The 127,880-nt window shown below is 41.3% G+C and overlaps 15 protein-coding genes and 2 long non-coding RNA genes across 31 annotated transcripts; 8 read left to right on the top strand and 9 right to left on the bottom strand.

Annotated features, from left to right (window-relative positions):
• The first annotated feature begins 4,614 nt into the window (after positions 1-4,614).
• On the top strand, positions 4,615-7,558 carry LOC103988093 (FHA domain-containing protein PS1-like). The gene is made up of 6 exons (XM_009406614.3): positions 4,615-4,940; positions 5,015-5,202; positions 5,282-6,445; positions 6,524-6,677; positions 6,759-7,084; positions 7,156-7,558. The coding sequence occupies exons 1-6, from the start codon at positions 4,619-4,621 to the stop codon at positions 7,411-7,413; spliced, it is 2,412 nt and encodes an 803-aa protein (XP_009404889.3). The 5' UTR covers positions 4,615-4,618; the 3' UTR covers positions 7,414-7,558.
• A 650-nt stretch (positions 7,559-8,208) lies between these two features.
• Positions 8,209-10,109, top strand: LOC135615026 (fructose-bisphosphate aldolase, chloroplastic). Of its 2 annotated transcripts, none has more exons than XM_065112993.1 (6): positions 8,209-8,476; positions 8,564-8,833; positions 8,930-9,039; positions 9,116-9,206; positions 9,326-9,599; positions 9,685-10,067. In XM_065112993.1, exons 1-6 carry the CDS (start codon positions 8,327-8,329, stop codon positions 9,927-9,929), a joined length of 1,140 nt encoding a protein of 379 aa, XP_064969065.1. In that variant the 5' UTR covers positions 8,209-8,326; the 3' UTR covers positions 9,930-10,067. The 2 variants fall into 2 exon arrangements, with proteins under 2 accessions (XP_064969065.1, XP_064969064.1); XM_065112992.1 differs by having other exon boundaries at positions 8,219-8,476; positions 9,326-9,595; positions 9,685-10,109.
• A 1,409-nt stretch (positions 10,110-11,518) lies between these two features.
• LOC135615027 (acetyltransferase At1g77540-like) lies at positions 11,519-15,614 on the top strand. The gene is made up of 4 exons (XM_065112994.1): positions 11,519-11,685; positions 11,764-12,009; positions 14,468-15,179; positions 15,370-15,614. Exons 3-4 carry the CDS (start codon positions 14,700-14,702, stop codon positions 15,439-15,441), a joined length of 552 nt encoding a protein of 183 aa, XP_064969066.1. The 5' UTR covers positions 11,519-11,685; positions 11,764-12,009; positions 14,468-14,699; the 3' UTR covers positions 15,442-15,614.
• Positions 15,615-16,048: 434 nt separating this feature from the next.
• On the bottom strand, positions 16,049-20,264 carry LOC135615028 (uncharacterized). Its single transcript, XR_010487818.1, has 4 exons — positions 20,191-20,264; positions 18,559-18,645; positions 16,888-17,647; positions 16,049-16,627 (listed from the first exon to the last, which is right to left on the bottom strand). It is a non-coding gene; the product is annotated as an uncharacterized LOC135615028 (long non-coding RNA).
• A 2,942-nt stretch (positions 20,265-23,206) lies between these two features.
• On the bottom strand, positions 23,207-35,317 carry LOC135615029 (uncharacterized). 3 transcript variants are annotated; one of them, XR_010487819.1, is made up of 8 exons: positions 34,966-35,317; positions 34,695-34,871; positions 30,942-34,251; positions 30,036-30,132; positions 28,852-28,967; positions 28,519-28,776; positions 24,701-24,821; positions 23,207-23,489 (listed from the first exon to the last, which is right to left on the bottom strand). It is a non-coding gene; the product is annotated as an uncharacterized LOC135615029 (long non-coding RNA). The 3 variants fall into 3 exon arrangements; XR_010487820.1 differs by lacking the exon at positions 30,942-34,251; XR_010487821.1 differs by lacking the exons at positions 24,701-24,821; positions 28,519-28,776; positions 28,852-28,967.
• Positions 35,318-36,197: 880 nt separating this feature from the next.
• LOC135615030 (ubiquitin-fold modifier 1) lies at positions 36,198-43,052 on the bottom strand. Of its 2 annotated transcripts, XM_065112995.1 has the most exons (5): positions 42,930-43,028; positions 42,603-42,782; positions 42,213-42,245; positions 37,357-40,437; positions 36,198-36,955 (listed from the first exon to the last, which is right to left on the bottom strand). In XM_065112995.1, the coding sequence occupies exons 4-5, from the start codon at positions 38,045-38,047 to the stop codon at positions 36,354-36,356; spliced, it is 1,293 nt and encodes a 430-aa protein (XP_064969067.1). In that variant the 5' UTR covers positions 38,048-40,437; positions 42,213-42,245; positions 42,603-42,782; positions 42,930-43,028; the 3' UTR covers positions 36,198-36,353. The 2 variants fall into 2 exon arrangements, with proteins under 2 accessions (XP_064969067.1, XP_064969068.1); XM_065112996.1 differs by lacking the exon at positions 36,198-36,955 and having other exon boundaries at positions 40,156-40,437; positions 42,685-42,782; positions 42,892-43,052.
• Positions 43,053-46,177: 3,125 nt separating this feature from the next.
• On the top strand, positions 46,178-47,419 carry LOC135615033 (ethylene-responsive transcription factor ERF110-like). The gene is made up of 2 exons (XM_065113000.1): positions 46,178-46,640; positions 46,721-47,419. The coding sequence occupies exons 1-2, from the start codon at positions 46,193-46,195 to the stop codon at positions 47,284-47,286; spliced, it is 1,014 nt and encodes a 337-aa protein (XP_064969072.1). The 5' UTR covers positions 46,178-46,192; the 3' UTR covers positions 47,287-47,419.
• A 1,522-nt stretch (positions 47,420-48,941) lies between these two features.
• Positions 48,942-53,595, bottom strand: LOC135615032 (5-formyltetrahydrofolate cyclo-ligase-like protein COG0212). Of its 2 annotated transcripts, XM_065112997.1 has the most exons (6): positions 53,148-53,593; positions 52,271-52,361; positions 49,690-49,916; positions 49,535-49,610; positions 49,330-49,455; positions 48,942-49,245 (listed from the first exon to the last, which is right to left on the bottom strand). In XM_065112997.1, the coding sequence occupies exons 1-6, from the start codon at positions 53,547-53,549 to the stop codon at positions 49,097-49,099; spliced, it is 1,071 nt and encodes a 356-aa protein (XP_064969069.1). In that variant the 5' UTR covers positions 53,550-53,593; the 3' UTR covers positions 48,942-49,096. The 2 variants fall into 2 exon arrangements, with proteins under 2 accessions (XP_064969069.1, XP_064969070.1); XM_065112998.1 differs by lacking the exon at positions 52,271-52,361 and having other exon boundaries at positions 49,690-49,935; positions 53,148-53,595.
• Positions 53,596-54,284: 689 nt separating this feature from the next.
• LOC135615034 (uncharacterized) lies at positions 54,285-63,872 on the top strand. Of its 3 annotated transcripts, none has more exons than XM_065113001.1 (13): positions 54,285-54,577; positions 54,685-57,583; positions 57,708-58,775; positions 58,915-59,094; positions 59,201-59,824; positions 59,894-59,956; positions 60,685-61,017; positions 61,112-61,162; positions 61,256-61,861; positions 61,980-62,549; positions 62,651-62,713; positions 62,785-63,393; positions 63,470-63,872. In XM_065113001.1, the coding sequence occupies exons 1-13, from the start codon at positions 54,458-54,460 to the stop codon at positions 63,718-63,720; spliced, it is 7,437 nt and encodes a 2,478-aa protein (XP_064969073.1). In that variant the 5' UTR covers positions 54,285-54,457; the 3' UTR covers positions 63,721-63,872. The 3 variants fall into 3 exon arrangements, with proteins under 3 accessions (XP_064969073.1, XP_064969075.1, XP_064969074.1); XM_065113003.1 differs by having other exon boundaries at positions 59,201-59,743; XM_065113002.1 differs by having other exon boundaries at positions 54,688-57,583.
• On the bottom strand, positions 63,564-68,036 carry LOC135615035 (syntaxin-61-like). 2 transcript variants are annotated; one of them, XM_065113005.1, is made up of 9 exons: positions 67,943-68,036; positions 67,640-67,747; positions 66,965-67,078; positions 66,350-66,463; positions 65,958-66,157; positions 65,309-65,399; positions 64,771-64,836; positions 64,386-64,451; positions 63,564-63,696 (listed from the first exon to the last, which is right to left on the bottom strand). In XM_065113005.1, the coding sequence occupies exons 2-9, from the start codon at positions 67,691-67,693 to the stop codon at positions 63,682-63,684; spliced, it is 720 nt and encodes a 239-aa protein (XP_064969077.1). In that variant the 5' UTR covers positions 67,694-67,747; positions 67,943-68,036; the 3' UTR covers positions 63,564-63,681. The 2 variants fall into 2 exon arrangements, with proteins under 2 accessions (XP_064969077.1, XP_064969076.1); XM_065113004.1 differs by lacking the exon at positions 63,564-63,696 and having other exon boundaries at positions 64,196-64,451.
• Positions 68,037-68,443: 407 nt separating this feature from the next.
• On the top strand, positions 68,444-75,415 carry LOC103988104 (protein SET DOMAIN GROUP 41). Of its 6 annotated transcripts, none has more exons than XM_018826913.2 (7): positions 68,444-69,257; positions 69,381-69,420; positions 69,501-69,613; positions 70,456-70,554; positions 72,327-73,489; positions 73,568-73,650; positions 74,373-75,415. In XM_018826913.2, exons 1-5 carry the CDS (start codon positions 68,454-68,456, stop codon positions 73,248-73,250), a joined length of 1,980 nt encoding a protein of 659 aa, XP_018682458.2. In that variant the 5' UTR covers positions 68,444-68,453; the 3' UTR covers positions 73,251-73,489; positions 73,568-73,650; positions 74,373-75,415. The 6 variants fall into 6 exon arrangements, with proteins under 6 accessions (XP_018682458.2, XP_018682457.2, XP_009404902.2 ...); XM_018826912.2 differs by having other exon boundaries at positions 74,389-75,415; XM_009406627.3 differs by having other exon boundaries at positions 69,513-69,613; positions 74,389-75,415.
• On the bottom strand, positions 74,333-76,943 carry LOC135615036 (exocyst complex component EXO70C1-like). Its single transcript, XM_065113006.1, has 2 exons — positions 74,674-76,943; positions 74,333-74,599 (listed from the first exon to the last, which is right to left on the bottom strand). Exon 1 carries the CDS (start codon positions 76,841-76,843, stop codon positions 74,702-74,704), a length of 2,142 nt encoding a protein of 713 aa, XP_064969078.1. The 5' UTR covers positions 76,844-76,943; the 3' UTR covers positions 74,333-74,599; positions 74,674-74,701.
• Positions 76,944-83,377: 6,434 nt separating this feature from the next.
• LOC135584235 (protein BYPASS1-LIKE-like) lies at positions 83,378-85,095 on the bottom strand. Its single transcript, XM_065113011.1, has 2 exons — positions 83,689-85,095; positions 83,378-83,598 (listed from the first exon to the last, which is right to left on the bottom strand). The coding sequence occupies exon 1, from the start codon at positions 84,877-84,879 to the stop codon at positions 83,704-83,706; it is 1,176 nt and encodes a 391-aa protein (XP_064969083.1). The 5' UTR covers positions 84,880-85,095; the 3' UTR covers positions 83,378-83,598; positions 83,689-83,703.
• Positions 85,096-86,340: 1,245 nt separating this feature from the next.
• Positions 86,341-87,837, top strand: LOC103988106 (protein WHAT'S THIS FACTOR 1 homolog, chloroplastic). The gene has a single exon (XM_009406630.3). It carries the CDS (start codon positions 86,452-86,454, stop codon positions 87,712-87,714), a length of 1,263 nt encoding a protein of 420 aa, XP_009404905.3. The 5' UTR covers positions 86,341-86,451; the 3' UTR covers positions 87,715-87,837.
• A 1,627-nt stretch (positions 87,838-89,464) lies between these two features.
• Positions 89,465-90,103, bottom strand: LOC103988107 (histone H3.2). The gene has a single exon (XM_009406631.3). The coding sequence runs from the start codon at positions 90,022-90,024 to the stop codon at positions 89,614-89,616; it is 411 nt and encodes a 136-aa protein (XP_009404906.1). The 5' UTR covers positions 90,025-90,103; the 3' UTR covers positions 89,465-89,613.
• Positions 90,104-110,746: 20,643 nt separating this feature from the next.
• On the top strand, positions 110,747-115,178 carry LOC135615037 (transcription factor RF2b-like). 2 transcript variants are annotated; one of them, XR_010487822.1, is made up of 5 exons: positions 110,747-111,444; positions 111,829-111,961; positions 112,877-112,961; positions 114,675-115,004; positions 115,100-115,178. XR_010487822.1 is itself a non-coding variant. In XM_065113012.1 (4 exons), the coding sequence occupies exons 1-4, from the start codon at positions 110,891-110,893 to the stop codon at positions 114,920-114,922; spliced, it is 1,020 nt and encodes a 339-aa protein (XP_064969084.1). In that variant the 5' UTR covers positions 110,747-110,890; the 3' UTR covers positions 114,923-115,178. The 2 variants fall into 2 exon arrangements, 1 of the variants encoding a protein (XP_064969084.1); XM_065113012.1 differs by having other exon boundaries at positions 114,675-115,178.
• A 1,821-nt stretch (positions 115,179-116,999) lies between these two features.
• Positions 117,000-118,636, bottom strand: LOC135615038 (U-box domain-containing protein 27-like). Its single transcript, XM_065113013.1, has one exon. The coding sequence runs from the start codon at positions 118,432-118,434 to the stop codon at positions 117,136-117,138; it is 1,299 nt and encodes a 432-aa protein (XP_064969085.1). The 5' UTR covers positions 118,435-118,636; the 3' UTR covers positions 117,000-117,135.
• Between the last annotated feature and the right edge of the window lie 9,244 nt (positions 118,637-127,880).

Raw genomic sequence — 127,880 nt, forward strand, 5'->3', positions numbered from 1 at the left:
ATCAACCTAATCATAAACCTAAACTAAGATCGAAATTAAAAAAAGGCTTTCTGATCTCTAGTTAATCTCGAGATCAATTTTTGTGAATTCATTTTCTCAATTTCAGCATCTCTCTTTGAGGATATGTATTTTATATCTAATATTAGAGAGATAAAATATTTCTATGAAGATTCTATAGGAAATATAATTTATAATCATCCTAAACGATCTTTTGGACTCCTATGGGTAAGCATGTGGTAAATCGTATGAGTATTTTCCTCCTTACGAATCTTATGAGGGCTATCATGAGCTAACATCGTCGAAGCATCACTTCACTACAGTAGTAGTGAATGTAAATACTTTGGATAATTCTTAGATGGCTGCTAAATAAAGACAGTAGAAAGAAACAGAGGATAAGAGTCATCCAAAGGACGTGGATAACTTCATCTCCTCCGAGACGCAAAATATTCCACATACTGATCCTACGCAATGCATGCAGGAAAATACAACGAAAAAGTTGTGCTACCTGACATCCCCCAACCCCCACAGCATGACGATCCAATTGCCAGATTCTGCCCTATCCAATCATCCACTCACACTGCTTCAAAGATGACTTGGGCAATGGCAACGCTGCTGAATAGTTCTTCTTCCAATCCACGCTCTGCACATGATGATAAAAAGCTTTGACTAGTTTCTGTGCTGACATCCATCCAACCCTCACTTACACGCCATCCGTATCCCATCAAGATCTGCTTCGGGGAGCAAAGTATGAACTAAAATAAGATGTCCTCGAAACATGTCGAGTGTTCCTTCCATACGGTACGAAGCAACCGAGGCGTTCTGATCATGACTTTTCCACCCGTTTCATTAAATGCAAGCCACGAATGGGGACGTAATGGGAGCGTCTCCGACGACCACCCCTCCTCGCACGACATGCCTCAATGCATCGCAGTCAATTCAAAGAAGCACAGCACGAGGCAGGAGCCAGTCGGATTCCACCTAACCGAGATTTTTAGCGTGCAGGGAGAAATCTGGGGATTTGGCATCTTCGCGAGCGCCCGCATCGCCAAGTGCTCGGAGAATCGCCTTGTCTCGCATCGCTCAGCCTGGAGGAGGCTTCTAGGAAAAGACGAAGGGCTGCCATCTTTGAATATGCTTCCCTTGTGTCATCCGGAGAGGGTAGAACAGTTACATTAACATGAGTGATTAGGCTTCTGGTGCAAGTCTCCTTTAGATTTCAAGATAATAATGCAGTCGCACGTCACACTCCCACTGACTCCACCCCACTGAGTTGAGCTTTCATCGGATGTGGAAGACGGTGATAGGGGCATCTTCCGAAGATCTCCTACTGCCGGCGAATCCTTAGTTTTCTGTGACACCAACGTGGATTTTTGACCCCGTCAAAGTAGCTGACCTGATATGATGATATAATATAATAATATAAGAATGAATGAACCCAAGTCTATCCTTGTGATGTTTTCCAGCCCTATATATATATATATATATATATATATATATATAGAGAGAGAGAGAGAGGATGGCAATGGAGATAAACTAATGATGATCAAGTCAGTGCCTTGTGTCTTGGGAGGTTTGATCGTCAATCTTGATGCATATATATATATATATATATATATATATATATATATATATATATATATATATATATATATATATATATATATATATATATATATATATATATATATATATATATATATATATATATATATATATATATATATATATATAATTATGGCAAGAAGTCAAGATTTTAAATGCTTGTTTGACACTAATTTCAAATATTACACTCGTCTGCTTGATATTATAACTATATACAATGGTGGAGACTAGACTGGTCGAGTCATTGCATTTGGTATATTTTATATTAAAAATAAAAATAAAATAATAATGTATAAATAAATTTTCTTAAAAGATATGCTGTTCTAACTTATTCTTTTTTTTCTAGTAAAGCATCTTTTTTTTTTATTCTCGCATAATATTTTTTTATTTTTTGAAAGATGATATATTATCCTTGCTTCTATCCTATTGATCATCATCTCAATCTTGTCATGGTTATTTCTGTTCTATTATGCTTGTTGTCACCATGAGAATCCAATGGAGTTTTGTTATCCAAGCCATGGCTTCCATTGTGATTGATGAGTGGGGGGAGGGAGGAACAAAGGCATCAATTATGATTGAGGCGAGGGCGGATGGTGTCACCTACTCGAGGAATAAAGGCATCAATAATGAGAATCTTGCGATAGTAAAAGTGACAAGCAATGATAAAAAGTGAGGGTAGGGCAATGACCAACGACCAATGGAGTGGAGGCATGGATAATATTTTTATATAAAAATAAAAAAATATTTTATGAAAATAAAGCATTAAAAAAAATCTATGTGAGGGAAAAAAAAAGGATAAAAACTTGAGATTTTCTTTAGAAAATTTGCCATTAAAAGAGTAACAAAATATAAAAGAATTTGACTAATAAGATAGATTAGGAGAAAGACACACAATGCTACAGTTCATTCTCTAACTAATTCGTGCTCAAGAAGTAACCTTCGAACATAATGGGCTCAAGATTTTGACTCCTTTTTTCTTTTTGAGGAACTAATAGTTATTATATATATATATATATATATATATATATATATTAAAATAACATATATAAAATAATTTCTTCTCTTTCATTCTTATAATAAAAATCAATTTTCTTCAAAAATAAGTGTAAAAATAAATTAAGTGCATTTCAATCTTTTTAAAGTTCACACTGTATATAACAATTAGGAAATCAAGTCGATCGAGGATCTAATTCTCGACTTTGTATAGATTCGGTTCGGATTTTATGACTTTGACTACACCCGTAAGAAAAGAAATGTGAATTGGGCTTTAAGTGTATCATTGAAAATACAAAGAAAGCAAAATAAAGTTTGACACTACTTTTTCGATTATTCAACTGTCTACCACTTTCTCTTTCTCTCTCTCTCTCTCTCTCTCTCTCTCTCTCTCTATATATATATATATATATATATATATATAGAGAGAGAGAGAGAGAGAGAGAGAGAGAGAGAGAGAGAGAAGACTGAATTATTGCACACATAGAAATGATTAGCTCTCTCTCTCTCTCTCTCTCTCTATGTTGTGCATAGTCCCAAACTCTTTTGCTATCACTAACAGAGCTAATCATTTCTTTGTGTGCGATACTTCAGCCTTCTCTCTCTCTCTCTCTCTCTCTCTCCTCTATGTTGTGCTGAGTCTCAAACTCTTTTGCTATCACCAACAGAGCTAATAATTTTTTATGTGCAATAATTCAGTCTTTTCTCTCTCTATCTCTCTATGTTGTGCAGAGTCCCAAACTCTTTTGTTATCATCAACTGAGCTAATCATTTTTGTGTGTGAAATAAGTCAGTCTTTTCTCTCTCTATCTCTTTATGTTGTGCAGAGGCCCAAACTCTCTTCTCTCTCTCTCTCTCTCTCTCTCTCTCTCTCTCGATGTTGTGCTGAGTCCCGAACTCTTTTGCTATCACCAACACGGCTAATCATTTCTTTGTATGCAATAATTCAATCTCGGACGTATCGTGAGCAAATTGTGTTCGGATGTCTGTGCTTGATTGGTCTCAATAGTCGATAATGCCTGCTGTCGTTGATTAGACAACATTACAGGTCTAGCAATCGAATTATCAAAGTAAAAATATATATAATATATTTGATGGTCTGGACATCTGATATGACCGGAAGACAGACTCGGATGCTCCGAGAATTAAAGTGCACTCGACTGCATGTTTTGCAGTTGATCTATATGAATAATCGATATCAAATGTATTTTTTGATCTCTCTCAAGTAATAATCGACAAGAGTACGACAATCTTAATAGACAGTACTGACTTCGATTCTCATGCTTAAGTTAATATTTTTATATTGAATTAACGAAGAGGAATCTTTTGTGAGATTTTTTTTCTTTCCATTTTTAGAATATTCCTGTACATGACATGGATCTTGATTGGATCTTACCGGACTGTCACGTGTCAATCTGGACTTATTAAAATCGAATTTAGATTTGAGACCTAATATGGATAGAAAACGTGTTTGGAAGAGGGAATTGGGAGAGCATAGATCCCGAGAAGTTATAATAGGGAATTGTACCGACCAAGGGACCAAGGCCCAGGCCCAGGCCCAGGCCCAGACCCAATCAAGGATGGTGGCTCTCGCACCCCAACTCGGGAACGTGGGGCTCAGGCCCAGCAGGCCCAGACCCAATCAAGGATGGTGGTCTCGCACCCCAACTCGGGAACGTGGGGCCCATCCATCCTGCACCTGTGCTTGACCTCTTCCTCTGTAAGGGCCCGTCAGGCTACACGGTGCGGTAAGTACGTGTCGCTTGCTTACCTGTTCTATGGTTTCATAGTGGGCCCCAGCGGTCACCGGACCCGCAGGCGAGCCCGGTGAAATTAGTGTTTTCCGATAAAATGAAATGCCATTTTGAAATTTGAAGAACAGAATTAAAATTCTGACCCACGTAGCCGTTGCAGATGCAGCCAACGGTCTTCTTCCTTCCTTTCATATCCCAATCTCATTTATATTTCCTTTTATATATATATATATAGAAACGAGTAAAACCCAAGAAAGAAAGAATCCCTAATGGCGGACGAGGAGAGATTGAAATCGTCGGAGGAGGAGGAGGAGATCAAGATCGCTGTCCTCTCCGTACTCAAGAATGACACCATTCTTAAGCGCATCTTCCTCAACGTCTCCCCTCCCCCGTCGCCGCCGCCGACGACCGGCGGCGACGCCGTCAGTCCCAGCCGTGGAGGACGAGAAGACGACGATGGGCAAGTGGTCCTCTTCGGTCGGCATCCGGATTGCCACGTCGTCGTCGACCACCCCAGCATCAGCCGCTTCCACGTCGCCGCCCGCCTAGTGCCCCTCCGGCGGAAGCTTTCCGTCACCGATCTCTCCTCTGGTGCGTTCTCCTCCTGCAACCCCGGTCTTTTCTTCTCGTCGTTGTTCGTTGATTTGACTCGCTTTTGTATGCAGTTCATGGGACTTGGGTTTCGGGGACCAAGATCCCGCCCAACGTGACCGTCGACATGGTGGATGGCGACACTCTGAGGCTCGGCGCCTCGACGAGGGTTTACAGGCTTGAATGGGTCTCATCGAGCCGCGCGCTTGAGATGGAGAACCTATTGGAGACACTGGCTGAGGGCAAGGAAGAAACAAATCAGGTTTTGCGATCTGTTCCTTCCTATTTGATTGGTTTCTCCGCTGTCCACACAACTGTTTGCTCAAGTCCCCATCTTGCAGGACGATTCTGGAGACTTGAGGAGTAACACGAAGGATCCGTTGGCTGCCGTGATCCCTTCGGCACGGCCTTTGCTGGAATCTATCAATCTGTCGTCTCTGCCAGTGGAACAGGAGCAGCACAGCCCACTACCGGAAGCGGAGAACTCGTGCTTCTTTTCTCCAGTGCCGATGCTGGAATGTGATGCGCCTTTGATGCCAACCACCGTGGAGAATTCGAGTACTAAGGTTTCATCTGCTACTAAGCAACCATCCGAGAGGAGGAAGCATCTGAGCCCGGAAAGGTCCGAGGCGAGGAGCATGCCATCGAGCCTCTTGTCATTGAGGAGCAAATCAATGTCCGTTGGCTTCCTTCGGACCCTCACGGCAAGGAGAACGGAGAGACTTGGAGAAGCGAGAGCAGATACCGACGTCCAAGAAGGCACTGGAAAAGACAACTACACTGCCTGTGAACAAGCCAAGAGTGAGGGAAGACTATGCAGGGTATTATTCGACAATCTGTGTGAAAATGAGCAAGATCGAGAGGAATGTTTTGCTTCAGATAAGGAGAATGCGACTCCAATGTCAGGCTGCCGGAAGACCAAGTGGAGCTACAGAGTCCTGCAAAACTCTGCATGCGTTGCAGAACATTCTGATGCCGAGGTAAATACGGCTTGCTCTGCTGACAAGGAGAACTGGAAGCATGAAGTACTGAGTGACTTGAGGCCTAGAAAACCCACCTCTGAGAGTTCCGTAAGCAGTAGCAAGGGAGATGTAACTTCTGGTTCAGATCACAAAATCTTGAAATCGATTACTTCTGCAGCGAACTTGAAGAAGATGTCGCATTCAAGCATCATCGGAGATTCTTCAGATGTGTCAGAAGAATTGCTCTACAGTGACAAAGTCAACCGGACACCAGAATCCTGTAAAGATATGAAATCAAGAAGAGTGGTAGGTGGAAATCTTGCGAAGGCCGGAGATAATGACGGTGCACTTCCTTCAGACAAGAAGGAATTCTCATTCGGTAGCCAAACTACAACTGAGGAGGCGATTGCGAAGAAAAGAGTTGAAAGGATTCCATTTCAGCCTGTGCTAGAAAATTCCAACTCGAAAAGCAAATCTTCTGCCTGTAACTGCGCCTCAATCAAAGATGATCTGAGTGTAAAGTGCGAATCCGATTGCTCTCCGGTAAGTTTTTAGTAAGCGTTCTTAGTTCTTGCGTCGGTTTGTCAGTCAAGTGTTCGACCGAGTCCATTTTCCTCGCAGAGACGATCTATGGGCGCAGTGCTCCATAAAGCAGAAGCCAGGAAGATATGGAACGTCGTGGTCGACGCAGACTGTTTCCTAGATGAAGAATCAAGGAGGTCTTTGCAGCTTCTTGAAGGCCTAAAAGGGACTCACCTCATCGTTCCAAGACTTGGTATGTTGGCTGCATTCCTCCCTTGTTCCAATATAACATCTTTAAGCTGCTCAAGTTCCTCTGTTGCTCCCTACTTTTCAGTCATCAGGGAACTCGACTGCCTGAAGCGGCGCGAGAGCCTTTTCGGCGGTTCCACGAAGTTGTTGGCATCCAAAGCGCTGCAGTGGATAGAAGGGTGCATGGTGAAGACAAATTGGTGGATTCATGTTCAGAGCTCAGCTGAGACAATGACAGTGGCACCGACTCCCCCTGTCTCACCTCGAACACTATCCCTACCCGAGATTGATTCCCCCAGTGCAGAGGACCACATCCTGGACTGTGCACTCTCGTTCAAGAAAGCCAAAAGAGATGGACAACTCGTCCTCTTATCCAACAGCATCACGCTAAAGATCAAAGCCATGGCAGAGGTGAATGGAGCTCCCTGTTCTCTCGAGCGAATGTTTTCCGCAGCTGAGACTCGGTTTTGTTCTGGTTGCAGGGGTTGCCATGCGAGACACCGAAGGAATTCCGTGAGAGCCTCGTGAATCCATTCTCGAAGAGGTTTCTCTGGGCGAACAGCAGTCCGAGGGGATCAACTTGGTGTTGCTCGGATGATGTAGGAATGTTCGAGAAATGTTTCCGCCACCAACATCATCCGCCTGTGAGAAAAGTCGGCAGAGCGGCTGAGGCCGTCAAAGGACTAAAGCTGATACTGCTCCATGGTTGCCACCAGCATGCACATATGAGCTCCAAGTAAAAGAAGGCATCAGTTTCCATATTTGGTAAGCGGCTTCAACGGATCCAATTTCCTATCCATTACTTGTATTGGGCCCGGATCCGGTTAGGCATGACGCCATCTCGATGTCTGTCTGCTTCCTTTATAAGAATATACATTTGTATACCCTGTCACAGCAGTATCTCAAATTTTGCGAGTTACTTTTATGATCTGACACAAAATGAATTATATATATGGTATACTTAAGGACCAGTTTCTGCATGTGTTTCTACTTTCTTTGCAAGTTGGGCACTTGACAATGGCATAAAATTAAGTTCTGCCGCAGTGTGTTTGATGGTTCTAATGATTGATTCTGCACAACAAAAATGTGTTGGTGAGGATGAAATTGCATAGATAATTGAAAGTATTTGCTTGAGATTTGCATCTTCTTCATGGATCAGTACTCATCAAATCATTGCCACAAATCTGATACTGGTTCCCAATCAGTCTCTTTGGCTCTTCAAGGGGAAGAGAAGAAGGTAGGAAAAAACTTAGAACAGTGGTGTTCTGCCACGGGAACAATGAGGACATCTCTGGGCCATTAGATTTCAGGAAATCGAAAGCTTGATCAGCGACCATAGAATTTGTATGAACAGGAGAGCATGATAAGGTAGACCAAAAGTCTGAGACTAAGAGACAAAGCAAATGCCTCCAAGAAAACAATGCAAGAACTAGAGGCGGCTGGTTAGCTACTGTAGCCTCTCTTATCACCCACTGCATCCACCATTCATATCCTAAAGCCAGTCTCCACCTCACAACTCCTATCCTATCCTCCCTCCATTTGCTCACCACCTTCATTTAAACTATACACACCATTCCCCTCAACCCTTCAAGAGAGAGAACTCTGTGTTCAGGGAGAGGTACAGCTCAGGGCCGACACCAGGTCACTCTACAGATGGCCTCAGCTACTCTCCTCAAGTCCTCTTTCCTACCCAAGAGGTCAGAATGGCACGCAGCTGCGCGCAAATCCTCCAACCCTCAACCGGTGGCAGTCTCCTTCACCGTCCGCGCCGGCGCCTACTCCGACGAGCTCGTCAAGACCGCGGTAACGCCACCTACTATGTTCTATGTTCGGTATTAAAATCAAGATTGAGCACCCTTCACGATCTGAAGTACTGAATGCTACATGCAGAAAACTATCGCGTCGCCAGGGAGGGGGATACTCGCCATGGATGAATCTAACGCCACCTGCGGCAAAAGACTCGCATCAATTGGGCTGGAGAACACAGAGGCAAACCGACAAGCTTACAGGACCCTCCTTGTCTCAGCTCCTGGTCTGGGCCAGTACATCTCTGGGGCAATCCTGTTCGAGGAAACTCTCTACCAGTCAACTACGGATGGTAAGAAGATGGTCGATGTTCTTGTTGAGCAAAAGATAGCGCCAGGGATCAAAGTTGACAAGGTGAGCACTCGATCTTTGCCAACACATATGGAATTGTCATCTTGTTTCACTCACATCTAGGATTGTGTTCTACTTCCATCCTGTTTGTGTTCTCAGGGCCTGGTGCCACTTGCTGGCTCAAATGATGAATCATGGTGCCAAGGATTGGATGGCCTCGCGTCGCGATGTGCAGCATACTATCAACAGGGAGCTCGCTTTGCTAAATGGTAAGATACACTGTTGCATCCTGGAATTTTCTTGTGTGCATGTTTGGAAGCCATGCTAATGTCCGGCTTGTTGCAGGCGTACAGTGGTCAGCATTCCAAACGGCCCATCAGCTCTCGCAGTGAAGGAAGCTGCTTGGGGTCTGGCTCGATACGCTGCCATTGCTCAAGTACATCTCCTTCACTTCCATTCTTTCATCATTATAGGATCAGTGAATACAACTCCTTTCAGTTTGCACACGCTACGAGCAGAAAGCAGCCTCGACTAATCTTCTCGTTTTGTTTGCAGGACAATGGCCTGGTTCCAATTGTGGAGCCTGAGATTCTGCTCGACGGAGAGCACGGGATCGATAGGACGTTTGAGGTCGCACAGAAAGTTTGGGCTGAGGTCTTCTTTTACTTGGCTGAGAACAACGTCATGTTCGAAGGTATCCTCCTCAAGCCAAGCATGGTCACCCCCGGCGCCGAGTGCAAAGAGAAGGCCACACCGGAGCAGGTCGCCGACTACACCCTGAAGCTCCTGCACAGAAGAGTCCCATCTGCTGTTCCTGGCATTATGGTACGCAGCACCACCATGATCATCTTGTTCGCTTCTCTCATAGAGGTGATGATTGATGCCCATTCACCTGTAAATGTTTTGGCGAACAGTTCCTCTCCGGTGGACAGTCGGAAGTGGAGGCAACCCTGAACCTGAATGCCATGAACCAGAGCCCCAACCCATGGCACGTCTCCTTCTCTTACGCGAGAGCTCTGCAGAACACCTGCCTGAAGACATGGGGAGGAAGACCGGAGAACGTGAAGGCTGCGCAGGATGTGCTCCTGGTCCGGGCCAAGGCCAACTCGCTCGCTCAGCTCGGGAAGTACTCAGCCGAGGGCGAAGCTGCAGAAGCTAAAGAGGGGATGTACGTCAAGAACTACAGCTACTGAGAACCCAGCAAAGCATGATATCTTCTATATCTCTGTGGATTTTGATTACCGGTCTGTTCAAGGAAGACGACGATCGATGTAGTTGAATGTTTAAGCCTGCATAAGACTGCATTTGGTATTAAGTATCGATTGAATACAGCTTGTTAGCTGCGTCTGTTGCAAACTCTATTACATGCTACACAAGTATCAGTGGCTTTGACGTGAAGTGCGTCAAAAAGAACGACAAAACATGTGAACATTATGATTGATTGGTACGAGTTCCTCATCAATCGCTAAGGTATCCAAGGTTGCATTGCGATAATAATACACGCGTACACATATGCATGTCATGTTACGAGGTACATGTAACCAGGCTCACCGACCAACATTACTACGTGCATGTACCCATACTCACCGACCAAATTAGTGCTGCCATGCTCGGAAAGAAGTACAACATATGAACAATACAGGAGAGATGTGCGATCGAGTTTCCCGCCTTATCGCAACTCAATCGGCGGTTCCCGCCATCACAGCCAATCGCGAGAGGAGCTTCCAAAACAAATCAGTCACCGTCCATTCTTATATATAGGAATCCCGTGTGTCTCATCTTTGCCGTTCCCTCCTCGCGATCGTTTGAAAACGAGAAGAGGGCTTGCCATGGAGATGCGCGAGGAGAAGGGAGACATGGGAGGGTGGGAGACCCCCAAGCGAGGGGACTGCCGGATCCCGGCGGCGATCCGTTGCCCTCCGCCGCCGAGGAAGAAGAAGAGGTGTCCCACCGCCGCGGGGGCGCTCGGGAAGCGGCGGGGTCCGCCCAGGAATGGTTACTTCCACCCGCCGGACCTTGAGGCTCTGTTCGCGCTGGCGTCGAGGAGAGAGGCTTGCGCTTGATAAGTCCGGAGAGGATGTAGTGAGTTAGGGTTTGTTTCGCTGTCAGGGGTAACCTTCACCTGTATGTATACTCCTTTTTCCTTTTGCTTGGTATTGGTAGGATAGTAGCAGCTAAGGTGTTTGTTGATTTCTCTGTTGCTATTGGGCTCTTCACTCATGGTTTGTTGCTCATTGATCTTCTTGTTCTGCATATACTGTTTCTTTGTTTGGACTTATCTGAAGCAAACTTTCTTCTGTATCATCAAGCTAATTATTCTTCTTAATTAGTTACATTTAGTATTTCTATGTTTATATTTTTAAAAAATTATATTAAGAATTTTATATTTATAAAAAGAAATTTTTTAATTTTATTTTTTTTACATAATTAATTCTATTGACGAAAATATCATAGAATTTAATATTGTCATTTTGATTTATCATGATATTTTATATAAAAATAAATAAAATTAAATATTTTATTTTTATTTATTAATATAAGGATACTAATATAATTTTTGAAATGGTAAAGATCAAAATTATTTTTAAAAGTAGTAATTACGAGGATAATTAGCGCGATGGGAATGGCAAGTGGTTGATGTTTTTCCTCATCTTAAATGACAATAACACCCCCATCTGTGTCTCTAAATTATTCTTATGGCCCTGTAATTTTGATGAGGGTTAGATGAGGGCAATTCCGGAAGCTTCGCAACCACCAGAGGCCATGCCACCCCTTTCGCCTCGCCAGACGCTTTCGGCTTCTCTTCCTCCGGTTTAAGCGAAATCGGGGAAGGAATGGAGAGTCTCTCAGGGTTTCGTTGATCGTCGTGGCGATGTCCACCTTCAGCGGCGACGAGACCGTCCTCGTCTTCTCCTGTGAGCTCCCGATTCCTCGCCCTTCCCTTTCGCTCCATCGAAACTCTTGGTGGTTTCACCTTCTGGTGTCGTTTGCAGGCAAGGGGGCGGCGTACGGGATGGCGTCCATGGGCGTGACGCGACGGGAGCCCGTGATGAAGTCGATCATGCTCGTGGTCAGTGCTCAGGATCTACGGATTGATTATCGCTGTGATCATAAGCACCAGGAACAACCCACAAGGCGAAGTCGTATTACCTCTTAGATGGCTATGCTCATCTCTTCTCTGGGCTTGCTGGTTCGTCTGCGGGCATGGCGATCGGCATCGTCGGCGACGCTGGTGTTCGGTATAACTCTTTAGATCTCTCTCTTTATATATATTTCTCTATACACATACACATATACACCTTTCAATTGCCGAACTACTCATGGATTGAATGTGATTCATGATTCTTCTTGGTGAAGTTTGACTCGTTACTAAAGTTAGATATCCGAAGGCACTTGTATTGAAATCTGAATTGTCACATTCGTATCTGTTGCTGAATAATTGACTAGATAATTTGATGTGGCTGAGTCATTATTCTGATGATGCCTGTACTCTTTTGTTTCTTGCTTTCCTTTGTTATACAAGTGATTACTTTATGTTGGATTCAGCTTTCTTTGAGTGAAATGGACAATGGACAATAAGGAGACTAAGTAGCCATGCTGGTAGATTATGGTTTAAGCTTATGGGAAGCTTTTCTTTTTTTGATGAATCACAATATGTGATTGAATTTGTATGTTTCTTGTTGTCTTGGAATAGTATTTTCTTTATGATTGAGAAATTTTAGTCCATTCGACCTCCTGTCTGGGTTGTCAATTAATGTGATATATATATATATATATATCATCTATCTTTGACCACTTCCATTGCATACTTGGTTTATTGCTTCATTGCTTTTCTTTGTGTTAGAGTAATTTATCCTTCAAAAGATGTATACAATGTATATCTGTGTAGCAATTGACTAAAATTATCTGATTCATGTAATTGTGATTTTTTACACTTTCTTTCTATGGTCAAAATATCTATGGTTTACTAGATTAAATAAAACATGTGTGAAATCTGAAATGCTTATGCAGAGGAAAACTGAACTGGATTAATGGTTAGTATGTCAAACAATTCTTGGAGAACTAAAGGGGATTCTGATTAAGTGTATACTCCATTGGATCTTGTTTCTTATGGTTATCTTGACAAGCTGCAACTTAGGTTTCTGATTACAAGATAAAAGGTGTTAAATGATCTTGTAGCCTGATGCAAGTCTCGATGCTTTGCCGGATATTGTCTTTGAACAAAGAAAAATATCTTTATCATAAAAATTCATAAGCATGTCTCAGAAATTTGTCTTTGTTGGCAAAGTGGGTAGTCACATAGTTTGTCACACTATCGTGTCTCAATTTTAGCATTGACAAATTGGATAATATCCATATGAACATAAGGTCAATGTTTTGTGCAACATAAACCCTTTGTAGCATGCCATTGTAAGCCTATGATTCTAGAAAGTTACCATGCTTTATTCTTTTGGCCCTGAACTTCAGTCAAAGCTCTTTGTGGGCAAGATTCTTATTAAACAAATTCTCAGAAAAGTTTATAATTTTGAGAATTTCTCGTAGAGCATCTTAATCTTGAAAAAATTTTCGTAGAACGTCAATTTTTTTTTTTCCGTAAATGATCATTTTCCCCCTAGCTCTCGTTGGACCTATTATCGCCTCCGCCCTGCATCGTCGCCTTACATTGTCTTTGCGTTGTGCCCTACATCGTGCTTGCATATGGCCTTCGCGTGAGGGTCGTTGTTGCCTTTGCAGCCTTGCCGATGCTTATCAGACTCATTTCTACACACATGAAGGCGATGACATATTTGACGAGGGCCAATGGGGTTCGTGGAGGTGGCCCTTGTGCCTTCTCTTTTCTCGCGAGAGGGCTACAAGCGAGCACAATGAGGGTCGGTAGGCAGGGCAGATAGAGGCGATCAAGCTCGGGTTTAGGGTTGCGAGTGGTGATGGGGGGCCCTCGCATGAGGGTTGCAGGTGACGACGAGCCCGTACGTGAGGGCTACAAGCGACGAGCTACAAACAATGGGCTTTCACATGAGGGCTACGAGAAGTGGCACCTCTCGTATTCCCTTCCTTCCTCGTGTAGTGGCAGGGTTACTGGAGGTGGTGGCAGCCCTCATGTGAGGGCTGTGAGTGGCGATTCAGGACGGAGATGATAGTGGGTCCAACGGAGGTAGGAGTGCTTTACAAAAAAATTTTGAAGTCAGAGGCTCTTTCTGGGAATCAGCCTTATTCTCATTTTTGCTGTATGGTCTCGTTGTTGGCATTATACTTTTCTGTCGGGTTGGTCAATCTAGCGCAGCGCAAACTAAGAAACACGAGCAGCTATATTTGGCATTTTTAATTATGCTCGTTTATTCATATTGAACATGCTCACAAGGCTTATCGTCTATTTGAATTTATTGTGGTTGGCATGCTTTATATCAAGAAAGATTCTTCTATTCAATTTTCTGATATGTATATTAATTTTATTTTAATCATACAAAGGGTAAGTAACGAAAACACAAGTAGTAATTTGCTTATAACGCTTGACTGCCTCTGGGTTTCTTCTTACACAAGCAGTCAATGCCTTTGACAAAATGGTTTTATTTACACAGTGATGCATGCTTTTTCCTTGTCTTCAGTATTTCTTTGTGTTGATTGAGATTCCAGCTTCCTTTACTTATGAATACACTGATCTTAGCCAATTAAAATTCTTTACTTTAATCTTTGCAGATTCTTGATGTGGTTGCCAAGTGATCCGAGTCATTCATGCTGCATTGAACATGGAAGTGCAAAAGGCCGCATTCTGATTTGCCATGATTACCTGCGGGTCTTTAGAAGAAGTCTACTAGCAGCGAGCGTATTACGAGGAAATGGACTGAGACTTGCTAAATCAAGAAATGCATGATTTCTTTCTTTCATTGATTTGGAAATAGCCGAAGCAGCGAATCCACGCGAGGAATGTATGGTTAGATCTGACTCGGTCGGATCGCTTTTGGTCATTTGGCTCGCGCTGGATTCCCGGTCCGGTTCGATCTCGGCGGTCCGGCAATATCCTTTTTATAAACCACGATGTCGCTTAGTAAAAAGGGTTGGTTGGGGCGCGATGGCGAAGAGGGCGGACGGCGATTCCTCGACGGCGAAGGAGGCTCGGCCGCCGGTGATCGTGTGGAACAAGGAAAGGGAGAGATTTGAGACGGAGGACAAAGAAGCCTTCCTCCAATACCACCTCAGAGACGTTGGCCTCGTGGCGGCGGCCGCGAACAGCAGCGACAATCCCGAGCAGGAGAAGAGGAAGGGGGCGGCGGTGGTGATGGACATGGTGCATACCTACGTGCCGAGGAGCAAGAGGGGGATGGGCCTCGCCGCCCTCCTCTGTGACGCCGCCTTCGCTCACGCCCAGTGCCACTCCATGCTCGTCATCCCCACCTGCTCCTATATCTCCGTAATCTTCCACCCAACTTTCTGCCCAGTTTAATCATTTTACTCTATCGCATGTGCCAAAAAAGGATTTCTTTTCCTTGTAGTAATCCGATAACCATGCACAAGGATCTATACGTAGAATGTTTTGTTTTCGAGGAGAACAAGAATTGTTCTCGTTGCAGATACTGATTTCCTTGTGGTTCTTGTGGCAGGATACTTATCTTCCTCGAAACCCTGCGTGGAATTCTCTGGTATGCAATGGGGAGCCAAAATCAAGCATGTAACGTAAAGATCTGCTAAGGAGCATAGAAGCCTGTGAAAAAGTAATAGTTCTTCCCTTTGTTTTGTTGAGTTTTCTGCATTACCTTTTATAGTTACTATGTGATGGAATTATCTTTAGTTTGTGTGGGAAAATAATTTGTGTGAATGCATACAAGTAGTCTGCAATTTCTTCTTATTTTTCTTGTGTCATTTTTTGCATGAATAAATCATCTTGATATAATGGTGAGTGACTTAGTGGCTGCTGCTCCATGTAATGGTGGATGCCTGAACCCTGATAGGAGATGAACCCACATTTTACAGTACCTGTTTTGACCATGGAGTGCAAAGCCCAGAATATAACTTGTTTGTCATGCCAATATAAAGCAACTCAAGTAGGATAACTATATAAAATAATTGGAAGGAAAGGATTGAAAACATAATTGTTAATGAAAACACAATTCTTTTACAAAATTTATTCCACTACTGAATCCATAAAAATCTATGCTGCACCCATAGCTCCCAAAATAAAAGGGCATAACAAACTTTTGTGTGCAAGTACAACAACAGTATCAGCATAATCAAACTAAGTAGATAGATTATAGTTAAATGACATTAGAAATGAGCTATTTTACAATGATCTTAGAGCTGTAGAAAGAGAAGATGCAGGGCATCTTAGGGCAGAGATATCCACAAGGAGAGATGAGCCCCCATGCAATCACTAGACTAAAGAGCAGGCCACACTGAATTCACAATAATGAATAGCAAAAGACATGTTGTGTTTGCAATTGAGATAATTTTTTTTCTTTATTTCAGTTTATATGCATCAGTATATGTGATTGTCTACCACAGTTACACAATGCAGTGGCAGAGTTGCCGGCAAACTGCTTTTTTTAGAACATTCACATGTTATTAACAATAATGCTCAATAAAAATAACTACTTACCTTACCAACATCATTGTTGAGATGGCTTAACAAGAAAACTTAGGGAATAAAACCTTCTATAGACAGTAGTACCTATTCAAATGGAACAAATACAAAGGGTGTCAAACCCCTGCTGTGTGAAATAGCAGGCACATCTGGATCATGTGTCTCATGTTCTTCCCAACCTTCCACAATTCTAAGCATGTAATCTCCATGATCATTGACCTCACTTTTATTTGGAAGCCGCCTTTATAGGCTGCTTCTTTTGGAGCCAGTCATTTGATTATCTGCAAAATTAAGCTAAATATAATCGAAGCTGTCTTTATAAGCAGTTTCCTTTGGAGCCATTACTGTCATTTGATTATATGCAAAGTTACAATCTACTATATCACATGTGTGTCAAAAAGATGCAGAAAAATATCATACATTAGTGGAAGGACAAAAAGCTGCAGAAAAATGCCATGCCACATGAACAGGACGCAAACTATAGAAATGTATAATGCTGCATGGGCAGGACAAAAAAGCTGCTGAATAATAAATATCATACCACATGGACAGGATTTGTCACTTCCCACTCTGCAACCCCTGTACGAATGTAGGTGTTTCGGCTAACATAGAGACCTGATAAGATGAGGAACTTGAAATTTTATGATCCCCAGAAGAGATGTCTAAAAACATATATGAACCCAGAAGATTAAATAATGATAGAATCATGAAAAAGAAAGTTGATAAATGGGTTCTTGAAATTTGCAAGCAAGGACATGAAAATGTTCTTCAGTCAAAAAGGTTCCTTTTTAGGAATCTGCTGCACCTAAGAGCCCTTGAAAGGCATGATAAGGTCTGGTCTATTAAGTAGGCCAGCTTGACACCATAAAAACATGAAAAAGAAGGAAAGTAGTCCAGATATAAATTAGTGTTTGGCTTTAATAAAGTGATATAAAAAAGGTGGAAAGCTCTCCTACTTATGCAGCACAACACATCCATGAATGACCAATAAGTACCATCGTTTCGAATTCTTGGTCTCTGAATCCACATTTTCCTCCAAGAACCATTCATACAAGGACTGAACAATTCTGTAATTTGCCTCTGCTCCAGAACTCTTCATAAGCAGGGGGGGGGGGCTTGTAAGCATTAGTCATTACAGTGATGAGCAAAAATGACCATGAATTGTTTCTGAAGATTTTATGTACCTGCCAAATTCTAAGGCATGCATCGCCCCACAAATTAGGATTGCGAATAGTATATCGCCACTTGCGACAGACACATGCAGCCCTCCTCATCGCGGACGGGCTCATCCATGCAAAAACCTGTGTTGAACAGGCATAGGTGATTGACTGTTAAAATATTTTCACAGCTTGAGTTCAAGAAATTGTTTGAGAAATAACTTGATTGTGAACTTGGAAAGAACTAACAAAAATGTCGAGACATGATAGATGATGAAAATAATATAAGATAAGAACGAAGATGTTTTATTGAAAAAGTGAAAAAGCTTAAATATATTAAGTTGTCCCTCTTCTATTTATATAGATTAGGAGGAAGGATTTCCCTCAACAGAATAGAAGATTTCCTCAACAGAATAAAGAGATTTCCTCATATAGTTAGAAAAATCTTATAAGTAGAAAAACTATCATATCCGTTCATCAAAAAGACCAAGTAAAATAAAAAATATAGAAGAAGATTTTTTCGATTAATGCATTCCATGAAGGATCACACAATATGATATGGTACTTTTGATGCATTGATAATAAGTTAATAAATCATCTCTAACTCGCCTGCCTCTTAACTCTGGAAATGGTTGTTAGATATTGTTGTATCCATCTCATAATCCGCCTATCCATTATGCTAATGTTATCCAGAGAGAAGCACAAACTACCAAACCAATGCAGCATATCTTACTACATGTGCAATTTGCCCAATTTAGCTAAGAGCAATTCATCCAGCAAACATCAGTGTCTTAGAGCTGGGTCACTGGAAGGTTTACTGCTGATGCTTCCAAAGGGAGCAACAGGCAGGACCCTATTCCCATAAAGATCTGAATAGAGAACCAAAACATCAGACCAATTAGTACCACTAAAATCCTATAGCACTCACATTATTTAGTGAATTCCAAAGATCATGTAAAGAAAAATACAAAACCAAACTACAGCTGAAGATAACATTTAACAAACAACTAGGAAGTAGCAAATCGGGGTTAAGAATAAACTACAGCTGAACTTACTTAACCAAGGTCTCTCTGTTCCGATAAATTGCACAGTTCCCAGACGAGAGAATGGGCCAAGTTCTGATGGAATTGGGATGGAGATGTCTGCCAAAATGCATTATAAATTCAGTGTCGAAGTAGCAAAAAATGACTCATATAAAAAAGTTGTGCAACATTTTGTAGACATATGATAAAGATTAATGTGGATGGAAAAACAACAGCAGTAACATTTTGTAGATCCTTTTTTACCACTTAGCTGTGTGTAGAATGATATCCTTAGCAAACCTAAGTGCAACCTCATCGTTAATCCTAATCGACTTAACTTGTGGAATCTCTAGATCTCCTTTGAATATGTTCATGTCATCTTAAGCATCTATCTATCTTCTCATTTTATCGTCTATCGAAGAAGCTACGCTTAATTGCTTATGATTAAAAACACTTGTTATTATATCTTTTCTAATAACCTCATGCATTAACCTAAAAATTCACAACTCAACTATGTCAGCTTCTTGTACATATTATTTCCTAATTTCCTAAGATCCATTAATCATTGCTGGCCTTATATTTGTCTTATGATTCTTTTTCATCTAAGGGGCACACAATGATCTTACAAGTCTTCAGAACCCTCTCTGCTTTAACCACCCTACTCTTACCGATATTAACAACATCTCGATCGATATCCCCCTCGACGATGCCTTTAACAACATCACACAAGATTGACTCTGTAACAATTTCAGAAAATCACAGACATTATATAAAAGAAGATGATATAATTGTCATTTCAAAAATACTACAGAGCTAAGATTTGTTCACTTCATTCTAAGGTTACTGGCATAGAATGAATTTGTCATAATTATATTCATTCACATGTAGTTATACTTTGAAAATGGAGGTATAAAGATCTGTAGCTATCTTAGGGTAGAATTATGGTTATACATTAAGAATTGCTAAAACAAAAGGATAAATTCTAGCTCCTATTAAAGGCATCAATAATGTTCTTTCCAAAAGGGTAAGGATACCTAAACTCAATATTATGTTATTTCTCACTTGATCGTATCTCCCCAGAATCAACTCGATCGATCATGAAATCCAGATATCCAACAATCGTATACAGAGACTAATTTCACTGTTCAACTCTCACTGCAAATAAGAACCCAATTCACTTTGTAGTTGAATTTTCCCTTCTCCAATTTAATAAAATGACACAAAAACCTCACCGGTGCTTCCAAAGCACAGGGAATATCGTTGTAACAAAGGAAGGATTTCGAAGGAACAACAGAGAAAACAAAAAGATTCAGGATGCCACAACCCTCACCAAATTACGAAGTTAATATGACCCAGAATCTACATGATTCCGTGATCAGGATCATCTTTTCCGGCCGACTACCGAAGAGAAAAAGTCCATTTTGACCAAAGAAATCGACACTAATTAAATGAAAAGGTCTCATCTTTACGCAAGAACTCCGATCCGCAGTCACCAAAACATTAAAATATGCAAAAATCGAAATATCAATGCGCGAAAAAAGAAAGGTCATTCTTTTATCATCCTCCGTAAACAAACTCCGGGGAGGCCGAGTAACTTCCCCGACGGAGAACATCCACTACTACTACTACTACCTATCAAACGCACTAGCTGAACAAAAGAGTCACCTGAAGCCATTGTCCGTCTCGGCGATGGACAAAGGGTTCGAAGCTCGACGAATGGGGAGAGGACATGCGAAGCGCAAACCGAGCAATCAAGAGAGAGCCCCTCTTGATGTCGTGGAAAAGAACGACCAATCTGTACCGTCCGTTTCGATACGTACGCTTTATGATTCGCTTGATCTCATGCGGTGATCCTCGAAGATTTGTCTAAAACCATCGGTCGGCGCTCTCACAGCCGTCGACCAATCTGTACCGTCCGTTTCGATACGTACGCTTTATGATTCGCTTGATCTCATGCGATGATCCTCCAAGATTTGTCTAAAACCATCGGTCGACGCTCTCACAACCGTCGACCAATCTGTACCGTCCGTTTCGATACGTACGCTTTATGATTCGCTTGGTCTTCATGCGTTGATCCTCCACGATCACACAGATGTCTATAACCATCGGTCGGCGCTATCACAGCCGTACATTTTCTTAATCTCGACCGATCAAGATTGTGATTCTGTGATCTCCACCGACCAAACCATATATAAGATATTTATGCATAAAAATAAATATGATAAATTGACGAATGGGGAGAGGACATGCGAAGCGCAAACCGAGCAATCAAGAGAGAGCCCCTCTTGATGTCGCGGAAAAGAACGACCAATCTGTACCGTCCGTTTCGATACATACGCTTTATGATTCGCTTGATCTCATGCGATGATCCTCCAAGATTTGTCTAAAACCATTGGTCGACGCTCTCACAACCGTCGACCAATCTGTACCATCCGTTTCGATACGTACGGTTTATGATTCGCTTGATCTCATGCAGTTATCCTCCAAGATTTGTCTAAAACCATCGGTCGGTGCTCTCATAGTCGTCGACCAATCTGTACCGTCTGTTTCGATACGTATGCTTTATGATTCGCTTGATCTCATGCGGTGATCCTCCAAGATTTGTCTAAAACCATCGGTCGGTGCTCTCACAGTCATCGACCAATCTGTACCGTCCGTTTCGATACGTACGCTTTATGATTCGCTTGATCTCATGTGGTGATCCTCCAAGATTTGTCTAAAACCATCGGTCGATGCTCTCACAATCGTCGACCAATCTGTACTGTCCATTTCGATATGTACGCTTTATGATTCGCTTGATCTCATGCGGTGATCCTCCAAGATTTATCTAAAACCATCGGTCGGCGCTCTCGCAACCGTCGACCAATCTGTACCGTCCGTTTCGATACGTACGCTTTATTATTCGCTTGATCTTATGCGGTGATCATCCAAAATTTGTCTAAAACCATCGATCGGCACTCTCTATGATTCGCTTGATCTCATGCGGTGATCCTCCAAGATTTATCTAAAACCATCGGTCGGCGCTCTCGCAATCGTCGACCAATCTGTACCGTCTGTTTCGATACATACACTTTATGATTTGCTTGATCTCATGCGGTGATCATCCAAGATTTATCTAAAACCATTGGTCGACGCTCTCACAACCGTCGACCAATCTGTACCATCCGTTTCGATACGTACGGTTTATGATTCGCTTGATCTCATGCAGTTATCCTCTAAGATTTGTCTAAAACCATCGGTCGGCACTCTCACAGTCGTCGACCAATCTGTACCATCCGTTTCGATACGTACGCTTTATGATTCGCTTGATCTCATGCGGTGATCCTCCAAGATTTGTCTAAAACCATCGGTCGACGCTCACACAGCCGTCGACCAATCTGTACCGTCCGTTTCGATACGTACGCTTTATGATTCGCTTGATCTCATGCGGTGATCCTCCAAGATTTGTCTAAAACCATCGGTCAGCACTCTCACAGTCGTCAACCAATCTGTACTGTCCGTTTCGATACGTACGCTTTATGATTCGCTTGATCTCATGCGGTGATCCTCTAAGATTTGTCTAAAACCATCGGTCGGCACTCTCACAACCGTCGACCAATCTGTATCGTCCGTTTCGATATGTACGCTTTATGATTCGCTTGATCTCATGCGGTGATCCACTAAGATTTATCTAAAACCATCGGTCGACGCTCTCACAGCCATCGACCAATCTGTCCCGTCTGTTTCGATACATACGCTTTATGATTCGCTTGATCTCATGCGGTGATCCTCCAAGATTTGTCTATAACCATCGGTCGACGCTCTCACAGCCGTCGACCAATCTGTACTGTCCGTTTTTATACGTACGCTTTATGATTCACTTGATCTTCATGCGTTGATCCTCCACAATCACACAGATGTCTAGAACCATCGGTCGGCGCTATCACAACCATACATTTTCTTAATCTCGACCGATCAAGATTGTGATTCTGCGATCTCCACCGACCAAACCATATATAAGATATTTATGCATAAAAATAAATATGATAAATTTAGTTTATATTTGTAATGTGACATGATAATTTGGAATTACAATATATTACATAAATAGAAGAAAATCGAAAGAAGCCAATGTACTTTTTTATTTTATATATTTTTCAATGGTTTGCTTCAATACAGGATAAGTTTTATATGAAATATAGAATCAGTGATAAGCATTATTTGATTATTATTTGAAATTATAAATGATAAATTAATACTTTTATAAACTCATTATGATTAAAAAAAGAAAAATATATATTTTATATTATTGTCACCTCTTTTCCATAAAGTTTAAGGGAAGAAGTATGCATTGTGGTCGTATCATTAGAACCGAATTCTTAATCCTGCCATGAAACCAAGACCTTGCATGCATACATGGTTATGTAGTATATGTTAAGAAGATTTTGCTATAAATTATATATTTTTATTTAACTAATAATAATTTATGATAAAAGAAAGATTCATGTATCCAATCCCAAATTAGTCTTCTAACATGGCTGGATGGGTTTCTACTTGTTACCATCAATCAATCAATCATCCAAATAGAATTAGAATCTATCAACAAAAGAGAGAGAGATCTCAAACAATACCAAGCATGAGAAGTCAAGATAAGGAAGTTCCAACTTTAATGAAACCATGCACATCACAGCAAATCAAATCGAAAAGAAAGACAGAGAGACAAATTTATTTCTTACTGCAAGTGCAATATATTCTTCTTGCACAGTAAAGAGTCCATAGTATCAACAGACAGTTATAGGGCTAACTCAAAACATATGCAGGAGTCGATTTGATAGGAGCACAACTCATACATCAGGTGAAGAGAACCTTATTTTATGCTTGCACAATGTCACCTTCTGCCACCTTGGAAAACTTGCTAGATCACTTCACTTTCCCTCTAGACCGCTCGAGCAGCCATTGGCCTCTCCCTAGTTCAGACCGATGACCTGTTCAGAAGGCATCGACTAAGTTATTCGGCGAAGGATCTATCGTGAGCATAAAAGCGTAGGATTCTGGAAAGAAAATATGTAGAATGAACTTCACGAATCCACATCATCCATGCCCACAAACAAATTTGTTATTGGATGAACCATAGTATGATAATTTTATGAACATCTCCAATTTGCTTTGTTTTAAAAAAAAAACAAAGGGCTTGCATCAGTTTGTCAATTATATGCACCAATCTTGAAGCCAAAATAGATCATAAACCATCAAACCCAGTTCTTCAAGTATCATACAACCACTTAAATGATCTACTGATAAAATCATTAGAAAACTCAATATGTACATGATTATGTGCAAGGAAGTTCTGCTCATAATGAATCACAAGAAAATTTAACAGTGAAAGAAATCTTTAAAATAGAAGCACAACTACTGAGCACAAAAAAAACTATGCGAAATTTGTCATCATGCTTTTGTCCAATGCAGCAGTAAAGGAAAAATTACTATATGGTCGTTCGTACCAAATACAAATATACTAGCATATGTTCAGAACCCTTATTGCTTGGACCCTGTTATATAACACAAGACTTGTCAAGGGGATCAAGTGTTGGATCATGATGATTGACATCCATGTTACAGAGAAACCATGGCATATCCTCCGCTGTAAAACATTTTTGAAACAGTTTCACCAACAACTAATTGATGCTCGATTCTACATTTGTTTGCCAGTCAGATGATTTAAATCAGATATGCTAAATATACTGTTCATGATTGATTCTGGAATTGTAACTCCAGACATAAAGCAATGATACCCTTGCAAATAATATGATGCACTAGTTTTGCTTTCTTCCTTTTATAATCCCTTTTTGTCAGAAACCCGAAGAGTAATACTTCTGTCACTCTGCTTGCACTTGCATCCAATGATTAATGCTGCTAAATACAAGCATCGAACATTTTGGGGGTCTTGTTTAGATCCTAAACATCCTGATAATGTCTCCTAGATAGGGATCAGCTACTGTATGAATGATAATATGAACCTCCAATACTAGTGAAGAAACCAACAACTACCTAAACTATCCATGCTGATAATTAATTCAGTGTAAAGATAACACAAATATAGAAAATATTCTTGTAAACTATTCAGAATGCCTTCTATTTCATTCCTTTTTTTCCCTTTATACAAGCACACGATGATATACACATTTTAAAAATATACCTCCTAGAAGGTGCCTCTATTTCTTAAATTGATTTTTCCTTTTGAGAGGCTCATTGGTGTTTGCCCAAGCTGAAATTCTTACTTTTCCAATAAGCTGATAGTCAAGATGCAGTGCCTGTACCTGATTAGGCACTAATTACTAAAACAATTATCATAAAAGGTAGAGTTTAGTAGAATTTAAAACAGTGATTTAAAAAGGCGCTTGAGCGCTCGCCTAGGCGCTCGGGCGAGGTGAGGAGAGGCCCGAGCGCCTCGCTTCACTTCCAAGCGGCGCGCTTCAAAGAGGGCCTAGGCGCTCGCCCGAGCCCAGGCACTGGACGCTTCGGGCGAGCGCCTAGGTTAAACCAGGCGACCGAACCAACGTTTTAGGTCTGGTTCGATCTCCGGTGCTTTAGTTGGTTCAATCGAACCAACTAAAGCACCGATATCAACTGTCGCTACCCAACCCTAACCTTGCTCGTTGCCGCTCCCGCTCCCGCTGCTCGCCGCTGTCGCTGCTACCACTGTCGCTGCTCCCACAGCCGCTGTCGCCGCCTCCTTACACTCCCGCTGCCGCTTCCTCTTTTCTCAGTCAGCACCCCCTTACACTCCTCTTCCCTCTTCTCTTTCTATATACTGTTAACAGTATACTAGTAACAGTAATATATTTGTATTTATTAGATTAATAATATATTATTTTGATTTTAATACTGTTAATTTTTATTTATTTGAAATTATTGTTAGGTTTCAGGATAAATGACAAGTGTACAGAGCAACGCAATAGAGTCTCCAATGGCATCAAAAAAAGATCCTGCATGGAAGTATAATTATATGAAGGATCCGAAAGATCTTAATGCAGTAACTTGCATATTCTGCGATAAGACTACTAGAGGTGATATTTTTTGTGCAAAACAACATCTAGTAGGAAATTTCAAGAATGCAGCAGCTTGCAAAAAATGTCCACTTGAGGTAAAAGAAGAGTTGCTGAGTTATATGAATGAAAAGAAGATAATGTTGAACATCTCAAGGATGAAGAAGAAGATTATTCTATGAGTATTAACCCAAGTGGGAAAAAAGTATACGACAAAAAAGAAACAAAAATTATGAGTACTAAGAAGGGGAAAAAAGGACCTATAGATCTATATATGTTTCAAGGATCTCAGAAGCAACAAGGGCAAGCAGGAGGCTCAAAATTTGGACAAACAAATATAAGTGATGCTTGTGATAAAGAAATAAGAGGAAAAACAATTCAGCATATTGTTCGCTTCTTCTATCAGGCTGATCTTCCCCTTAGTACAACTCGTTTAGATAGTTTTAAGGATATGATTGAAGCTATTGGAAGATATGGTGCGAGATTAAAACCTCCAAGTTATTATGAGATGCGAGTTCTATTGTTGCAAAAAGAGTTGAATTATACAAATGACTTACTAAAGGGTCATAAAGAATCATGGGCAACACATGGTTGCTCTATTATGTCAGATGTTTGGACTGACAGGAGGCATAGGAGTATAATTAATTTTATGGTTAATTGTTCTTTAGGGACTATGTTTGTGAAGTCAATAAATGCTTCATCTTTTGTAAAATCTGGAGACAAGATATATGATTTAATTGACAACTTCGTGGAAGAAATTGGAGAACAAAATGTCGTTCAAATCATAATCGACAATGGAAGCAACTATATATTAGCTGGTAATATTCATCTTTTGAATTTTTTATTTATTTTATCTTCAATTAAATGTGTTAAACTCTTAATTCTTATCATTTTTATTATCCTTTATCTCAAGTAAATTGCTTGAAACAAAAAGACAACACTTATATTGGACTCCATGTGCAGCACATTGTATTGATTTGATGTTGGAGGATATTAGGAAGATCTTAGACATCAAGAAAACCCTAGAAAGGACAATTTTTGTTGTTGAATTTCTTTATAATCATATTGGGGCTTTGAATACGATGAGAGAATTTATTGGGAACAAAGAATTAGTGAGATATGGTGTCCCCCGATTTGCTACTTCATTCTTGACATTACAGAGCATGTATCGTCAAAAACATAATCTGAGAAACATGTTTATCTCTGAAAAATGGGTAACAAGCAAATGGGCAAAAGAAGCAAAAGGCAAGAGGGCTACTGATATCATCTTAATGTCATCCTTTTGAAATCATGTAGTTTATACATTAAAGGTAATGGGCCCTCTTGTTCGAGTCATTCGGTTGGTGGATAATGAAAATAAGCCTGCAATGAGATATATTTATGAGGCTATGGATAGAGCAAAGGAGACGATTAAAAGGTCTTTTAATGAAAATAAATAAAAATATGAGAAAATTTTTACAATCATTGACGAACGATGGAATTGTCAACTTCATCGTCCCTTACATGTAGTAGGATATTATTTGAACCCTGAATTCTTTTATAAGATTAAATCTATTGGGTTTGATGCAAAAGTTTTGGATGGGTTATATCAGTGCATTGCAAGATTAGTTCCCAGCCTTGAGGTTCAAAATAAGATTATTCGTGAATTATCTTTATATAAAAATACTGAAGGTTTTTTTGGAATTTCAATGGTCGTTCAATCTAGGACAACTATGTCTCTAGGTATTAATAATTTGATATAATAAATTTTATATGTATTATGTTACTATGTTATTACTAATAATAACATAAATTTTACAATGGAATGGTGGAGTCTATTTGGAAATTTCACCCCGAACTTATAGCAATTTGTTATCAAAGTACTTAGTTTGACATGTAGTGTTTTGAGTTGCGAGCGAAACTGGAGTGTCTTTAAGCATGCAAGGATCACTAAATATTTGTTTTAATTTATTTATTTATTTAGATAGATGTATTAATATATTTTTAAATTATATGACATGACAGATTCACTCGAAGAGAAGAAATCGGTTAGAACATCAACGATTGCACAATCTTGTTTACATTAAGTATAATCAAGCTTTGAAGGCTCGTCATGTTTTGCAAAAATAGAATTGATTCAATCTCATTACAAGATATTGATGATTCAAATGAGTGGTTGGTAGGAGAAATGGGTGCTAACTTGCAAGATGCCGAAGACGAACTTGTATTTGAAGATGATAGATTGACATGGGGAGATGTAGCAAGAGCTTCAGGTGCTGGAGAATTACAAACATATAAAAGACAGATGACAAAGAGAAAAATGAGTGCAAAAGCATCAAGCTCGGCTCCTGCTATTGTTGAAGACATAGAGAATGAAACATGTTTTGATAAAGAGGAAGGAGTCGAAGGACAAGAGGAAGAAGACGAATTCAATGAAGATGATTTGTGTGAAAATGACGATAATATTGATTATAATGAATGACTTTAATATAAAATTTTATTGTTTTGAATTTTGAAACTTTTTGTTAATGTGACATTGTGATTTTGTATATTAGATTTTCTTAATTTAATAGCATATTTTTATTTAAAATTTTAAATAATTATATTTATTAATTATATTATATATTTTTATATTTTAACGCCTCGTTTCGCTCGGGCGAGCGCCTAGCGCCTCGGACGTTTTTGGACCTTGACGCCTTTTGGCACCTAATGCTTTTTAAACCACTGATTTAAAAGCAGACTAAACATTTTAACACTTTGGTTTTTCTTTGTGTGATCCAAGACATGGCCGAACACACAAAAAATTTTCAAGCTCTAGTGTGAATTATATAAGTAGCAATATTTATTTGTTTAGGCAAAATTCATTCGAACAAGGAAGTCTAGAGCAGTTTAGGTAGATCCCTGGATTATCCAGAAGGTTGAGTTCATTGCTAGGAAGAAGATTACTAAGAAAAAGCAACTCAAAACTTAAAACCACCAAAGGCACTACCTGGCTGGAATCAGTGATGTGATCCTGTACTCTATGTGGCCTTGCATTAAGGTCAAACAATGTAGGACCAAGCCTGTTATGATTTATGTCTAGCTTGGAGATGGAAACGGGAGGCATCCTGCAGCGGTCCATCTTCTCTCTAATGTTTTCAAGAAATTGTTTTTTATGAAGTACGATATTATTCTCCAACCTAACTTCGGTGTTGTCATGATGCTGCAGCATGAGATCTTCAAAGTGACCAGGTTTATCTTCCAAAAACTACATTGAACAAATTTCATGTTAATTAGCATACATGGGTGCTGTTTATTTTTGTATTATTTGGGGACACTTTACCTCAATTTTCTGCCTTAACAATAGATATCGCTCATTGGATCTTTTGCCTCCCACATGCACAATTACATCACATTCTATGCAAAGTGAAGATCCATCTATTACACAGAAAAAGAAAGCTACCAGAAAAGTTGATGAATTGATTAGTATAGAGCATCACATAACATGTACTCGTAAATCTGAAAGAGAGTAGCACTTAAGGAGCAACACAAAAAGCCAATCTTGAAACCATTTCCTCATTAAAATTTTAGAACTCATAGGACAGTTTGTTGCCTTTTCTGCCCCATCTATATATAGATACATACAATATCAACCTGTCTGCATTTCAAAATTTTGGACTAAGATGCTGACGTTATTATAATCAATGTTTTGGTACTTTAAAAAATTATGAAAAAACACAAAATATTTATGTTTTTTCATGTTTTTCTATTTCTAGAAATATTGTCTTTGGATTGTTTCTGTGCGATATAGGTGACTAGGGCATGAGTCATAGAAACAATTCATCCCCTTGTAGAACAGACTGAATACATTAGCCCTCACCATACATTAGCCCTCACCATCAGTTTTTATTGTTTGGTGGTCATCACTTTCTATCCAATTCTCAATCTGATTTTTCCTTTCCATCTTGTTGGTTAGTAGAAAGATTAAGATGGATAAAAAATTATGTTTTCAACTTTCGACTATTAATTTATATTTTCCTATTTTTGAAATTTCAGAAGTAGAGATGTCTACTTCTGAAATTTTGTGAGGTTTTTCAATAATGAAAAAAAAAAGTTGTCAAACATGCCTTTTATTAGGTAGTTTCCATCAAGCAGGATAAAGTGCTTGCTTGTACTATGTGATTATTTGATAAGGTAACAATGAATTATAAATCGAATTAATACAACAAAGAGAAATCTCACAATGCAATAAAATACACTAAACAGGAAAATGCTTTTTATTCTCAAGAAAATCAGCATCGGAAAATTTTTCAAATGCTTTCTGGAAACAATTGCGAAACATGTTTTCCATAAACACTCACTATAAACACCTTCTAGGATGCTGAAATCTATAACAATTGATTTCATCAGGTAGGAAGAAATGCTTGGTTGAACTATGTAATTAGCTTGATAAGAAAAGTCAGTTTGTAAATTAATACTAAGAGAATTTTGACAACATGACAAAGTATATAATGAAAATGGCTAAACCTGGTGATTTCTCACATATGTCACATTGACCAACAGCGCTTGGTTCTGCAATCTGTACCCTTATATGTCTGCTAGCCAACTTATTACAAGTTTGAACCTACACCATTTCATCTACCATTATTAGAATCTATTTCTTCATGAAACAGTGATATCTAGAAACAACAAAACAGTGAAATTTATAAACAAAATAGTTCACATTCCTCTCAAGTTTCTCAATGATGACATGGTTGATGTTTCCAAAAGATATGGAGTGTGCAGACCAAACAGATGAGTGTGAACAGCTGACGAAACACTTATTCAGACAGAAATAAAAAATTCAGAATAATATGTCCTGCAACGATATAAACATATACATCCAAATCCATGAAACCAATGAATATATTTGGTAATGTAATGATAAAAGGATAGTAATAGAGATGTCTATATATTAGGCTAACCAAGTAGAAGGACCACACTTCTAACAAATAAAGTACGTTGAGGAGATAGGAGAAAACAGATTGAATAGTTATTAGGCTATATATTCATGTCGCACTGATTTGCGGTAACAGTTATCAAGTTCAACTCTTATCTAAACTTACTTTATCAGAAAGTGGAATGCCAATTTTAGTATGTCTATGTGAAGTTGACTGTCAGTTTATGGTCCAATCAAGCAATTGTTTTATTTTTTTAATCAATAAATTACTCCCATCCAACATTCATCTCTTTTGCAGTCTTGAGAATATTGGCATCAATGGAAAGTACTTTCAAGTTTCAATGCAAGGAAAACCCCCTGAAAAACATTTATCAAACTTGGTAGATGGTCATCAGTGGCAGTGTGAATGAGACAAACTATGGTATTGGGTTTAGGTGATAAATAATTTCAGCTACTCGTAAATGGTTAAACATTTGGAAAAAAGTTAAACCTACTTGTCACATGGGCCACAGAGAGCAGCCTCATCTGTGGCACAAAAGATGACTGCAGCAGCACCTTCGCAAACATCACATAGTGTGCGCATGTTTGCAGTGAGCAAAAGCTTGCTCCCTCTCTCAGATAGCACACTTGTGTTGGTGCTTACTGATCACAGTAAGCTTTTAACCAAGGTGGCTACTCACCCTCTGACTTTCTTTGTACACTACCTTCTCTGTTACTGGAGCCATTCACAAACCTTCCATCGATGTAGAGAGAAAGAGAGATGATGGGAGAGGCAAGTGACAGCAAACTAATAGAGAGCATGTACAGGTGCTCGGATGTAGGTATTTATAGACTGTAGTCTCACCTCCTTGCCCTTCAATTCTAGAGTTACTACAATAATGCCCTTTTCTTTTCTCCCTTTACTCTTCCATGGATGGCATTCCATGAAACAACAGCTGTTATGACAATTTTGAAGAAGTTTTATCTTTATGTCATATACCACTACAGCATATTATCATCATCAATCAATCATCACATAATAGAGATAACAATCAGTGTCGACCTTCATCAATAGCTTCTATTTTTAAGCCATGAAGAATGGTTAAGAACGGATTGCTGACAGTAGTAATTGTTCTAAGAATGTATCTAGATTATCACACAGCAAGATGGTGCAGTTTCTCTACAACCTGGAATAGCTAACATATGATGAATAAGTTGTTTGTCACAAGGTATGCAATTTCGAATAATACTGCCCGGTACGGGCGTTACGTACCGGTCCGTCAGTTTACCGGTACACGGACCGCCCGTTACCGGACGGAACGAAATATATATATATATATATATATATATATTATAAAAGGCGACGTCGCCCTGCGTGGGAGAAGGAAAAGGCGACGTCACCGAGGCGATGCGACGTTGCCTTTTATAAATAAATAATAAATATATATATATATATATAAACGAGACGACGTTGCCCAGCCTAGGAGAAGAAAGAGGTGACGTTACTGAAGCGATGTCGCCGAATTATATATATATATATATATATATATATATATATATATATATATATATATATATACCAAGCGGTATACCGAACGGTTTACTGCTCGGTATATAGTATCGTACCGTACCGAGTGAACGTCGAAACTCCGGTACAGTACGAAATTGCATACCTTGGTTTGTCATACATTTTTAAGGAAAAAAAGGGAAAAACTCCCCCACCTTTCACTTCAGACAGAAGTCTGAACATAGGATCTCACCAAGCACCTTACACCAGCAATATAAATAAAATTGCAAAGCACTTTAATTTCTATATTTTGGCTTCTCATGCACTTAATCTTGTACAGAAACCATATGTTGAGTAATCCACAATAGGCACCTATCAATAGTGATATACACATGATATTTAAGTTCCAATGATTTAAGATTGATGCTGTAATTATCTTCCAAAATTCTTTCAGTAAAAGGCAAGAATATGGATAATATTAGTGCAAGGGCCAAGACAGGAAGAAGAAAGGAAAACAAAACCCTACCTAAAGTTTCATATACTGCCAATAAGTAAAGGAAGCATTGTCAATCATGTCACAGAATATAACTTTTCGATAAAGGATACGTGTCCTTGTGGAATTTAAACAGGTCTCCAGGGGGTACCACCGGACTATCTTAGTAGGGACCAGGGAACAAAACTTTTGCCAAAGTGAAAATGATTCAATTTTATCTGTCATTTAAAATATACTTGGGCAGGGCCAGGAATATGATACTTTCACCGACAAGATTCTGTCAACACAATCGACGTTCACAGAAATCTTTGGTGAAATCTACTCATGTCTCTGCATTTTCTCAAGGTAGCCAAAATGATTGCCTGCAAGTTCTTATCACCATATGAGCAAGGCAGGAGTATGCACCAACAAAGAGTATACAAACATTTTAGTGTTGGAGAAGATAGAGAGGAACCAAGATAAAGTTGCCATCCCTTTAAGAAAACAGGAAAACATTGATCAAAATTATTGTTCTGGATTATATGTATGTCATGCATTTTTCAGTATTCATGGTCCGTAAACAAAATCCGAATTCTAGTTGATTTAGTCAACAGCCGAGTCATGTGAAAATGCACATGAAAGCTTTCCTGAAAACCATGTGGTTCATCAACTGAAGAATCATGTTCAAATTAAATGTGAATACCATCTTTTGTCATAATTGTATGAGATTTGGTTTCACGGAATCACGAGGAAAGAGAAGAGCAACCAAATTAGATGAAATGTTATGAACCATTAAGATTCATCTCATTCCATTATGGTAAGTAACATATATAAGGGAGTCACAAAATAAGAACTCTGATGTTTTTCTTTTCCCAGGCATTTGGAAATGATAAACTTGAATCTCTCTTTTGCACTTTATAATTCAACCAACAAGGATTGGGTAAGAAGACTGCAAAATAGATTTCACTCCATATCATCAAGGATTGAACATGTACTCTATTTCACTATTCCTTTGATAATTACTAAGCTTGTTTGTGAGCTTGAATGTGGAGGTCCAGTGTGGACCGTCACTCATTGCATTAGATATGAAGCATCAACAAGGTTATATCAGTATCACAAAGGCTTGTTACAGCAGACAGAAGAATTAATAAAAGAATCAAGTGCACAAACATGTGTCTTGTGCATGCTAAAGCTAAGAGTTTAAACAACCCAAGATCTGGTTACATACATGCCAAAACAGCCAGCGTGAGGGTATGGCGGAGGACAAATTTGTTCCTCTGAAACCAAATCTACCATAGTCAGCCAAGGATGAAGCCGAGCCAGACCTCAGCTGCCTTGTTAAGGACCAGGCTTCACTGAAGGGTAGATCACTTGCATGGTCTGGGAGCAATCCTCTGGATCTCACATTGCAGGGAAGAGTGTCACTTACAGTTATAAGATTGACATGCCTGACAATTATGATAATTGGGATAAATGGGGTCGGCACTAAATTAAAATTTGCCCAGGGGTCAAAAAAGACGACATCAAAGGGGCAGCATTGATTTTCCCTTTCTACTCAAAAACCCATCAGCTTAGGGTGCACAAATTACTACTCCTAGATCTCAAAAAGCATATAGTTCATGACCTGAGTTATCTGAAAGGACAATCTCAAGTCTTCTATGGTCTATACCGACAAAGACTCACCATGAATTTGCAACAAACATAAAGTCACTAAGGTTCAACTTCTAACAGAATGAACTAGGCATGGGTTAAGTATAGCCAGACCTGTTAAAACAATTATTCATAGCAAGGCCTGAAGAGTTGCAGGACATGATCATCAAGCTTCTTAAGACAAGCATGTTAGAACCTGATGTAACAAGGAAAAAGAAAATGCAAAAAATTGAAGTGTATGACGTAAATCATCAATATGCAAAAAAGTATAATGATTAATCACATGATGCATTATCCAATAAGAAGAGTATGGTGCTCAAGCACTAAACGCTAGGGCTACAATTACTTCTAATCTTGATGTTATGAGAAGCGCTCAAAGCAAACCAGTAAGTTACATTAAAATGTATAGAAATGCAATATTTGATTCTCAATCCCAAAGCTCATTCTGGCACCAAGAAAACCTCTTGCATACCGTTTGAAGTGAATGAGGTAAATCATCAATATGCAAAACAGTATATTGATTAATCATATGATGCATTATCCAATAAGAAGAGTATGGTTCTACAGCTAAATGGAAGGGCTCCAATTAGTTTTAATCTTGATGTTATGAGAAGAGCTCAAAGCAAACCGGTAGGTTACCTTAAAAATGTATAGAAACGCAATATTTGATCCTCAATGGAAAGTCACCTACACACCCAAAGCTCATTCTGGCACCAAGAAAACCTCTGGCTTCTTAGGCCGGATGGGCGTTTCGGGAACCGATGTAACGACCAGCACCATGGAAGATTTGATCGTCTTCCTTGCACTCTGATCCTGCTGGATCAAACTAGGAGATATCAGTATCACCTGCGGCAGCAAATCGTTTTTGACGCCTTGGCATACCGCATCGCCGTGATGCAGCATCACTAACCTCCTGAGAAAACAATGGCGCGAGAATTCAATGCCGCAAGTTCCTTCCTTATCATCAGCCGCAGGAGCTCCCAAGTGAAAGGCACCTTCATTTGAGGTGACGATGACGACGATGATCGCTCGGAAGGTGCGAACACGCAAAGATTCTGGTCATCAACGCGGCGGACACACAAAAAGCGATATATGACCAGCTTGGCATGAAGGAGATCGTCCTGCGGCAGGAAGGAAGCGAGGGCGAGGTTGCCGGAGGGCGGTCATGGAGATGGATGCCGCGTCACCGGGAAAGGGTTTAGGAAGGGCAGTGGAAACGGCAGCGGTCGGCAATTTGAGCCGGGTTCGGATTGACTCCCCGAGTCGAGTTGCGGACCGCTAAGCCGACCGGTTCCGTCTCGGGTATTTGTCGATCCACCTCAGGATGATGTGTGAAGAGGACAAAGTTGGGTGAGATGGGCTTCATGGGCTTCAATAAGCCCACTTGACCCAAACAAATAATTATTTGTTAAAATATTATTTCTCATATATCAAATTATAATGATAATAATAACGATAACAAATTGTAATGCTCAAATTATAATGAAACTTTTTTTGCAATTGAACTCTGAACAAAACATTATTCTTAGTTAAATTAAGGATATTTAAATATTTATTTATATATAGATTTTAAATTAAGTCTTTCTTGTATCTTTCTTCATCTCTTCTTGTGACATTATTAATGGAAAGACTGAGATCATGGAGATGACTTTACCTGAAAAGTGGAGGAGTCCTAAAGAGATGATGCAGAGGATGTAGTGATTCTCACAATAACAGTAAAAGGCTGAAACTAGTAAATTGGATCTGAGCTATAACCCCCTATTATAGTATAATTGCCTTTATTTTATACATTTAGCCCTCAAATTTTCCTACTAACTTGTTTTGGTTTACACTCTCAAGTTGATTTATTTGTATTTGTTTCATGTACAGTTGGATCTACTTATTTCAAAAGAAAGAAAGCTGGAGAGAACAGAGAGAGAATTTTTTATCTGCAGTGTTCATCATAATCATGGAGTCTGCTGCGCACTGCTTATTGTCTTCGACCAGAGAGGCAACAAAGAGCTGCCAGCTCAAAATGAGTCAAGGGCTTTGTCCTCACTCCTCATGTCCTTTCTTCCATGATTCCTCAGACTAAGATAGTTTAGTCACTGCTTTACTTGGTCATCATATTAGAATCATAAAGGTTTACTGAAGAAAGGAATGTGAACAACAGAGGCAAGCATAACATATAAACTTGGAAGGCATGCTCATATATGATAATGCATGGCAAGCACTACAACTATAGTATGAGAAGGCTACTGGTATCTGCAAATGGAAACACAGAGGTAGAGAGAAGTGGAACAAGACATGCTGGTTGATCTAAGAACCTCTGTAGAGCACAACAAAGCAAGGAAGAATGGCGTTGGGATGAAACACAAATAGCTCGTCCAGATTAGAGTGGGTTGCTGCTGGGCCAGCGACTGAATCATACTCCTCAGTGGCATCTCGGCTCTTCTTCACTCTCCCTGCGATCACCCTGCAAACCAGCATTGCTCTCTTCTCGCCCTCCGACGAGACCTGCGCTGCGGCATGCGCCCCTCCGCTGGTGGCCATGGTTTGGATCTTCCCGAATTCATCAACGCCGAAACCATCTCGCAGAATGCTACACACGCTGCAACGCGGGATCGATCGGCACAGGTTGGTGGATCCGTCAAGCCCAAGGGAGCACGAAAGCGTGGTGCAGTGGAACCTGAGGAGCTCATTGCCATCGGCAACGCACCTCGGGTGCTTGTTTTGGAGCCTGTTGCAGCTGCTCTTGATGGAGTCTCTGTAGTCCTCGAACCTTGAGATGGTCTTCTGGGTGTTGTGGACCTTGAGTATCCTGTCGATCTTGCAGATCGGAGCTTGCTTATCGAGCCAGCTTGACCGGAATATTATCTCAATTATCTTTCTGCTGGTGTCTTCTGCACTCAGTTCAGATGCTGTAGGGAGAACACACAATTCATAATAAGTAGGACATGAAAAATTCACTGTTTCACTATTCACTTTCTTGTATGGAAAGGGAGTGGATGAACTAATGGAGGAAGAAGAAGGAGAAGTCTCAAGTACGTCAGAAGATGAGCCAAAACTTCATACAAAATTGGAATCAAGGATAAAGATTAGGATTAATGCTTCCATTTGAAGAAGCAGTTGGCATTATTTAATTGAGTCGACTGCTGTCTTACTCAGTTACTCACCCAAAACTAAGATATTTCATAGAGCTAATTTACTTTGTCGAGGTTTCTTCATGTTGGAAGCTAAATCAGAGATGAAACTATTCTGAATAAGTGACATTGGAATTCACTGAAGGAACAAAAGATTCAAGAGAAAAATGAGGAGTTACCTGCGTGCATTGCTGTCTGGTGGAGCTCTAAATCATCAGGCTTCATAAAAATCTCCCCACTGTCAGGACAAGGACTGATGGTGAGCCTCGTAGAAGCATCTCTGGAAGGCCCGATAAGAGGATCAGCAGTAAGATGACACTCGTAGCACCCAGAAAAACCCCTTAGATTCATTGCTCCAAAAGATCCTCCAAGAGAAGAAGATAAAGAAGAGGAGGAGGAGGAGGCAGTTATGGAAGCAGATGAATTAGAAGTAAAGGAAGTGGAAATAGCCCCACTGGTGTCATTACAAGGGGCTTTCAAAGATCTACTGGAACTATTGCAGCTACTGCTTAAAGCTAATTTCTTATTGACTTGAGCTGTAACTGCTTCTGGGCTCAACACACATGAACTGTCCCTCATTCTGCATAGGGACACAGAACATCCAATCTTCCTGCGGCTCTTCTTCTTCTTCTTCTTCTCTACTTCTTGCTGATATCTGTATGAGAACAAGTCTCTCAGGGATCCCCAAGAAGATCCATTGCCTGCTTCCTTATGTGCTTGCTTCTTACTCTTGCAGTTCCGGTTGATGGTTCTACTGGCACCACTGGCTTCTGTCATTGGGGAAGAGGTCTGCTTGCTGGGCTTATGGTGCTTCCTTGCTTCTGCCATTGGAGATGGGAGCTGAAGTGGATTCTCCTCTTCTAGGATCATACCAAGCTGATGGGAAAGATAAGAGGTACTCGAGTCATGGGGATAGTTCTTTTCTATTGGTGAAGCTGCAAGTGAGGTTCCCTTGTGTCTGTAGTGAGGGTCCAGTTGGGAATTTGAGTTAAATTACATAGCTTTTACAGGATGTTTACATTAACAAATGCTGTCCTTTACATAAGATCAAACCAAGTACAGGTAAATTAAGGCCAGAAACACTTGCTAAGACAATGTTGTGTGGTCCATGGAGGAGACAACTGGGAAATGGTGCTCATTGGTCATCAGTCATGATAGCTTCCCTTCACTGCAGAAGATCATGTGCTGACTCTTGACAGCATGATATCCAAATTACACAAGGTGCAAATATGAGCTTATCTTGAGCAAAATCAATCTCTTTGGGGCCATTCTAAAAAGCATCACTAGGCTCAACTGGTGTGTCTTTTTAGTCACTGTTATAATTCAACCAAGTGGCTAACTAGTTCAAGAACCCCAAAAGTCCCAAAAACATTAACCCTGGAGAAAGAAAATACAAGGTATGTCCAAGCAGAAATCTAAAAGTTTATAAGAGCTAATTCATTTGAGTGAAAGGGGAAATACTAAGCAATCTTTAGGTGGTCTTTGATGTTTGTTTGTGCTCTGCACATTGTTACAGAAAATTCTATATCCCAATCTTGATTTATCTGTCAAAAGGTTCCATTGTATTCTTACAGGATTTTCCACCAGCTATTCAAGGATTAAGTTGAAGGATAATATGCCAAATGGCTCAGTGAATTCTTCTTTAAAGCAACAAGAATGACACTGAATCAGTACTGTCGAGATCAAGTGAAAATTTGACGAACTGCAAGTGTGAATCAGTACATCAATAAACAATAAACAGATCATATCTCAGTACTGCTAAGTAGGTGCTGTTTGGTGAAAGATCAGTACAGGCCAAATGTTTATCTTTCAAAGTATAATTCCCTTTCAGTGGTTCACAATCACAAAAGTATTATTATCACATACCTTACAACTCCAATGATTCCAGCATATTGCACCTAAAAATTGCCACCAGTAGATCATGAGTGAATGCATTAATTCGGTATTGGCAATCACATAAAGCACTATTCCCTTATTCTATTTAAAAATCTTCCTACTCTAATGATTCCAGCATCTTCTTTGTCTACAACAAATGGATATATCAAGCACGCAACTAAAGCACATAGGAAGAAGAGCCTTTTTGAGTACTACCAAACTGTAGCTAGTAAAACATATGACTGCATGCATCAGTTCCTAGTTTTGAAGATGATAAAAGCCACCCACGAAATCTGTGTAATGATAGATAAGAATCTGGGAGATCAATCACCAGGACTCCTAAGGTTAAAAATATGAAAGTGGGCAAATCAAAGCAGATTAACAATTTGCAGTGAGGAAATTATAGATGGAAGCAAAGCAATTCATACGACCAACAAGTGAGACTTTTCATGGCCACAGTAAACGAAAGGCCTCCGAATGCACAAAACTCCCAACCTGCGTGGGTAGGATGACTTCATCAGTGCAATGATAGAATACAAATATGTAAACCATGCTGCAATTATAACCTTAAAATTTCCAATGACTTGACAGTTCAACATGATATTAATCATGGTAGATCATGGGTAACAGCAGACACTTGACTTTCAGCACCCAACAAAAGCAGAATTCAGCCTTGCTCTCCAATTGAGAACTTAAAGTTACTGCAGGAGAATTTCTGATAAATTTAGAGGCAGCAAAAGAGTACCTGGTACTGCTAACATTTAGGTTCCCACATTTGCTAGATATTTCTTGTGCAGTCTGTTCTTCAACATGACCAGGGATGATCCCAGCTGCCACCGACTGAATTGAGCTACTCAATGGCACCAGTTAAATCTCCATATTAGTTATGTTACAGCTCATGCATCATGATTCCACCCAACAGAAAAGCGAAAACTACATGCACATGCATGCAAAACTCTGCTCATCTCTCACACCTCCACGATGTAAGGTAACTAGCTTGTTCCAGTATAATGACAAGAACAACCTTGGACTTCTGACAAACGTACAATGTCATAGAACATTCACTTGCCAAAGCTTACATTCTTAATTAAACAAATAAGAAATAGTTAAATTTATTGGGCCCATGTTGCATTCTCCACTATATCAATATCAAGTACATGTTTGTACTAGGCTAAATATTAGAGAGCAATCCAGTAAAATGACATGCCATGTTTTCTAACCTCTCATGTGAGGCAGAATAACAAATTCAGAGTAAAAATTATGGCTCAGAACAAAAAAGGTAAACTCCAAAGTGCTGGAAATGGTATCACTAGACATCTAATGAGCTCCCACTCTGTCCCGAGGTATGAGACGCAACTCTGAGCCATGCTTCAGAAATACATTACCTGCATAAGAATATAACTTAGCAGAAATGCACAGTGAAATGATGATGCAAAATCACATTTTTTTATGTGGAATAGGAAATTCCAATTAAAATTACAACTGACAAGGTCTACTGAGCTTCTGAGAGGAAGAAAAAGGAAATTGGAGAGAGGTTGCAAAAGCAAATGAGTATATGATACATTCTGAAATAACAGTGAGTAAACATGGGAAGAGTTCACATCATGTTGCAACAAATTGACTTTTGAGAATCAGTTTGAACAAAAGCAAAACTATAACTCCAGGAAATGTGCATCTTCAGAAAATGACTGCTTATAATATATCTTAAAAGCCTCATACAAGGTGATGCTCCACTTCTTGGTTACCTCTCAATGTCCTCAGGTATCGGGCTGAAATTGCTTATTACAAACTACAACACGCCTTTTTGTTTGCTGTTCCATCCAAAATTCTTCCAAAGTCCAAAGGCATTTTGGAGCAATTGCTCCATGGTCAAACGAGCTAAAACTACCATTACAGCACTTCTATAACCTGCCAGCTAATTAGTACTTAAGGCAAGTTAATCTATCCCCTAGATTTCCTAGGCTACAAATCTAGAACAAATTTAGCATGTCTTATGATAATCATAACTACCAAGGTTTCAACAGTTGCCATTGCAACTCGCTTTCATTGCTGAACCCATTTGATAACTCATACTCGCCAACAATTTCTCAAAATACTTGAAAGGAGTTTCTTGCAAGTCAATAGTATGGGCAGAAAGGTACAAGTAGGCCTTTCCTTTAAATTACTTATAAACATGAACTAAAAAGTTGATTGACACCAACTATCCAAGTAAAAAAATGGAATGAATCATTGGAGAATGTTCGTGTCTATCTAGGAATACAAATTTTCAAGAGAACTGGCTATATTTGCAATCTCTACTTTGAATACACAACTTTGACAAGCAAATTTCTCAATGTTCCATGTGAAGATCCTCAATAGTTATTCCCTTTGTCCTCTCTATAGTATCACCCCATCGCTCAACTGAAATACTAGAAAGGTACAACCAATCAACTTAAGATACAGTATCAAAAAAATGGATTAAATACCATCAAGTTCCTTCTCTTACACTCATTGTGTCATAACAAGCCATAAAACTGTCAATTTCATCCACCCCTAGACCCCAAAGAATTGTGCAAACTAAGATAATCAACTACGTATATGGTTAGGAATAATAACACACATGAAAAAGCCTAATATAACCCAAATCTGTAACACAGCAGATAGATAATCATTTCTATCCAAATCTCATATGTGACAGAATCTAACCAACTTTAATATTCTAAACGTGTTCAGACGGTCCTAAATATCAGGTACAAATCATAGTTATTTCTGCATTTCTCACACTCTTAAGGATTATTAACTCAAGATTCTTCTGAATAACACAAAAACCATCATTCTCTGGCCACCTTGTCATTTAACAAAAAATGACTCATTCTTAGTGCTCAAACAATTTCTTCTCCAAGTGGAAGAACAGATCTGAAGATTTTCTTGTAATGAACAAGGTATTGCCGATCATGGTGCAAATAATATCAGTCCAGTATCTGAAGATTTTGAACTCATAACTACAAAAATTCCAATTGGGATATCCTGATGATGAAAAACTAGGGGCAGACCCAAATTCTGATTGCAACCATAAACGTGTCAACATAATCCAACTTTCAAACATTGCATGAAAAATAACAACTTCTGTGGAAAATAAAGAAAGCAACAGATAAGGAAAAGCGGGAACATGACAGCATACCTGCACTTTGTTGCGGATTAATACCCACGCCATCTGCAAGAGAGAAAAGAACATGACTTTAAAGTAATGCACAGATAAATATTATAAAAAATGAATTACAACTATTCTCGAGTACAAATATTCTACATCCGCCGAGGAAATTATCTCAATCCATTACATTGCAGTGAAACATAAACCTAAAAAGCAATTCACCATGGCTTTTCATTTTGCTCTTGATCTACATAAGGAACAGTGCAACGTGGGAATCCACATATTGTATGTCCTCCAGAACGTCAATTTCGCATTAAATGTACAACTCTACTGAAGCCATATACGGCGAATTACTAAACTTTTTTTATAAATTTCACAAGAAAACCCCGAAAGAAAAATTACAAATACAAAAATCCTCACACGATCATGAAATTATGCCAAAATTCAACCATTTCCTTCGACTGCAGATTCCAATCCCAAACTACCAAGGGTTCAGTTATACCATTGGTGATGATGGCGCTGGTCTGAGGGGGGACCTTGAACTCCTCCGCGGCGAATTTTAGCACCGCAGTAAAGGGGGCCGCCTCCGGAACGCTGAAACTGAGATCGGATCGACCGATCAAGGGAAAAGAAGCAAGGGTGAGCCAAAACTCTAGAAATCGAAGAAAAAAGACACAGACGACGGCAGCGAGGGGGCAGGGAGTCTCACACTTTGTAAGGGAGCTTCGGATCGGAGGTCAGAATCACCTTGAACGACACCTTTCCACCGCCTGCCGCCGATGCCGATTCCATGTCTCCCCGTGGCGGAGGTCTCCCAACACAGTGAGAGAGAGAGAGAGAGAGGAATACGTACGTAAATAACTGAAATGTTATATTCCTTACGAACGGTCTACTGTTATATTGAACATACCATGCCGTTATTTATGTTATTATCTCTACACGAGAAGATATTAGACAAGTCATGTAGAAGAATAATATTTTTTATTTTTTTTCAATAATATCAAGAAAAAATAACTAAATTATATATATATATATATATATATATATATATATATATATATATATATATATATATATATATATATATATATATATATATATATATATATATATACACACACACGAGAGCATTATATATATGCGAGAGCATTTATGACTTGATTATAGTTGTATACCCCAAATGCGGTTCGGTTCGGGTCCAGACGACGGAAGATCTTTCCGAGACGACGTTCGAATTCGTCGAGGTGGTCTGATGCGGTGGTCGGGACGAGGTTATTGTTTCCTCCGGGTAGGAACTCCTTGCCTTCATGTCCGGCGGGGACCTTATACTTCGATCAAGTCATATGATAGCGGTTAGGGAATCTTTTTCTTCCTCCCATTCTCGATGAACGAGAGGGTATTTATAGGGAAGCTTATTGCTTCCCGAGCTGCCCGTTTGCAGGGGGTAGGCTGGTAGCGTCTGACACTGGTGTTGGCGTGGCATGAAGGATTGAGCTTGAGTAGGGTGTTAATGTGCCTCGATCGACGTTCCAATCTGTATTGACCAGGTACTGTGAGGCATTATTTGGGGACAACTAACGTCACACGAGTCTTATCGCAATTATTATCCTCATCAGATAAATGATTTTTTCGACTCAAATCCTTTTGATGTTTTAAGTTAATAGTCATTAATGATAGAGTAAATTTAATAAATAATAATAAATCTCTATTATCATGCCTAATGTAACTTTTTATATTAATCCAATTGAGAGGAATATTTCAAGACTATTTCTTCCCCTATCTATCATTTTTGGATATATTTAAAATATTTTCTTATCAATATTTTGAACCGATGTACATGTAGTCGAGTTGTCAATCAGATTATGCTTCTCATCGCTGACTGCATTATCACATTGCGTTGCCACGTGTTGAATTATTATTGGAGAAAAATATACATCTCTTATCGATCAATATCTATTGAGCTATTTTGATTATTTTTTGATTCATCCTAGTAAAATACCTATGTATATGTCAATTAATCACTCATAACAAGTGAAGGATAAAGATACGAAGGTAAATGATGGAGTGACTCTTTGCCAATGTAGGTTCATATATACATATTATTTTCAATTATCGATGAGTTTTTGAACCCTTAATTATTGATAAATAGATATGATAATATTATTATTTTTCCACCATTCTCAGCTGCAAAACCAACCGATAATTCCTCATCCGATTTGATGATTGATGTGGTCACCGAACTATGTGGACTATGTGGATTTGCCATGGAGACATGGCAGACCGTGCAAATGCATGGCCACCACATGTTCGCGTGGGGCATTAAATGGCATCACACCACATGTTGACTGGTTCAAAGGTGGCATACGACGGAAGAACACCTTTCACCGATAAGCTTCCACGGCCGACAGAAACAGTTCCCTTTGCTTTCCGATTAATGCTCCTCACAACCGACGACATGTCGCTGTACGCAAAGCACCGGCGTTCGAGGCTGGAACGATTGAATCCTGTGGCGTTTGTGAGTTCTCTACTTGTATCTTTTGATGACCTATATTTATTATATATATAATTATCCATATATTTTTTTAAAATAATTTTAAATAATCTTTTGAAATTAACTTTTGATACACGTAATATTCACTCAATAAAAATACGATACATAATAATCAGATAACAAAGACGTGCATAAAAACTAAGTCAAAATCCATTACAAGTCAGATGTCAAATTCAAGTTGATCAGATCGACTGAGCTATAAATTAAGAAGAGAGAAAAGAATCCATCGAATGCTCGTCAATTTCCTTGTGGATTAAAACGATTAAAGAACTGAGAGGACGTTGTCGTTGAGGTTGACCGGATTCTGTTTGACTTATCCGTCCGATCGTGTTCGATGCCGACGAGGAATGTCGACCGAGTCAAGTTTCTTCGTGCAGTGTGAATCCGCCGACCACAGACCCCGATTCGTCCAAGGTTGGGCTAATTAACTGGACGCGTTGTTGGCTGATGTGGCAATTGATCATTGGCTCGAGTCCAATTCCTGCCGACTATGGCAAACCACGTGTACGATGTGCGATCCGTGTTGCGTTTGGTGATCGTCTTAATCACGACAACATATAAAATATCTTTCTCATCTTAACCTTAATTAATTAATTATTTATTTAGTAACCAAATTTCTGAGATTAGCTAAACTCTAATTATTTATTAATTAAAATTTTACCTAAAAAGGTTTGAATATTAAGTTTTAATCAAATGATGCCTGTTTGATTGATTTTTATGCGTCATCAATTTGACGAAAATATCCTCGATCCACCCGTCGTCGCCTCCTGCTCCCCGCTTTCTCCGCCGCCCGGCCTTCTTCGGCGTGGTGTAAGCAGCGGGTAGAGCCGAGGCGGGAGGCGAGGACGGCGGAGATCCGATATCCCATCCGCGGCGTCCGCTTGCTCAGCACCTTCGCCACCGCCGAGGAGGCGATCGCGTCCCGGCTCAAGGAGTAGAAGCACTGCCTCCGGCGCCCCCCGCCGCGGAGGACTCTGCTTCCTCCTGTTCGTCTTCTTCCTCTCTCGTAGCAGTGGGAACAGCGGCGAGGGCGGCAGAGGAAGGGCGGGCGGCGGGAAAGGGGGGAGGAGGATGGGGAAGGGACGGGAAGAGGGAAGGGAGGAGCCACCGCTCGTGGTGGGAGGAGGCGGTGGCTGCGACGACGACGACGACCGAGGGCATTTTAGTCAAGTTGATGAAAAAAGAACGCCCTAATTAAAAACAAATTAAGGGGATATTATTTTGATTAAAACTTAATATGAAGGACTTTTCTAAATAAAATATCCTATATTTATTATATATCACACCGACGTTAACGACCCACAATCTCACCCACCACCGCCTCCACGGTCAAACCACCGTTTGAACGCCGCTTTAACCCCACTCGAGCTAACATTGCTCCTCCCCTTCATATGACGGCGTTAATTGCTGCCACGTGCTTTCCTGTGCTCTATCCATATCTCTCTCTCTCTCTCTAAACATGTGTATATATGCATATATTTATGAATCGGATCGTCACGTTTCGAGTGGTTTTGAGCGGCTCGTTCGCGGCAGAGGAGCCAATAGCGAAGCTTGCACGCGCGTCAAGGTGGCTAACCTTCAGAGAGAATCCGCTGGCGACGTCATCTGGCTCGATGACGGGGGCGAAAGAGTGCCCGTGCCGTCGACGAGGGCGAGAGGGACGAGGCTGGCGGCGTCGTTCGTGGAGCAGGAGATGTCCGTGATGGTGTCAACGCTGGCGCGCGTGGTAGCAGGAGAGGATGGCGCGTCTCTGCCGTCCTTACCGTCGAGTGGCGAGCAGAACGGTGGCGGCCGGCAGATGCAGGGGAGGGAGAGCTTCGTGCGCGAGGAGGTGCCCAGGTTTTGCATTACGTTCGGGTCGTCTCCGGGGGGGTCATCGTCGTCGTCGTCGTCGGCTTCGGCAGCTGGTTCGAGTACTCGAGCGGTCCATTTCTGTTCCTCTGTAGCGTCTACGTTTCATTTCATGTATTCTGTCGTTCTCGAACAGGAAGAGAGCAAGCTCGAGCGGAGCAAGGGGGCAGGAAAAGGTTCCGAGGAGTGCGGCAACGCCCCTGGGGCAAATGGGCCGCGGAGATAAGAGACCCGCACAAGGCGGCCCGCGTCTGGCTCGGTACCTTCGACACCGCCGAGGCGGCCGCCCGGGCCTACGACGAGGCCGCCCTTCGGTTCCGAGGAAATAGAGCCAAGCTCAACTTCCCCGAGGACGCCGGGGTTCGACAAGCGCCGGCAGCCGCGCCGTCCGCCGCTCCTGCTGCTCTCCTGGAGTCCCGACCCTTCGACGCCATGAGGGATTACTGGGAGTACTCGAGGCTGCTGCAGGGAGCAGAGGATGGCCGAGGGATGCCTCCGCCTGCTTTGTTGGATGAGACGGTGAGTTGCAGAGCTACTCCTGCTTCTCCTCTCACTGCTGCTGCTGCTGCTGCTGCTGCTGCTTCCGGTCATCCCTTATCTCCACTGCTCTATCCACCAGCATCAGAGCAACAGATGGAGTATCTTCAACTTCCACCTTGGACTGAATCCAGCCATTATCCTCCATCTTCCACGTCGGGATAGAGATAGACTTACTGTGCCTAAGAGATTATTCCTTCACCTCTTTCCATCTCGTTTTCCTACACATACTTCTCTTTAGCTTCTTCCATATTGTATTGCTAGAATTCTGACAGGAGAAAGAACATTAATTCCTTTATTTTATTCACCAAATTATGCTTTTTTCGCACACAAGTTTAAGATGCTTCTAAAGGAAAATACTCACTGGGTATTCGAAGAAAGGATGTTTCTTGGAAACCCGAGCAGAAACGTGAATTGAGCGGTGCAGTTGGATTCCAGTTTTAAGCTATCTGCTTGGATACCAGAAAGGTGTTCTTGTCGTGGCGCGGTGGTCAATGAGTTGATGGATGTGATTTCACTTGAATGTTTTGACGCGGACACTGGAGAATCTTTGTGGTAGCGATGACTGAATCCTCACAAATGCTTCATTGATCTTTGATACGATCTTTTTCTTTCCTTCTTTGTAATGAATGATGAGGAGAATTCGGGGGTGGTGAGTCAATATAGGCATGTCGAAAACATCCATATAATTTGAGTAGTATATATATAAATATAAAATTAGATCGTCTTCTCCTCTCCTTACGTACACACAAGTATGTGATGGCGAAGGTTGCTTAAGACGGTTGTTTACGTTTGTGACACAGCTGACCGACCTGCAACTCGATCGGTCAAACCAGACAGATAGGATTGGCAAGCAAACACGGAGGAGTCCAGTCCAACAAAGAGAAGTGGCTCACACTTCACCGGAGTCTTGAGGCGCAGGCAAAGGGACCAAAACCACATATGAATTCGTTTTCGTTCCTTATTGGTGCTCTTCTGGGTTGGGGTGTATCCTCATAGGTATTCGTGGACCGACATTGGTCAAACAAAAAGGACATCTCATTTCAGCCTCGTCGACGTTGACAAGAAGGGAAGGGTTCCATTTTTCTTCTTTCTTTAAATATGGAAGAACAAGTTAGCAAAAATGACATGACATGTATTATCACGAGAACGACACCGTACAAAAAACCATATAATCATGATTAAAAAAAGGAGTTACTGTTTAGAATCTTTTTTTTACTATTGATAAAATTTTATTATTTATAATATCTTTTAAATTAATAAAAATAATATTTTACTATTTACGATCCATCTTGTGCACCTCTCTAGTGTTTTTTTGTCGTCAATCGTCATTTTCGTGCTTTTTATCGATGGATCAATATCTTATTCTCTAATTTATCCCTAAGTTTATACTCTAAACTTCCTCGTTGTCCCCTCAACACTATCCTCAAGGAAGAACACGATGAAAAGAGAGAAAAAAATATTGATCATTATCTCTACATGTCATCAATCATCATTCCCTAACCTATCTTTACATGTCATCAATCGTCATTCCCTAACCTGTGCTTTTTATCGATCAACACCCTTAGTCTATCCCTCAAACTTGATCGTTCTCCCCTCAGCACTATCCTCAAGGAAGAATAGGATGAGGAGAGAGATACAAATATTTATCAAAAAATAATTTTGAAATATTAAAATACAATTATAAATCATAAATAGAAATTGCAAACAATAATCCCCTAAAACAATAACATTATATTGACACGATAAATAGACAGATGCTCTACAAACAGCAGACAAGTATCTTACGGGAAAAAAAAAAGGGATTATTCATATTAACATAATATTAAAAGGATTTTTCCTTGCACAAAATTTTATCACACATAATGTTCAGAAAATGATATAAAGTAATCCAAATTTGTTTATATAGCATGATGATGGCAGTGAGACTATATATAGGTAGTGCAATCTACGATCATAACATAAAAATTCAAATTCACCGCCTGCGTCGAGCGGTGGGAGGAAGCTTCTCAGAAGGCCCTGTAGGCAGCAGCTGCCCGCTCTCCCGCTCTATTCGCCTCTTCAACTCTCTAAGAATTCGAATCTGACCCAGCTTTTCCGGAGATAACTTCTCCCAGTAGATTCCTACATATGCAAGAAACTTCAGGATCGGCTAATCTTGGCACTAAATTTAAGTGAACGAAGTACATAGATTCAATATGATCCCACCCTGAGGCTTTGGGATTCTTGTATTGGTGTAGATGATCTGAGTTGGAGTGCAGATAATGTCAACTGGCACATCATGAACTAAGAGCTTCTCAACGGGGATATCATCCACCAATTGCTTGTCATGAACTGGAAGAACACGCATGATAATGTTTCTGATGTTACACGTAAAACACCAAATGGGACGACTGAAAAGATACAATATTACCAGATGTTACTATCATCGCGTTGTCATCTATAGCTCCCATATAACGCAGCATCCCATACTCGAGTTCTGCAAAACCCTACATTGTATATCACCAAAGAAAAAATGATGCCAGCTGAATGTTAGGCAATACCACATTAAAAACATCAACAGCTTACCTCACCCTTGCCCAGTCGTGCTCCTGTTGTTGGATCGACTGCAACTGAACCAATAACTATCAAATCAACTTTTATTTTTTCATCCAGACCAATTGGTCGGCCATATTTCACAGCTCCTACAGAGGTACATGCCTCCAAAATGGAACCAGAAGGCAGTGTCTGAGATGCCAATACTGAGAAAAATCCAGTCCTCAGTCGTGGTTGAGGAGTCAGTAACTTCTTTCCACCTGCATACACCGAATCAAGCTGCAATCAGAAAATGGGCAAACCACGATCAGCAAAGATGACATGCGAGGAACCACTGGGCATTGGTTAATGTTAACTGAACTAATTGGCAGAAATATGTGATTTCTAACAAAGTCTTCAGTCCAAGAAACTACAGAACATTTTTAAGAGGGAACATACAATAACAGAACATTGAAGACTAATAAATGTAATGTACAATAAAAGAATAAACTTCTTAAGAGTTTACTCATCTTATTGCAGATTGAACAAAAGAGATTAGTATAAAACAACAGAGGCCTGCCCATGCCATACCTTTCTGCAGCATGCCATGGACCACGAAAAAAGTGTTGTTGTAGTTATGTTACCAGTATACACCGCATCGGCATCCATTATTATAATCCTAAGTGATAAAAGTACTATCTAAAATAACAAAGATGGCTACAGAATGTGCCAGTTCCTCTTCCTCTGCTACTGAGTAGTGCTGCAAAGTCCTTGTTAGACGGATCATTTGCTCCATTGTCTTACAAGTTAACCGTTTCAAATTTCTATTGATTCTTAACCAATGAAGCTTGTCATAGAAGTGAAGTACATATCAATTGCAGCAAGTATTAACAAAAACAACGGTGCACATCAATAAAGATATGTGGATCTTGTATGGTAGGACATGTTGAAAAAAAAAATCTCCAAAATAAACCTAGCATGCAGCATTTATTAATTGCTTTCATGTATGTTCAAAATCTACTATCAGGGGAAGCATTTATTACATTATTTTGTTCTTGTAAGTTGTCAGGTGTAAAAAGGTTGTAGAGCAGATAATATAGACTTTGCAGGTTGCCAACAATGGGGCATTGTGACAGCTTCCAGGTACCTCTATAAATGGTACTTCGGTGGTAGGAGCTAACATGAGAAATCTCCAACCAACATTACATTCCATCCATTCTTCTCTCATAATTCTTTACTTCTTTTCATGTTTGCATTTTATATTTATGAAGTTTATGTTCTAACTTTGTTGGGAAAGAATGTTAAAGAACTGGTCCTCATAGAGAATCGCCAGATGAAGCCAGAATTGGATGTATGTTTGGAGCACATTTGCTAAGCTCCCTGCATGAGTGGGTACAAATGTGCTTAGAGCAATGCTATCCATTCCTCTACCCAGACCAGACACTCTCTGGCCTCTTTCCTAGTATTTTGTTGATTATTCTTAAGCTACCTTAAAAGGACTTTTTACTTTCATTACCATGCTATTAAAAATTGATTTCAAACAGTAAGTCCAGCAGATCTGAGTTCATTAACACAAAATAGTTCAATCAAACATGACCAGCAGATACATCATCCATTTCAATTACCAAGTTCTACATTTCTGGTGTTTTGACATTTGCAACTATTTGTTGCCATTTCATTCTTCAGGAGCCGATATAGAGAAAGACTAAAAGGAGAAATGACAAAAAAGAAGAAGAATGCACTAGAAAAGAAGAAGAATGCACTAGAATGTGCACGATCTTTGGATCATACATTTATATATGGAACACCAATTTGAAAATCTTTATCAAAGCAATAACACAAAGATAATAGCATCATCAGTTTTTGAGTTTCTGAGAGATGAAAACACACAATGTTCAAACTAGAGTTGCACATGTGCAATGTGTGATAGAACTTGCAGCCACAAACATCCATCTAAATCAGGTCTGGTCTATTTACATGCTCAATGAGCTAATAAAAAATTTCACAGACGGTGTGTAGATGAGGGAATTTGGTTCCTTCAACATTTTATTTCTTACAAGTAGTATTGTACACAGTTTACAAAGAAATGGCACTTCTCCATGTTCAGGCAAGTTTTGACATTCTAAGTTAGGGTGGTGAAGCACAAATAATCCATGCAATTAACCTACTACAACAAATGCATATATACAAAAACAAAAAAAATATGCAACAGTGAATCATAGCACGTTTGGAGATGGGACAGTTGACCAACCTGTAAGTGTCAAAAACCGAACTTGTTTCTGAAAATAGAGTTGCACATGTGCAACGTGTGATAGAACTTGCAGCCACAAACATCCATCTAAATCAGGTCTGGTCTATTTACATGCTAAATGGGCTAATAAAGAATTTCACAGACAGTGTGTAGATGAGGGAATTTGGTTCCTTCAACATTTTATTTCTTACAAGTAGCATTGTACACTGTGTACAAAGAAACAGCATTTTTCCATGTTCAGGCAAGTTTTGACATTCTAAGTTAGGGTGGGGAAGGACAAATAATCCATGCAATCAACCTACTACAACAAATGCATGCATACAAAAACAAAAAAATATGCAACAGTGAATCATAGCATATTTGGAGATGGGACTGTCGACCAACCTGTAAGTGTCAAAAACCGGACTTGTTTTTGAGGCGAGTCAGGGTTGACCTTCACACATTGGGCCTTTTGAAACACATCCAACTTACCTAACTTAATCCCAACAGATTTAAACCACTTCAGCAAATTAATAAAAGGTGTACATCTAAAAGTACAATAAATTTAGATACACAAAAAAGGAACAAAAGGACAAAGAAGCATGAATAACATGCCAAAAAAGCACATGAATTTAATACAGAGTACCAAACAATCTCTAATCTCAATCCAAACTTAAACGATCAACATAACAAGGAAAAGCAATAAGTCCTGTCAGAGACATGTACCATGAGAGTAGAACTTATAATCGTGAGAGAACATCAAATTTTCACTGGCAACATGCCCCACAACTTCCATTCCCAACCTCCTGACCTCATAATTACGTGTAGAATAAGATACCTAGCATATACGCTCATTTTCAGTAGTTCAAAATTGGACATATTGACTGCTTGCAGCCTTATGTAACCTATTGATGGACAATAAAAGATGGTAGCAAAATCTAGTAACAATATGTTACTCCATATGCTGGATGATTTTTATCATTGAATCTCGGAATAATCAAGGTGAACTTTAGATCATGATCGTTTAACACAATGATTAGAAAACATAGATGTTTCCCAAATCTACTCGCTATAACCATATATACCTTGAGGTCTCCAAAAGGTTTGTACCCTTGAAGATCCCCAATTTCTCGGTTGCTCTTCGGTCACAACTACTTTGTGGCCCTAATGAAGTCTTTGCTGTATATAGAGGATGATATATTAGTAACGACTGGCAAAACAATTCATACTAAATAGTTGTAGAAATGAATCGCAAAGTAAGAAGATAAATTAAGAAGCCAACCGAGTCAGCGGCTAAGGCAGCGCCGGCAAAATTAGGGATGCGGTGGTGGACGGGGCGAGGGTTCCGCGCGATATCTTCCGCCTCCAAGAGATCCCAGACACGCTTCCGGATCTTCCACTTCCAAGCCTTGGGATCCCCTCCTTGTCCCTCACCCTCCGCATCGGAGGCAGCGGCGGCGGCAGCCATAGACGCTCGGGCCTCCGCGTCGAGGCGGAGCCTCTCGGCCTCGAATGCTGCGGGGTCGAAGGAGGAAGATGAGGAGGCGCCGTCCACTCTTGCGGCGGCGGGAGCACCCGGAGGCCTCGGGGAGGCGGCGTAGGAGCGGCGGCGTAGCTGGGGCCAGCGGAGAGGAGCGGCGGGAGGCCACCCAGCGGCGCGGTGGAGGGAGAGCGGCATTATCATCTACTCGGCGACGGCAATTTGTCCTACGCCTTCGGCTACGGGAGCCCAAAACTAACCTGTTAACACGTGGCGTCGCGTTACATCCCGATCCACTAGAGGCCACCTCAAGTGGCACGTAGCGTCCCAATATTCCTCCACGTGTCAGCCCCTGCTGCAACGATCATAAATTTAACTCCAAATCTCTCTTTGGTATATATCTATTCGATTGAAATTATCATCTAATCTCTTGCTAATTAAACATGTTATCAGAGCTATTATTAAAGATTTCAGTTGAAATCAACGAAACTAGATCAGGACCATCCATTTCTCGGAGCCGTACCTTATCACTCTCCAGGTGTAGAGCAACTTTCGTGATGGCATGATGATACGGGTGACGGTAATGATGCGTTGAGGCACATGGTAAAGTGGGCATGTTACGCGGAGTACTCTGTCATTGACCGTCGGATTTTTCAGTGTCGAATCGAACGGGCAATCGACAGCCACAGGAGTCCCACAGCACGCACGTGGCTACCCATTCGGAGACTGACGAAGGATCGTCTACTCCTCTTCGTCTACCTTAGATGGACGATTGGGTCCCTGTGGGCTCCATGGTGTTTGTTCAATCACAAGAGCGGTATCGAAACGTCCAATGAAAGGATTGGCAACAGAAGTTTACGGAGTCGGGCAAAGCGCGTGATCTCTAAACGCTTCCAAATTCAAATGATTTCAAACGCTACAGTCGAGGCGCTAACCAGACCGCTCCGCTTTGGATTTCCTCCCCGTTCCTTTTCAGTGAGGAAGACTCGAGGATTCCGACGATCTTACCGTGGAAATAGCTGAATCCAAGAAATTTTCTTCTTCCAATGACGACGGATCCTTAGCAGTCTCGCCGCGCCGGCGGTTGGTTCGGTTTTCCCCCACGTTTCTCAATGGAGATGGAGTCCAAGAGCATGTCGAGGAGGGAGCTCCAAGCCCTCAGCAAGCAGCACGGCCTCCCGGCCAATCTCACCAACTCCCGGATGGCCGAAAACCTCGCTTCCCTTCTACAGGTACCGTACCGTGTTTCTCTTTCTCGCTCTGCTCTTGCTGTTGGAATTGTTATGAGTAGTTACTGCGACGTTTCAAGACCAACTTTTTGTCTGATTGTGACAAAAAGAAGCGGAAGAGCGAGGAGATGAAGCCGAAAGGCTGCTTGAAGGGCTCCAATGGAAGCAGTGTTGAGGGCGCCGGAAGAGGAGGGGTCAATAAGAAGGTAAGCTTCTATATGCAAGAAGACGATGGTGAACGAGATGGCAGCCAGGGAGACCTGGAAGCGCGAACTTCTCCGGAGAGGAGGCGGCCGAGTAGGAGGAGGTCTTTTGTTGTGTACGCATCAAAAGCAGTCAGTGAGCCAGTTTTGGAAGCAAATGGTGCTTTTCAAGTGAAGACTAGAAGCAAGAGGCTCCGATCCACTGCAGCTGCAGTAGTATGGTCTCCTGTCATCGAGGAGAAGAGATCACGGAACAGAAACAATGGGCCTGATTTGGTTGCAAAGGTTCCTCACGAAGAGGAAAACAACAGAAGGGAGGTGGATTGTGCACCAACTACTAGATCTCCGAGCAGAGTGGTGACTATTACGGAAATGAAGACAAGAAGCACGAGACCTCGATCCACTGCAGCTGCAGTAGTACGTTCCCATGTCATCGAGGAAGAGGCACAGAACAGAAACAATGGGCCTGATTTGGCTGCAAAGGTTCCTCACCAAGAGGAGAACAATAGAAAGAAGGTAGATAAGGAAGACGATCACTGCGCACCAACTACTAGATCTCTGAGGAACAGAGTGGTGACTATTGGAGGGGATGAAGCAATGCAGGGAGACACGAAACCCAGAAGGATGCAAACAAGGGGAAATGCTAAAAGGAAAGAAGAGGATGTTGTTGCTCCTGTCTTTGATGTATCTTCGGAAGCACTAGTGTTGGAGAAAGATGAAAATTTTGGCAGTAAAGCTCGTATCAATTCCACCGTTGGACTTGATGATCAACATGAAATTATGGTTCCACATATTGAAGTGCCTCCACCGAGGCGATCAAAACGTAATCTTGCAAAGTCTCATAACTTATTCCAGGAAAGTGAGGAATCAGGACCTACTTCAGTAGTTTCAATTCCTAATGTTCAGAAAAATGAAAAACCAGCAGGGGAGGAGACTAAAGAGGCAGCAAAATTACGTGGTGCTTTGAATCGGCCAAGGCGTCACACTTCAAGGATCAAAGATGAAGGTATTGGGGCCTCCTTGCCTGGAAGTTTGGAATCAAGAGATGAACATCCGAATAAGGTGCTACAAAAGAAGGAAAGAAAGGCTATCAGAAATCCAGATCTTACAGCCCCTCTTCCTGATGCAATCTTAACTGAAACTGCAGAGGATCATGCCAGAAAAGAAAAGCTCTCCGAAGTAGAACCTCGTAGGCTGTGCACACGGAGTTCATCTGTGCTTACTGTGTTGGAGCATGAAACTTCGTTAGCTCATGATGTTGAACTAGTCAGAAAGAGCAAGACCAGGAGGCATGAGAGGAACATGAAGACGAGTAAAGGAGCTACAGAAATTACTGTCCCTAGCTGTGAAAATGGAGCTGCACTTCAAGAACTTATTGTTCAAGTAGATCCAAAAAGGGTGGCACAGACTAAAGATACTTTGAGGCGTTCAATGCGAAATGTTCCAAAGCTTGCTTCGACTGAATTCAAGACTTCAGCTCCTTTAGTCGAGAGTTCAATAACTGATGAACACAACAAGGAAACTAAGCTTCCAAAGCATAATGCTCCGGGACTTCAAATAACTGGGAATACATTAGTTGATGTAGTTGAGAAAGCCAGAAGGTCACAGAGGTTGAAGAAAGGTCAGGTCTTAGCAGAAGCACCAACCGAGGATTCTACCACTGACTGTACAGTCGGAGGTGAAAATGAAATGCTAGAAGGCCACAGACATGTTGAAGAACCAGGAAGAAAATCAAGTTACAATGCCTCCAGAAGAGAATTGGTGATGCCAACAGATGAGGCTGTAAAAAACACAAGGCAGAAGAAGAGGAAAAGAGCAGTGGTTTCAGATAAAGAAATTTCAATTGAGGAAGTAGAAATTGCTGGCAGATTAGATCCTGTCCGCGTGCAGCAGAATGCTGGTTCCAACGAGCATAAAGAAAGGCTTTGTGAAGATTGCTGTGAGAAAGTTCTTGAGAGTGATGATGCGATACGAGGAAACTGTTCCGCTGAATTAGCTGTGATTTTGACTGATGAGATGGCTAACTTTGATGCATGTCACACTGCCGTAAAGAAAATAGCAAGTAGTAAAAGGCATAAAAATGAGACACATGAAGAGTGTAGCGAGCACCAAATTAAGGAAGACAGAAATTGCCCTTCCATGGAGGTTGAGCCTGTAGCATTTGGTTTGATTGACACTCATAGAACTACTGATGATACTGATGGTTCCCAAGAGTCTGCACCTGTCTCTACTTCTGAATCGTCAGTTGCTGCTAAACATGTGGTTTCAGAAACAGCAGGCAGCAATCATTCAAAGGTGAAAAGTGCTAATAAGATTCAACATTCTCCATTAATTGATGATCTAACCAATGATAAATGTCATGCTGACCAATTAATTGAGTCTGGAAATTTATCACGGGTAAAGACTCTGCAAGGCTTTGACAATCTTACACTAATGGTGAAAGAGGATAGAGAAATTTCTTCTTACAATCCGGTTGAAGTTTCTCGCAGATTACAAGATGCTTTTTCATATGTTGACCCTTCTGTGAAGGCAGATTCTGAAGTTCCTGGTACCGAGTGCGGGGGATTTGCGGATACGCCTTCTACGAACAGCACTATGGATGGTGCAAATTACACGGAAGAAAGAGATGGACAGCCCAAAGGAACAAACGTTGTTGATTCACCACTTCCTTGCAGCCATCTTGAAGAACCTTCTCCTGCAGTTGTTACTGAAGCTTCTACTGTCAGTGATCCCAGAACAGCCTTAATGTTATACGATGTTCATGCTGTTGCTTCTCATAGTCCTGTCTGTCCTAGTGGACTTAAGGGTAAGTTTAGACTTAACAACGCAATATCTGGTGGTTCTCTGATTCGTTGTCTTTTTCCCTTATTTCATATTTCATGCTAATATGTCACTTTGAATATCTACTTACGGAAGTCCGTGATTTGCAGATGAAGTGGTCCTGCCTTTAATTGTTGTACCCGATAATGATTTTGTGGGCTTATTAAACCAGCAGAACATCGTCAAAAATGAATCAGGGAGTATTGGAGCAACTTCTGTGGCATTGTTAGACACCGAATCTGCATGTCAAGAATTCAATGGATTGATAGAACTCAAGGGAACCAATACATATTCTAATATTCCAAAAATGTGTGAAACTGCTGAAGAAGGTAAATATGAGTCTTCATCTTCTCATTTGTTAACTAATACATCAACAATTGGTACCGAGTCTATTGGAGATAAATGTGAGGAGGAATCTTTTGATGGTAATACAAGTCCATCTGAAATAGCACAGGGTGCTGAAATTGTGGTTTTAGATGAGGGAAATCAAAATAGTTCCTTCAGTGCTACTGATTGTAGCTCTGGTAAAAGTGCAACAAAATATGATTCTTTAGAACAAGTAGCTGGGCATAGAGAATTGTCACCACATAAACTTGTGGAGCTGAGCAGTGATATCATGGAAACTCTTTTGGAAGTGACTGATGTTAGCAGATTATCTTCAGGTGATAATCTCTGTCAAAATTATGAGAAAGTTATCACATCTCATGATGATAATTCTGAAATTTGTTGTTCAGATGATGCCAATTTGGTTTGTGCAATCTCACCATCTTTATCAGAAATACCAGGTGACACAATTGCAGATGCTTCTGTACAAATGGAAGGTGTGGAAGTTTCTTCACAGGGGAAATCATGTGCCTATGACAAATCCACCACAATGTTGCTAGTTGGATCTGAATTTGAAAAGCAGCTAGAAGTTCAAGAGGATAAATTTCAAGCGGAATTTTCTGCTTCTAGCATCCGATCTGGGAAGAATGGATCAGCTGCTAAGGCCCCTCGATGTTCAGATGGCAATGAAAACAATGACAGAACAGAGATAGTTGGCACAACATATGCCACTGGAGGCACTTTGCAATTTAAAAAAGAATCCGAATCAGCTAAACTAGAAGACACACATGATGCTAGAGCATCTAGTGATGAAAGTAATGATCACTCTCCTGTCAATCCAATTAAAAGTGAAGGTACAGATCTCTGAAACTGTCTCATTATGCTGTATCTGTGATGTCTAGGTAAAAGGGCATCCACCCAGTAAGTTGTTTTTCTCTTATATTGTTGCACTATATTCTTTTGGATAATTCTAAGCTTTTGTCCATGTCATAGGTACTTGCAGCATGGATTCATTAAGCATGTATAAGAAATCCAACAAGGGGAAGTCCTTCAGTCCATCCTCCAGGAAAATGCGGAATACACACATAGAATCTCACATAAATGTTTTAGCCGGCAATAAGGAAGACCACATTGCAAATGGTAGTCCTCCTGCATCAGGAAATCGTTCTGAGGGTATAGTTTATGATTCCCTATGTATTTAATAGTCATTGCCATTTATTATATTCAGGATGATCACTCATTTGTTATGTCAACTCCAAACATTTGTTTCTGCTTATAGGGGAAGCTAGTGCCCACCAGTTGAGTAATCTTGAAGTTTCTGAAAGTGAAGCAGAAACATGGGCAGATTCTGCAAATATGAAAAGTCCATATTCTGTGCCCCATGAATTTAAGGTTGTAGACAAGCTTGAAGAAAGACAACGCTTGGTTCTTTCAGGTGGGAGGAATTCATGTACTGGTGAAGATGAATTCCAAGCACTTACAAAAGCTAATTCGATCGAACCTGCCGATGATGATGATGTTTCTAATAGAAGGCCGTCACCTCTGTCCATCCTAAGGGAGAGTAATGTTATGAATGATAGTGATATAATTATCCCAAGCGAAAGTGAAAATTCAGCTGTAATCGAGAGACCGATTCTGGAATTGCAAACACCAGTATTAGCGGAAGGTAAAGATGATGACGTCCAACATGATGGAGTTAAGAATGGTGGCTTGGATGCATCATGTGGTTTCTCCTGCAGTCGATATGAACATGCCAAATCCTTGTGTATGGAGAGTGTGGCACTCACAAATAAATTTGACGGAGAACCTATTGATAACATAGGTGAGCCACTTGACCTTTGTGGTAAATTTCAAGCTTCTTCAGATATTGGCGAAACAACTTGGGGAACTCCAGATGGTCAAGGTGTGTTGAAGTCTTTGATTTTAAGAGCAAGGTTAAATACTTTGTTCATGTTCATATAATATTGGGCAGGTTCCGCAGGAAGATGGGAGATTACCGTACCATTCGGAAGAACTTCATCATCAGTTAAATACGGTTAGTATATATGAATAACCATTTGTATACGAATTTATTCTTTGCATCCTCCATAAATTGTTAATGCATCAATTTACATATACTATCATATATGATTTGCTTTATCGATTTGTATCGATGTATTGATCAGTTATCTACTCGTTATATAGTATATAGGGGTATAGCGATGTATTACTCATATTAGTCTCTTATCGGATAGATTGGTTCGTACTGTCTATATCGAATGATATGTCATGATACAAGAAACCTTACTACTATGCATAGCTTTTACTAAAATCAAGCACTAAGAATTGTGAAACTTAGCCTTTTGTTACTCATGGACTGCCATTTGGCTGGTCCTTCTGATGTGCAAATCTTGTGGAAAGATGAGGAAAAAGGCATATTTTTGTGTACTAGCTCCTTGGTTGATTAGTGTAGTTATAGATCATATCTTTATAATGCAAGATTTATCATAAAAGCATAACAATAGAAAATTCATACATATGTTGGCTTATCTGAAGTGTCTACCATTGTTCAATACAAAACAACGACTACTAATTAGGTTTTGGGCCCCTGCGAGTGCTCCTCGATACACCTACATATTTTGCCTGGTGTACATGTGCATGTTCTTTCTAGATGGCACTCAAAAGGACTTGTTTGTCCTCGTTCCTTTCTGCTCATGTGAATTTAAGTAGGTTAGATGGCTTAGAAGCCCTGTTACTTATCTTCTGATATTGAGTTTGATACAGAGTCAACTGAACTCGAAGAAAAGATACTTTCTTTGGAGCATCATCAATCGTCTACAACATCTTGCATAAACGAGGAACTTGCACCTCACAGTGACAATGTTGAGAAGAATAACATAAGGGATATATCCAAAGTCTCTGCAGATGATGAAGAACATGAGGCTAAAGATATGGAGGAGAAAATGGAAATGGAGGAAGTTGAAGAATATTTGGTGACCCTCGATGATAAGGAAATTGATGAGCATGCTATGAGTTCTGGTTCGATTACGTCACGAGATAACTTGAATGATGAAAAGCATAATGTTCCTCTGCTCATGGACTCGTTCGAATCCACAGGTGATTGAAGGAGGATCCTTTGGATAATTGCATTTGAACAATTGTCATTTGTTGACTCTGTTACTTCATGACAGTTCTTTACTGTTGATTGCAGCTTCATGTCACGACGTGCACTCTTGTGAAATAACCAGAATGGCAGAAGCAGGTATGGAAAAATGGACACACTCGACCTTTCGAAGTATATCTTTATGGCAAAGAAACCTTAAGGTTCCATATTATTTTGTTTTCGGTATTGCAGATGTTTGCTGTGTTACACCTTGCTTTGAGAACGACTCTGCTAGCAATTGTGACAACAATACAAGAAGAGAAATTTTGGCTTCAAGAACTCTAGTTATTGCCGAAACTAAATTAGCGAAACCAGAGTATAATTTAGATAGTTGTAACTCAACCATATCTGCGGTAACCCAAGAAGCATCCGCTCCTGAGATAGCTCAAGAAGCTGTAGATACTGTGGGACCTGAAGTAGGAGATGTTTCACTAACCCCACAGCATTCGGAATGTGCAGAAGAGACTATAAAGGATGATATGAATTTTGGCTTCAGGAAACTTGATTGCGAGGATGATGAATTTGATGACACAAAAGGATGCCATACTGATAGCAATGGAGTTCTTGAGACAAAGAATGATGAGATTTTGCGGCAGCAACTTGACAGCAAAGATCCTAAAGATGAAAGAAGCGAATTCTCAGATGCCTTACAAGTGAAACTAGATCTTGAATGTTCAGAAGAAGCTGACATGGAGAATTGTGAAACCGATTCTGGAAGTAACTTAAGCCACACTGTCCATAAGCACAATGAAGGAAAGGAAAATATATTTGCATCAGAAACTTCAGAGGATTGCTTATGTATTGCCTCGTCTACAAAAATTGATAACTTTTGATTAGCTATGCTTTTTCTTTCTAAAGTTTATGACTTCATAAGAATATTGTATCTAATTATATCATGTCATATCTATGGTTTCAGGTAAGCTTGGCAGTCTTAAGAAGGATGCCAATGTTAATCAGAGGATTAAATCCGAAGAAGTATGGGTTGCGCCAGGAGCAACACTGATGTGCTTAGAAGACCTATTTGACATGGAACAGAAACAATCATTTGCCAGGAATGACATTGTTCAAGCAGTGGCCAATGAGCATATATCTCATGAAGAGAATTGCCAACATGAACATGACAATTTAGTGGGCATCTCAGGAGCATTAAGAAAAGCACAAAAGATGGAGAGAGTGTCATTCATGTCAGATTATAATGTTACTAATGAATATGAGGAGCAAGCAACACTTTGTGATGATCCAAAGGTGAATTTTGATGCAACCATCGAGTATGATAACACAATCCAGCTAGAATTATCATATGGTAGGTCTGATTCAAAACTTATGGATGTTGCGAAAGAGCATGAGGAACAAGCAGTAATTACTGCTTGGAGTGATGGTTTTAGGATGAATATAGATGAACCTATCGAGTCTGAGAATGCAGTTCAACCAAAAATGTCAACTGACTGCTCTGATTTAGAACCTATGGATGGGATGGTGTGTCCAGGTACAAAATGCTATGCTGTTTTCTTTTCTTGCTTATATGCTATTTCAAAATGCTTCATTTCTCTCTTGTAGTATTTGGTAACATTTTAATAGTGTTTTCAGCATCTATGCAATCTTTTGAGGAAAGGTTATACAAAGAGACCGGTGCAGCTGTTGAAGATGAAGGTTAGTGCCTCTGCCCCTTCTGGTATCTTTATGGTTTTCATTGAAGCTTACTGTTCTATGTCGGAATGCAGATGGGAGTTCAGTTGAATGTCTTCAGACCGTATCAGAAAAACATCCTGGTAGTCAACCGAACGATGAAGATATGGAAATTTCTGATACGGTGGGCTGTCAGAATAGCTCTGATGGATATATTGATGAATCGGAATATAATGTAGCAACTGAAGCTTGGGTTGAAGATCTTACAAGTAAATTGGTTAGCAATCCAGAAGCATCAGTCTCAGAGAATGGTAATACGATATGTCAGATGGAAACCACTGACACTTTGCGGGCGAATGATAGATCTCAACTTACAGTTGAAACTGCCGGCAACATAGTGGATACACGCACTGCATCGAAGAAAATGGAGTGGAGAAGTGTTCCGGGCACAACTGGTTATACATTGGCTTCACCAAACAAGCAGGAAGATATTAACATCAACAATGCAGGAGAGCAAGAGCAATTCAACTCTGGCCGCAAAGAGACCTTAGTGGAGGGAGAGACTTTAGATGATCCTCAGCGATGTCACGTCGAAACCATCCGTATGAAGGGTTTGTTTCAGCAGAATAGCAGGGTAAAAACTCAGCAGACACTGGGAGTGTCAGCCGATCATTCCAATTCAAAATGTGGAAGAGAGCCCCGAGGTGAGTGACAGGTTACAAGCTTTAAGAGAAACATTGTTCATTTCATGTGACTATTTGATTTGTTTTGTTGATTCAGAATTATCTCGAACCACTGGGCATGACTGGATGGAGGAAATTAGTCGGAAGTTGGTAGATTTCAGGATTTCTAGTGCCAGGAAAGCTAGTAAGGTAGATGGATCAGCAAAGAGGCCAAAGCATGACGATAATCTTAATAATGATATAGTGATGGGTAAGGAGAACACACCTGCAGTCAGGAAGGAGTATTCTCATAAACCTCATGCAGATGGATCAGTAAGGAGGCCTCTACAAAATGTTAATCATAATTGAGTTAGGAAGATTTCCGGATTCTGATTTGTTTCTTTGTTCTCTATTGTTCTTCAATATTTGGTTGAAGGAAATTGTATGTGTTTGATAAAAGTAAACCAAAAGATGTGATCATTGTATGCATATTGAAGGATGTGATTTGTTGTTTTCTGTTACATGAGCTAGTGATGTTGGTTTTAGCTCAGTTAGGAGTATGGAAGTCATTTGAGTTTGCATTCATGAGCAACATGTAACCTTGCAAACTAATGAAAGCACCATAAATATTGTTGCAGTTGCTACCGATGAAGGCAAACTTAAATATCACATTGGTAGCAGTTTAAACTATTTATTGGATTGAGATAACGATACTTGGTAAATACCAACTGTTATATGCTGATAAAAAGACATTTAAAATCATGAATGCAACAGTTAATGATGGATTCATGTAAATGTAATTGAGAAAGTAAACTTAAGCAAAAATGAATGAGCTACACACCCGTAAAAAAGCAAAAAGGCATGATCATTTGTTGTTTTGAGATTGGGGTTTTCTTGATATGACAAGTATTTTAAGCATCAAAAATTTTCCTTAAGTAACCATCATGTACTTTCAAAAGTAATTAGTCACACAAATTTACTCTATCTTGCTACGTGAAGAACACCAAAATAAAAAGAATTATAAAGAGCACTACCAAGAATGCTATCATCATGATTTGGCCCTTGGCACCAGCCTTCTTCATCACCAAAGCAACTTTCTTCTGCACAAAGACAAGTGCTCTCTTTTAGCATGAAACCCCAGATGAAACTTCAACTAGACTTGCTGACCACAAGCTCATGGGAAAAACACAAGTAATATGACAGATTGCTAATCTTGGTCGAATCAAATCTTGAATCGGAAAGAAATGCAAATTGAATCGAATGCTTCTGTGTTTCTGTTAATCGGGATACACCAGGCTGCTAATATCCATGTTGTCTACCTAATTGATGGGTTACATTTGCATGGCAAAATGCAGAACTAAATTTAGGAAGAGCAACTTAAAAATTAAAAAGAGAAGGGAGAAAAGAGCCAAGAATAACCTGGACAAAGTCGAGCCTGTTTGAAGTAGTCTCCATCTCCATGCCTAGTTCGTCCAAGATTTTTTCCTGCAATATCAAGAGTTTTACACAATGAATATGAGATTCAACTCTTCACTTTGGAGCTTCACAAGTCTTGCAAACAACATATTAATTTTCATGGGTTCAAAATCATAGGACTACTGACCCTAACAAACATAGTAGCATCATAGGAACATACGCAGTATCTAACGCACAACGATATGTATATATCCAACAACATACACCAAAGCAAGACATGACAGAGTTCTTTGGTACAAATCCATTAAAAATCATTTACAAATCAAAAGATGGCATTTTCTTTTGTTTGCACAATGTTGGTGCTGAACTCTTTGTATTCATTGCACAAAGGAAGGCATAAAGACTCCAAATTCTCTGCAATTGAAAAATATCATGTTCATAGACTGCATTCATTTTGGATGTCCTTTCAGAATGGGAACATTATTCTCCGAGTTAATTGATCATCACATGAGACAATTAGGTATCTTGATGCTCAACGTACCTGCCCAATAAGTTCATCATGTATGGTAAGTCCTACATGACCAATTCTCCGAACACTAGCACTAAGCTCATCCAGCTCCTCATCTTGTTTCCTGAAGCATGGTTTAGAAGAGGTAAAAAAAAGGAATTTTTTCACTATACGCCTTTAATCTACATATTTTTAGCTAAAAAAATCAAACTTGATTAAGTAAGAAGGCTAAATATTTAAGGCCCTCTATCATATAAAGATTGGATTGTCCTGAACAACTCACAGTGTCTATGAATATGAATATTACAGCTTAGGCTCCTGAAAGAAACCAAGAGAGGTTTTGACTCCAAGGACCCACGACTTGTGGAAGCCTTAAAAGTATATAAACTTCATTAAATTCATTAAGCATCCCTTTTGGTCCTGCAGTTTACACCCACATCTTTCCATATTCTAAAACACATTAAATAAACAACAAAATAAAGCATTCATAGTCACATTGGATGAATGCCAGAACCAGAAAATTGAGACATATAATTGGTTATTTACCATGCGTGAATGGACCCATAGAAAATTGATGGACAAGTAAAATTCCAAATCTGCTGCAGCAGATGCATCATAACAGCCTTATATCATCTTGACTACTATAATCAATAAAAGAACTATAAAATACATAAAACATTACTTTACGAGGAGCAGCTGCTGATCTGATTCTGAAGATATAAAATCATCATTATCTTGGTTAACGTAGTGGTTCGATCTGCCTGCCTGGGAAGCATGATCATTTGGAAGCTTCATCAGCTCTTTGCGCACACCATTTGCACCTGAGCTGAATAAATTCTGCTTCACCTTTCCAGTGTCTACAGTTCTCCTAGTCCTCCCGACCTACAATAACTACTACATAATCAAAATTATGGAGGAAAGAACATGTGATATTTGTGCTTCTGATTATGCACGTCTCAACATAATTTTGGCACAAGACAAGAGTTTGTCTACATCAGAAGTCAAAATATTAAACCAATCCAAGATGTGACTAAGGCGATAATAAAGAAATAGTTCTAACATTTAAAGGTTTACCTGATTATGAGCAGTGCTAGTCCATCTCCTACGCTTTTCAAGTTCAACCTCATCAAGACCATACCAAGCAGGATCTCTTGCAGCCACTGCAATTGCCTTGTCCAATTCATCTACCTTTCCATCAAAAGAGTACAAGTTCAACAAAAGGGTTCCAACATTACAGAGAACCAGGAAAATAAATATTGCAATTCTGCTAAACAATAATAGAATCCAGTGGCATCTGTCTTGTAGTTTTGCTAAATAAGTTCAGTCTCAAGCAATATCTTTTGCTCATTCATAAGTCAACTATTTTTATAAGTCAGGATAATAAGGTCTTTTTGATTGGCCGTAATTTAAGTGAAGTAAGCAGAAGGTGAAAAAAAAAGAACTTGCACGGTGGGAGAAAATTCTAGGCACTTTCATATGAATAATAAGAATTTATAGACAAGCACATAAAATCAAAAGATTTGGGGCACTGATAAGCAAAAATTCCCCAGTAAAAGTTAACTTTCACCTCACTGCAGTTAAATTTTACTCCAATGGGCAACTGTCATAAAGATTTTGAGATGAAGAATTCTGAAGACATGACATAAATATACATAACATGAATATCTAGGATTTGCTTTGAAGCAGTACCTGCCATTCTATGCTTTCACAGCTGGTCAGGAGCTCTTTTGTCAGATGTACACGCTCTCCGGTGTTTGAAGGGGTTTGTTCCCATTGATGAAAAGTAACTTGCAGTTTGTCAATCTGTTACCAGAACAAGTATCCCAGATGATATCATAGACAGATAAGACAACCCTAGAACATGATTGAAATAATCTAGATGCAATACTTGTTTGATTTTGGATGTAATAAATTTATGCTTTCCGCAGAGGCACATTCAAGCACAGTCAAAGAGTTCCAATTCGTCCACATTTTGGATTCTGGAGGCCAGGACAAAAAAAGATTCAATCAAGGGTTCTTCAAAGTGAAGTGATTTCAGATTTCCTCTCATTACTCCGTTCACTCTCTCTCTCTCTCTCTCTCTCTCTCTCTCTCTCTCTCTATCCATCTATCTATCTATCGATCTATCTACATCATGACAAAGAGTACTTGAACCCAAATAAATCCCTCGCCATACATAAACACACAGCCAAGCAACCGATTAGATCAATTTATCAACCATTAGCCACACTCAAACTCATTCATCAGAAATTAGTTCTCCGTAGGATCAAAAAGAAAAGCACAAAACAGATCCAATCATAGGCAAAAAGGAAAAGAATAATCCGTGCCAAAGTAAAAGCAAATGATCAACGAAACACGACGTACAGACTCCTGAATCTCCCCTTTGACAATATAGAACGGATCTTGAGCAGCAGCCATCTCAGCGCATTCCCCGAGAGAGATCGACCGACCCCTCCGTTCATACACCAACTTCTGCAGCCACGAAACGAACCAAGGTCCACGGCACAAGAATTAGCACCACAAGAAAGACCAGATATCGATCAAATGCCAAAAGCAAAGATCTACGCGCAAGGGCATTCGACGCAAGACCCGAAGAGGATCAGATTGCTAAGGATTCGGGGAGAGAGAGAGAGAGAGAGAGGAGCGAGAAGGGTGACGACGGAATACCTGAAGCGTTGGAGGAGCAGCTGATGGTGTCGATGAATCGAACAGACGATGCAAAGAGACGAAGATTTGTAGAGGGTGTGGGATTTGGACCGTGACGTGGACAAATAAACCGGGTCGAATTCTCTCATACAAGAACTTGACATTTAATTGCAGCTCGGTTCACGTGACGTCATTATCATATATAATATGAAAAAATTATTACCTCGGCCCCAAAATTTCTCATTGTATTTTACTCCAAAGTTAAAAAGAAAATGAGGATTATGTCATCATTTTCCTTTTTTTTGGAAGTAAATACTGCACAAAATAAAATAATCGACCACTCAAATCGTGCAATATTAAGACATGAATAGTTAATATCATTAATAGAAAAAATTTTCAATATTGAAGGGTTCGATTGTGCTCATTGTTTTGTTTTTGTTTTATAAAACTTGAAAAACATTTTGCTTCCGGAAGAAGATTTAAGTAACAAAGAAAACGTTTCTGAATGAATGGAAAGGGGAGAGAGAAGCGTATGGAAAACATGTTTCGCACTGCAGCAACAAGCGCCGAAGAGGAGCCCCGAGAACACCCGGCGATGGAGATGCGGGCGCGCGAAGAGACGGGGTTGGCGCGAGACATGACCCCACCCATTCCGCCCCTCGCCGCTGCCCTCCACCGCTGCTTCCTGCCATCCCGTTGCTCCGCTTGCTTCCGACCACTCGATTCCTTCCTCCCCTGCGCCGCCTGCCGAGGCGCCTCTCGCTACTGCTCTGCCGCCTGCTCCGCTGCCGACTCATCCGCCCACGCCGCCAGCGGCGAGTGCTGCCTCCTCCGCGACCACCATCCTGACGGGGACACCTCCGACCTCCGCGCGGCGCTCCGGCTCCTCCACTCCCTCGAGACACTAGGGATGGGGATTCTCCCGCCCGCTTCCCTCCCCGACCAGCCGCGCCGGATCGCCGGCTTGCTTGCGAGCGATCTCGAGAAGGTTCTGGAGGAAGGAGGGGAGGTGGCGGAGAGGATATTGGAGGGGGCGGCGCTGATGTCGCTCGCGAGGGGTAGGGGTCGATCGCGAGAGGCCGACTTCGACGGCGGGGCGGCTTCCCCGGAGGTGGTGCTCTGGGCGGTGCTAAGGAACTCCGTGGAGGTGCATATTAGCGAGGTCGGCGCACTCGGGGTCGCGGTTTACGGCCCGGGCTTCTCTTGGTTCAACCATAGCTGCGTGCCCAACGCTTGCTACCGGTTCGAACTGGGTTACCGTTACGGAGAAACCGGTCCAGTTACGCCGGAATCGTTTCTTGCCTCGTCTGCTGCGGCTGGAGTGGCAACAGATGCGGTACGCTGTTCGATCACTTCTTTTGACTCCTTTTATCTTCCTCTGTTTCAGGGAAAGATGATTTCTTCTTTTGAGAATATATGTTTGTGGTGAGAGTGATGTCGAATTCGATGTTGGCTGCAGTGGAATGCATGGATTTATGGTGAAAGCAGATTGGCTTGTGGTGAAATTTTTGTTTCCGCCTTGCCTTTATCTGAAAAAAAGGAGAAAAATTTCTGTGAATTGTATGAATATTTTATATAGTTTCTTTATTAGGATTCTCCAAATTTGGGCCAAGGGTTACTGTCCGGAGCATAAAGCCAATCATGAAAGGCGAAGAGGTTTGCGTTACGTACGTCGACCTGCTACAACCCAAGGTATAGTTTTTGATATTAATATTGTCTGGGACCTGGTCAGTGTGATGCTGAACTAGAAATGATCATGAACATCGTACAGGATTTAAATTGGCTAGTTTTTATTGCTTATCAATGTGACTTTACCCTAACCAAAGAAGTTGGAGTTGCAATCTTGAATAATTGATCATATTCAAATTTAATAATTTGATTCAAGCTTAAATTAAGCTGCTTCTGTGATTTTTTTTTTAGCTTGCCACGACCTCAGCTAGATGATAAGAGTAATGTGTCTTTAAGTTCCCAGTTCAGACCCTTGATCGGTTTACTACAGATCGTGACCGGGCTTGATCAGGTGACAACCTTACTGTAAACATTGACACCTGTAAAGTACAGATCTTTTCTTGAATATAAATATCTTCCTATAATCCCCTTGCAATTTGCTGTGCAGCTCCTTGTTTTTTTCAATGCTGTGCAGCTCTGTTAATTGTATCTTCTTTTCATATATATGGAAGATAATCTAAACATTGGATTCCTAATTTATTTTCACAACAAACAGTTATGGATCTCAAAAATCTTAAAAGCTCTTTTTATTTTTGAGTTGCTTTGGTTATTATATAACATTTGTTTCCTAATCTATTTTTGGTATCGCTCTTTTTCATCTTATATTAAAGTTCCTTTGTGTATCGAATTTGATGTTTGACTTGTTAAATTATATATAGTCTTTTACATGTAATTATGCATGGAGACCATTTATATTAGTGTGCTTTTTCGGTTGGTATTCATTTTTTTCTTCTGGTGCTACATGTTTTCTGCTATTTCTTTTTTTTTTTCAAATTGTTTGGTTCCTCTAATGTTTCTGTTTACAGGTCGAGAGACAAGATGATTTGTGGGAAAAATATCGATTTGTTTGCTGCTGTGGACGATGTGGTGCATCATCACCATTATATATGGATTTTGTTCTGAATGTAAGAAACCAAGCAAATTTAAGGATATCAACTTTTCATTTGCTTCTCTTTTATCTTTTCCCATTTTGACTGTATAAAAGCAATAGTTCCAGTATGAGCATCCACTTTTCCATTATTTGATATTGTTGAAATTTTCCTTTTCTGAAGCACTATGGCTGATCATGAAACATAAACTGCACATAATTTGTTAGCAGGATTATGTCATTGCTTTATTAGGTGACTTCTTTGTACAATTTCAAATGATTTTTCATTGCATAAAGATTTCTTAAACATTCAATTTACATGCAAGTTAAATATCATGTTTAAGCTGCAAGAACTGATTCGTACGGTTCTTACAACTTGAGCCTTAATTTCTTTACCAAATGATTTCTTTTTCTTTTTTGCAGTTTTTTATGTTGGTATTAGTTCCATTCAGATTACGGGCTTTGATTGTCATGTCCTTATAAAAGATGTTCTTGCAATCAGGAAGTTCTATCAGATTCCTCAACAATGGAAACATACAATTCTTTTTGATATATTGCTTTCTGATGCATGCATCACATTTGCCCTTGCTCAATTGCTAGGCATGTAAGTGAGGAATAGTGTAACCCAGCTTTAGATTCTTTTGCATTTTCTAATCTAGATAATTCTCATAGGTTTTCATATTAATGATGTATGATATGCATTGTGGTATTTGCAGAAGTCATTACATGACTTATCGCAAAATTTATTTTAGGAGTTATTTTGAACTAAAGTACTAATGCATAACATTTGAAACCTCATCAACAATGAGCCCCAGCTAATTGGGTTTGGCTACGTAGCATTTGAATGGTGGACGAGCTTAAATCTGTGCCAGTTAAATGATCTTTGTCAAAGAGATGGTCAAAGAGAGAGGTAACTGGAATTTAAATATTAAAACAAACTTGAATCTAATTAACCAGAATTAATTTAGTGCAACCTGCTATAGTTACTTTATGAGTGCGCTTTGAGAAATGTGGAAATGTTGAGGAAAAGCACCATTATAACACTTTCGCAAATGTAAACCATACTAATTCACAAGATGATCTTACTAATTTTTACTCAGGATAGGCAGTGTAGATGCGGACGAGTTGCATAGTTGCTTAATGAGTGAAATGGCTTCATAGTGACAATTGGTAGCATGCTAGGAGCAAATCTTGAATGCTGCTTTTTCTAATTAGAGTTGGTAGTTTCTGAGTTTCACTATTATTTGACTTTTCTATTTATAGAACCATTTGTTCACAATTGTATTATTGTTACAGTGTCTGAGACTTGGAAACTTATACACAGACTTATGTAGATCTAACGCAGTAAATGTTGGTTTCTGGGATATGTTGCTGTAAACTAAAGTCCATGTTGTTCTGTATCCTTGTCAGTGATATCACAGAGACAAGATTACCATAGTACAAATTTCCAAATCTCTGTAGATTCTTGAATTTGTTTAGACAACCAGCCTACATGTGATTGATTTCTAATTATTTTGGTAAATAAGAAAATTTTAATACCATTGGTTTCTCTCTTAAAAATCTAAACAAATCATTATCACATATATCAATCGTAATATATTTGTTAATAAACTAGTGCCATTGATATAATCTTGTATCTGATTCAGCAGTTTCTGATTGGTTTTCTCACTGATGCTATACTACATGCATTGCAATCCGTAAATATGTAATAATAGATACACCTTAAACTTCTTGGTAACTATTGATGAATGTGGAATTCAACAATGAGTCTTTGTTAGATTGAAATGTGTGGATTTGACTTCAGATCAGTGTGATGCTAGGGAATTGAGCCTAGACAACTGCAGTAACAGCACAGATCCCTGTTGTGAAGAATTTGCTGATATACTAGATCAAGCTATAGCTGATTACACATTAGATGAGAATCCTGAAGCTTGCTGTGAGAAGCTTGAAAGCATGCTTTTCTGTAGCTCTCAAGACAAAGAGTTTCAAGCTGGAGGAAGAATCAAATTGCATACTCTTCATCATCTTCCTCTTAATGCATACATCACCATCTCATCTGCATATCGGACACGTCTGTTCAACTTGCTTGCCATCTCTTTGGATGAAGGTAACAATTCTGAGGCCTTTAAAATGGGCAGAGCTGCTGCATCATACTCTTTGCTACTTGCTGGCACCGTGCACCATTTGTTCTTGTCTGAACCCTCCTTGATAGCAACCACTGCACATTTCCTTATAAGTGCAGCTGAATATACATGCGGCATTCTTAGAATTCCAGGGTGGTCACTAAATGCAAATCAATGCAAGTCAGACATTGACTCAGTATTATGTCATTATCAGAGTATCATGATGGAACACTCATTGGATGAGTGCAAGGCAACATCAATGAGGTTTCTGGGATGTATTTCAGAAATTCTATCAAGAACCTGGCCGTTTTTAACTGAAGGTTTGCCTTACTTGGAAAGCATAAACAGCCCAGTAGATTTTAGTTGGCTTGGTCCGAATGTCATAAATCCTCAGTGTTTTGCCAATCCGAGAGGGATATCTGACTTCATTAATAAAGATTGCTCTGGGTGTAGACATCATGAAGATATATTCATCGAAGACAAAAGGAGGTTCTTGTTTCAGCTTGTTGTTCATTGCTTCGCTTACGGTAGATATCTGGCAAGCATATGCTATGGACCACAATGCAATTTGGCAGATCATGTAGAGATTATGCTTCATGGTTTTTTATGATTGTTATTTGATCCATTGACTATTCAGAAGACCTTTTCACAAGCCATATTATTGAGTTTACTGTCACATATACAATTAACTAATTGTGTATGTGAATCTCGAGTCACATTACTTGGTCAGAAATGAACTATAAATTCTTGGTGCAACTCTGTTTCTATGACTGCACATCCGGATGACGTGTCATCCTAAGCTCTACTGTGATGGCATCTGAAATACTGTTGCAAAACGCCGGTCAGGAGGTGAGTGCCAATGATCTCAATGCACTTTTGTTCTCATCTGTTTGAGTTGTCTGATCAACCCTTATGGTTTTGTGCCAGCATTAACACAAGTCTCTCTGCACTCAGACCGCCATCAACCTGTCACTTTTATAAGTCGACTGGGTGAGGAAAACTGAAATGAGGTAATGATCTTCTGTGATTTTACTGTCATTCTGGTTTGAAGATAGATTTGTGTTCTTTATTAATCATGTGGCATATCTGTTTTGTGATCAACTTGAATTCACTAATATGAAAAGGTTCACTCTTAAGTCATATCTGCTTGTGACATGGTCTGCATCAAACAGGAAAATTGTGCTTGAGAATAAGACTATTTTGGCTACAAGTTCTTGCAATCTCAACATGGACAACAGATTTTGCAATGTTTGAAGCTTGGACTAAGTAGATATACACATACACATACATATCTCAAAACGAATACATATCAAATTCCTTTGGAGATGGAATGAACACTTTTGTTCATCCTGTGCATCTCTCTCAAAAACCTGATTTGTGAGACCACAATTAACATAGACAGTCCAATGTTGAGACATTCTGATCGATTAATACATTTATCACACAAAGTGATAGGTTTTGGAGTTCATGAATATCATATCATGTACTTTATACTATGTTCCTCTTTTGTGTTCAAAGTAGTAATTTGCTCAGGTTCCAAAAAAAAGAAAAAGAATCATACATTCAGAATTTTTATTTTATTTTATTTTATTTTTTGGTTAAGGCTCATAATATTAAAACTTAAAGAAAATTCCTTGATAACACCATATATTGTAATTGTAAAATCTAATCTTACCAGCAGTGGATCATAAATCAGATAATTGAGATTTGCTTTATTTTTTGTGTGATGGAGATCATGATCTTTCCAGAGTCCAACAAGACTCGTCGTGATGACTAGGAAGCATAACGAGTTCAAGACACAACACCCACACAAGCAACGGAAAGGGCAGAATACGGTCGCTCTGTGTTGAGCCGCAGTCAGCTCGACTCCCCGCGAGAATGCTCTGCCTTCCTCGAGCCCAGCATGAACGAGGCCCGGAATCCAGATCGTGGAGCGCAGCAGTTGTTCGTCGTCGCCTCCTGCGCAACCAGATTTCTCGATTAGAGGATTCCGACGAACACGGTGGAAGACGACACAACGGCAGCGTACTCACCACCACCACCACCACCAGCGGCCCCCCCTCACGTCCTCCTCTTGCTCGCCATGGAAGAAGGGTTGCCGTCGAACAGCTCGTCGATCAGATTCTCCAGATCCTCCGCCCCGAACTTGATGTACTTCTCCGTCTGCCTCCCCGGGTCGAGGTACTGCGAGAACCTCCCCAGGAAGGACCGGTAGGCCGGCACCACCACCGCCGACACCGACACCCTCAGCTCCGACTGCAGTTGCTCGTCGCTCACCACCCACGAGCTCTGCGCCTTGTGGATGTCTTCGAACATGGCGTTGAAGCTCTTGAACCGCTCCTTGAGCAACGGCTTGTACACGCTCCCCTTCACCTGGAGCCCGTCGTCCCGCAGGCAGGCCAGCAGCTTGGACCACGTCTCCCGCTGGTAGTTCTTGTGGTACTGCCTCAGGTCCGACGACCGCTTCCGGTACCACGTCTCCCCCACCAGCTGATGGATCTCCGGCGACCCCTTCACCTTCTTCGCGACGTACCGCCCGTTGTTCATCAAGAAGATGTTGCTCAAGGCGAGGTCCTTGTACAGCTTCGATTTCGACTCCAGATTGGAGTGCAGCAAGTCCATCGCCCCCACTAGTTGAGCTGCGAACGGATTGTAATTTCCGTTGCCGCCATTGTTGCCGCGGTTGTCGCCCCTGCCGCCCCCGCCGCTTCCCCGTGAATTGTCGCCGTCCCCGTCGGTGGACGATGGCTTCTCGGAATGTCTGTGCTCCTTGAAGACCTGCTCCAGCGTGTTCTTGTACTCGCAGGCGTACTTGAGGTAGTTCGTCACGTAGCGGGTGAGCGGGTGGACTGCGCCGCCGGGCACAGGGGTCTTACTGCTGTCGGCTTTGATGGAGCTCTCCAGTTCGCAGAAGATTGCGACGGCTGCCTCTCCGAGACGAAACCGTACCGAGGATATCTCCGTCTTGGGATCCACAAGGATGGAGGATTCTTCCTGGTCGGCTTCGTCCGGGAGCAGGGCGTCGACGATCGGCATCACGTCGCGCATGGCCTCGTAGATGTCGAGCACCTTGAACAGCTTCTCGGCGGAGCGTTTGGTCATCGTGACGGCCTCCGCGAAGGTGAGGAGCTGGGTGATGGCGCAGTGGGCTAAGCTGCGAAAGAGGCGGTCGGAGATGGCGCGGTGGCTGGCGAAAACAGCCTCGCAGAGCTCGCGCTCGGCGGAGATGGAGGCCGTGATGGTGTGCCGAAAGGCCTTGATCCACGTCGCGATCTCGGACTCCAGGGACTCCCATGCCATCTTCAGCACGTCCTCGATGCTGACCTTCTCGAAACCGAGGCTCGGCAGTCCTGCCTCGAAGGCATTGCGCCGGGCAACGGCGAACACCTGGCAGCACTCGGCATCATACCCGGCGGAGATCATGGCGTCGGCGATCTTGTGCAGCCTTTCGACGGCCTCCGGTGGATACGCGGGGGAAGGCACGCAGGAACTTGGTTCCGACGAGGGTGGCACGTGGCGATCGAACTCGTAGAGGCGGCTGAACGAGGGCTGCGGCTTGGTCTTGGAGCTGCTGCTGACGGCCTCCTGCTTTGTTCTGGCGTCCTGAAGCAACGAGTGGAACTCATCTTCGAGGAAGCACATGGCCTGGTGGAGGACGGTGCCGGATCGGTTCATCGCCTGCTGGTACTTGGGCTCCGACGAGAACTTCCTCAACCCCGTCGTCAGCTTCGAGACCCTGTCGATCGCATCGAGAAGCGACGACTCGGCACCACCGGAGGGCCACTTCTCGTCGCCTGTTTCGTACGTGGCCATCTCCTCCTCCACCAAAGCCACAAACTTCTCGACGGTAGATTCAGGGATCTCCGGTGGCTCGTGCTTCCCATCTCGACCATCTCCAACGGCGAGAAGGACGGCGAGGAAGTTATCGATGTCTCCGGAGACGGTAATCAAATTGGCTTCCGGCTCCTCACCATTGCTTGCACCCTCCCTCATCTTCCCGGTCCTCTCCTCGGCCTCCTCCTCCTCCTCCTCCTCCTCCTCTTCTTGAATGGTCTCTTTGTTGCGTCTCTCCTTCCTCTCGTGGCCTTGTTCCAACTTGACGGTGCCCAAGGAGAAGTTGCGGTCGATCTCCCGGCGCTTTTCGTCGCGGCCGGAGGAGAAGCTGCTGGATTTCCTAGGAGCAAGTGGTTGATTACACTCCATCGACGTCCTTCTCCCTTCTCTGACGTGTTCTTGCGTTCAGCAAAAGAAGCCAACCAAGGGTGGCAAAGAGATGAAACCAAGGAGAGGAGCGCGAGGCAAAGGGGTGGCGGAAACTGAGGAGGAGGAGGGATCACCATTTGAAATGGTCATCGCTTTTAGAGAGAGAGAGAGATAGAGAGAGATGTTCTATTGGGTGATCGGACTAAGTCAATTGGGCAATGGTTGACTCCACACGTACAGATGTTGGAGCCACGTAAACAGTTAGTAGAGGCCACTAAATAATTAATTTCGACTATTATTTAGTGACATAAAAGCGTTATTTTATGTCGACGTGAGGAGCGGCTCGAGACACCGAGGAATACAATTCCGGTCCCACTTTGACTTCACTTGGAGACATGCAATTCACAACGCCTTTTGTGAGTACGCATTAATATAGGTTTATATGTTTAATTTTGAACCACTAACAATGATCTAATTTGTCATCTAAAGATATATTATATCATTAACTTGTTATTATTTGATGAGGATAATAATGGTGACAAGACTCGGGCTGACGTCAGTTGCTCCAAATGACGCCTCACGCCTCGATCGACCCGACAGCACCTGGTCAAACGGATCAGAACGTCGATCGAGGCGCATTAACGACCTGCTCAGGCCCAATCCTTCACGCCATGCCAACACCGCTGTCAGACGTGGCCGGGAATACGATACTGCTCCCTGCAAAACAGGCATAACAGACACAGCAAGTCACCCTATAAAAACCCCGCTCCCGAGAGGAGCAAAATGGGAGGAGGAAACACACACAAAAAAGACCTCTTTACTTCATCTGACTTGATCGTCGAAGGGGTCGGGCCAAGCTTCGACCCTACCTGTGTGCAGGTACGAAGACGGAGCTACTTCCCCACCAATGCCGAGGAGAGGGACCCTTCCATACGGGACGTCCCGACGAGCCCCGACGTGATCCGATCCGCACGGCCGCTCACATCAGCAACCCTGAGAGACCTTGAGCAAGATCCCCGCCATTCGGACCCGAAACAAGCTGCGTCGACCCCGAGGCCACGGCATAAAGTTGTTGACACCAACATTTTTGGCGCTAGAAGGAGGGCCCGAATGTCAAGGGATCGCCCGATCGACTCAGACGAGCTCACGGCTGAGGGGTCACACCCAATCGGAGCTCTGGGGGAACACCCCTCGCGTGAAGAACCTCGAGCTGAGCACCCCGCCGTGACCTCAGAGCGCCATTGGTGGTTATTCAACGACCCGGGCTGGTCGCCGCCCGAAGGAGCCCCATCCGACCCATCGCCCGTGTCATCCGAGGCCTTTCAGGACCTCGCTCATCAAGTCTGAGCTCTAATGAGTATGGTGCAAACCATTATCCCGCTCGTTTCTCAATCGGCGCATCCGCCTGCGATCCAACCGCTGCGGCAACAAGAGCCGCCCATTCGGGCCCACACGCTACTTCCGGAGCTCCCCACTTCGCCTCGGGTTCGATCGGCCCCACTCAGGGATTGAGTGATGGCAAACCCGAGCTGTCGCCCGGAACCCGAGGCATTGTCTTTGGATTCAATGGACTCCCTGCGAGCCCAACTACGCTTTGTCAGTCAGCGGCTCGACGAAGTGGAGAAGGAGGTTCGCAGGTCAAAGGGAGAGCTCGGGGAGGACGCACACCAAGGGTCTCCGTTCGCGCCCAAGATACAAGATCAGATAGTCCCCCCGAACTTTCGGCTCCCCTCTCTGGACGCATATGACGACGCCACCGACCCAGCGGACCACGTAGCCGCTTTCCGTGCCCAAATGGCACTGTATGGAACTTCTGACGCCTTGATGTGCAAGGCGTTTCCCACGACTTTGAGGGGGTCAGCCCGCACATGGTACAACGGTCTGAAGACCGAAACGATCGCTTCCTTTGATCAGCTCATCAATGGCTTCGAGCTTAACTTCTTAGCCTACGCCCGGCCAAAGTCGTCTGTTGCACTGCTCCTCAGACTCAACCAAAGGGAGGACGAGCCCCTCTCCCATTTTGTGAATCGTTTTACAACATAAATTCGAGGGTTGCTGGACGCTCATCCCTCTCTGTTAGTGCAGGCGTTTATGACAGGCCTGCGACCTTCCAGATTCTTCTGGTCCCTCGTGGAGTGACCCCCCACCATAGTACCAGATATGCTCCAGCAGGCTAACCAGTACATCGTGGCGGAGGCCTGGGTGGCCGTGAGGAGGAGGAGCGACTTTTGGCAACGGGCTCCATAGAAGAAGTCGAGCACCCGCGGTGGCTATTCGATGTAGTCCTCGTAAAAGGAATCCAGGCCCTGCCTCAGTCTCTTCTAAGCGAAGGCTCAGTATCTACCTGACTGCCTCCCAGCTCGCGGTTAGCTCCGGCCTAACCCCCTTCTGTATCTACACGGCTCGGCCGTAGACTGCCCGAGTCCACCTCAGCGTAGCTTGCCCGCCTGAGCCATGTCCCTCGACCGCAGTCTGCCCGAGACCGCCTGCACCGTGCTCCTCGACTGCATGTTGCCCGAGACCACGCCTGCGCGGCCTGCCCGCCTAAGCCATACCCATCGGCTGTAGCCCGCCTGCGTCGTGCTCCTCGGCTGCATGTCGCCCGAGACCACGCCTGCGCAACCTGTCGCCTAAGCCATACCCCTCGGCCGTAGCCCGCCTGTGTCGTGCTCCTCGGCTGCATGTTGCCCGAGACCATACTTGCGCGGCCTGCCCGCCTGCATCGTGCTCATCGGCCACATGTTGCCCGAGACCACGCTTGCGCGGCCTACCCGCCTGAGCCATACCCCTTGGCCGCAGCCCGCCTATGCCGTGCTCCTCGGCTGCATGTTGCCCGAGACCACACCTGCGCGACCTGCCCGCCTGAGCCATACCCCTCAGCCGCAGCCCACCTGTGTCATGCTCCTCGGCTACATGTTGCCCAAGACCACACCTACGCGGTCTGCCCGCCTGCGTCATGCTCCTCAGCCGCGTGTTGCCCGAGACCACACCTACGCGACCTGCCCGCCTGCATCGTGCTCCTCGGCCGCGTGTTGCCTGAGACCACACCTGCGTGGCCTGCCCGCCTGCGTCGTGCTCCTCGGTCGCATGTTGCCCGAGACTACACCTGCGCGGCCAGCCTGCCTGCGTCGTGCTCCTTGGCTCCATGCTCCCCGAGACCACACCTGCGCGGCTAGCCCGCCTGCGTCGTGCTCCTCGGCTCTATGCTCCTCGAGATCACACCTGCGCGGCCAGCCCGCCTGCGCCGAGCTCCTCGGCTGCACGTCCCCCGAGACCACAACCTCTGCGCGGCCAGCCCACCTGAGTCGTGCTCCTCGGCTACATGTCGCCCGAGACCACTTCCTCTGCGCGGCCTGCCCGCCTGAGATGTTCTCCTCAAGCTGCATGCTGTCCGAGACCACCGCCGCACACCCAGCCTCCCTTATTTGCTAAATCCGGACCGCGCCCCTGGTAACGGACCAGCAGCCGCCCGGCAAAAACAAATACTGAAAGCTGAAGCCATGCCTTAGACTCTCGTTACAACGACCAACGCATAGCTTCTTTCCGGGGGGGAATATGATGAGGATAATAATGGCGACAAGACTCGGGCTGACATCAGCTGCCTCAGATGACGCCTCACGCCTCGATCGACCCGACAGCACCTGGTCAAACGGACCAGAACGTCGGCCGAGGCGCATTAACGACCTACTCAGGCCTAATCCTTCACGCCACGCCAACACCGTTGTCAGACGTGGCCGAGAGTACTCTCCTGCTCCATGCAAAACAGGCACAACAGACACAGTAAGTCATCCTATAAAAACCCCGCTCCCGAGAGGAGCAAAATGGGGGGAGGAAACACACACAAAAAAGACCTCTTCACTTCATCTGACTTGATCATCGGAGGGCTCGGGCCGAGCTTCGACCCGACCTGTGTGCAGGTACGAAGACGGAGCTACTTCCCCACCAACGCCGAGGAGAGAGACCCTTCCATACGGGATGTCCCGACGATCCCCGACGTGATCCGATCCGCACGGCCGCCCACATCAGCAACCCCGAGAGACCTTGAGCAAGATCCCCGCCATTCGGACCCGAAACAAGCCGTGTCGGCCCCGATGCCACGGTATAAAGTTGTTGACATCAACACTATTGGAGGATGGGAAGGAAAATATATGTGAATTTTCTTTGGCGAGCTGAGTCCAAATATTGAACGATGGTGATGAAGAAGATTTAGGGCAGAAATTTGATCATAAGCAGGTCATTTTAGTTAGTTAATATTTTTGAACCATACATATATAGGTGGTGTTCAATTAGGTTAAACCTGACATGCAGGGTTTTCTATCGGAAACCATGTGTGGATGATGAGGTGTTTCCCCATTCTCTTCTTCCTCTGATGGAAAATGGTGGTGACAAAAATATATCTTTTTTTATTTTTTAGAAAATAAAATATTGTTGATTAAAATATTTTCTTCCTCTGAATCAAATAATTTTTTTATTCGATTTGATTAAAATAAAATAGTCTAAATCGGTGTCGATTTGGATCTACCGATTCAAAATCAATTAATTCAGTTCAGTTAATCGATTTATAATTTTAAATAATTTTAAAAAAATAAATATTTCAAATGAAATGATTCAATTCAATCGAATCGAAGATATAATAAAATTTGCTAAATTAATTCTTGATTTGTAAAATTGGACTTTTGGATCGATTTGATTAATTAGTTTAAACCAATTAAGGGTTTAGAATAACGAAGTCAATCGAATTAATATCCTTTTAAATTAAAATTGATTTGATTCAATTTGAATCGATTAATCGAATCAAATAAGTATATCCCAAATCAATCAAAATTATTTATAATCTTCAAAATTCTTGCCACAATGTTATTAATTAATAGTTACGTCATATCGGATTCAAGACGCAAAAGCAGAGTGAGAACCGCAATCTCCTCTCCTATCCACCATAGAGAAACGGAGACATTATATTTTGGGAACAAAATTGATTCATGATCAGACCACCTGACTCATTTTGTCCTACAAACGACATCTCAAAACGTTCTCTGAGTGATGGTAGAATGTTTCAGATTATACCCATGTCGACAAGAAGTCGTCTCCCAGCTTTGTTGTCGTAGCAGAGCAAATTGAGACAAGGTTTCGGCTTCAGAACCTGTCTTCCATCAGTGCAGATCGAGACACAAAGGTAAAGCATGAAATGACTCAATCATCAACGACAGTAATTTGATCTCAGCATCAGAAATTATAACTTGTATTTGAAATATAGAGGATTGATTGTCCACAAGTAACAGAGGAGGAGGAGGCGCAAACAAGATGCTGTTTTAGGTGCATACATATCCACAATAAACAATTTCAAGAACATAATGATCAGCCTGTTGTAGCGACAATAGTCCATTCTAATAAATTTGATTATACAGAGACAAAATTTCCTTGAACACCAAGTTCAGTCTTTTAATAGATTCTTCATCATCTCTAAATATGGTACGGAGTAGTAGCTCCCACAAAATAGAAGGCTCCTGCTACACCACTACACCCTAAAATCCATCAACTATTAAACCATTTCCGAGATGATGGACGAACATAATTATAACAATATACAAGTGCAGTGACAACCAGCATTAGCAAACAAACTTTCTATATCACAATGCACACTATAAATTTAGAAATATATGGTACTGGAGGATTAAGGAACTAGTTCGTTTTCACAAGTAGATGATGCGAAATAAACCACATTTCCCATTATCAGCAAGCATAATTCAACCCACCTGATCTGATATTGATAGATTTCAATATCACCAAATTACTTCAAATTCAATACAATTTATTTGCAACAACTATATAAACCTTACTAATGAAGAACGAATAATTAAGTGTTCCTTCTCTTCTCTTTTGACCATTTTTTCAGCATGGATTTCTGCATATAAGTACTAAAGGAAAAACATAGGCAAAAATGTACGGAACTACTAAGCCCTGAAGACTAATTTGCGGGTTCTCAACCGAAGAGCTTCACAGGGACCGAGGTCCATCCGAACACACCAATTACTTGGATGAGGGAAGAATCGTCGAGCCAGGAAACAAGGTGGATCACATCGGTTCGAGGTCATCGTACGATGTGAGTTGAAGAATACAATGCCTTCTGCAAATGTTGTCCTAGTGGTGCCATCCATAATCCAAAAGTAACTCCAGACAAGAACATTCGAAAAGGGAAAAAGTTTTACAGAGGATTTCTCATTGTATCGTTTAGCGATGTTCATTGGTGACAAAATAATGCAACAAAGCATTGCATTCCGACCTGTAAGTCTTGGTAGGCCTTCCTGTTTTAAAAGACTGCAAGTATAGTATAGCCCTTTTGAATATGATTATTTACAGGCCACAAAATTGTAACCACAAGTATCGACTCTATACTGCACACATGGCAGAACAGATCAACTACCGTAAAATCTGAACTCCATAAGACAACTACTCTCCAAGCCAAACATCCAAAAAATAAATCCATCCAACATATAATTAGACTAAAAATATTTTACGCATCAGAGACTAAGTCAGTGAATGCTTGAATAGCCAAGTAGATTTGAATAGCCCAAAACATGTACACCAAAGACACAAAAACATAACATCAGAATCACAAAATTCAACAACCCAAACCTTTCTTTATACAGAATGCAATACCGTAAATACAAGAGCATTACCTGCTATACTTACTCTTGGAAGAGAACATTTCATCCATCTCTTGGTTCTTTTCATTAGCAGGCTCTTCCGTCTCTGGCCTGTGAACACATGCAGCCCAGAAAGCCAACTTGAGAAAGGTTATATAATATACCATCAATGTTGTACACTTAGTTTCATTACAAGGAAACCTCGATACGATGATGTCATTCGACACCATTTAAGCAATCCAACCCCTCTGTGCGGCTTCGTATGATCCGAAGGAAGACTTCCCTGACCAGACGCTCCAATGGATCAAGACCCTCCTTCATGGCCTCGCAGACTTGGGCCAGCTCCTGCACCCCCTGCCTCACCTCCATCTCTTTCTCCTCCGCCATCGGGAGCTGAACGGCATCTATCAGGTCAATCAAGTGGTGGACGCACTTCTCGATCTGGTGGATCTCCTTCAACAGCCCAATCGAGTTCTTCCTGTCCTTCTTCTTGGACTCCTCCACGATCTTCTCGTGGAGAGACGTGATCGAGGCGGCCCAGAGGTAGCTCCGCGGGACGGAGAAGTGGATCTGGAGGCCGCGATCCTGACAGGGGATCGCCGCCACGAGGGCCCACATCACGAAGAGGAGCACTAAATTCATCGTGAACACAGGCACTGCGAGCCCGGCCGTCTCCACGACCTCGTGGCCACGAGGTGCGGCTATATTGTTCCCGATGGCTTGAAGCTGCCGTGACGCGGACCAGGACCGGGAGACGCTCCAGGAGAGGGAGCGGAAGTGCGAGCGTCGGCCCCCGCTCGACGAGGAAGAGGAGCCGCTATGGCGGCCGAAAGAACGGTTGCGCTGGGAGAGGACGGAGCCCGAGTCCTTCTCGTCGAGCATGAGGATGGCGAGGTCGCCGAGCGCCTTCTTGGCCCGGCGGAGCTGCCCCTCTCCTAGTTCCCGGTGGTGCGGGCCGAGGGCCACGATCACGATCTCAAGGTGCTTCCGCCACTGCCGCAACTGATCGACGCCATCGCGCACGGCGTTGCAGACGTCGAGCGCCTTCACGGCGCGCTCGAAGAAGTCGGACACGAGGCGGTCCATCAGGGCCGGGGGCCGGCGGTGGCCGAAGAGGATCACCCGAAACTCCTCCTGGCAGACGAGGAAGGTGTCCAGGAGGCGCCGGACCCAGGATATGGAGAGGATCTCGTCGCCGCCGCCAGCGAGGTCGTGGAAGAGATCAGCGACCTGGTGCTGGAAGGCGTCGAGCTCCCTCTGCTCGCCGGCATCGATGTGGTGGCGATGATGTGCGTCCATCGGGTCGGCTGCGTGGTCCCGCCGCAGGCTCAGGAAGGAGCGACCGGTGGACGCGAAGGGGGCCGACGAGCCCTGGAAGTCCGCGGTGGGCATCGTCACGCCTCCAAGTCCCCCCACACCAAGACCATATGCATCAGGATTCGATCAAAGCCAGAGTGACAGATATTGGAGAGAGAGGGGGAGGAGCGAATCCGATCGACGGAGGAGGTCGCGAATGGCCGATGCCCCCGAAACCCTAGTGGTCCTCCTTTATCGTCATGGGAAAGGGACTCCTCTCTTCCCCGCCAGGGGGACCACGAAATTATTCCTTCGTTGATAACTCTTTAACCACCTCCTATTTTCCTAATGGTAAAGCGAAGAGACGAAGCGGCAAGAGGCGGTTACTGAAACCGCAGATTTGGAGACTCTCCCGTGCCACGTGGAGCTGACGCACATCATCTCCGCAATGCTTTGACGAAACTACCCCTTCCATTACGGTCTTTTACAGAATTCAAGCCTACCTTGGGAACTCAAGAATGGGTCCGCGGACGAACCCACGAATCAGTGGACCCCACATAAGGGTGTGGGCTCGGCAGAACGAGCGGTGAATGACTCGTCCACGTCACGGCAGAGAGCTATTCTTCTCCCTCTTTCAAGGGACGTCGTTGAGGCGGATAATCCGCAAACACGTGGAGATTACGTGGGGGATATATCCGCGAGAGAGAGGCTAATTAAAAGATTAAAATGTATCATTAGACCCTTTCGCCATCGACCGTCCGATTGAGCGTCGGTCGGGGACGGACGGTCTTGATGCCTGGGACGCATCAGAGCGGTCGGTCGGCATCGCGGAGGTTGGCGTCGCGCACGTAGGGATTCCATCACGCTGACGTCGGATGAGGAATTGGAGGCGGATTATTACAATATGAGAATATATTTATTTACGTGAGGATACCACCGTATGTGAACACGTAAAATTATAAATAATACATATAATGAATGGTCAATATAAATCGAATCATAAATGCCCATTTGGAAGTTGTTTTCCGATATTAACTTCCCCAACGAACTCCTAATTAAATCGCCTAATCCGGCTTCAACTTCTCTCCTAGAAATTTCACGACTTGGGACACAATCTATGGAGAATGCAGTCCCGAAACATGGAAGGAAGATAAAGTTCAACCAACCATGCATTAGCTTATTGGCTTTGATTGGGTTGATGTTGATGTGGCACCGGCGGCAGTAGCCACAACCAGATGTTACAAAGCCACAGGAAACGGAATGTTCAACTTGGCTGGGCAAAACCAGCCATTTGGGTATGTCTCAAAAGCCACCATGACATGCTTAAAAGAATACTAGAGAGGTCCACTATGTCGTGCGAATTGATCTGCATGTGTGATCATTTATGGTCCAACATGATCTCGTGAGACCTTATGGCATGTGTCACAGTCTTTCAATGTAACGGATCCGATTAATCCACCTGTCGGTTGGGGGTTTCAAAACATTGATTTCGAGATCAAGAAGAAGAAGAAGACCTCGACTGACGCTCCTCCGATGGGTTGGTGGTGTGGGCATATGTCTCTGTGGGAATGTGGGCTCATTGGGCTTCTGTTTGTTTCTAAGTAGCTCGGTCGTTTTTGGACTGGGCCTGTTTGTGATAAGGGTTTGAGCTCCGGGCGAAAATTGGCCATGGCGACCAAGCGCGTCGCCGTCCTTCACAGCTTCATCCCGAACCCCCCCGGCCTCGCCGGTCCCGATCGCGTCCCGGAGATACTCCTCCTCCTCCGCCGCCGCCTATGGTCGATGAAGAAGGACGCCTTGCTGGAGGCGGCGCTCTCCCGCAACCGCCGCTGGATCGTCAACAACCAGATCAAGAACCTCCTCCTCCGCTCCCCCGGCCGCACCGCCACCGTTCGCTCCCTCCAGAAGCGTTTCAAGACCTTTGACCTCCAAGGCCGCGCCCTCAACTGGCTCCGAAAGTACCCCTGCTGCTTCGACACCTTATCCGGCCCGGCTGGCCCCGACGGCGGCGGCGGTGAGGAGCTTCGCTTCACCTTCTCCAAGCGCATGGCCGCGCTCGTCGACGAGGAGGAGAGCGTCAAGGAGGCCTCCGAGCCCGCCATGGCCCGGCGGCTCGCTAAGCTCCTCATGCTCTCCCGAGACCGCCGCCTCAACGTCGTCAAGCTCAACGAGCTTAAGCGCAACTTCGGCTTCCCCGACGACTTCGTCCTGCGCCTCATTCCCAAGCATCCGGAGATCTTCAGGGTAATCAACCGCACTGCGCGGCAGAACGCGATGGAGATCGAGCTCCTCCGGTGGGATCCCAATCTCGCGATCTCCGCCGTCGAGGCCGCGGCCATCGATCGCGGAACTGAGCCGCGGTACGTATGCTCGTTGCCGGAGACCTGGTTCAAGACCCGGGAGAAGTTCGACGAGTTCAACGACGCCACGCCGTACGTCTCGCCGTACTCGGAGGACCGGACGGAGTCAGAAAAGCGGGCGGTGGGGGTCGTCCATGAGATCCTTTCGCTGTCGCTGTGGAAGAAAGCATCGATCCTAAAGCTGGAGCACTTTAAGAGGGAGTTTGGATTGCCGGTGAGGCTGAACCTATTGTTGCTGAGGCATCCGTGCATCTTCTATGTGTCGAACAGGTATAAGATTTATACGGTGGTCCTCAGGGAAGCATACAATGGGTCGGAGCTCAAAGATAAGGACCCGTTGGTGGTGGTGAAGGATAAGCTTGGGGAATTGATGCAGGAGGGGCTTCACGAGTACAATCGGAGACGGCATCTAGCAAACTTGGGGAAGAAGAGGAAGAGAGGTGAGATTGACTTGACACCGAAGAAGGAAGAAGATGATGAAAATGAAGAGGAAGCTTCGAGACTGGACACTGTTGAGAAGAGGGAAGAGAGGATAAGGTTTTACAAAGTGCTCTTCGACGAGAAACCATGATGAAATGGAGGTATGACTGCAACCTTTCTTGTATAATTCGAAATTAATGCCTTTTGAATTGAAATGTGGGATAGTGACCATCTGTTACAATTTGATCATCGTTTATGCAAATGCCTTAGATCATGATTATATGTTGCCATTCAAGTATTGTCATCTTAGTATGCTCAGAGGACACATTGTTATTGGCCTCAAAGTTGCGAAAATGGACTTGGGGCATAAAACCGACCCACATTTTTCTTAAAATTATGTAGATAGGAGTGAGTCTACTATTTTATATTTATAGTGACGAATCGATTGACTTCTTATCGAGCGGTAGAACTAATGTGCCAAGCATCCAAGTAGGTCTCCCTCCTTGCCAACCATCAATATAGGTAATGCACCTGATCGTATTTTCTTCAAATTATATTGATAGGAGTTCTTCAGGCTCCTTTTCTAATGGTTTATGCTGACAATTGCATTGGATTCTTATTCATCTAGCGATAGAACTGATAGCACATGTATTTCTTTGTTACCGGCATAATGAGATTATCTTTATTTTGTTGTAAGAACAACTGAATGACTGTAGATCTGCCACTTTCATCTATGTGATATACTTATTTTGTTATGTGTATGTTCATGCATATTCATTTGAAGTGGTTCCCTTTGTAGGAATGTCTATTTATGTTTTATAAAGATGAACCTTTCTCAATGTAATAAAATCATTTCCCTCTTCTTCTTGAGTGTTCTAATTATCATAGAATTTTGAAGGGTTGCTCCATGGTTTTAAGCAAGGATTGAAGTATAGGTGAAATATCATCATGTCAATATAAAGGTGTTAATAAACATTGAGAGAGAGAGAGAGAGAGAGAGAGAGAGAACAAGACTTTTGTCCTTTGATGTGTTACTCCATAGACAGATTTCTATCCTATTTATTGGTTATTTTCCTTCTGGTTTAGTTTCATCTGACTTTACATGTAAAAGATTTTTCCTATGTTATGGCTTTTGATAGATTTCAGTGATTTTAGAGTTATATTGTTATCATAATTAGATTATAATGCCCATCTTAAAACCTTGAATTATGACCGAGTTATTAGTATAACATGTCAAGACCATAATCAGCATAGTCTTCCTTTTTATGTTGGAAAGGAAGAATGTTATTAAGCTGATTTGTGTGTTGTATGAATAAGATTTCTTCAAGAAATTACAATTTTACCGAAGAAAGCAGCGATCATAAATAAGGTTGAAGTCACTTTACTGTTTTAATTCTGGGTAGAGTTCTTCTCCCTCTTCTGTACCATTGCCTCATAGTGAAGCTGATGATCATTAGTGATACTTGAGAATTGATATGATCTGAGTGATCAACTGATAATCTCATCTATGGCTCACAAGGAGACTTCAGATAATATGGATTTCATATCAATATTAAATTAGTAGTAATTTAATTTATATGATATGGATGATCAACTCATGACATCCATCCACTGCATTTAATTAAAATTAAGCATCTTCTTCTTGTGCCATTATGCATATATAAAAAATAGAATTTACTGTATGTGCATTCTGTTTGACTAAAATGGTGTTGGTTCAGATTGGATCAATATTACGCGATTATGTATGTGCATTAGTATATTACACAGTCAATATTACTCTGTATTTGCTGGCGGACCTGTTTCCCTTTTTGGTTTCTGATTTTACAGAACAAGCAAAGCAATATATTGATCTACAATGAGCAAAGCAACCAAGTTGTGCTACTAAACCTCAACTTCATATATTGATCATGCGACAATGTTAGAACTAACGACTACAAACTTACAATAGGAAACATAAACTGACGTGGTCGACATACTACAGCATTCCTTTCCCCTTCCCATCACCGCTACTAGTGAAACAAACAGATGGAGGAAAAGAAGAGAGAAGCGCTTAAGCCCGCTCGCCTCGGATCCGGCGAGCGAGCTGGATGTCCTTGGGCATGATGGTGACCCGCTTGGCGTGGATGGCGCAGAGGTTGGTGTCCTCGAAGAGGCCGACGAGGTAGGCCTCGGCCGCCTCCTGGAGCGCCGCCACCGCCGAGCTCTGGAAGCGGAGGTCGGTCTTGAAGTCCTGGGCGATCTCGCGGACCAGGCGCTGGAAGGGCAGCTTCCGGATGAGCAGCTCCGTGCTCTTCTGGTACTTGCGGATCTCCCTCAGCGCCACCGTCCCGGGGCGGAAACGGTGTGGCTTCTTCACGCCGCCCGTCGCCGGGGCCGACTTCCGCGCCGCCTTCGTCGCCAGCTGCTTCCGCGGGGCCTTTCCACCGGTGGACTTCCGGGCCGTCTGCTTCGTCCGCGCCATCGTCGAATCGGGAGGAGGAGGCTAACAACACTTCTTGGTCGCGGAGAGCCGTAGGCGGATCGAGATGAGTGAGATGGGGTAATGGGCGACGGAAGGGCGGGTATTTGAAGGGGTGATCGAGGCGGGGAAACGTGGAATTCGAAAAGATATTGGGGGATTTGGGTGTGTTATCGAAGCGGGAGTTCTCGTGGATCGTCAGATTGAGGCTGCACGGACGGTGGGGATCTCATTTACGAGGACCACGCGGATCGCTCTCTCTTGCACCACACCGACCTATGATGCGCTTAAAATAGACAGCGGATCGGATTCGTTAAATCGGATCCAAATACCCCATAGTTTGATCCGAAACAAATTCAGAGAAAAGAAAATAAGTGATCGGAAAAGTATTAGGATGAATCCTTTGCGTGATTATCGATGTGATAGCCGAATCAATCTCAATGATAAAACTTACCTTCTTTTTTGACATCTGAATATTTTAATTAAAGATTATCTCTTCATAAAATATTTTATTTATTTAGAGATTATTTTTTATAACTTATATATCTCAAGATACTAATTTGAATATTAAAAAAAATTAGTCAAAAATTTTTTTCGACCTCGATGTTTGTACATATAATATTTTATGACTCGATGTTTAATTTTATGAGGATGTCAATAATATTTTCTCATAAGAATCAAATCTTATATTGGATTCAAATTATACAATATATTATATTTTTTAAAATATTTACATAAATAAATTATTAAATGTTGCTATACATGAATAATTATGAGGGTGGTTGCTTATAACCACACTTTGCTTAAGTGCAGAGGTTTCTTAGAGCTAAATTAAAGTTGTACTGATGAAGATATAAGTCTCGAGCAAGCCTTAGCATTGGACTTGTAGATTCATAGCACCATCATGACTAATGTCAAATCAGGTCTTTCATTGTCACGACCACAATGGTTATATAGTTCGTCGATGGAAATGTAAAACCTAACAACATAAACCTAAGGGGCTAAATTATGGGCTCATGTAATGATCCGATTTAATGGAATAATTAACTCATCGAATTGATAAGTTTAATTACTTATCCAAAAATACTTAAACTTGAATTTATAGTAAATTATTTTATAATGTTTTCATTGGCTTAATTTTTTATCCATATCATGTGATGTTATTATTGGACTTAGACTTACTTGCACAGTAGTAGAATTTAATTTTAGATCATGTTTTGATCTAAACCTTGACCATGATGTCAAATTAGGAAATAAAAAGATATAATTCCTTATTTTAGTTTCAAGTTGTATATTGAAGTGCTATCTCCAAAGTTAGTCATTTAGTGATATTGAAAATGACGTTATTTAATCTGATCCCTATGGAGAAGCATGTCAACTTGGCTTGATATACTAACAAGTTGGATGAGAGTCAAGACTTCGAGCTGAAGTCAAAATTGCAAGATGAAGTTTTTGATTTATTGAAACGGGGCTTCTGATCCACTGAGGTCCTCAAGCACCCGAGTTACGTGCAATAGAAGAAAAATATAACGTGAGGTTTTTCGACTTAGATATGTTGGACACCAAAAAAAAAAAAATTATTATTTTTATAATTGAGATTAAAAAAATATTTTATGAATACAAATCTTGACATTTCTTTATCACATTCGTATCCGTTCTATCAGACTTAGTTAGTTTTATCTATATCATGCAATACCTTTACATGTTAATTTATAAAGGATCAATTTTTTTAAAAACTTCTTAGGTCACTTAAAGTACCTATAAAAGAAAAGATAAGTTAAAAAAAATATTTGTTCTAAAATTTCATAAGTCATTTCAACAAACACATGATAGGTAATATAAATACAAATATAGACTTTGTAAGGTTCGAATAGTTTTATGACAGAGAATGTAAGATGGTTCATCATGAATAGAAATCCCCACAAGAATGTAAGATGGTCATATCTCTGTATGATTAAGCCCCCCCTTTATAAGACTCATTGTTACTTGCACTTAAAATTCTTCTTAGGTTATATATAACCCTCATATGCTAATGATCAAGACTTTCATCCAATGTAAAATTTAATATATGCATGGATGACCCTCCTCTATGGTACAATGACATTCACTCCTTTAATCGATAATACTTATTTTCATCATATTATTCATCAAAATAGAGCTCTAGTAGCTCTCGATCATACCTCTATATGATTAAGTCCCTCACGGGACTTCTCTCATGTGTATTATATTGCCTCGAACTATTCAAGTATAATCCACTGTATTATGTTGCCTATTGGTGATATCTCCATTGTATTCTAATCTTTATAGGATGAACTTGAAATATGACCTCTTCATGTGTGGCCTCTACTAGCATATCATAAGACCTCTGTCACCTTCGACTGTATTTGCTCTTTTGATAATCAACATTAATCCACTTGCTCTCGAGTCACTCTCAGACAAAGCACAGCTTTAGGATAGTTCACCGTTTGGCAGCTCTCGAAATCCACTAAATTTGTTGAAACTTCTACCATATTATTTGGATCTTGGGCCTTTACCCCTCAACATAATCTTCGCTGCGTATTGTTTCTTTCGCAGTAACTCGAATGACAGCACTACGACATATTTTTTAAAAGAATCTATCTATATATCCTCTTGCCTTGCGCTAAAGCATTTTGACCCCAACTTCGCCATCATAAGTAGAATCATCTTAGTTCCTCTATCATATGCTTCGTCGAGATAAGATGCATGTGCCTCGAAGCTCCCTTCGACTTTGACATATGCAAGATGACTCCACTCTATTAAAATAAGAGACCCATAAAATGATATTATCTCTCTCTTGCCTCTACAAAAGTTTATGTCTTTGACCTCTATTTAAGGTAAGCTTCACGCCTCCACTCGATATTCAATCTTCTATGTCTACTCTCTTCCTGTGGCATGGGCACTTCACCAAGTTCCATCCAAGTTGCTCTGCTTCTCGGCTTACATTGAGTTGATGGTGGCCTTCATGCTAATCATTTCATAAGTCAGCCCTCTATTAAGTATGTTCTTCATATCAACTCCAAGTGTACTTTTGTTTCATATTGTCTTAGGTTGCTTCCCCACTTGATCTTGTAATACATCAACTAACACATTACTTTGTGCTAGATCATTCGACGACTCCTTATTACTCACTCGGCTCGTTGAGCTTTGTGGAAATGTTATCTTGAGGTACCCCTTCTAAATATGTGCGGTTTGTTGTATATGATTCTCCTATTGGAGAATCAAGACTTATCCCTCTTAGATATCTATTCCATTAGAGCAAATGTTTTCTTTATATCCTTTCCTCTATAAGTTTTGAAGACCAACATCCCCTTGGACTACTCTGCCTTGCTGAATAAAGTATGTACTATTTTTCTCCCATGAATGCACTTGCTAGATAAGGACTCTTCGCTAATATAGCCCCCGCTACACCCCTCAAGACTTAGCAATATGCTGAACTTACTATATACTTTTGACTCCTACAGATGTATCATTCTCATGCCGAAGAGAAAGCTTCAATGCTTGATGGCATTTAGTTTCGGTCACCTTAGGATGGGCATAGATAATCTATCATCTATATACAAGCCTTTGCATGGGTACCAAATTCTTTGAGTTAGTAATTCCCCTCACCTTTGTGAGCTTTGCATAACTCTTTCGGTCGCCGAACAACCCATCCCTCCTTACATGATCTCATACTTTGCCAAGCGCCTTGATTGCCTTGAGCATCATCAAGTTTGGTTGCTAATGTCGAGCTGTAACGCAAATTCAACTATCCCAACCTTTATGTGCTATACGTTTCTTCTAGCTCACTTGTTCTCATTGTGTCTCTCACACTAAGGGTTTGCTATTTCTCTGAATGCCAATCTCGGATACTTACTAATCTGAGTGACTCCTTTCTCTACATCTCAATGCTCATTTTGTAGAAAAATCTAGGGACAACATTACATATGCAATGGCGGAATAAAAAACAAAAATCCTCAAATTCTCAAAAAAATATTTTTGTTGTCGTGCGAAGATTGATGTGCAAAATCCGTGAAACTTAAAACCACGCATGAGATAGTTGTGTAGGGAGATCGTATATCCCTGAATCCTTGTAGATCTGTAGGAGAGGATGAAGGAGGTTAAGCGTCCTCCTCTTTAGCGGTGATTCACACAATAAGACTATGCGATGCTCCTCAAATCACTGCCCGAAACTCCACACCTAATATTTGAGGATGAGAATGAGAGAGAGAATAGGAGGTGACAACCAAGAAACCTCTAGCCTATGAATCTTTGGTTCCCTCCTATTTATAAAGGTCCTCTATCAGCTTAACCATAATGGATTCTACCATGTTGGGTATTGGATCTCCAACCAACTACCAAAGCCACTTAGATTAGTGAATCTCTATCCAATAATCTCTCATTGGCTCTTATTGGATCTCATTCATAGGATCCAATAATTCAGGGGCTTATTGTATTTCCAATAAGATAGGGCTTCGGCGAATATCTCATATCCGAACTTTTATTTGTTGTAATGCCTAACATATATGTGTAACCCTCTAGGCCTAATATCTAGCTGGTCGTGAGTCATATTTGTCTGAACTCCTGACTCAGTGAATATTATTATCTCTATAAAAATTCACTCGACTCATTGACTACGAAAGTGCTAGGCCACTATATCGTAGTCCCCAGAAGATAAATGGGAATCTAATCTATTGGATATGTCTATCCTCAATTATCGTGTATTTATAGTCTCTTATTCATCTAATACCCCAAATATAGTATACCATACATGTACAGTTTCTACTCGAGTCTCGCTCTAATCGGAATCTTTCAGAGAACTCTTTCTCTCTCAATCCGAATGACCCTGGTTAGTGATTTGTCTGAGCAAGAACACATGAGATATTCTTCTCATAACTCTGAGAGCAGATGATCCTCTATCGACACTCAATAGTCCTCGTAAGATTGGCTATCACTCTTGATGACTAGTTGTGCTAGATCTGGAACTTTCAGACCTATAAGTCTATTATCAAATAGTTGAGTACTCATATAGGACATTCTTAGCGTCTCAAGTCTAAGGAATCGATACACCACTGAGATTATGAAATCATTGTTTGACAATAAGGCATCATCAACCATCCAGCATTTTGTGATCGGATCAATCAGTGAACTCATTCTCTAATAAGCACCTACATTGTATCCCTAGTGTCCCCACACGAGCAGCTATGAGATCAACCGCCTCCATCATATGTACGGGTATATAGCATGTCAATCTGTTTGGTTATCTCGATGTCTCTCTCGAACAATCTATAACCGAGATTATTTAGAATTTGTGTTTAAATGTGAATCGGTCTTATTATCGTGATCTCATCACTATCCGATTCACATTGCATAGATTCATGAATATCACAATATATTCATGCAACAAGCAATATAAAGTGATAAAATATCAAATAATATAATAAGCAAAAAGAATGCATATTATGTCACACATGCCATCACTCATGTGATTGGCTTGCAAAGCACCTATAATTAGTACTTCATGAAGAAGTGTCTAGATAACCAAATCTTTACTGTGAATAACATTTCTATATCATTCTCAATGATCAGGATATCATCCACATATAACAACAAGAAGATGATAACGCTCTCACTTACCTTCTTATACACACAAGGCTTATCTTCATTCTTAACGAAGTCATAAGATCTTATCATCTCATCAAATCTTATATTCCAACTTCAAAAAACTTGTTTCAGTCGATAAATAGACCTAAACAACATACACACCTTATTTGGGCAATCCTTGGACATGAATCCCTTGGGTTGTATCATATAAAGTGATACAATATCAAATAATATAATAAGCCAAAAGAATACGTATCATGTCACACCTGTTATCACTCACATGATTAGCTTGCAGGGCAACTATGACTAGCAAATTTCACTCAAATAATCGCGTGTGCTGACTGCCCTCAACATAGCCCCGCTAGGTCCCTCATGTTTACATATTGTGTTTTTAACTATGCTTATCCTACTTTAAAACCATTTGTCATGGATTTAGCTAGTTTTGCCTAAGTCATGTGACTCCCTTACGTGTTCATCCACAAAGAGTCAACCTCTTTTAAACCTCTTAAGATGCCTTAAGGACCTAAAAAAGAATATATATTACAGGAAGTATTTAACTCGGAATCTCATAAACAATCATTTCAATAAATACTTAATATATAATATAAATTACAAACTAGACTTTGTAAGTTTTGAACGATCACGTAATAAAGGGTCCAAGATAGTCCGCTATGACCAAAAATCTCCATAAGTACCTATATGATATTATCGTGGAATAAGATAACAAACTGCCTCTAGACACTACCTCAAAGGCCTATCAAACCATATGTCATCATAATAGCTCCTGGATGTTATACTAGTTGACACTCTGCACCACTCTACGAAGCTAAAAATCTCCTCAAAATGACTATTTGAATAATTTATTTTTGGACAGTTTTACCTCTATATGACGACCGCATACAATCTATGTTTATAAATCTAAAATGGTTACAAAAGCTAATCAAAATGAGATTATCAAGCTTACTATAAGATTTCTATATATTGTATGAATGAACAAAATCGAAAAATATAAATATATATGAAAATTATATTAAACATTCTATTTATATATATATATATATATATATATATATATATATATATATTTTACAACATTATAAAAGATTTTTCTCTGACATGAAAAAAAAAAGAATATTCGGTGTGAGACTACAGTTGGATAGGATCATCGAAACCACAAAGCTCATCTTATCACTGGTTGCTACGGAGTAGTGGGTCAAAGATGAATTCAGATCATCGAGTCTCACACGAATGAAGTTGATGCAAATCTTAGCATGCATGAGAATAATCATGGTTCCCAGGAATACTGTACTATGTTAGCATAAAATCTGTAATCATGCTATCTGTAATGCGAAAAAACTTTTATACTAAGATTGAAATCAAATAAATTGGATCTAATAATATTACGATGCATACATTTCATTATTGTTCAGAAGAATAAACCTTATCTGATATACAAGCACATTCATCATCGGATCTGAGATATCAATCTGCAAAGAGAACTAGATCATTCTCCTCTCTTCCTATCCTTTCACAGGTCCACCTAGATTGATGGATTAGGGGATTAGGAAAGAGAGAGATTAGAAAGACCTTAATCTCTTAACTACACTGAGATGCACTGAAATCACCCTCTTTTTGCCCCTAATGGATTAGGGAGATTGAGAGAAAAACTTTAATCTCTTTGTTGAGATGCTACACTTTAGCCCCCTAGAGGTCTTGTCTATTTATAGGCGAGAACAGAGAGTCTAGGATAAGTTATTAGAAGAGTTCCTCCCATCAAGGTTATCTCCTAAGAAAGCATACTTTAACTAAACTTCTTTTCTATTGGCCAATAACCATAATCAGAATCCAATTATATCTATAATATATCTTACCTAACTAAATAGGGCCACATAATTTAACATTCTCCCACTTGGCCCAATAATTGGTAAGATACAAAAAGATTTAAAATAAAAAAAATAAATAAACAAATTTTATTTAAAAATAATTTGACTTACTGAAATTTTAGAAAAACTATATACATGCACACGAATTTTAAAATAGGTCAATAAGTTTAATATTTATAATAATACTACATTAAGTATGACTAATAATATGAGTCATAGTGGTTGTATGCCATCAGTGTCACACTTCCTTCTATGTACCACAATATTATTTGTCTTTCCTAATGCAGTCCAAAATATCCCTATAATTTATCTTGTCAAGACAATCCTATCATCACATTCAATCATAATATGTACATACATAATTGTGAACAGGATAATAGAAACAAATAATTTTAAGTACGTAGACAAGAATGTCAATTATAGTATCCACTCAACATCACCATATCCTTTATGGGTTGCTCACAAACCCAATCATAAGAACATGTTTTTTCAAAATACTTTAGGTTGTAAGTCCTAAATGAATAGATCAACAATCAATATAGTGGAACTCAAGTAATTAATTGACATTGAATGTTTTTGGACTCCTCTTATCTAATCATCAAATATTTTATACCATAATACATAGAGATTCAATAGTATTTGTTATTCTTAGAGAAAAAAACTATTGTAATATCATAAAATATCTTCAACGATTTGGCAATTGAGTCTGACTACACCAAGTCTGAAGATAAAATTTCGCAATCCAAAAGTTTGATCAGTGGCCTCAAAGCATGTCACAAAATCAACTTTTATTATTAATAATAATAAATTACCCCTCTAATTAATATAGATATTAACTGTAAGGTGGACTTCCTATTATCGAGATAATTTATATAATCAGCATTTGAAAAATACCATTATTTCAAGCTGATATAATTTCATATATGTGAGTATATAATCCTTTATTCCTTCCGGATATCTTATTATTTTTTCTGTAGTCCTTTAGTGTTTTTACTTTTGGATAACTCCAATATATACCTAATATTTTAATTATAAAAACTGATATCTTTTCTAACACAGGCTTGAGCATAGACTTTCAACTGTGCATATTCAAAGAATATCTTCTTTATCTAATTTTTTTCAAGTCATTTTTAAATATTTACTATTTACTAAAATTGTATTTTTATGATTTACTAAACAAAGCTTTATATTGAATCTTTTTAAGACTCGGTTGATATATCATATCTAAGACAATCTTCATAATCATTGAGGTCTATCCTTGAATTACTCAATGTTAATAATATAAGATGTCTCATTCATATCAACCATCTTAAAATTCTTAATGATAAATTTTTTGATTTAGTATAATAAACTAAAATCACTATTGGTAAGGTAAAATATTATCCATATATAAGATAAATAAAAGAAACTTGCTCCCATTGATATAAATACTGATTAATAGTATTTACCTTTAATCTGGATAAAATGATATCAAGAACCTTTATATATCATTATCTTGAAGCTTGTTTAAGGTCATAAATGGATTTCTGAATTTGCATACCAAACTTTATATTTCTTTTATTTTCTTTGTAAATCATTTAGAGTAACTCATATAAAGCTAGATCTTTTAAAAATATTTTCATATTATTATGATATAACTCAAACTCATAATGAGTCACTAATGTCATGATGATTCTTAACGAGTTCATTAAATGTCTCGATCGATATATTCTTTATAAGTAAAATTTTTAACCACAAGTTTGCCCATTATATTGTTTGACATTGTCCTTTGAGTCACATTTATATAATAGACTCTTTTATTGAATCTCGAATTTTGATGATGAAATCAATTGATTGTTAATTGATCTAATTCATATTATTGAGTTAAGTGTGCAGGATTAACTACGATAGCCTGAAAACATAAAGCAAGGAAACCATAGTCAAGTTCGATGGGTGTTTGAGAGTCCGAAGATGTTGCCGGAGCCAACCGAGAAGAAATCGGGGACGTGTCGGAGTTTTCGAAAGTCCGCCAAAGAGTTCGTCGGAGGGTCGCGGATATCACCAAGAAGGCTCGGCTACTCACTGAACTCGCCATAAGATCGGGAGCCTGTTGGGAGTCCACCGGAAGAAATCCGAAGGTGCAACGGAAGTCCGCTAGAAGATCGCCAGAATGCTCACCAGAACGAGACTTGACGCTTACCGTTTAAAATTTGCTTAGGACTATGTTTTTAGTTACGTAGTTTGCATGTAATTAGGGTTGGGATTAAGGGATAATCCTATATCCTGGTTATGGGCCAACTAGGCCCAAATGTGACTTGGTTTGGGCCGAACTTAAAGCCCAACCAATGACCTGTAAGGTCGGGCGGTAGCACCGGCCAGAGCCCGAGGGTCGGGCGGTGGCACCGCTGGACTGGGCAGTGGCACCACTAGTACACTATCAATGTCAGACACTGACAGGCGGTAGCACCGCCCGCCTCGGAAACCCAAGATAATTCAAAATTTGGAGCCCAAATTTGAATCCTCTTGGGGCCTATAAATACCCCTCAATTCTCAGCTGAGAAGATAACTTTAGTGAAAGCAATAGATTGAGATAAAAGTCTTAGAAAAGTCTTTAGAAAGTCTTATTTTCAATTGCTTGAGTGTTCACCTCATTCTTTCTCTTCAAAAATTTGTAAGAGTGTGAACCACTTATAAAAGGTTGTAAGAGGGATATTTGTTCTTCCCCTTCAAAGAGATTTGCTTGTGGAAGTTGGGAGCCTTATTGAAGAAGGCTTCGCAAGTGGATATAGGTCATTTGACCGAACCATTTTAAATTGGCGTGTTCATTGAATGTGTGAGTACTTACCTTTCTGTAATCGTTATATACACAGCAGAAGTTTTAGTTTTTCACTTTACTCAAGCTACTATCAAAACGAAATCTCCTTGCATTTTACAGAATCATTTTCGAACTTACAAGTTTTAATCTGTTGCACTAATTCACCCCCCCCCCCCCCCCCCCCCTCTTAGTGCCGTTCCGATCCTAACATCTTTTACAATTATTAGACAATTCGATAAATTTATTAGACACTATTCTGGTTATTAATTTTTACTCTTCTTTTTTTGTATCATATTATTTTTTAGAATTATTATTATTTATGACCTATGACAATAACGAGGGATCCATTCTGATTCTTATATCATAATATAATTCTTGTAGATATGCAACATAATAACCATAAATGACATGATTCCTTCCCCTTTGAGATATTCTCAATTATGGTTGTTCTATAAGACCATTAATAATGACATGATTCATTCCCCTTTTATCAAATCATTTAATGATTTGAGTAACAATAATCTCTCGAATAATAAAGGAGTATCAACTTGTATCTCCTCTATATCAAAATTGAATTTCGAGATTTTTATTCCCACTGATTTGTTATTTTATAGGAATCTTGCATTACCAGATTTAATTGTCCTCGTACTTTTTCGAATAGATTATAAAATATTTAAAAATAGTTATTAAATCTAATTTTCTTTTATATGAGTTGAAGATCTATCTCTATAAGATAATCTCAAATATTTAAATATCATAAGTTAGGTTTCTTATCATTTCATAACTTAAAAGAAGTTATACATAGTTGTCCGTGGAGCTTCTTCTCACATTGATTTGGGTACAAAAGAATAACTTATCATTACTCCTAACTATATCTAGAAAGGTACAATTATATCTTTCAGCAATCATATTCTGTTGTAACACATCTGAAAAATCATATACCTTATTTTTCCAAGAATCTAGCAAAAGAATCAGAATTATAATTGGGTTCATTATAAATATCACAAAATTTATCACCCTTGTCAAATATGATGATCTTGATTTTTATATCTAATTGTTTATCGACTTCATTTATATACACTTCAAGAGTGTGAATGGTTATAGACTTATATGAATTAAATATATATAATCATATCTCAACAGATTATTTATATGATGATAAAATGTATTTCTTTAATAAGATGAAAGTATAGAGTGATAAACATAACCTCAAGGAGTTTATAAAATAATATTTCAATTTAATATTTAATTATAGGATCATTGTAAACTTAAGATTCATATTAATTCTGTATAGACTATTATACATAATTCAAAAGTTAATTTTATTGAATCACAGTAAGTTTACAACCACCAAAAGAGAAATAATATTCTAACAATTCTAGGTAAAAAATTTAAATTCTCAGAATTATAAGAATACATCATGAATCCTTAAGATTTATGAAATTGAATCATTTTTAGATGTAGACGATAAATATAAACTAATATTGCTTTCACTTTAAGATGATTCCCTATAATAATAAATATTTCATTCTCTTTTGGTTTTATCCCCCTTTATTTTTTCTTTATGAATATCTATTATTGGTAATATATGATGAAGTATCAATTTAATCTATCAATAATATCTATAATATTTGATTTAGACTATATAAAGGTTATATTTATACATTTTCATTTTAAATTAAATCTTATAGTCCTTTCTTTGCAACAGAAGTAACACTTTGTGAGGATATTCTTTTATGAGTTTATATAGTAATTATAAACTTAGGTGACTTATGTTTCATCCTTATTTTAGTGTTACATACTCCTTGAGTAGTATTCAAAATATTATAAGTCTTGAGCTTACAGTTTTATCATTAATTTTGAGGATATAATCTTGAATTTCTCAAATATTATCATATTAAGGTGTCAACTAATGACTTATCAAAAAATTTAAATTTATCCTTAGATATTCTCATACACTAATTGTAAATTGTACTGAAGTCAAAATATCATAAAATTAAGTCTTTCATACCTTTCTTGATCAGTCATCTCAATTATTTATTTCACAGAACTTTCAATAATTAAGTTTATATTTTGTTCAATTAATCTGATTAAGGTCTGACTCACTCAATACAACTTGTATATGCTCAAGCCATTTATTTCAGAAAGTATAGGGACATTTACAAAAATATAATAAAGGAAGTACCACTATAATAACATAAAATTAATGCTTTGAGTTTCCAAAATATGATAAACTATTGATATCATCTATATTTCACCTTTGGGTGAAATATTAATATATCTAGTATTTACTCAAGAGCACTTATGAAGAACTGATATCATCCTTATGGAATAGTATTGTTACCTTTGGATATACGACCCTAAACTACAAGGATATTCAAAACAGTATCATCCTATCCGATCACATAATTATTTGAAATAGATTCTCCTTTGGGATTATCTAAATCTCATAATTATATGTGTCATCATGAATATTATTTTATTTAATATCATTTAGGATCAATTCCATAATGTATTTTATAGATTATTGGTCCAGGTCACTTGGTGGCTACAAGACCAATATAAAAAGATAAAATACAATCTAAAATATCTCATGACTGACAAGAACTTTATTATAATTCATATCCCATAAGTCTATCAACCCAGGCTACTTTTGTAGCTACTAATCAGATAAAACTTAGGAAGATAAATTACAAATAATATTCACTAAATTTCTTTATCCTAATTCATACTGCCATTGTGAATATTATTTTATTTAATATCATTTAGGACTAATTTCATAATTTATTTTATAAATTATTAGTCCAGGTTACTTTGGTGGCTACAAAACTAATACAAATAAAAAAAATATAATTTAAAATATCCTATAAATGATAAGACTTTTATTGTAATTCACATATCATAAGTTTTTCATCCCGGGCTACTTTAGCAACTATCGGTTAGATAAAACTTAAGATAAATTATAAATAATATTCATAAATTTATTTATCTTGATTCATACTAAAGTAGTTCAATAATAAAATAACAACCTTAATAATTATTGAATATTAATCAATAAAATAAAAAATTTATATGATAATCATGATAACATGAAGACCCTTTATGTGAAAGAAAACTATCATTTCATAATTTCAAATATATACATGTGAATAATTAAATGAATATCCAAGAATAATAATTAGATTTTATTTATCACATATTAAAATTTAATCAATAATTCATGTGAGAAAACTATAAAAGTAACCGTAATTTATATATTTTTAATTAAAAATTAAATCTAATCAAATAATTAAAATATAATCATGATTAAATTTAATCATAATTATAATAAATAATATTTATCAATTTTATAATTAAGAATATAACTTAAAATTCTTAATTTCATTAGGGTAAAATTATAAATATATTAAAAGGATATAAATTGAAATTACAAAATTCACAAAGGGCAGAACTATAATTTGGCAAAACCCTAGCATCTAGAGTAAAACTATAATTTGGCAAAACCCTAGCATCTAGGGTAAAATTATAAATATGTCAAAACCCTAGCCTGCACGTGAGGTGCTGCCTCTGCCCGTGCACGGTCCCTGCGGCCACGGTGCTGCAGCCGCGAGGCTTCCTCTACCTGTGTGCGACCACTACGGCGGTTCCTGTCGCGCATGGCCGCCGCTTTGTCACGGACTTAGCTGGTTTTGCCTAAGTCGTGCGGCACCCTTGCGTGTCCGTCCGCAAAGGTCAGCCTCCCCGAAGCCTCCCATTGTCCCTTAGGACCAACAAAAGATAGAACGGGTTAGAGAGAATGCCTCAATCGGGATCCACAAGCAAACATCTCCGAAAAACACTTCATAGACAATGCAAATTACAAACAGACTTTACAAGCTCTGAACCGTTGCACAACAAAGGGTAAAATGGTCCATTATAGACCAAAAATCTCTCACACGTGTCCACATGACACAACCTTATTTGCAAGCCTAAAGAGGCCACCAACCCAACTAAAATGGGACTATTAAGCCTTCGGCCGTCCCCGCCTACATGTTGTACAAGGCATGAACATACCAAAAGACACGGACATACATAAGCATTACATCAAACATCCTGTTTAGAAGTTTGTCCGTGACATTCTCCCCCACTTATTCCTTCGACGTCCTCGTTGAAGCCTTTGTCGACACTGCAACTCCTCGCCTTTGCTGAGTCTTCAATCTTCTGTTCCAGCTACAATGCGCCTCTTGGCTCCTAGCTGCTCTCCGTTGGTGTTTTTGAGTAGTCGAACCTTTGATCCGCCATGTTGCTTCAACTCACTAATAACTCTGACTCTGGTGTGGGGTTGGCTGAGTTGTGTTGATCATTATTGATTCCTATGGATCCCCCAGATGAAGAAAAAGACCATCCTTACTGCGCCAGTCTCTCAAATTCCACATGCTGCTTGAACTGGGTGGATGCTTGTTGGAGCTTTAACGAGCATCGTCTCGCAAACTTCTGAAGTTTTGGGTCCTTCCTCCACAAAATTTGCTCATTGACTCTTCTTTTACTTAGTTGTCACATCCAAGTAGGTTCGCATCACTCCCGCTTTCGATTGGCATTTCGTTGGGAAATGAAGCGGACAATCTACTCTCAGTAACACTGATCACCATTGGTGAAGATTTGACAACTATTGTCTTCCATTATCTTCGAAGGGTCTTTGAACATATGCAGAGCTCCTCTACTGGATAGATAAGAGAATTGGGGTACTCGGTTTCGCCCATTCTCTTAAGAGTTGAGAAGGCAAAGGTTACTTGACTTCGCCTGCCTCCTCGAGGTTGTACTCTATGCATCGAGCTGGTTACTGGCCTTCGCCTGCTCTTTGCTCACACTTCTGAAGCACTTGAAGTGTTTGCACTCCTTGCGTTGAGTTAGTTACTGTGATTCACCTTCTCAATGCCATCGAACTTCTGGAATGCAGGAAGTTTTCACCCCAACTTGGAGTAATTCTCTCATAGGTTTGGTCGCCTCTGGGATTGTACCGTCTTCTCCATCAACCCTGCCGCCTACTCCACTGAGTAGCAAAGGTACAGCACCGCGTACTGCCTGCTTCGTTCCTTGGTTATGCACTCTTGCATGACCCGAAGTCCTTCACTTTCGGCTATCTTGATGAGAAGCTCATTGACACCGGTCTTACGAAGTTCCTAGGCCTCTGCCCTTCAGCCTTGTCTCGGTACTTTGAGATTGCCTCTGCATTCTCCACCTCCTCGGCCCCTTTCACGACCAAGCGCTCTCCCTCCATGAGAGCAAGGGATCAATGACTTTCACGGAAGTCCCGCCTCTGCGGTACCATGGCGCTGCCATGCCCATGGCACTACTATCCGTCGCCTCACATCTGCATCCCTTTCCTTCACAATCAGTAGATATGCCTTTGTGGCACTCCTCCGAGTCCACCTCCATTCTAACTGATACTTGATTTTGGGTAGCTAAGTCCCTCTGGACCCATCGTCGCTTCCTCGCCCTTTTCGACCCTTTGCTTCAACACCTCTGTGTTCTCCAAGCAGCTCTCCTTTGGTCGATGGAAAGACAGACTGCAACTCTCATGCATGGCCTCTGCCATCGCATTATAGGGTCTGCACCGATTCTGTTCTCCTTAGCTTCCTTGGTAGCAACGTTCGCTTACTCGACCTTTTCCTCTGACTTGTCGGGCTCCCTTAAGCGAATATGAGCTCTGGAGCAGTCCAACTCTCTAGCTGCTTCGATCATACCTCTGCATGATCAAGTCCCTCCCATGGAACTCACTGGTACTTGCATTCGAACTTTTCCCTTGGTGGAACACAGCCCCCATATGCTGATGACCAAGGTTTTCATCCGATGCAAAATTCGATGCACGCACGGAAGACCCGCCTCTGCGGTACCTTGGCCTTCACTCCTTGAATCCATAGCCCTTCTTGCCGTCATGTTGTTCACCGAAGTGGGGCTTCCAGTAGCTCCCGATCATACCTCCGTATGATCTAGTCCCTCACGGGACTATGTCGTGTGTGTCGCATTGCCACGAACTATTCCACCACGATCCGCTGCCCCATGTCGCCTCCTGGTGACATCTCCATTGCATTCTAATCCTTGTGGAATAAACTCGAATTGTGAATCCTCCATGTGTGGCCTTTGCCAATACATCGCAGGGTCTCTTCAATCTTCGAATTTGTTCGCTCCTTTGGCAACCGACCTTCATCCACCCACTCTTGGGTCACACCTAGATGAAGCACCGCTCTAGGACAGTCCGTCGCCTAGTAGCTCCCGAAGTCCCCTGACTTCGCTGTAATTTATGCACCATTGTCTGGATCCTGGGCCTCTGCCCCTACCAGCACAATCTCCGCTGCACACCGCTTCCTTCATGGCAACTTGAATGGCAACACTGTGGCATATTCTTCAAGAGTACCCGCCTCTGCGTCCTCTTGCCCCGTGCTAAGGCCTTCTGAACCCAACTTCGCCTCCGCAAATTTAGTCGCCTTAGTTCCTCCATCAAATGCTCCTCCGAGATAAGGTGCATGTGCCCAGAAGCTCCCTTCATCTTTGGCGCCATGCAAGATGAGTCCTCTCTGATAGAATGAATGACCCATGGAACAACATGATTCTACTCTTGCCTCTGCAAGAGTTCATGTCCTTGACCTCTGTCTAAGGAAAGCACTGTGCCTCCGCTCCATGTTCCAACTTCTATGTTGGCTCCCTTCATGCGGCTTGGGTACTTCGCCAAGTTACACCCAAGTTGCTCCGCTCCTCATTTTTGCATTGAGTCGATGGTGGCCCTCGCGCCCACCATTTCACGGGTCAGCCCTCCCTTGAGTCCGATCTCCAAATCGACTCCAAGTGTGCCTTCATTTGTGTTGCTTTGGGACGCTCCCCCACTTGATCTCGCAATGCATCCACCAATGCATTCTCTCAAGCGAGATCATGCGATGACTCCTCACCGCTTGCTCGGTCCATTGAGCTTCGTGGAGTTGTTGTTTGTTGAGGTACTCCTCCTCAACATGTGCGGTCCGTCCCACATGATTCTCCCTCTGGAGAGCCGGGACTTATCCCTCCTGGATAACTATCCCGTTGGAGCAACATCTCTCTTCGTTTCGGAGACCACCATCCCCTTGGACTACTCCAATCTGCTGAACAAACTGTGCATTGTTCTGCCTCCTGCAAACACACTTGTTAGATTGCGACTCCACGTCAATACAGCCTCCGCTGCACCACTCAAGGCCTAGCAATATGCTGAACTCGTTGCACACTTCAGCCTCCTACGGACGTATCCTTCACATGCCGAAGAGGAAGTTTCAATGCTCCATGGCGCCGAGTTTCGGTCGCCTTGGGATGGCCGCGAACATTCCATCGTCCGCATACAAACCCATGCATGAGTACCGAATTCTTTGAGTTAGCAATTCCCCTCACCTCTGTGAGCTTTGCACAACTCTTTCGATCGCTGAGCAACTCATTCCACCTTGCATGGTCTCATCCTTTACCAAGCGCCTCGCTTGCCTTGAGCACCATCAAGTATAGTTGTCAACGTTGAGCCATAGCTCAAACTCAGCCATCCCAACCTTTGTGCGCTCCAAATTCTTCCAAGCTTGTCTGTTCTCGTGGTGCCTCTTACGCGAAGGGTTGGCCATTCCTCTGAATGCCAATCTCAGATGCCCGCTCCTCCGAGCGACTCATCTTCCCTACATCTTCATGCCCGTTTTCTCCCAAACGGTCGCGCGTGTGCTGACTGCCCTCAATGCAGCCCCGTTAGGTCCCCCACGTTTGCATGTTAAGTGTTTCTATGAGTGCTTGTCCCGCTCTGATACCATCTGTCATGGACTTAGCTGGTTTTGCCTAAGTCGTGCGGCACCCTTGCGTGTCCGTCTGCAAAGGTCAGCCTCCCCGAAGCCTCCTATTGTCCCTTAGGACCAACAAAAGAGAGAACGGGTTATAGAGAACGCCTCAATCGAGATCCACAAGCAAACATCTCCGAAAAACACTTCATAGACAATGCAAATTACAAACAGACTTTACAAGCTCTGAACCGTTGCACAACAAAGGGTAAAATGGTCCATTATAGACCAAAAATCTCTCGCACGTGTCCACATGACACAACCTTATTTACAAGCCTAAAGAGACCACCAACCCAACTAAAATGTGACTATTAAGCCTTCGGTCGTCCCCCCTACATGCTGTACAAGGCATGAACATACCAAAAGACACGGACATACATAAGCATTACATCAAACATCCTGTTTAGAAGTTTGTCCGTGACAGCTTGGCGCGGCCTGGCTACGCGCGACCGTCATCGGTGCGCGGTTGCCACGCCGCAGCGCTGCCTGTGCCCACGCGCGACCATTGCCACTACCCTCTATCCATGGGGGGCAACGGCTGTCGCCATCTGTGGCCACCGCCCTTCCACATGCGCCTTTTGCGGACGCCACTATTACGTGTGAAGGCGGCCGCCGCCTTCACACAAGGTGCAGCCGCCGCCTTTCGTGGGCACCGTGTTCACGGGCAGTGCGGGATGCCCATGGTGCCGCCACCACTCGCAAGCAAACCGCTACCCGTGCACGACCGTGATGTGCGGCTTTAGGGAGGTACACGGCCCTATGGGGTTGTCGACAACGATCAACAGAGATGATCGCCTCAATAACATCGATAGTAAATCCATCAATCAAACATAAAGATCGTACATTGCTCATAATTAACGATAGAGCAAATCATATAGGAAAAACATATCAATAATATCCGACGAATCATTAATGCATCGTAAATAAAAATAATAAATCTAATAATTTGATCTCAAGAACTTAGCTCTGGTACCAATTATTAGCATAAAATCTATAATCATGCTATCTGTAATGCGAAAAAATTTTTATGCCAAAAATTGAAATCAAATAAATTGGATCTAACAATATTACGATGTATACCTTTCATTATTGTTCAAAAGAATAAACGTTATTTGATATACAAGCACTTTCATCGTCGAATCTGAGATATCAATTTGCAATGAGAAATCCTTATCAATCCGCAAGGAGAACTAGATCCTTTTTCTCTCTTCCTAGATTGATGGATTAGGGGATTAGGAGAGAGGGAGATTGAGAGAAAGACAATCTCTTAATCTCTCAACTACATTAAGATATGAGATCACCCCCTTTTAGCTCATAGTGGATTAGGAAGATTAAGAAAAACTTTACTATTTAGCCCCTAGAGGTCCAACTATTTATAGGCGAGAACAAATGATCTAGGATAAGTTATTAGGAAAGTTCCTGCCATCAATATTATCTCCTAAGGAATTCTACTTTAACTGAATTTTTTTTTAATTGACCAATAACTATAATAAGAAATAAGACCACAAATCTATAATATATCTTACCTAATTAAATAGAATCACATATCTATAATATACATGGAGAATAACTTCCCATACTTTCATGTTTTGCATGCTCGCTCCATTTGCATTGCAGCGTAGCCAGCAATTCTCGCACCAAACAAAAGCTTCCCATTCAAATGACGACACCATGTCCAGCAGAAGTTTGGTCAATGATAATTCCAGCAAAAAACAAAGCGTCTTCTTCGACTTGGATAAGAAGTCAAAAGCCGCCAAATGTACGTCAATAAGGAAGATCTCCGTTTTCTTGTTGTTTGATTGAACGAAAGGAGCTCTAAAATCTGTGGGTGTCAGACAATCCAATGAACACCGGTGAATCACAAACTGCTGAGCTACTATCCTCTTCGCATCGCTTCTTCAGTCAGTTCCGAAAGAACAGATTCCAAGTAAAAAACCCATCGAATGATCTAAAGCTTGTTCGTCAGCTAGTCTGTTGAGTAAGAGTTATCCATTTCCTACCAACACACAGCAGATTCTTTATATATCTGCTTCATCGTCAGAATAATTTTTGATCATCCGCGTACAATAAATATGCATGACAATTGAATTTGATGCCACATATAGCTCGAGAAAGCTTTCCACAGAATAATAGTTTGGGGTCTTGGGATATTAATCACTTGACATGTGAGAGGAGCTCAATCAGACAGCAGGTTGAGGCGAGTACACTACCAAATAGATTCGAAGTCAAGTCGATGAGAAGAAGCTTCTTGTTTTGGCTAACGGAGGAGGAGCAGGAAGAAGATGAAGCTTCCTACAACGTTGACTCCCGTGGCTTTCTCCAGCCGTCCGATCGAGATCGTGCGTCTGGTAATTGTCTCGATCACCGTCCGTGATCTGATCAAACGGTCGAGGATGATAGAAGCAGAAGGGGCCCCGCACATCGATGCCATCATTGGGCACCTCGGTGAGTTTGATGGATGCATTTGACCAACAAGATCATTGGAAGTAAGTTTCTTACCCGTTGGAAGCGGTACCCGTACGACTTAGTTGAGCTGTTATTGGAGGAAGATGTGGCATAAAGGTGGTGGCCCACGTGAGTCCCAGTTTTGCTCCTATAATGGAGCGGGTTGTAGAAGTGGGTGTCGAAAATCGTTGGCTGCCCCGAGCACATGGGACTGCGTTCTGTTGTCGCCGACGGGGCTTTCTCGGTCACCTTCTTAAAGTCCACCGGACGATTTCACCGCCCATCCGTTTTCTGGGTTATCGTGTCCGCCACCCGATCCTTGGACCTCAGCGATGGAGCCGAACGGCGCGCCGCCAGGGCAGGCGACTGCTGGCCACCGGTTTGGACAGATCCCACCGCCGAACCCCCGCGGCGGCGGCGGCGGTGGACACCGGCGGGCCCTCTCCGAGACCGTCCTCCGCCTCCCTGATGACCTCCTCTTCGACACCGACCCCGACTTCGGCATCTCAGACATCGACTTCCCCTCGCTCTCGGACGATAACCTGTCCGGTGGCTGCGGGGCTGTCGCGGCCGAGCCCGGAATGTCGGATCCGGCGGCGGCCACGTCGGGGAGGACCGTCCCTGGGGCTCACCTTAGGAGCCTTTCGGTGGACGGCGGGATCTTCGACGGGCTAGGGTTCCAGGCCGGCGCGGCGGCTGGAGGCAGCAGCGCCGGTGTAGGGGAGCAAGAAAGGAGGGGCCACCACCGGCGGAGTGGCTCGATGGACGGGTCATTCTCACCGTTCGAGGGGGATTCGGCGGCGACGCTGTCAGATTACGCGAAGAAGGCCATGACGGCCGATAAACTTGCGGAGTTAGCGCTGATCGATCCCAGGAGAGCGAAAAGGCATCACCTTTCGTTTCCCTCATCTCCTTTGCCCCCTTTTGCTGTGTGATTTAATCTTTTGGAGCCGATTCCGGATTTTTTAGTTACTAATTTCTATATGAAACCAAGTCGGACTTTGTGTTTTTTACTTCTTATTTTCAGACTAATTTTTGCTGTTGGTTATGTTCTTCTGTTCTAAATTCATTTGCATCTTCTCTTGTTTGCTGCTTACTCTCAATTTCTTTTACTAAATTCTTGCACAAAAATGTCATATTTGCTTCCTCTTTTGTTAGATCAACACGTGAAATCACAATCAATTTAGCATCGCTCTGCAAATTATAGCAAAAGCTGCTTCAGCATCTATGATTTTGATATTACTTTTTTTTTCCCTATTTGTTGCTACAGGATTCTTGCAAACAGGCAATCCGCTGCTCGTTCGAAGGAGAGGAAGATCCGTTACACTAATGAACTTGAGCGGAAGGTGCAAACACTACAGACTGAGGCAACCACTCTTTCGGCGCAGCTCACACTTCTTCAAGTATGAACTACCTACCGACTGGCTTTGTTATTTGAAGTTCAGTAAAATTATTGAGTTGCACATGATTTGTTGGCTTTGAATAAACATAAACGAAGCTAAATCGATGTCACTATCGGTGAAATAATTTAGTTTATCTTCTGTTGACATTAGTGTTGCTTTGGGATTATTCTATTGCAAGTAGATTATTTAGTTGTTTGAGTGTAAACATTGAAGTAACAGTTAATTATTCTGCCAGAAGTTAGTCCTTGCAATGAAAAATAGCACCCGCAAGGTGGTAGATTTCTAACGATCAAATACATGGATGAACCAAATCCTTCGGCTTTGACACATGTAGATTACATTGAAGATTTCAAGTTCGACCGAAGTTGATCTTATATCGTGGTAGTTTATTTATATTATGTAAGCTTGACTCATTTGAAGCCGTGCTTTTGGCATCCATTGTTTATGTTATATATGAAATCAAACCATCCAATGTCCTTGACAAGAATTTGCAGAGCAACTGCATGTAATCAAATTTTGCAGATCTTTGTCAGGAAGAGATGGCTTTTTGCTAGTTTCGGCTAAAATCGATAGAAATATAATGGAAACCCCAGCTCGATTCTTTATTAGATTATCCGAAACTTAGGACCTTGCATGGCACCTCATACTTGTGATTTTCCCTTTTTTTTACTGCATGTGCCCTTTTCTGGTTGGTTGTATATCATGACTGAATACTACACAGCAATGCACAAGATTAGTTTTGAGTGATCACTAAGCATCATCTGTTGTATTTCACATTTCTTAAGGTTCTTACCACGATCAAAACTAATGGACTTTCTTTTTAACCATTGTTTTATTGTTTGAAAAATGTTGTTGAGCATTTTTCAGAGAATCTGAAAGCACAATGGTCTGATGTCTGAGTCCTTGATAATGCAGAGGGATACTACAGATTTGACTGCTGAGAACAGAGAACTCAAGTTGCGATTGCAGGCAATGGAGCAACAAGCTCAACTTCATGATGGTATGTGTTCAACAATACACTAACTGATGTCTGCTAGTTTAAGCTCAGATATCCTTGAGCTTTCTGTAAGTGCATTTAATTTTAAGATGTTGAATGATGAAGCAAAGCAAGAATTTCCTTCTAGATATACAACTGAATAGGCAGCTTATAGTATATCTTATCAACTCATTGAAATTAGCTCTGATCATATCTGCCAGATACCTTTTAAAATTTAATACAATAGGAGAACATATATCGGAGAATTTTCTTGGGAAAGATACATGCATGTCCCTGTAACAGATATAGATTTGTTCGAGTATAATCTAGAACACTTGTTATAACACTGCTGTTGCAGTTTAATGCTTGTTATGTTCAGAAGCAAAATTTGGGATGACAAACACAGACTTGTTTAGGGTAGGGGAAAACTAGATAGTCATGATTAATCTTCTACTTCCCAGCTTCCAGCATTAGTCTTTGGGCACAGAAATATGAATTTGTTGGCAACAAGGGCTTTTTTTTTTTTTTTTTTGCAAAGAGTAAGTGGTGAAGGCAGGATTCAAGCCCAAGACCTTGCGATATACTGTCAAGGTCTTTACCAATTAAGCTAGTTGGCACCTTCAGACCATGTCTTCAAGCATGTCAGATTTGACTCTAAGCAGGGTAAAAGAAATACACTTCTCCAAGCATGCGTTCTGATGGCTGATGTGGCCTGAACAATTTGAGTCATCCACAAATAAATATTATCTCACCTCCTGTCTCTTTCCTTCTCTCTCTCTCTCCATCTAAACCCATAACTTTTCCATGCTGCTCTTCTTTGTGCTTATTTCAACACTCAGCTTTTGCTAGAGACACCTTTGCTCTTTGTCTTTGTCAACATTTGCTCCAAAGAACTCAGTAAAGTTTTTCTCTTCTTGCATGCATATATAACCCTACAGGATTGGCTAAACATATATTTACATGCCACCCTCGAAAGTATCAATTTGCATACTCTTCGAAACCATACCATGCCTTTTACTTCCACAATACACCTATAGTTGTTGTACTAACCAAGATTTAAATATGGGTCTGCGTACTGGAATCTTATGGGACGGGTACTCGATGGCTAGTTTGATAGGGTATGTGTCGGTATTGAATGGTATTTTAGGTATATCATGTAATTTATAAACATGATGCTAATCCTAGTTAAACTTAAGTTAGTGTCAAGTCTCAATCCAAGCGGCAACGGATTTCTTTTTTTTTTCTTCTTGCTGATGTAACCCTCTGTTTATGGGTTACAGTTTGGAGGGTGCTCTGGCAATTTGCTTTGACTGGCCTCATCATGTTGGAATACAGACCACTAATGTACATCGGTTTGTATGTCATTTTACACGATGACAAACCAATTCTAGAGGAGTATATGCATGCAAATCTGTTGGGTCTTTTGTAATTTACACTATTATATGAATCATCTATAGAAAAGCTTTCTAAGGACCACAGAGGGTTACTTTGTCTAGAAGGGGGATTTGAATTTGCCAGTTCCCTGTGGTGCACTAATTAGTCACAGGATGGCGAAATTTCGGTCGCTTAGCTTTCGTCTTTAAACTCCAAGTTTTCTCAGATGAGAAGTATTTCGTTAATCTTGTACTCCAGGAATTCTGAGCCTGACCATCCGCTGCCTAGCTAGAGGTTCTATTTGTGAAGGTTGAATCCTGATGCGTTATTTTTTGGTCATATATTTTGTATGTTCTGATGCAGCTTTAAACGACGCTTTGAGAGAGGAAGTGCAGCGGCTTAAGATAGCAACCGGACAACTTCCAAGCGCAAATGGAAATCCTTTCAACGGCGGGCTTCAGCATTCTGTATCGAACTACTACGCCCACCCACAGCAGTTGCCGCCCCAGAGTTTGCGTCACGGTCAGCATCTGCATCCATCTCAGATGCAAATTTCTTCGAATGGTCAGTCACTTGTTCATTCCCCAAGTGATCCCATGGACTTCATGTGAGGGCAAAGTCGATGATCTAGATGGACTTCAAGTGAGATAAGTTAAAAGGCCAGCTACGTTGAATGCAGCTCATAGAAATTTGGTAGGGAATCGTTTGTTGTTCTTTGTACCATTAAGTACAATAAAAATGTATCTCTCATTGGGTATGTTTTAGCTGAACAAGTCTTCTGGTTGCAGTTGTGTACAGAGTTGACGGGGAGATACATAATTCACATGACAGTCAATCTTGTTGGTAATTGAAGTTTCAGTTTCAGTATGTCTTCAGGAAGTGAGGGATTCCTTTTGTTGTTTTTGGCTCTGTGATTTTGGCTCCAAAGACATTTGTTTAAACTGTTCTATATATTTTAGTCTGTCAAGAAATTGATCCAAATAACTCCCATCTCTATGTTTCAGTCAAGCATCGTTTCCAGCTCCTTCCAACCTCTCAGAGGCAGGTAGTAACTTCTTCTCATGCACATCTCATCAAAGATTTTATGGCTTATGTTTAATGCTCATGAAATAATTTTGATTCTTTTATCATTTTGCATTGGCTTCCGATTTCACTTTGGTTGTCAACAATTTATCATTCTCAAATATCTCCATATGCTCATCCAATGAATTCGGCATGGTCTAATTTACTATGTAGTTTAATTGCTAATTCTCTTTGGTTATATATGGATCGATCAAATCAATCGACTATTCCAAAACTATCATTTCGCATTGCTATCAATTTAGTGTCACATATTTTTTTATCTAATGATTTTATGATTTAATATTACTCTCGAGAGACACATACACGCGTCTTGTATTGTCGATATAGTATAACTTAGTTATTATCGAACTTATCATTCTTTGACTTACTAACCCAACTTCTACGTAATCAATGGTTCAAAATATTTTGATCAATATAATAATTTTAGTTAAAAAATATTAATATAATATTTTATTTATGGTTTTCATACGTGGAGTTTGATGTGGTTAAAGATTCTTTTACAAGATCATATCTATATTTCTAATATTATCAACTCTTTCAACTTTTTTTTCTTTTTCTTTTTCTCTTTTAACCAATTTTTACAATATTTTTGCAGATTTTTTTCTTTTTTATTTCAGCGGTCTCTCTCTCTCTCTCTCTCTCTCTCTCTCTCTCTCTAAAACACCATCACAAGTCTCCAAAAGAATCACAGTGTTGGGTCGTCTTCGCTGCAGCCGCTGACTCACCTCCACGTCCGCGTGGGGAAAAGGGTGATGCGGACGTCTCCCCGGTTATTCTCGAGCCCGCCATCGCCTGCGCCATACGAGACACCAGCCGCGCTTCCCCTCCCGCAAGGCCTCTATCCTTCGGCGGGCCCCGCTCGCCGATTCGCGTTTCCTGTCTCGGCCGAGGGCAGGCCACTCATTCTTCGAGTCAAAGCAGTCGTCAACCCCGTGACTCCTCCCTCAATTTAATTTGCCTTTGAGATTCGCTTCTCTATCTCTCTTTATTCGAATTCGACGTCTCCCTTCACAACATATTCCTAACGCCAGCCGACACGCAGTAACAGCAACGTCGCATCGCGGACTAATAAATCTCCTCCTCCCTTTCTACCTGCCTCCCGTCATCTCCTTTCCCCACCACACACCGGTCTTCGGTCAACGGAGCCTTTCGTGTGCCTCCTTCGTCCTCCAGCTTTTGTATTGATTAAGATTAAGGGAAGGTGCAGTCTGCATGTCGTCTCGGTCACGTATGTTTTATTCTGCGTCTGCGCCCATCCTTCCTGTCTTCTTCGCCACCCGTTCCTGTGACTACCGTGTATCATCTTTTCCGTACAACAAGTCGACGACGATCAGCTCTTCTTCTGATCGTGGTATAGAAAATATTTATCTTCGATCATAACTCGATACATAATATTCATGTCTGCCGACATATATACTATTCGTTTATCTCACAGCTGATAGCACGAGTAACGTGGGCAGGTCATCACCTCGCTGCATGGAGTTTGGTGGCCACGTAGATAGAAGATAACAACATAACAATTCACATGACCAGTCGATTAGAGAACAAAAATTGTCTCCCACTATAAGATACAAATTATTTTCACAATTTAGAGAACAAAAAAGACCACGACAAAATTCACGATATTTCTTTTGTATGATTTCTTCATCTATCAAAAATTGGCGTCCATTTACATGTGTTTTCAAAATATGTTTCTCGTAACACTCGACAAGAGAGAATCGATTGGTTTTTGTTTTCTGTTTCAGAAGGGCGTGATATGGATGGTATTGGTATCGTACCCCGCGAGGAAGCAGTTGGAGCTGACACGGAAGATTTTGAGCAAGTCTGCCGCCATTTCTCTCGCCGCCGGAGAGCACCCGGTCTGCATCAGAAGCAGCAGCTTCGTCGCCCCTCCCTCCGTCGCCGCCACCGCTTCCACCGCCCGCCTGTCACGGAACGCGTGGCACACGCTCCAGAGCACAGCCACCGCTGCCTCCCCACCCTCCCTCCCGGCTTTCACCATCCTCCCCACCACCGCCGTCGCCGCATCTGCCCCGTCCTCGCAGATCGCCGCTCGGCCCTCCGCGCACCCGGCGGCTGCTTCCATAACCCGCAGCGCTCGCCTCGCCGTCGCCGGCGGAGCCACCGCTGGATCCGCCCTCAACACGCGCGCCAGCGCTGGCACCACCCCCGCGCGGACCATCCGCGGCCGAGCCCGCTTCGCGGCCGAGATCCCGGCCAGGCACCCCAGCCCCGCCTCGACCGCCCGGCGGTCCATAGTCGCTCCCTTCTCGTCGGACGGACCGATCAGCCGGATCAGCTCTCTGACGAGCTCCTCCTTCTCGGCTATCAAGACCTTGGCCTCCGAATCAGACGCGGCAATGATCGCATCGAGAACACTCGCCGCATCGATCTGCGACTCCAAGCTGTCGCCATCCCTCAATACTCGAATCAAAGCCGAAACCGATCGGTCGATATTGGAGACGAGGTCGGCGATCGCGATCTTCTTATTGCAGCCGTCGATGAAATCGGAGGTCAGGATCAAGGCGAAGACCCTTGCCACCGCCACCGAGCTCTCCAACATAGAGTCCTTCCGCACAAGAATGGAAGCGAGAACGGAAGTGCATCCGCCGACACCGACGAGGTCGTTCTTCTCGATCGGTTCGACATCGTTGGCGGAGAAGAACTCGGCGAGCTTGAGGAGCGGGGGCACGGGATCATCGTCGCCAGCGGCGATAGAGGCGGAAGAGAGCTCGTGTAGGAGGTCCCTGGCGAGGCGGCGGGGGACGAGAGGGGCAGGGGCGGCGGAGGAGGACCAGAGGTGGATGAGGCGCTGGAGGGTGAGGTTGGGGACGAGGTCGGTGGAGGGGAGTGGGAGCATCGTGGCCGGACACGTGGTGTTCCCGGATTCAAGCCACCGTTGGATGGAGGCGCGGTCGTAGGTTACGCCCGTGCACAGGCTCACCGGTGACCGCATCACGTCCAGCGAGATGGGGCACCGGAACAGGCTCGGTATCTTCACCTCCAACGCGTGCCCCGGTCGCTCTTCCTTCCTCCCCATCGCGACACCCGCGGCGAGAACACCACCTCGTCTCGAACCTTCGCTTCTGTTTACTCTGTGCTTACAGGTGCTCGAAGAGACTACGGGCGAAGGGCGAAGAGCGACGGGAGCATATATAATGTTGCAGGAGAAGAAGGTGGCTTTTTCGACGACCGGTGGTACCGCTGAAGCTCCATCAAAAATCTTCGATTCCCCATCAATTAACGTATTCGAACAGGTAAGCGGTGGGGAGGTCTCGGTCAAAGGTGGATGATTGAAGTAACCCAAAGCTCATCGGGTGCACACACACACAACAAAATGAGGAAAGGTGAGGATTTGTCGGGAGGCGCTTTGTGGGTGCGTTACATTGGCCGGTGTCGTTTTGCAGGTCTCGCATGGCGCAATCAATTGACACGGGCGACTGGGAACGGAGCCACACCTGTCCACAAGTCATTCCTGGTTAGTGATTCCGCACGCACCCAACATTTGGGCTCATTTCTTGTTTCTATTTTGATATGCGCTATTAGCTATAATATACTATTTTTGTTATGTGCTAAATGGTATATGGACTTGGAGGAGTAAGTGCACGGTGCATAGGCCACGGTGGGCCTCACCTGACGCTCTATTGCGAATCCTATGCTCTCACCACTACTCCTCACACATTTGAATCCTGCTGTAATATTCTATCATTGACATTTAGGAACAATTTGTTATTATTTTATTTAGTGCTGATCTGACTTCAATTATCCATATGACATGTAAGTCATCAATCAAATTAAAGGGAAAAACCAAGTATTGAGTGTTTTTAGATCAAATTGGAAATATTAAAATCTTTAGAATTATTTTAAATTAGTGAATGTTATGTTAGGTTGAGGCCATGTGCACTTTTAAAGTCACTCATGTTAGGAAAAAACAAAAAAAAAGACCAGTGATATAGAAAATATTCATCTCTATCAAAAGACAGTCACATCATAGATTTTGTTACTGAGTCATAATTGTAAGTGATTAAAGATGATCGATTATAAAGGGTGACCATAAGCATAGTTATTGAGGTCTTCTTTTTCAATCACAAAATTTGTAGTAGGAGTTTGACTTAGTCATAGAAGGAATTGCATCTGAAGATATTTGTCTCTTTGCAAGTTGATGTCATCTAGGGTACCCTCGTGCTCCTGGTGAGATTATTGATCTTGACATGGATTGAATAAGTCGAGCTAAATAATAATCTTAAATCTCTATCAAGAGCTTAACACATGACAGTCTCATCACATTTTAACGATAGAAAATCTCAATCGATCTTATCACATCAATAGAGTCATAATCATAAGTGATTAAAGATTATCATAAGCATAATTATCGAGGTCTAGTACTATTCTCTTTCAATCATAAAATTTATACTAGGAGTTTAACTTGGACGTCGAAGTGATTGTATTTGAAGATATTGATTTCTTTACTAGTTGATGTCATCTGGGGCACTCTTGAGTTTGAATTAATCGGGCTAGACAATCATCATATCGACATTAAGTACTATTAAATAAGATTATAATTTATCTCTCAAAAGATTAGATTTTGTTAACTGATGGGTAGTCAAGTGTCAATTTAAGGTAAAACAATTGTTTGAGGATCAACTCTTTTGTGTTTTTCCTTCACATTTTGACTTAGTAATTCTGTCAGACACTCATATTTAGTTGTTCAGTCCAATATATCCTAATAAAGCGTGCCTTTTGTTGTTCGACTTAATCTTATTTCCCATAAACATTGCTCTCAATCAGAGACATGCTTTGTGGGTCAATCAAAACGAGACACGTGTCCGATCTACCAGTGGCAACTCGGAATTAGAATATGTCATCCGTATCTTCGTCATCGAGGTGGGACTCGACCGACGAGTTTCGTTTCAACGATGACAGCCTTGCTTGGCCTCATGCACTGTCTTTTTGTGGTGCCGACCTGACGACGACTACAGCCCACCCCATTACCAAATGGCACACGTCGGTGTCTCCCGACGTCAAAGTCAAAGGCGCAAGTGAATGGACTTTTGGTGGGTTTGTAGAAAAGAGGCGTTTCCAATGGCTTTCATTTTGACCCATTTGAGAGACGTGTGGATGAGATGGGAGTCCTAATGCGCTTCACTATTTCTGCAAATAAGCATCAAAGTCTTGAAGTTTGACTGAGATGGGAGTCTATTGGGCTTCACTGTTTCTAAAAATAAGCATCAAAGTCTTAAAGTTTTGACTGGGATTCCACCAAACGTACTAAAAGAATTAGTAGCCGTGAGGAAAGAAGTTGGTTTGTGCCTATCAAATTTGGTCTTCCTTTTCGCTGTCAAAAGTACTATTTGCACTTTCTTTCTTCTACGCTAGCTCAAGTCATTAATGAAGATCTCAAGACATTCATCTTACGGTCCTCGCCAAATTGCACCTTCTTGTCATCCTTTTCATGCTGGAAACTATTGGCTTCAATTGTACGATACAATCGTATCGACTGTTCTCATGAGCCTTCGTTATACATTCCAATATTGGTTTTTTTACTCTTAACACTACTTATTGTCACGGCTTAATTAACTGATATATTAATTTGTTCAGCTTAAATTATTAATTAATCAATTGTACAATTCATTGGCTGACACAACCCAGTCGAATAAGGATAATTATTCTGTGAACTTATTAGGCTTAGATGACTTATTAATCAATGAAATAAAGCCTTGACAGTAGACTTTATTCATCATTACCATTCGACCCAAGAAAAAAAATTGTTGAAAACGATAATTATTGACACCACCCAATTCGACGAAATAATTGACCTAGAAACTTATTGAACGTAGGTCTTCGCAGAATATTTCATGAAATATTTTATCTGTTTACGATCAGGTATAAGAGTTAACTTTCCACGCGATGAAAAAAAAAAAAAAGGAGAGATCACTTTTCGACCACTCACATTTATAGTCACCTACCTCAAGATTTCTAATTTAGGCATCGTAGAGATTAAGTCGAAAAATTTCTTTCGACCTTGGTCTTCATGCAAGTGACACACTAGGAACTTAGTGTTTTCACCTTGAAGGCACCCATACCAACCTTATGCACATGAGTCTAGACCATATTGGGCTGACTAGGACGTCAACAATTTCTTCCCATATAATTTTTGATGTTAGAAGAAATTTCCGATGTCGTAGGAACAATCGTCCATTGATTCTCTTAATGAACGCTCGAGTGAAGAGGTCTTACCCTCGACCCATAATACTTTCATTCATGGGGTGCAGCAGCCACCCTTTCTACACATGAGTGCATCCATCTCGAAGCAGACGTCAATGCTATATGGGCGTCTATTTAATGACCTAGGTCTCTCACCCCTAAGAATGATCTTGAGTCACCTACTTTTCTCTACCAAGGTGTTCTTAAATCTTACTTAGCAAGTGTAGACGCTAACAACATAATACAAATCACTGCTATGCTTTTGCCCCAGTTAGCCCAACAAGCGATGCCATTAGCTCAACCATGGTCCCTCGCCAAACCACCATCAATATTAGCACTCGTCAAGGTTCCCCAACCCAATGTGGCACCGACATCCTAAGAGTACTTCAATCCCCAACCATCGAATTCAACAAAGCGCACCACCATTCTACCATGCCTGAATCCGAGGCCCAATCAATGAATTCGATAGAGGATTTCCTATGAATCCAATTGTGATATATGGATTGATGTTTAGAGGAAATGCGATAAGAGTTCTAACAATCAAAATGTGAAGCATTAATTGACCCCACCTCAGGTCAAAATCACTAGTCACTTAGAAAATCCAAGAGGAATCAATTCCAATGAACTTTCGTCTCCCGTCCTTCGAGGTGTTTAATGGCAGTGCCGACCTGACTGAGCAAATTGTGGTTTTCCATGCCTAAATGTAATAGTATAACACTTTGGATGCTTTGATATACGACACCTTCCTAATCATGTTAAGAAACTCAACACGAGAATGATATGCTCGCTTGAAGTCACTTTCTATCAATTCTTTTACCTAGCTTACGAGGGAGTTCGAGTTTTACCTCATTGGGAACATACGCTCATGACCTTCGGTCATAACACTCCTCGGACTCAAGCAAGACGAGAAATAAATGCTTGTAGACTTTACCACTCAATTCATGAACAAGATCCGAGGTGTGCTAGATGTTCATCCATGACTCATAACATATACCTTCATGATGGGGTTAAAGCTCTCTCGTTTTTTCTGATTGTTGATAGAGAGACCACTAGCAATTGTACTATAAGTAATTCAAAGGACCAATGAATACATTATCATTAAGACAATGGTCTCGAGCAAGCATGAAGAGTTACGAAGAGGCTGAAGCAAAAGTGGCCATAATCAGCCCTAACCTACATAAGAAGAGATCTACCATTGCGGGAGGCATAAAGTAAAATGTGCTTGATACACAAGAGTTAGGAAAACCTGACCTAACTAATAAGAAACTTGTTATAATGGAAAGCATAAGACAAAATGTGCTCGAGGTGCATGAATAAAAAAAAATCGACCAACACAATAAGAAACCCACTATAGTGAGAGGCACAAGACAAAATATGCTTGAGGCACACGAGTAAGAAAAATCCAACCAACACAATAAGAAACTCGTTATGGTGGGAGGCATAAGATAAAATATGCTCAAGGCATATGAGTTGAGAAAACCTGACATAAAAAACCTATTATGATAGGAGGTTTAAGAAAAAATATGTTTGAGGCATATGAGTTAGGAAAACCAAACTTACGTAATAAGAAATCCGCCACAATGGGAGGCACAAGAGAAAATGTGCCCGAGGCATGTGAATCAAGAAAACCTAATTTGCGTAAAAAGAAACCAACCATAGCGGAAGGTACAAGACAAAATGTGCTTAAAGCACGTGAGTCAAAAAAATTATACCCACATAATAAAAAATTCGTTAGGATAGAAGGCTTAAGATAAAATATACCTAAGGCATATGAGTTGAAAAACCTGACCTACGTAATAAAAAACTTGTCATAATAGGGGACACAAGATCAAATGTGCCTAATGCATATGAGTTGGGAAAACTCAACCTATGTAAGAAGAAATATGTTATGAGAGGAGGCACAAGATGAGTTTGTTCAAGGTACATAAGCCAAAAAAAACCTAACTCATATGAGAGTAAATCCATCATAGTAGAAGACACAAGGGAAAGAATGCCCAAAGTAGAGAGGTCGAGCATCGACCCCTCCTTTACTAGAGGTGGGTAGGCCACTACCCAATGTAACACATCAACCTAGAGGCACATGATAAAAAAAAAAAAAGATCCGAGCACCTCGAGCAAAGATGACCTCTACCTAAGGTGGGTCCCTCGATGATGAGAGGGGTAGGTCAATGACAGAGAGCTTCGTAATATCCCTATTATGGACCCATTTCCCTATGTAGATCTCTCGTAGATGAGCGAAGGAGGACCCATATCTGCATTACTTGCATCCCGCCTTGGCTCCTCTCATAGCCCACCTCATGCAAGCAAAAGAAGAGCGGTAGGTTATGCTAGCCATAGGTGCCCTACAAGCCAATCACGTAAGTGATGGCACGTATGACTTGACATGCGGTATTATTGCCTAATATTATTATTTGGTATTTTATCACTTTATATTAATTATTGTATATATATATATATATATATATATATATATATATATATATATATATATATATATATATATATATATATATATATATATATATATATATATATATATATATATATATATATATATATTGTGATGTCCTTATATATGTGCAACGAGAATCGAATCGTGATGAGATCATGATAATGAGACTGATTAACATTTAAACACATGCCCTAAATAATCTCGGTCATAAGTTACTCGAGAGAGATATCAAGATAACCAGACAGACTAGTGTGTTGTATATCCATCCATATGATAGATGCATCTGGTCTCATAGCTGCTCGTGTGGGGACACTAGGGATACAGTACAAGTGCTCATTGGAGAATGAGTTCACCGATTGATCCGCTTTTGGAATGCTAGATGGTTGATGATGCCTTATTGTCAGACAGCGATTCTATAGTCCAAGTAGTGTATTTGGTCCTTAGACTTGAAACACCAAGGATGCTCTGTATGAGTACTATATTTTTTGATATCGGACTTATAGGTCTGAATGTTTAAAATCTAGCACAATCGGTCATCGTGAGTGGTAGCCAATCTTACGAGAATTATTGAGTGTCAATATAGGATCATATACTCTCAGTGTTATGAGAGGAATATCTCATGTGTTCTTGCTCAGACAAATCTCTAGCTAGGGTCATTCTGATTGAGAGAAAAAGATTTCTCTAATAGAATCCGATTATAGCGAGACTCGAGTAGAAATTGTATGAGTTTGACATCACCATACCCGGTATATGGTCTTTGGGATATTAGATGGATAAGGGACTATAGATACATTGTAACTGAGGACAGACATGTCCAATGGATTGGATTCCCCTGTATCGTCCGGGGAATGCGACACAGTGGCCTAGTACGTCTGCAATTGATGAGTCGAGTGAATTATTATAGAGATAATAATTCATTGAGCTAAAAGGAGTTCTAACAGGTATGACTCACGGTCAGCTAGATTTGAGCCTAGAGAGTCACACACATATGGTAGGCGTTATGATGAGTAGAGGTTCATATGTGAGATATCTATCAGAGCCACTATCTTATTGGATATCCAATAAGCCCCTGAATTATTGGATCCTATGGATGAGATCCAATAAAATTCAATGAAAAATTATTAGATAGAGATCTACTAATCTAAGAGGTTTGGATATTTGGATGAAAATCCAATACCCAATAGGATAGGATCTATTAGGGTTAAGTTGATAGGGAACCTCTATAAATAAGAGGGAATCAATAATTCATAGGCTAGAGCCTTTTTGGATTATGTCTCCTATTCTCCTCCCCTTCTGCTCCTTAGATAGCAAGTGTGGAGTTTTGAGAAGCATCATCGTAGCTCTACTGTGTGGATCAAAGAGGAGGGCGCTTGATCTCTTTCACCCTCTCCTAGAGATCTGTATGGATTCAGGGATATACGATCTCCTTAGGTAACACAATCTTTTATATACGTAGTTTTAAGTTTCACAATTTTTGCAAACCGATCTTCATACAATGACGAACACATCTTTGGAAAATTAAGGATTTTATTTTATTGTTCTTCTGCTGCATACGCGATGTCGCTCCCTAGATTTCCCAACAGGTCAATGATGGGGGGCTTCATGGCATTCTCGTTATGGACCTGCTACACGACATGGTTCCCTCGATGATGAGTAGAGTAGGAGCTCACTTGGACACTGCCTACAGCTTGCCTCGGCTCCTCTCATAGCTTGCCTCGACAACGAATAAAAGAAGAGAGGCATGTAGGTGATGGGAGGCTTTATAGCCTCCCTATTGTGGACCTATTGACGAACATGTGTCCCTTGGGTATGAGCAGAGGAGAAGCCCACCTCTACACCACCTATAGCTTGCCTCAACTCCTCTCATAGCCTGCCTCGATGGCGAGCAGAAAAGGACAGAATGGCAATGAGGGGATTCATAATATCCCTACTATGGATCTGTTGTCCCATGTGGGTCCCTTTGGGATGGGTAGAGGAGGAGGCTACCTCTACATCAATGGCAGCCTACTTTGGCTCCTTTCGTAGCCCGCCTTGATGGCAAACAAAAGAAGAGAGGTAGGTTGGTGATGGCCTGTCGCCAATAGCGCTTATACCCCTCGCCTACGATCCTCATGAGCTAAGTGCTAGTTATTAGTATCATACAAACCAATTACGTGAGTGATGACACGTGTGACTTGACATGCAGTCTTTTTGCTTATTATTATCTGATATTTTATCACTTTATATTATCTGTTGCATGAATATATTGTGATATTCATGTATCTGTGTAATAGAAATCAGATCATGATGAGATCACGATAATAAGACTGATTTACCTTTAAATATAGATCCTAAATAATCCCGATCATATGTTACTTAAGAGGGATATAGATATAACCAGATAGACCAGTGTGCTATATACCCATCCATATGATGGATACAGTTAGTTTCATAGCTGCTTGTGTGGAGACACTAGGGATACATCGCAGGTGCTCATTGAAAAATGAGTTCACTAGTTGATCCGCTCACGGAATGTTGAATAGTTGATAATGGCTTATTGTTAGACAGTGATTCTATTATCCCAGTAGTGTATCTGATCCTTAGACTTGAGACACCAAGAATGTCCTATATGAGTACTTCACTCTTTGATACTGGACTTATAGGTCTGGAGGTTTCAAATCTAGCACAGCCGGTCATCGAAAGTGGTAGCCAACCTTACGAGGGCTATTGAGTGTCAATAGAGGATCATCTGCTCTCGGTGTCATGAGAAAAATATCTCTTGTGTTCTTGCTTAGACAAATCTATAGCTAGGGTCATTCGGATTGAGAGAGAAAGAGTTCTCCGGAAAAATCTGATTAGAGTGAGACTCGTGTAGAAACTATATAGGTCTGACAGCACCATGCCTGGTATATAGTATCTGGGATATTAGATGGATGAGGGACTATATGTATATGATAACTAAGGATAGGTAGGTCCAAAGGATTGGATTCCCCTGTATCGTTTGAGGACTACGACGTAGTGGTCTAGTACGTCTGCAATTGATGAGTCGATTGAATTATTCTGAAGATAATAATTCATTAAGCCAGAAGGAGTTCTGATAGGTATGACTCACAACTAGCTCGATATTAAGCCTAGAGGGTCACACATATGGTAGGCGTTGCGATGAGTAGATGTTCAAATATGAGGTATCTATTGGAGCCTCTATCTTATTGGATATTTAATAAGCCTCTGAATTATTAGATTCTATAGATGTGATCCAATAAGTGCTAATAAAAGATTATTGGGTAGAGACCCACTAATCTAAGAGGCTTGGATAGTTTAATGGAGATCCAGTACCCAATATGATAGGATCCATTATGGTTAAATTGACAAAGGACCTCTATAAATAGGAGGGAACCAAATACCCATAGGCAAATGGTTCTTTTTTGCTGTCTCCTCCTATTCTGCAGCCCCTACCATGTGGATCACCACTAGAGAGGAGAAAAGTTGACCTCCTTCATCCTCTCCCTCAAATTTATAGGTTTTTAGGGATATACGATCTTGCTAAGTAATTCTCTTATGCATAGTTTTTTGGTTTCGTAGGTTTTTGTGCACCAACTTTTGCACAATGATGAAAACCTATTTTTTGCGGGATTTCTAGAATTTTATTTTTTTGTTCTTCCGCTGCACATGTGATGTCACCCTAGATTTTCCAACGCTAAGGAGGTTGGAAAACTTGACTATCTCCTTCACTTGAGGTATAGAGATCAGAAAATCTGACCTCCTCCTCCACCATAGGCATGGTGGTTGGGAAACCCACCAAGTCAAGTAGAGACGAGCCCCCTCCATCTGAGGTGGGTCCCTTGACGATG

Source organism: Musa acuminata, chromosome BXJ2-6 (genome assembly GCF_036884655.1).
Source record: "Musa acuminata AAA Group cultivar baxijiao chromosome BXJ2-6, Cavendish_Baxijiao_AAA, whole genome shotgun sequence".
Lineage (NCBI taxonomy): Eukaryota > Viridiplantae > Streptophyta > Magnoliopsida > Zingiberales > Musaceae > Musa > Musa acuminata.

What these genes read in the sequence shown, in the direction of transcription:
- LOC135615027 (XM_065112994.1), top strand. Translation starts at nt 14,700, where the DNA reads ATGGTTAGATCTGACTCGGTCGGATCGCTTTTGGTCATTTGGCTCGCG. An exon ending in CCACCTGCTCCTATATCTCC is followed by an intron (nt 15,180 to 15,369) that starts GTAATCTTCCAC and finishes TTCTTGTGGCAG; the next exon opens with GATACTTATCTTCCTCGAAA.
- LOC135584235 (XM_065113011.1), bottom strand. Translation starts at nt 84,879, where the DNA reads ATGCCCACCGCGGACTTCCAGGGCTCGTCGGCCCCCTTCGCGTCCACC.
- LOC135615026 (XM_065112992.1), top strand. Translation starts at nt 8,327, where the DNA reads ATGGCCTCAGCTACTCTCCTCAAGTCCTCTTTCCTACCCAAGAGGTCA. An exon ending in GGAGCTCGCTTTGCTAAATG is followed by an intron (nt 9,040 to 9,115) that starts GTAAGATACACT and finishes GGCTTGTTGCAG; the next exon opens with GCGTACAGTGGTCAGCATTC. An exon ending in CTGCTGTTCCTGGCATTATG is followed by an intron (nt 9,596 to 9,684) that starts GTACGCAGCACC and finishes TTTGGCGAACAG; the next exon opens with TTCCTCTCCGGTGGACAGTC.
- LOC135615037 (XM_065113012.1), top strand. Translation starts at nt 110,891, where the DNA reads ATGGAGCCGAACGGCGCGCCGCCAGGGCAGGCGACTGCTGGCCACCGG. An exon ending in GATCCCAGGAGAGCGAAAAG is followed by an intron (nt 111,445 to 111,828) that starts GCATCACCTTTC and finishes TTGTTGCTACAG; the next exon opens with GATTCTTGCAAACAGGCAAT. An exon ending in ACAAGCTCAACTTCATGATG is followed by an intron (nt 112,962 to 114,674) that starts GTATGTGTTCAA and finishes GTTCTGATGCAG; the next exon opens with CTTTAAACGACGCTTTGAGA.
- LOC103988106 (XM_009406630.3), top strand. Translation starts at nt 86,452, where the DNA reads ATGGCGACCAAGCGCGTCGCCGTCCTTCACAGCTTCATCCCGAACCCC.
- LOC135615035 (XM_065113004.1), bottom strand. Translation starts at nt 67,693, where the DNA reads ATGGCTGCTGCTCAAGATCCGTTCTATATTGTCAAAGGGGAGATTCAG. An exon ending in ATGATGAACTTATTGGGCAG is followed by an intron (nt 64,837 to 65,308) that starts GTACGTTGAGCA and finishes TTGATATTGCAG; the next exon opens with GAAAAAATCTTGGACGAACT. An exon ending in ACAGGCTCGACTTTGTCCAG is followed by an intron (nt 64,452 to 64,770) that starts GTTATTCTTGGC and finishes GTCTTTGTGCAG; the next exon opens with AAGAAAGTTGCTTTGGTGAT.
- LOC135615034 (XM_065113001.1), top strand. Translation starts at nt 54,458, where the DNA reads ATGGAGATGGAGTCCAAGAGCATGTCGAGGAGGGAGCTCCAAGCCCTC. An exon ending in CTGTCCTAGTGGACTTAAGG is followed by an intron (nt 57,584 to 57,707) that starts GTAAGTTTAGAC and finishes CGTGATTTGCAG; the next exon opens with ATGAAGTGGTCCTGCCTTTA. An exon ending in TTCATCATCAGTTAAATACG is followed by an intron (nt 59,957 to 60,684) that starts GTTAGTATATAT and finishes AGTTTGATACAG; the next exon opens with AGTCAACTGAACTCGAAGAA.
- LOC135615032 (XM_065112997.1), bottom strand. Translation starts at nt 53,549, where the DNA reads ATGATAATGCCGCTCTCCCTCCACCGCGCCGCTGGGTGGCCTCCCGCC. An exon ending in CCGGTTTTTGACACTTACAG is followed by an intron (nt 49,917 to 52,270) that starts GTTGGTCGACAG and finishes CGGTGTATGCAG; the next exon opens with GTGGAAAGAAGTTACTGACT. An exon ending in CGCGATGATAGTAACATCTG is followed by an intron (nt 49,456 to 49,534) that starts GTAATATTGTAT and finishes GTGTTCTTCCAG; the next exon opens with TTCATGACAAGCAATTGGTG.
- LOC103988107 (XM_009406631.3), bottom strand. Translation starts at nt 90,024, where the DNA reads ATGGCGCGGACGAAGCAGACGGCCCGGAAGTCCACCGGTGGAAAGGCC.
- LOC135615038 (XM_065113013.1), bottom strand. Translation starts at nt 118,434, where the DNA reads ATGGGGAGGAAGGAAGAGCGACCGGGGCACGCGTTGGAGGTGAAGATA.
- LOC103988104 (XM_018826913.2), top strand. Translation starts at nt 68,454, where the DNA reads ATGGAAAACATGTTTCGCACTGCAGCAACAAGCGCCGAAGAGGAGCCC. An exon ending in CTGGAGTGGCAACAGATGCG is followed by an intron (nt 69,258 to 69,380) that starts GTACGCTGTTCG and finishes TGTTGGCTGCAG; the next exon opens with TGGAATGCATGGATTTATGG. An exon ending in ATATGGATTTTGTTCTGAAT is followed by an intron (nt 70,555 to 72,326) that starts GTAAGAAACCAA and finishes ACTTCAGATCAG; the next exon opens with TGTGATGCTAGGGAATTGAG.
- LOC135615036 (XM_065113006.1), bottom strand. Translation starts at nt 76,843, where the DNA reads ATGGAGTGTAATCAACCACTTGCTCCTAGGAAATCCAGCAGCTTCTCC.
- LOC135615033 (XM_065113000.1), top strand. Translation starts at nt 46,193, where the DNA reads ATGTGTATATATGCATATATTTATGAATCGGATCGTCACGTTTCGAGT. An exon ending in GTCGTCGGCTTCGGCAGCTG is followed by an intron (nt 46,641 to 46,720) that starts GTTCGAGTACTC and finishes GTTCTCGAACAG; the next exon opens with GAAGAGAGCAAGCTCGAGCG.
- LOC135615030 (XM_065112995.1), bottom strand. Translation starts at nt 38,047, where the DNA reads ATGATCCTAGAAGAGGAGAATCCACTTCAGCTCCCATCTCCAATGGCA. An exon ending in CCAGACAGCAATGCACGCAG is followed by an intron (nt 36,956 to 37,356) that starts GTAACTCCTCAT and finishes TTCTCCCTACAG; the next exon opens with CATCTGAACTGAGTGCAGAA.
- LOC103988093 (XM_009406614.3), top strand. Translation starts at nt 4,619, where the DNA reads ATGGCGGACGAGGAGAGATTGAAATCGTCGGAGGAGGAGGAGGAGATC. An exon ending in CGTCACCGATCTCTCCTCTG is followed by an intron (nt 4,941 to 5,014) that starts GTGCGTTCTCCT and finishes TTTTGTATGCAG; the next exon opens with TTCATGGGACTTGGGTTTCG. An exon ending in GCAAGGAAGAAACAAATCAG is followed by an intron (nt 5,203 to 5,281) that starts GTTTTGCGATCT and finishes CCCATCTTGCAG; the next exon opens with GACGATTCTGGAGACTTGAG.